Source organism: Pelmatolapia mariae, linkage group LG18 (genome assembly GCF_036321145.2).
Source record: "Pelmatolapia mariae isolate MD_Pm_ZW linkage group LG18, Pm_UMD_F_2, whole genome shotgun sequence".
NCBI classification, from domain to species: Eukaryota; Metazoa; Chordata; class Actinopteri; order Cichliformes; family Cichlidae; genus Pelmatolapia; species Pelmatolapia mariae.
The window spans coordinates 33728321-33865660 of record NC_086243.1 but is presented as its reverse complement, the minus strand read 5'-3'; the positions used below and the strand labels follow the sequence as shown (position 1 = coordinate 33865660).

Sequence of the window (137340 nt, the reverse complement as noted above, 5' to 3'; positions counted from 1 at the left end):
TTTTCTTGTGTATAAATAAAGACAAGTGCAAGAGCAGAGCGCGCATCACAGGGCCCCCACTCTGGTGTGAGCGTTCTGTGATCGCCCTTGTATACAAGTAAATGCTGCAGCGTCTGTGTGTGTTTCTCCTCTTAGACTCTTAGCTGAAGAAGTGTCATTTAGAATAAATCTCTTGACAATAGACTAAACCATTACACACAAAACTTCAAAAACCTAAAGAGTGTGTGAGACTGCTAGCTGTGTTGTCCAGCAATAAACTTATCTACAATGTGTTAGGAAAGAGTGACTTGTACTACTATAAAAGGAATCTGGGTTTAAATAGAACATAGTAGTGATGGATTAAGTGTAGGAAACACTAGTGTAAGGTGTCTATGAAACAAATCTCCTTCAACATTCACAATGACCAAAGTGAGGACTACAGGCATTTCTCTCAGCCAACTGATTGTGTTTAGGGAAAAAGCAGCTAAATACACTGAGATTGCTCCACATTGTTAGTGAGCTGTGGGTTTCGTCAAACTTGGAGTGAACAAAAGCAGAAAAACAGTAAAAGATTCGGACATTGAAATTCTGGTTTATTTCATGAATACAATGAAACATTTTAGTCCACAGAGCAAAGTAGCATACATGATAAATGGATACACATAACACAGACAGTGAGAAGTAAAACTCATTGTCATACCAGATGTTATATTCTGTAAACTTAAAATAAACCCCAGAAATTAGAGTTTAGTGTTTTAAGTCTTCTATTAAAAAACACGAGTCAACACTTCTTTCTCCTGGCAGCATTGCTGAAGTGACACTTTAACGACGCTTAAATTCGCAGTCGTTATGATGATAAAACATGTTCTCTCATTAGCAAATGTCTAGGCTGTCACTTGTCATGAAAATGTCCAGAGCCAGGGTTCAAGCTTCCTCTTCAATCACCACTGATCATTATTAGAGCCCGCAAAAGATTTTTCACATTATCCCCATAAACAACATGTTTTATAGAAATCATTGTGACAGAAAGATTTAGATTCTTGTTTCACAATGTGCATGAACTTAAAATCTTTAGAGTTTCATGGTTATAAAGTATAGAAAAGATTACATTTGTTCCAATGTATGAAATACACTTCTTGTAAAACAAAAAAAAAGTTGATTCGAAATGCATTAAAAAAAGCTCCTGCCATCACCTTTCTCCTGTACACACACATAGCATTACACTCACTCACTCACACACACATGCACACACACACACACACAGAGGGAGAGAGAGAGAGTGTTAAAGGTTCAGAAATTGAGGAGGTAGACCAAAATAATGACCACTGATCCGGCTGGGTGCAATTAGACGACATTTTAATGAATACACGCAGCGTGGAGCCAACACTGTACAGATTCAGTGTTGAACTCTCTTACAATAGTCAGAACCCAATATTTATAGGGGTGAAACAGTACAGCCCCCCTTCTGTTGCCAAGCAGATTCAGTAAAACATACGTCAGTCCAAAACCACAATGACTTTTAACATAGTTTAAAAAGAACATCGTCGCGTCTCCATCCAGGTGCCTTCCTGTTGTCCCCGGACGCTCGCCTTCGCTGTCGCTTGTCTCTGGAACATCCTGCACCTGCTTCTTCATCAAACAGTCACATATGCACGCACAATTTTGCAGTTGCAAGCAAAACATAATTAACTTTTACCTATATAACTGAGTCTATCTACGATGTGTGTGTATGTGGGTGTATGTGTGTGTCAGCTTCTGCTTGCACTTTGTTTCACCTCTCAGCTCCCCAGCTAGACCTTGTAACCTTTCCACTAGACAGAAGGCCAGCACAACTGAAACTATGTGTGTGCATGTGTGTATGTCTGTCTGTGCGTGCACAGAGTTTGCATATGCTCTCTGCACCTTAGTTGACCTCAGCTTAAGCAACCAGGCTAAGGCTATCCTGTGTGTGCCGATCTTGACTTATATGTAAAATGTATAAAACAAATGTTCCAATCTAATACAACTACTTAAATCTTAATCAAAGCTTAATCAAAGATAAATGCATAATAAAATAACCTGCTCTTAACTTGCACTCAGACTCTGCTTTCAGTTTCGCTTCTGCAGAAGCATCCTCTGCACAAGCCTGTGTCTCCTGTCAAGACCGTGTAGGCCTAAAGTTAGACCTTCTCTTCTATAAAATAATGTGGCCAGGAAGTACGTATTCAGATTATAAATTTAAATCTTAATAATTCCCCCTTTTTGTGTTTCCCTAGAAACACAACACAATTCCTAGTTTTCACCCTATCTGTCCCCTCAAAGGGTTGTATGTTTTCAATGTTCCCTTATTATTTTGTCATAATTACTTCTATCCACAACAAATAAATCAAACAAATAAGCTGTGACCGGTCCTAAATCTACTTCCTTCACCCCCTTTTCACCCAGTTTAGTTTTCTTTCAATCCTACTTTAAACTCTTCCTGACTTCTATTCATATATAGTCTCAAACATCACTTATTTTTAATCTACAACATTCTAACAGTCTTAAAGCACTGCTTTCACGCCCCCGCATCTATTTCCTGCTGCTCCCCTTATCTGATCATCAACATCCTGTACTGTCGCAGCGGCATGTAACTCTCATCTAAAATCACATTTCACAAGAAAAATCATCATAAACGCCTATTCTACTAAAGGATTTAAGAAAAAACAACCATTCTAATCAGCCAAGTGTAAGCATATACTTAATTACTCATCCTAGCTAAAAGCTCCCTAAAAACAAGTTCTATATGTTAACCCTAACTTCATTTTAAACTCACATTTCCTGTGTTATTCCGGTTCTTGGTATAACATTTTATTTCACTTTGCTGCTCTTAATGTAATGATACATTCTAATTTATACTTTATCAGACTTAACCAAAATATATAAGCTTTCCCCGTTTACTTCTGTTTTAAAGCAAAAAACTTGGTCACTTCAACAAGCATTTGTTATTCTGTAACTGCATTTTATATAATAAGACTCATGTGGGGCTGCATGTGTTATCTCAACATTTTTTATGTCACACAGTTTAGTTACAAGCAAACTCCTATTCAGTTCCTCCTTTCTGTCACTTGTTAGTGAGCCAACTCAAATTCAGATAAAAGCTAAAGGAATTCCAGGCGCTTGGCCTCACCTATGTTTAACTCATGTGTGTTTGTAAGCGTGAATGCTGTTTATCCTTCTGTTGCTCCAAGTCCCCCGCAATATATCGACTGAGACATCGCGCTCGTCGAAGCTTATGACCTTAACTGGACCGAACATCAACTCTGTTAATGAGCACGATCGCAATGTGTAAGAAAAAATCATTTCTACATGTATAATCTCCAATATTATTCATTTGAGTCAGCGACACTTTTAACACTCTCTTAATACGCTCTGTCCTCTACCCTAGCAATAAATCTATTTAATATCTGTTTCTAAAGCCTACATTATAACAGCTTATTCTACAAATCAAAAGAAATCACACATTTCTGCTCATCAAAATTTCACTAATCTTCCCCGTTATTATTATTATTCCCACAGTTTCCCTTTAAATTTGGTGTAGAACTTCTTATGGACACCCTTTATCTTCTGAACAGAATTCAGTTCATTTTACTCCTTTAACTTAGACATGAAAATAACAATTCCTGCCTCAGTTTTACCATATCTAAATTATCACAAAAAACCCCATAATTATAAACTCATCCTAAAACCCATTTCAAATTAAATCCCCCTTTTTATTTGGACTTCACATGTGTGTCCAAATAAAACTCAAAATGTGTCACCTGGGCTTAAGAAATTAAAAGGGAAAAAAGGTTAATCATATCATCTCTCCAAGCACCTCAGCAATGTGCAATCTTCCTCTCAAGTATTCGGCTCCGACCCTGAAAACCTGTGTTTAAGGAATAAAATCAATTTAATCATCATGTCAAATCTTCTCAAACTCCTTGCTCCATGCAAAGTCTGGATCCTTGGAAATTCCTGGAAACAAAAACCTGTACTTTACATTTCATAACCAACTCCCCCTTTATGATCCAAACAAATAGATTATAAAATATAGCAGCAGAAATAGCAGCAAAATATGAAACATGTGTTTCTTCTGTTAATGGTAACATGAGTTATAAAAAATAGCAGCAGAAATATCAGCAAAATACGAATCTAACCCCAGTCAGTAAAACAGAAATTCCCTCAAAGCAACTCAAAAGTCAGCATCCCCGAATTAAGTCTCCCCCTTGTCCTGCTTATGACAAAAGCAAAACAAAGCATCCCATTTCTCTTCCTGGCATGGTAAACTGTTTGTCCACATTCATTCATCCCCTCTTTGGTCCAGTCACTCACATTCACTCACACGCATTCACACATGATGTTTGCTGATATGGGGCCTTCCAATAATAATGAGATACTCCACATCAGCAAAATGAGCTCAATCATTTGTTTTATTTCGTTTTCCTGATTAGGAAAATAGTCCTTTAGGCTTTTGACTGGATTGAATCGCTACAATCCTTTTAAACAGAGACTCACAGCCAATCAGGTCCCCACGATGGACTCCTCTTCAGCCAATTACAATCTGAAAAGCCCACCTTACATTTTGTTCTCCCGAGAATTTTGTCAGCGCTGCTCACCCTCTTCCAGGCCTGCTTCAGAACAAAAATGAGAAAAAGAGAGCTGCTTATTAGCTCATTAAAACACAAAACAAAATCACCTGACAGGTTTTTCTCAGTGCACTGTTACCAAACTAATGGGCCCCCTTACACATCTCCATGTTTATTAAAACTCCTTCTATTAAAATAAAAAACAACAACCTCAAAAATCTTAACCTTAGATGTCCCCCGTTCAACACACCGAAAACCCCGTCAAAAGCTGCACCGTTTTCCACACAACAATGTCTCCCTAGACACTTCACCATACTTAGATTCAGCATAAGATATACACCCATTACAACAACGTATCATCACTAAATTATAAATTTCCTGTCCAAATCTGCATCTCTGAACAGACCTGACCACCGTAATCAATTATCCTGTTACTTTACCATTATATATATCGCCCAATAATCCTTCTCAGTCACTGCTCCGTTTGCTCACTGAAAGCCTGAGTCTCACACGCACACAGGAAGTGTCTTCTTCACCACTCACTCCAGCTAATTTGCATACTGAGTCATATCTCAAGAAGTTACTGTGACAAGAAAAATGCATGTTTAAACCTTATCACATCATTCAATTATTTTCATTTTCTTTCTATACTAATCACTTGCTTTGATCATTCAGTGCAAAAGCACTCCTAACTCACTCTTATAAAAACTACTTTAATCACTGTTCTGTTTTTTTTTCCATAACTCACTCCCTTGTCATCCAGCTTCTTTTGAGTCAACTTCAAGCTTTAATCTATCTTATTAAACATTCACACCATTCTATCACTCATACAATTAGCAAGCTGATTTAATTGCATGTGTTTGTGTCCTTTAGCCAAGTTTAATCACTATCTTTGCATTACTCTTCACAAGCTTGTCTCTATCTTCTTAAGGTTAGTGCATTTTCTGTTTGTGTGGGTCATTTTGTATGTGTTGCTTTGCAGTATTTCAGACTCCTTCACAATTCTCCAGTTAAACAGTCAGTTTTCTCCTTCCCCGAATTACTAGCCCAAACTTTTCGATTTCCCACCTTAAATAACAGCCCTCCTAGTCTTCAGCCAGGAGTTAGGGCTTGCTTTCAGGTTCCTGGACACATCATGCTGTGAACAATTCAACCAGAAACTTGCCTTAACATATCCATTGATGTTAACCTATAATTTCTTCTGACCGCTGCTGTGGAGAATTGGTCCAGGTCTGCTTTGCTCCTGAAAATAACAAAACTGAGACATGTTCATTATTATCACGGGTACCTAAACGACCCATTTCTCTTTCTCTGGTCAGAAATACCAACTTATGCCATGTATGTAAGCGTGTTCTTCCTTGCGTTATGGGGTCATGTAAATGCAGTGTAAGCTGTTTCTTCATTGCATCTTAAATTGTAATCAGCTTTACTTAATGCGTCTTTCCTCTGAGTTCTAGATTCAAACTATCTCACTTCTGCTTCTCTCCAAAAATAATTTCACATGTAACAATTTGTGCATGTGTGTTTTCTATTCATTAATGTAGTTGTCAGTTATTTACTTTCATTATTTTTACCTTTTCTATTATTTACCTGTTTGTTGTGACGTGGTGGACCTCCCTAAACCATCATAAGTCCAGCCTTCAATTTCAACCCAAACATATCCTGTATTCTCGCAGTCAAACTTGTCCTGCTTCACCTGACACCGGTCCCTCTCTTCACAGTGTCCTGTGCGGCCTTCAAAGCTCCAACAAACACAGTCTGTTTCTTCTCTGTTTTGATGTTTCAGTATTCTTCTTTTAAGTTGAGTTCCAGTCTGGCAAAATATCACGTTCAGTGCCTTCGACTCAGTGCCCCCCAGTCCAGTCACACTGCTCTTTACCAGCCTCCAGTTTCCCCCTGCATACTTTATCACGGGGTTTCCTCCATTCTGCTTCTGGAGTCGTCAGTCAATTTCATTTACTCTCTTGTTCTTCTCCAGTCATCTTTTCAGTCTTCTCTTCCAAAATTACTTCAAGCATTGCAAACATGACACTCAATGCCCAATGCTTTTCCACAGTTCTTTATCCCACTGTTCAACTGCCCAGCCTGTAATTCACAGTACATGTTGTCATCAGGTGAATTTCTTACATGCTGATGCTGGTGTCGTCAGTGTTAATGGTTCGGTTCCTTTTGTCTGCTGTTGATCCACGATGTTCTATCGGTCTTCATCAGGAGATTAACTGGCCTTTGAGCTTCAAAGGACAAAGTGACAGGTCAAGCTATAAATTTTAGCCAAAAAACTGGCCTGTTTTCCCAATTGTGTTAATCTACGCTTTTGCTGCTGTACTTAGGGTTCCAGGTTGAGAGAAGTCCACCTGTATTAACACACTAAAGCATACAATTAATATCCTTTTCATTTCTTTTCTTTTCTGTGCTTTCTCCACCCAGAGTTTAACTCGTCTCTCTCTCTGGGTTCTCTCTTCACACACTCCGTTCCTTTTATGGGCATGCAGCCCCGGTTACACACACACACAGGCACACAGAGCCATATTTCCTGTTTCTTCAGACTAATCTAACTCTTTTGTTTTTCATCGTATTTATAGTCTACAGACCCTCTTTAATTCTACTAAATCTTAATCTGAAATACACCTTTATTTCCTGCACACTTTTAAATATTCTAACCTCTTTCAGACATCATGAATCGTCTCACACACACTGCCTTTTCTCTCACACTTCCACTTTTTCACTCACTCTACTATCAACCTCCTGAGTGTTATTATTACCTATTTACTTAGTTTATACAAATCACGCACAGTCACTCAAATACTTACATCATTCACACAGTTAAAATCACTCCACATACACTCTCCTAGGAGTATTTTAGACATGCTTTTCATAATCATAAAAGCAAGTCAAAGAAAAACAATTTAAACCTCTAATCATTCTCACAGCACACACATAACTGAAAAAATAAAACACACCAGCATTTGTGGCTCAAGATAGGTTACTACTTTAAAATAATATATTGGTCTTAGGTACTGTACAATGCACTCAATCTATATATATATATCCATCAAAAGTCAGTCAACTCCTATACATCTACAGTAATCAATTCACACTCTATTTATACAATTCTAGTGAGCAACATCTCAGTCACAGGCTTTTGAAAACATCTACAAACAATAGTTATCAAGCTAGATAACACACGAAACCGAAAGCAACCATGTTCCTGCACGTCACGGCTCCTCATTTGCATTCTCACACACACACCATCAGTGCACATCCGGCAGTGCACTGCTGACACAGAAACTCCTCTCACCCAAAGATCTCTTATTTTATATTACACAGACGTCTCATAATTACAACTGCACAGATTTTAGGCCTGTTACCTCCTACAAATTTCGACAAATTTAAGTTAACGGTCCAACCGATAAAGTCCCAGACTTTTTTGCGACCACTTCACCAGAACAGACTCTAACTGTTCCGTCCAAATTTCTAACCCTAACTTTAATTTACAGGTAGCCAAACAAGCGCAGATAGGAGACTCTAACTCCTAGCAATTTTGAAGATTCCCCAGTCCTTCCCGGCTGTCGGCCGTACTAACCCTATTTGCCGATAGGTCAAGGATAAACGTCTTTATCCAGGAGGGAGCGTTGCCTCCGAGAAAATGCGCTTCTTAACAGACGCCGCTGTCGTTCTAGAAAAATTTAGAATAATTTGAGTCAACAATCTATGAATCCGAACCAGAATTAAGATTGAGGACAATCCCCAACAATTTCGGAGATTCCCCAGTACTCCTCGGATGTTGCCCGAAACTATCCCTTGTCGCCGCTAGGTGAAGGATAAATTTCTCTATCCAGCAGGGAGCGTCACCTCCGAGAAACTTCTTCAGGATTGTATGACCAATTGGGACTCTAACCCACACAATGACCAAATTCCCTACTTTCTACGTGAGACTCGAACTCACTTTAACTCTTTTCCTTTATTCTCTTTAACTCAGTACTGTCACTCTATCACTTTCATTTTTTTATCATTACTTCAACTTCAGTTTCCATGAGATTTTCACCAAAATCAAAACAGACATTCACCAGTAATTTCAGTGATTAGGCTTTAATTTGACATGCCCAATGTGACACCTTTTGGAAATATATTTCAACAGGCAGTGTCTTACCTTTAAATGCCCCGGGGAATGCCTCCTCACTTTCACCACTGATTAGCGTCTGCCCGTCTAATCACCACGGACCCCGGATCTCTCCGTCTACACCTCCAAAATTCCCCCTTTCACCGGACGATGCCCCCAAATGTTAAGGGTTCAGAAATTGAGGAGGTAGACCAAAATAATGACCACTGATCCGGCCGGGTGCAATTAGACGACATTTTAATGAATACACGCAGCGTGGAGCCAACACTGTACAGATTCAGTGTTGAACTCTCTTACAATAGTCAGAACCCAATATTTATAGGGGTGAAACAGTACAGCCCCCCTTCTGTTGCCAAGCTGATTCAGTAAAACATACGTCAGTCCAAAACCACAATGACTTTTAACATAGTTTAAAAAGAACATCGTCGCGTCTCCATCCAGGTGCCTTCCTGTTGTCCCCGGACGCTCGCCTTCGCTGTCGCTTGTCTCTGGAACATCCTGCACCTGCTTCTTCATCAAACAGTCACATATGCACGCACAATTTTGCAGTTGCAAGCAAAACATAATTAACTTTTACCTATATAACTGAGTCTATCTACGATGTGTGTGTATGTGGGTGTATGTGTGTGTCAGCTTCTGCTTGCACTTTGTTTCACCTCTCAGCTCCCCAGCTAGACCTTGTAACCTTTCCACCAGACAGAAGGCCAGCACAACTGAAACTATGTGTGTGCATGTGTGTATGTCTGTCTGTGCGTGCACAGAGTTTGCATATGCTCTCTGCACCTTAGTTGACCTCAGCTTAAGCAACCAGGCTAAGGCTATCCTGTGTGTGCCGATCTTGACTTATATGTAAAATGTATAAAACAAATGTTCCAATCTAATACAACTACTTAAATCTTAATCAAAGCTTAATCAAAGATAAATGCATAATAAAATAACCTGCTCTTAGCTTGCACTCAGACTCTGCTTTCAGTTTCACTTCTGCAAAGCATACTCTGCACAAGCCTGTGTCTCCTGTCAAGACCGTGTAGGCCTAAAGTTAGACCTTCTCTTCTATAAAATAATGTGGCCAGGAAGTACGTATTCAGATTATAAATTTAAATCTCAATAGAGAGATAGAGAGATAGATAGAGAGAGAGAGAGAGAGAGATCATTAATACAAAAGATTGCAGCAGCTTTTGGATTTTCTCTCTTTAATATGAACATAAAATTCAATGTTTTGCCTTTGCTTCAATGAAGATGTGTCTTTAAATCTACGATACCTTTCCTGTTCAGAAAGTTTGCTGACATAGTAAAGAAGTGGTTAGGGAACTCAGTAAGTATGAACAACAATAGCTTAGGGACACTTTCTCAAATAAAGAGGATTTCATCATCTGCAGTTCGTGAAAAAAAAAGTGCCACATTAAAAACAAATCAGCAGATCCACAAATTATGGATACAGACTTATCAGCATACAGTTTAAAGGCATGCATTAGAGTGCATTGGTGCACACTTGGGCATCTTTTATTTAACATGGTTATACCACTGTGAATTTTGCTATATAAATATGCTCAAGAGTCTAGAGTGTGACATCCAGCTAAAAATCGAAAATATATATTTTTAAATCAGTAACTTTGCAAATTTAGAGGAAATGTTTTTGGTCAACAAATGAGTCGCCTTTTAAACAGGGTTTGAATAATTAGCGCTGACAGAAAGACATACATACATACCGTGTGAAAGGATGTCTTGGAGCAACGCTGTATTGTTGCTTTTCTCTTATGCATAAGCAACGCCAGCATGTCAGAAACGCTCTGTGCGGGCAAAACGGGTTCCAACGCATGTCAAGGCATCAACTGGCCTTTCTGCCGGCTGGCTGGACCCTCAGCTTTAATGCTGGGATCTGCAGCACAACTTCGCACTGGCCACTGGGGCAAAACGGATTCAAAACTTTGAAGTACTAGTTTGGTTCTTCATTGCTCGCAGAGAATTAACAATTAAAGAAAGTGATCCAACACGAAACTCAAATCAAACAGCACAGTCGGAATTGTCCACAACCACACTCAGTTTCACGAATAAACAAAAAACTTGCACCAGCCATAGACACAGGAGGGAAAACTGAAAACTTCCCAGAAACTGACATTGTAATAAATTAATCACGCTAAAGTCGCCTCTACGCCTTTTTGGAAAGGTCCAGAGCCTTTATACATAGCATATGCCAAGCAGACTTAGTGCGAGATAAATAATATGTAGCCTTAAAATTTAACATCTAGAGTTTAAAGAGACACACAGGTCAGTACCTTCGCTATTGTCTCTAAACATTAAGATCCATTAAAAATCAGTTTTATCAACAGAGGACCCATGAAACGAGCAAAGCTGACAGTTCTGAAGAGCACGGTGCATGCTCTCATTTCACAAGTGGACCTACATTTTCCAGAAAGACAGAAAGACCACACAGTTAAAACCTGTAAAAATACTGAATTAAGAGTTTCGCACTATGTTTCACCAAGTTAAAAAACAAATCCAGCAAAGCTGCTTCTACCAAAAGCATTTATCTTTCAGATCAGTGTCTAAAAAGCACCATAAAAAAAAATGTGATCCTGCATTTACACAAGTAACTCATTCACAGTGAAAACCAAAACGCACACAGCGTTTGATAAACAACTTTAAAATAATGTATTGCACATCTATGTTTTAAAAATGGCATCAAAATTCAATGCGTATTTTCTCTAAAAATTTGAAATTTAAACGGTTGAATACACAAACTAACGTGCGGGTGTCAGGCTCAAGGAAAGAGTTCGCTGGCTTTTATCAACCTTTATGCCTCTTCCCCCACCCCAAAGCGCACTTGTTAAAAAAAACCCTACAATGCAACACAATCCTGGTGGCATTTGTTTATTTATTTGTTTGGGAAGACCTCAATTCGAATTAACTATCCCCCTCCCCAAAGTGCAGTTGTTAAAAACACACACAATTTGCCGTTTCGGTTAGAGTGTGTAAAAAACACTATTGCAAAAGTAACTCCTGTTTGTATATATTCACACTGAAAAAACTAAAACGCGCACATCGGCTGATAAACACTAATTAAATAATGCGTTGCACACCTGTGTTTTAAAGGTCTGGGAAAGCCCTGGCGTATTTTTGTTTTAATTATTTTAAATTTTAACTGAAAATTAATGTGAACTGACGGCGCTGTTGTTAGGTGAAAGGTTTTTGGGAAATTCTTGCTGAAAGTGATATCATAAAGTTTGGTCTCTCTCCTTCTCCTTATTCACCATTTCTTGAGATAAACGGCGTCTTAAAGTCTGAAACAGCCAACAATGCAACAAGGTTGGGGGAGTCGCTTAACTAACCGTAGAAAATCTGCTTATAAAACACACACACAGAATTTGACGTTTCAGCTCGATTGTCTGACAACAAAAGTCTTTCTATAGGATAAAAAGACAAAGTCATTCCTGTTTGTATAAATTTACCATGAAAAACCAGAATGCCTACACCGGCTGATGAACCTAATTAAAATGCACCCCGCTAGGAGAAGACAGAGCATGCGCAGAGGGACCGCATGGCCACAGGAAGTGCCCCTTTTCGGATGAGTGAAAGCGTGTGCATGAGAGTGCATGTGCGCGTGCTCGTACGTGCACAAGATGCCCTTTCAGAACAGAATCACCAATTACCAGAGTTTGACCCCCGGCGGGTGTGTCGCCGAGTGGGGAAAAATGGTTAGACACATGAACAGGTTGGTGGTGTACCTGGGGCTTCTGTTTAAGACTACGCTTCCTCCTGACCATCACCCAGCCACCCCAGAGGAGTCTGGACTCACCCAGGCCTTGTTTCCTCGCCTCCCCATCCTGTTAAACTCCACCTGCGAACAAGTAAGACTGCTTTATACTTCAACTGTGGATCTATCTCAGTCTTTTTCCCAAACCAACTCTGACAGCTCTCCCTCTGTTTCAGTGCCTCTCCACCAACGCCTATCACAGTTCATGTTTAAAGTTCACAGAAATCTCATAGCTCTAGCTCATTCTATTTACCCATTCACATTCATAGCATTGAATTCACTTTGTCTGAGACCTTATATTTCATGTTCATTTGCCCTAGCCTCATTCTTAGCCTTTTTCACCTGTAAATATTATCATCACTACTTCATTGTAAATAAAACTCATGTTCACTTCATCCTGAACCTCCGTTTGAGTCTGCTTTTGGGTCCACCTCACATTCTGGCTTCAGCTGTGACAGTTTCACTGCTATGTAGCGCTTTGAAACATGACTGAAATGTTTCTGAGATGTCATTAATTTCCAGACAAGCCTGGAGCTGAATGAAAACAATTTTTTCCAGGACTTTGGACAGGATGGGGAGTTTAGAGATTGGTCTAAAATTTGAGAGAACTGTTGCATCAAGATTTGTTTTTTTTGAGAAATGGGTGCACTATGGCATGCTTAAGATCAACTGGAACGGTTCCCATTAGAAGAGGTGTTTATAACAGCTAAAACTCTAGGTCCAATAGTGTCAAAAACTTCTTTGAAAAGGCGAGTTGGGATAATGTTGAGGTGACACATAGAGGGCTTAAGAAGGGAAACTACTTCAGCCAGAGTGCACAGAGAAACAAGCTCAAAGTGATCAAAAATAACTGAGGAATTTGGGGGAACTGAAGGATCATAAGCCGGAGGAGTGATATGAGACCTGATAGTAGCAACCTTATTGACAAAAAAACGTAAAACGTTTTCACAGGTGGCTGGAGACACTAGTAAGTGTGTGGTGGGTGGAGGGTTGATAACAGAATTAATAGTGTTTAATAAGACATGGGGCCTGTAACTGTTATTAGAGATGATGTCTGATTGAATACTTAGTTTTTCCTTTTCTAACAGCGTCCTGATAGAGAAAACAGGGATACAAGTACCTGGGAATCCAACGGGCAAATGGAAATCACAAAGATGTTGCTAGGAAAGGTAAGTCCTAAGGAGTAAGCTGAATGGGATGAATAAGAGACAGCACACGAACAAGCTCTAAGTACAAGATCCATAGAGGCTGGGGTCTGCCACACCAGGCAAGACCCCAGGTGCAGGCTGTACAAAGATATCCCTGAGATAATCCAGCACATAACAGCAGGGTGCAATATACTAGCAGCAGGGCTCATTCCCGCTGCTTCACGCTTGGCTGCAAACCGCTCCAAGTGCAAGCTGGAGGCTGTCACTTATGAAGCCAACAGAACCACATCATCTATGAAAAAAAGTTTCTGAGACTGCCCAAGTCGAAGCCTTCTGCCACTTGGCCACCAATGTTCCCTCTAATTTTTCATGTGTCTGAGCGAACACACAAACTCCCTGAGCGGTCCCTTGGACCACTGTGAGCGACATCAGACGTGTGCACTGTGGTCACGCCAGCATCGAATCCATCCAAGTTACATGGTTTATTAAAATAATCAAATTACAGCATTTACATTTATGTTAGACTACTTTTAATTAACTGCTTTAGCCCACTTATAAATGAAAATTTAAAAAATCTTCTTCATGACCTGTGCAGTATGTTAACACTATTGGAAGTAAAAATAACTTGAACTCCAATTTTGAAAACACACTTTTTTTCTTTTTTTCATAAAGCTCTGACTTGTATTATGAGTCTGTGGTCTGGGAGAGAGTCCTGTAACTCTGTCTGCCAAATACAGTATATAATGACCAATGTTGGGCAATTAATTATATAGTTACTTCTTCAAAAAAGTAACTCAGTTTGGCAAACAAAGTTTTTTGCAGCTATTTTTTTTAATGCAGCCAAGGTGTTTTTAAATAAACATTTCAAACTATTTACAGAACAATCAGCTGTTCTGCATCAAATCTGATGCCACACAAATTATTTGTGCCACTCCAAAAAATAATTTCTGTCCACTATGAGATAAAGGAGAACAACAGCCTGATATCTGCAGGCCTGACAACAGGAGATGTATCACTCCTGTAACACCTGTAACATTCAGCAGTCGCCTCATTGTTCTGACACACACAACAAAACTATTGACTACACTACACACTAACTACACAAGATTTGTGCTAAACGTCTCAAATCTCTCACATCTCAGAACACCGCCGTCACTCCTAAAACTTCCCCCCGTTTCTTAACAACTAGATGCCACATTGCCATATCATTTTTTGATTGGTCGACATGGTACTTTTTTCGACCAATAGGAAAGGGTGGGGGTTGGTTTTGTTTTTGCTCACAGGCGGAGAGTGCCTGTGAGCACTCTCTGCCTGTGTTGGTTTTCCTTATAAAACGCCGTTTTACCGTTTCTTCCCGCAGTAAATATAAACAACGACAGTATTCAGGAAGAAAACCAAACATTGTATATATTTTTATCATAACTCTGGTTTTACGTGGCCTATCAACACAATTTAAAACTGGTATAAAGTCCACACTTTTTCCATAATTGTTCCGTCTGTCCTGCTCACATCTCCAATGGTTGTACACGTTGTCATTAACGTGGCTTCACTCCACATCAGCCACGCCGCTTTGCTAACTAGAACACCAGTGTCAGCACATAAGGACGCTGTCATAGCCTGTCAACGACATTGATTGGCTGCGTATATACGAATGTGAATCGCATCATTGGCTGGACTATGGGATAAGGTGGCATCGTTCTAATCCCATACGGGAGCAGCCAGTCACTTACTGACTAGCACTGCAAAACAGGATTGTTAAAGTTTTAATTTTAATTTCAATTCAGGTTAGATTTTTTTTGTGCGCAACACAGATTTTCTTTTTTTTTTTTTTTTTTTTTTAAACCTGTCCCGTTTGGTTCTTTTGCCATCAGAATTATTGTCTAAAGGCGAAGAAAGATGCCCAACGGATTTACTTTACCAAATGGACCATCCCAGCCTTGCCGTAATGGTCCATTTGATTTACCTTTTATTGTTTATTTTATTTATTTATTTTTTTTTTATTTGCTAGATACGGGACAGGGGAAAAGAAAATGGAGAAAGAAAGAGGGGGGAAAAAAAAACAAACAAAAACAGCGGAGAAGAGGGACGGGGATAAAGGGCAAAAAACAAAAACCAACAAAATAAGCAGACAAAAAATACATATATCGATCACCTGGATCACCTGTTGAGAAAGAAAAAAGAAAACAAGCAGAAGAAAACGAGAGTAATAGAATAAACAACATCACAATGATATATGGGAATATAACACTAAATACTTAATATTAAACATTATTGTGCAGCACGTAAGATCGACAGCGCACAGTGTGCTTTGAGGTAGGAGCCAAAAAGGGTGTAGTTTGTGTGTGTGATCACCCGTGTGTACACCTGTGAGCATGAGCGCGCTTGTATTTAAAAGGTTCCTTAATGTAATGATCTGCTAGAGGGTGTGGGGGGCCACAGTCCCATCCTCCAGGGCATGAAGCAGGTATGGAGGAGATCAAAACTCCAGACATCCAGCGGCCCCCAGAACACAAGAGACCAAGGAAGACCAACAGAGGGGCAGCCGCGCCACTGTCCCAGAAAGAGCTGAGGAGAGTCCCAGATGAGGGATCACTCAGCAGCCGCGGAGCAGAAGCCAGGGGGGGTTGCAGTGACGTGCCCGTGAGCTCCGCCGGCAGCCAGCTGTGCCTGAGTGACCGAGCCCCAGGCCGAGAGGCCGAGGGCACCCCACCCCCGAAGTGGCCCGAGCGAGCCCCAGGTTCCAGGCCCCGATAAGCAGCCACCAAGGAGTGAGCCGGTGTGTACCCGGACGCCCATCCCCGGACACAAAGAACCACCAACGCATCGATGTCTGAGGGCGTCTGCCACCGGCAGGGGAAGTGGTGGGGGGAGATAGGCCTCCAAACCTTGGAGGGCCTGAGATGTCCCCAGAGAGGTGGCGTCTGATACCCAACCTGACATATAGACACAGACATACAGGCACACTCAAATACAAACATCCATTCCCACCCTCATGCTCTCATAGGCAATTACTCCACACTCAACCAACGTGGAGACAGACAACAAGAGACGCTGTACACACAATCACACTCCCCAAGCGTACTCTAAGAACCGGGTCTAGGTACCCTTGCCCCTGGAGGGGGAAACTGCACCCAGACCCAGGTGGTGTTACCCTTTTCCCTGCAGTGGAGAGAAGCAGACTGCCCCGACTCTGCAGCAGCAGGGAGGCCCCACACACCAGACCCCAGTCGGACGGCCAACTCCTCCTCCTAGCCCCCCTGCTCCAGCAGGCCGCAGAGACCGGGGGTGTAGGAAGACTCCAAACCTCCCTCTACCCGCTCATATGTAGTGTTGATGTATATGTGTTCTAAGGTGCAATTAAAACCCAGGAGGGCATGGAGCTACCTGCCAGAGAGCAGCAGGTAAGCGCATAGCTCCTCCTGATAGCCCTCAATGTCTACGTGTATTTAAAATTGAGAGGTGGGCAACGACGCCAGGGGTGAGGTGTACACCCTGATGGTAATTTGGAGTCCGTGTTGTGAGCCCACCCCCAAGATCCTATATGTATGTGTTATGAGAGTGTGAGTAATGTGAATGTCTAAGTTGTGAGATAAAATTGAGGCAGAGGCAGCCAGAAGGGGGGGGGGGTGCCTCCTCTGCACCCTGGTGACACACCCCTACCCCAAGGCCCTGCATGTGTGGGTGATTGTGGTGGAGCGGGAAGAGGGAGGCAGCTGGAGATGGGGAGGGAAGAAAGGGAGGGGCAAGTGACCCCTCCCTGGGGCCAGCTCCCCCGCTGACCCCAGTAGGCACCCCCATACTCTGCAACCCGCCAGGGAAAGGGGATTTTCTGTGCGCAGAGACCGTGCCAGCAGTGCGCAATTGCGCACGTGCGCAGCTTAGAGGGAACATTGTTGGCCACGCCTAGAAAATCTGTCCTTAAAAATTATGAACAGAATCGGCGACAAGTGGCCCTTGCAGAGTCCAACACCCACTAGTAACGAGTCCGACTTATTGCCCTCCACGCGGACCAAGCTCCTGCAACAGTTGTATAAGGATCAAATTGCTTGTGGCAATGCAGCAGACAACCAAGACAGCCCTACAACATCCAAAGCCTTCAGGAACTCAGGGCAAACCTCATCCACCCCAGGTGCTCTGCCACCAAGGAATTGTTTAACTGCCTCAGTGACCTCACCCCTGGGGATGGATGTCCCCCTCGTCCCCACACTCTCCTCCTCTATGGAAGATGTGTCAGTGGGATTAAGGAGGTCCTCCAAGTATTCCTTCCACCGCCCGTGTTATGGAAAATCTCAAATAAAACTGCAACCACCAGGTGAATGTGTCTTTTAAGTAAGGTTTATTATAATAAAAGAAATAAGGGGAAAAAAAAACACTGCAGTGGAGAAAACGTTCAGGTCAAACACCAAAAAGTTTTCTGAGGAAGGACACCGCCCTGAACAATTTTATACCTTCCCAAACACTCTCAAACAAAGAACATTCCACAGCATATCACATATCTCTATACCTTCAGTCCAACTCATCCTTGACCCCCCCACTCCAAGGAAAGTTATGACCACCCGTCACCTCCCTCAAAACAGGATGCCTGTAGACCTTCAACTTTAAGACAGGGCCCCTACCTAAACATTCACATCCCTCAATAAGCAGAAGGAGTCTTACTATCTATTTAATGTCTCACATACAATGGTCTCACTGTGTGTGTAGAGCATAAGGCCCCTCTGTAGTGAACATGCATACAACTACGTGAGAAAGTGAAATTACTATAACTAATGTGATATGATTAAATACGTGATTAATACATCATGAAAAAAAGAAATCTGCTAGTACAACCGACAATATCCTCAGTCGAAGTCAGCAGCACTCCACCTGCAATATACAGAGTGCAGGTAGAGCATCGCTTTTCCCTGCTGAGTCACCTGACAGTTAGCCAGAATGTCTTCGAGGTAGTCCGAAAGTATTTTTCGATGGAATCTCCGAACTCCTCCCACACCCAAGTTTTTGCTTCAGCCACAGTCTGAAGCAAAAACTATCAACTGCCTCCAAAGTCCCACAGGCGAACCAAGCCTGATAGGACTCCTTCTTAAGCCTCATGGTTCCCTTCAGTTCCGGTGCCAACCATCTGGTTTGGGGGTTTCCACCACAACAGGCACCAACTACGTTGGTGTGGAAGCTACAGCAATGGTGGTGTTGAGCATGGTCCATTTGGACTCAGTGTCCTGACTCTCCCTCGGAATTCTGTCTGCCGGAGATGGGAGTTTTTTCGGATCCATCTGGTGGGCAAAAACAGTACTTCAGTCCTTTGCCCTCCAGCAATCCTCTGAATGTTTTTGAGTTCAACTTTGCCAAAATGACAGATAGTTGCTGTGCTATCGGCTGCACTAATCAACATATATTTACAGTGGCCAGAACAGTGTAGAGTATGGGCTGTTGATTGTATTGGTGACTCCAAAGCATCTTATACATCTTATAAATCCAAAGTTCCCCTACCAACACACAGGAAATCTGTGAGAAAAGATGTGTACTATAAAAAGATGGCATAAACTACAATACCTAACTGAACAGTTCTGGGATAGGTGGAAAAGAGAACCCGGTAATCTGAAAGTGAATAAAGTGGCAACTTAGACATGTTGTTGAAACTACCGAAAGGGATAATTAGTCTGTCAGTTCAAGGTTCAAGTAGGGGACCGAAGTCCAACAAAGAAGCAGTACCATACAGTCCAACCCTCCATTATTGAACAGCTATTCAAAAATTGGTGGTTCTTGTTGAAAGTGAATAACAATGATAAACTTGATGAAAAACTGATATAAATGATGTAATATTTCATGTGAAATTTTAGCTCAGGCATGACATGTGTCACTCAAGCTAGCGTTTTTTTAATCGTATTTAATCAGTGACTCAACGTATACCTCAGGAGTACTTATTTTCAAAATTGTGCAGCTTTATTTAAACTCTTTTATTGTTATTGCTTTATTGCTACAACATAATTCAAAGGAATTGTGTGAGTAGCAGTTTTTTCCACATTTTGTAGTTTTCATGGTGCTCAAATGATGTCCAGAGAATGAGCCTATTTATCCTGATGAAGAAAATAAATGGCTACACCAGGAGATATTGAAATAATTACACTGTAAGTAACTTGTACTTTGTGGGGCACGTTTTGTATTATGGAATCACTTAGACTGTGCTAGGTATTGGACCAGAAACAATAAATATTTGCACATTAGGACCCACAACTAAGGAGTAAATACCCTGAAATTACATGTAATTTCGGATAAGAAATCAGGTTTTGTGACTAAGGTGTAAGTACCCTGTAATTTTGTTTAATTTTGGGTAACAAGTCAGGTTTTTAGAGGAAGTAATAAAACAATTACACTGCAAGTACCCTGTATTTTCCGGGGCGTGGGCCATGTTATAGAGTCACCTAATCTCACCTAACTTCCAGGTATTTTACAGCGAAGGAGATGCAAATTGTACTTTAAGCAATTTAAGTAATGAATAATGAATTTTAAGTAAGTAATTACTAAGGAAGTATTGTTTAAGTAATGTTGTGCATAATGGATGTTTCACTATTCAACTATCTTTATTATTTATATATATATATATTGAAATTTTACATTGATATGTACAATCTGTTACGGCCGGGCGGCCAGAACCAGAGGAATGGGCCCAAAAGCAGACACAGAACGGAGGCAACAGGTTCAAACGTGATAAAGCTTTTATTTACAAGTGACTTTGACAGTGAGATAATGGCTGTGAACTAGATCATTCTGAGCATAAGCAAAATATCTGAACATGACCTGTGAACTATGAAGCAGAAACATGAACTATGAAGTAGACACATCAGCTCTGAGCTGAGATAACCAACAGGTCTGCGAACTATGCAGGTAACCACTACAACAGGAGCTAGGGGAACAACTCGGGGAGAGGATCGTGGCTCAAGAGGGGAAGGTCAGTGGCACTGGAACACAGAGAGATAAATGTAAGTGATGGCAGCGATTGGTCGAGTAAGTAAACTGGAAGTATCTTACAGGTTTTGCAGGTGGAGGCTGGCGTGAGGGGAAGGCAGTCGGAGTGGTCCAGGTGAGTGTCCACAAGCCGACTGTTACGTTCCCCCCGAAGGGGTCTAGGCATGCGAGTGAGGGGACCAGTAACAAATGAGTCCGGAAACAGAATGAAAAGGAAAACAGACAGTTGTTCTGTATGTAGAACCTCAAATTCCCATCCTTTCGTGGTCCTCGTGGCAAAAAACGGCCACGCCCCAAAAAGTGCTCTAAAACTTTTATATATCAATATTTTTTTCTACTTTAAATTAGTCAGTCTTTTAAAACTACTTCTGCTTAAAATATCCATATCAAGTTTTAATTATATTTTCATTGTTTTAACCCTTTAAATCCCAGTTTAAGTACATGAGCGCCCTGTTTTTTAACAGAAAAAAAAATAAAAACTTAAATATTTTCCATAAAATACATTTGAAGTAATATTTGATTGTTATTATAATTAGGCCTTTAGATGATCTAAACATTGGCACCAACATTCATTTTGATCCATTATTATTTTTTCTGCAAGAGCACATTTTAAAAAATCCATCCTTTCGTTGTCCTCGTGGCAAAAAACGGCCACGCCCCAAAAAGTGCTCTAAAAATTTTATATATCAATATTTTTTTCTACTTTAAATTAGTCAGTCTTTTAAAACTACTTCTGCTTAAAATATCCATATCAAGTTTTAATTATATTTTCATTGTTTTAACACTTTAAATCCTAGTTTAAGGACATGAGCGCCCTGTTTTTTAACAGAAAAAAAAATAAAAACTTAAATATTTCCCACAAAATACATTTGAAGTAATATTTGATTGTTATTATAATTAGGCCTTTAGATGATCTAAACATTGGCACCAACATTCATTTTGATCCATTATTATTTTTTGTGCAGGAGCACACTAAATTTCATATAGTGCCATATCAGGATTAACATTTTTTTGCCTACACCAAGTGCTTTTTACTTTTTTGTTCTAAAATAAAATAAAAATTGTCTAAATAACAATACAAGATCACTTTGAACCAGAAAAACATTTATTTTAAAACGATGAACATGAACATTTAGGTTACTGGGAATCGGAGAAAGTTGTGTGTCCGGGGGCCGTTGCGAACACCTCCAGAGGCCGGCACTAGCAGCACGAGTCCCCCGCTTCAAGAACCACCATTCCCCGTTATCAATAGCTCCGACGGTGGGATGCCGTTTGTGTCCTGGTCTGTCTCCCCACCACCTCCGATACCATGTGAAAACAAACATATAATTTTTTTGTCGTAGCCAAAGGAGTTTGCAAAACAAATCTTGCAAAACAAAGATACTTTGCGCATACTCGCAAACCAGTGCAGTCTAATTTGGCACGACATAGCACATGAGAATAGTAAGATTCAAGATTCTTTTTTTGGCACATGCATAGTTACACAAGTAAAACACGCAGTGAAATGTATACGCTTTCCCCCGCGGCGCTTCTCTGTTATGACGCCGTGTCGAGTAGCGACCTGCCCCAGTCTGCGCGCTGCGCCGTGGGGACAACAATGGTCGGGCAGCCGATCAGGCTGGATCGGGTTTCAAAATGTCCGGGTTACATGCGCAAGTCTTATCACAAACATTTAGAACTGCTCTCCTGTCGTAGACAATAAAACTAGAGGATTTTGGCATGTAAAAAAAGAGCAAAACATAAGTAAACAAATACAAACGCGCATAGTAAACATAAAACAGGCGCATAGACCGGAAGGACGTCACGGCCATCGTAACATTTAAAATATAATTTTCTGTTGTAACCTTCAAACTAAAATGGTAATCTAACAATACTTACTTTGCATTTTTCACCAAAACATCAGTATTTTTCGTACATCCGACTGCGAGCGGGGTCTTTATCCGAGACTTCACCATTTGGCACGGCTAAGAATCCAACCAGTGCCTCTGAGTACGGTGCCCAGCCCCGGCAATTGTCCGTCAGTTTTTCGAAATTCTACTGTGACTGTTCCTTTGGATCTCCTCTTCGCTCACAATTTGCAGATAGTTGTGTCGCTACCCGGTTGGTGAGCGTTGGAGATAAAACAACCGCGTCCATTTTCCATGCGTCCTCCATGCGGCTTTGTTTACATAGCACCAAATGGCTCTCCGTCAGCGACTGCTTCCGGTTCATAGGTGATTTGACCGTAGCACTTTTTAAAAAATTGTATTTGAAAGGGAAAATAAACTAATTTGGTTTTGGTCCTTGCTTTTATTGAATTTGTTTATATTGCAGTGTGGCCGTCTGAGAGAGAAAATACTTTTGAAAGAAAAAGTGTGTTTTTGTGTCTTTTTTTTCTTTTTTAGACATAAAGGCCTTTATATTTTTTTTAAAAAAGCACAGTTACTGTTATCCAACATCATTATTCAACACTGATAGTGGCACACAACACCAATTTTTTCACTTTTTGTTGCAAAACAACACGCTCAAAATCTGTAATTGTGACTGAAGTTTGCTGGTTGCTTGAAATATGAATAAAATGCGCCACATGGTGGACAAATGAAAAAATTACAAGTTTAAGGTCCCGACTTCAAAATGTCCCCCTCGCTCAGAAAATCACATTAACCGTCGTAAAAATAATGGTGGTATGAAAAATAGCGTTTATAATGGGTTTCAATGGGGCAGAAATCGGCCACGAGGTTCTTTAGAGGATGTATGTCTGTAGCTCAGCCATTTAAGCTCATTTAAGAAACTTAGACTGAAATTTTAAAATAAAATGAAAAAAAAATACATTTTTAAAAATGTGGCTATATTCCATTAAACACAGTGAAAATGGCGTGGAATTAAAAAACGCAATGGCCGAAAAACGGCCAGAGGTTCTACTAACGGTTAATATAGTTTTATTACAAATGATATAGGTTTATTACAAATGACATTAACTTAAAGAGCCGGCAACGCCGTTTACCAATAACGCTTGGAAAAAGGAAAATAGGTTGCAACAACAAAGAACACAACAACCAAACAAAAACTCCACACCACAAGGAGGCACTTCCAGGGGCCCACAAGCTCACCCTGTCACTAGCAGCAGCTAGCTTTACTGCTGCTGAGGCCCACAAGCCCACACTACTCACGTAAAGCAGCTATACTGCTTCCACAACTCCACACTTCAGGCAGGATAACCACACACCAAGAACACAAAGCAGAGACACCAGAGAACACCACCCTGCTCACAGCTCATCCCCAGCTTAAATAGCCTCAGAGGTGATTGCTGACTGGATTCAGGTGGCAAACGAGGCTAACCAAGAGCAGCTGTGTCCTGGGGAGAGAGGAGAGTGAGAGAAACAGAGGGGGTAGGAGTGGCAAGTGAGGAGGAGGCGGAGAAAAACACCACGCCCACACAAGGGCAGTTTCAGGAGGCCCAGCTAGGGCCGTAACACCGACGTTCCAGAGGGAGTGTTTTCCGTGAATGCTTTGAGTAGCAGCAGTTAGGCAGGCAGGTGAATCGATATCCAACAGAGGTTGGGCTGCAACTGTGATTACCGAGTAGACCAGACTCAGGAAGTGGTGAGTATTGCCGGAAGTGAAATGATGAGCCGGAGGATCTCTAAAAACCACAGAGAGTAAAACACCAGGTAAGCATACGCCGAAAACTATGATGGACAGGAACGACTTGATGGCCTCACACTAACGCAGGTTAGCAGAAGATCTGGCAAAGACTCATTGAGAGCGCCGGTCTTACATGCAGGCAGCCCAAATTGCCAACAGGTGCAGATCGTGGTTGGAATAAGGTAGCTCCGCCCAGAGGTGGGAACTCCAGCTCTATAGAAAATCAAAGCCACTCACCTGGACAATGACACAACCAAACTTTGGAGAAGATAGGCTTATCCAGGCCTGTAATAATGGAGACAAGGTGTGTTGTTTTCATTAATTGGAGATTAAGTATCAGAATTTCAGGAGCAGGACCACACCTCCTAATACGCTCCTTCCGGTTCTCATCTATATAGGTTCCCCCAGTTCTACAAGCTGTTCATTCTTGTTTATGTGCCCCACCCTCCCTCCCGTTTTCAATTCTTTAACTTCTTTACTTCTATTTAGTACATGGGGATCTGCCAGGCCCGGGAGCCATCGCCAGTCCCCTTCGAGGTCTTCCCCAAACCGCAGCTCAATTCATTTCCAAGCCATTCACCTTTACCTACTAAAACGCTGTTACACATAAAATGAGGACGTGGGCCCAGCTAGTGAAACTTTAATGAAAAACAAGAACAATTTCTTAACCCTTAAAAATTAGCTTTAACAATAATTTTCCATGCAAAACAATACTTACACCCAGAAACATCATGTAATTTGCCAGTTGTTTTTTTTTTTTTTTCAATTTGGACAATTTCTTTTACTTTGTGAGCAAGTGTCCAAAAACTTATTCAGACTGTCAGCATACTTTTAAATATTCCTCCGAACTATGCACGATACATCTTTCAGTGTGCTGGGACTCCTCACTTCTAAAATACACCAGGTGTGGTTTGAAGGCCGGAACAAAACCACATCAGAAAGACATCAGAGACTCATCACATCACTCGCTGGATTCACTGGATTATTTTTATTTTCACCATTATTTGAAAAAAAAAAAACTTGACTGGTTTGTGTCATTGTGGTGCTGCATGGCCCACTTTCTCCTGAGATTCAGTTCACAGACAGATGTTCTTGATAGTTTTCTGTAGAATTTGCTGCTAGAATTCAAAATTGATTGTGTGATTAATGATGGTGAGCCAGATGGGCCAAACCATGATACTATCAGCAGCATGTTTCATTGTAGTGGTGGTATCATTGATGGGATAAATGGACTGGTGCTTATATAGTGATTTTCTATTTTCATGTGGACTAAAGTAGTGGACTGACCAACAGACTGACATTAACATCAGAGCCGTGCTGCTAGTGTGGCTAAAAGAAAAGAGAAGAAGAGACAGTCATGTTGATATGAACATTAGAGAAACACATCATGGAGCTGAAATATGATCCTGCTTCCTCATTTGGACTCATTCACCTCAGCTGACACATTCAACAGCAGACAGGTTTTTGTAGCAGTCTGTCTCACTGTGGGAGGAAACGTCTACCCCATCTTTGGCTCTGGAACTAAACTGTCTGTAACAGGTAAGAACAAACATTTATTTTCCTTCAGTTGTTTTATTGTAGAAGTTGAAAATGTGTTTAAAGTCAGTTTCTGCTGCTTCAGGCTTTACATGTTAGTTTTTCATCATTAGTAGAGAATTCATCTGCAGCCATTGTTACATAAGAAAAGCTCAATAATCTCTGAAAACATGTTTAAATCTCACTGAACAACTAAAGTTATTCTTTATTTCTGCAAATATTAGTGATGTTACAAATATTTAGGATTTGATCATCTCAGTAATTCTGCACCATCTCCTGGTTTTTCAACACAAGATCATATTTGATGTTAAAACTATAGTAATATTGATTTATAAATGTATTGTTCAGACATTCTTTGTTAATATTTGGGAAGAAAATGTAAACACATTTTTAAGGTAAAACTTTCAGGCTGCTTAGGATCAGAGGTGAAATGATTTAATACATATTTAAGATAAAATATGACATGACTGTTGTATTTATTGCATGTTTATATATGAGTCTAAATTTGCACATAACAATAACAACTTAAAATTACTTAAATGTTTGAAATACTTCTTGAAAAATAGTTTTGTCATGTACTATGGATTTTGTAAATCAAATTATGATGATTAACTGGCATATTAAAGAAAAAACTGGCCATTCACAAATTGTATTTTGATTATTTGAATTTAATAACAAATAAGTCTTGTAGGGTTAGGGTTAGTTTAAAAAAACTGTTTAAAAATGTACATTTCATTTGTTTAATTTTTTTTATTACTCAATAACAATCAGGAATAAACTAAGTTAAAATGTTTTTTTAAAAATATTACTCCAGTTTACAGTTAGGTCCAAATATATATATATATATATATATATATATATATATATATATATATATATATATATATATATATATATATTTGGACACTGACAGAAGTTTTGTTTTTTTACCTATTTACTGAAACATATTCCAATTATAGCTATATAATGGACATATACATAATGTGCAGACTCTCAACGTTCATTTGAGGGTATCCACATTCAAATTGGATGAAGATTCAGGAGTTTAAGTTTTAACACATGTCATCCTCTTTCAAAAGGGACCAAAAGTAACTGCACAATTGACTCAAAGGCTATTTCATGGGCAGGTGTGGGCAGTTCATTTGTTATATCATTATCAATTAATCGGATAAAGGGCCAGGAGTTGATTTGAGGTGTGATGGTTGCATTTGGAAGATTTTGATGTGAACAGACAATATATGGTAAACTGAATGAAAGTACATACAGACGGTTCACTGCAAGGTGCAAGCAACTTATAAGTCTCAAGAATAGAAAGGCTTGATTGGACTTTTCTAAAACACATCTAAAAAAGCTAGCACAGTTCTAGAAAAACATTCTTTGGATAGATGAAACCAAAATCAACTTCTACCAGAATGATGGCAAGAAAAAAGTATGGAGAAGACGTGGAACAGCTGATGATCCAAAGCATCATCTGTAAAACACGGTGGAGGCAGTGTGAATGGAATGAGCCTGGAATGAGCCATAAGTGGAAAATTCTTGAATGGCCAAGACAGTCACCTGATTTTAACCCAACTGAGCATTCATTTCACTTGAAGAGTAAACTTCGGACAGAAAGGCCCAGAAAAAACAGCAACTGAAAGTCACTGCAGTAAATGGCTGGCAGAGCATCAAAAAGGAGGAAACCCAGCATCTGGTGATGTTCATGAGTTCAACACTTCAGGCTGCCATTGTCAGCAAAGGGTTTTCAACCAATTATTAGAAATGACCATTTTGTCAGTTATTTAATTTGCCCCTGAAATGAAGGGATTGTATTGAAAAATGCTTTAGTTACTCACATTTTTATGTAGTTCTTACATTTTTTGTTCAACGCACTGAATTGAAGCTGAAAATCTGCACTTGAACTGTATCTGAGTTGTTTTATTAAAAATTCACTGTGAGAATGGTTCTCTGTACTGTGTGTAGAGAATCAAAATTAGAAAAAAAAGTTGTCTCTGTCCAAATATATATGGAACTAACTGTATAACTGTCTCATCCACATGTGAGCTGTGATGACATGAGGTGATGACTGTGTTTGATATGAAGCTGAATCCAGTGTATGTAGTGAACTTTGTATTGATGAGTAGTTTAGTGATCAGAGTCCATGTAGTTTCCAGGATCAGACTGAATGCAGTGCAGTGCTGGAAGCTGCTGCTGACTGTGTGAATGTGTGTCTGTGCTGCTTGTTGCTGCTGTCAAACTTCAGATGAGCAGGTAGTGAAGCCCGTGGTGAGCGTGTACCCAGCAGCATCCAGAGCCCACCTGGAGGGGAACAGCTCCCTGCTGTGTGTGGCCTCAGCCATGTTTCCTCCTCTGGTCCAGTTCTCCTGGAAAAGACAGAAGAAGAACGGCGGAGAACCGGAGGAGCTGCCCCCTGCTGAGGGAGAGCAGCTGGAGCTCAGAGAGTCGGGACGCAGCGCCTCCATCTTACTGATCAATCAGCAGGACACCAACACATATAAATACAGCTGCTCCGTGAAGCATGAGGGGGGCACAGTGGAGGCCCAAACACAACAAGGTAATGAAGGCTTGGTGACTGTGTTCAGCAGTGATTGAGCTTCATGTGGAGATGCTGTCAAAGAGAGCAGAGGAGCAGAGGACTGACATTTCTCACTGCAGCTCCAAACATTTGACTCCTTTTCTTTTTCCACCCACAGATGATGTTCTTTCTATGCACAAGGTAAGGCTGCTCTGCCTGCTGTACACAGTGCTGATAGTGAAGAGTCTGGTGTACTGCTGTGGACTCTCTCTGCTGATGATCCGCAGAAACAAGGGAGCGTCCACCAACTGCACACATGCTGACTGACTGTTTTCTGCTCGCCTTTTCTCACCATCAAATCTCATCAATTCATCTCATTCATCACTTTGATCAATATCACAAATGTTAGTTATGATGTGTTGTGCTTATTTTGGCTTTTTATTCAATAGTTAGAAGATCATCTGAAATAAATACATCTTTACATGTATTGTTACTCTGAGTTAGAATTCTTTTTGTACTTATTGTGACTTTTATTGTAGTAACAAAAATCATCAGGTATATTTTTATCACAAGTTTTCTGTTTTATTTCTTTTTGGTTGATTTTCAAATGTCAAACAGTGTAGTTGTGTTTGTAAGTGTGAATAATAAAGATTTAAAGATGAAGAATTTGATTCTACTTTCATTGTGTGATAAACAACAACCCGTGTGAGTGAAGCACAAACTGACTGTATCCAAACTTGCTCTCCTGCAGCAGACGGGCTGTGTGGGTTTCTGCTCTGCAGCCTCCACACCGTTAGCTGTGGCTTTTCACTTTAATAACACAATGACAGTTACAAGCATGAACTCTGCTTCAAGAATGATTCCAGGAAGGATCTGTGTTCTTCACCTGTGAGAGAAACAGCTCAAATCCTCAACTCAGAGCTGACAAATGAACTTTAATGGAATCAAAGGAGAGACCATGAAGCCCCTGCAGTCTGCTCAGCTCCCATTTTATTACCTGAGCTGAGTTTTTCATTCTGGATATCACACACGTAAGAACAGATCAAGTCTGAACAGCAAATGTTGGAGAATCATTTTGAAGTGTTGCTAAATGTCATTATTATTACAAAAACTACTGAATGATTCAGAAAATCGTTTCCAAAAAGCAGAAATATGCAAACAAAGTAGAAACAAGGCAACATGAGTCATTCAGATGCAGATAACATATTCTCCTTATTTTGAAGAACACAGTCATGAAATCTTTCTGTGTGTCATTCATTGAGTTGAAGTGCCTAATAGAAGAGGAAAAGCAGAAATAATCAATGATAGCTGAGACATTGAGAACATGGCTGTATGCCTGCTATCATAACAGGAAACAAAGCACACAAACAGCAAACACACAATAATGTGGCCGCAGCTTGTTGTGTGTTGTTAGGTGTCATTTTTGACTTTGACATTGAATGAAGTCACAAAAATGTGTGCGACTCATTAAAGGAGTCTGTACGTCTCAGTCAGTGCTCTGTATTCATGTGTTCACCTCATTAAACTCACTGAGACACTTTTCTCCTCCAAACTTCCAGCACAGCTTCATATTTCACTGACTGATTCTTTGATTACATCCATTAAGGCTCACACAGTGAAATTAGTGCAAACTTACAAATGTGTTGGAACAATTTTGGCCTCCAAACTGAACTTTGAGACAAACAGTGAAGCTGTGAGCAAAAAGAGGCTCCAGTGTGTGTCATGGTGGAGGAAACTGTTGTATTCCCACATTAAAAACATGCTGATCTTATTGGATTTTTCCCTCAAAGTCTTTTTCCTCCTTTTTCTCTTCATCCAAATGTTCTAGCAGGCTGACTGTGAGTCCCTGTTTAACCTGTACAGCAGAAAGTAACAGCAGTCAGCGGCCTCCACTTTACTTCATGACTTCAACCCCTCGCACAGTCAGTTTCACTTTCTTCCTTCTGTCTTTTAGTCCTAAAATGTAGAACAACAGCAGATCAAAATATTTGTGTCCTTCACTCACATCTTCAAATGATACCTTCTATATCAGAGATGATACAAAGGCAACATTTGTCTTATTTCTCTTTCATGAATCAAAAAGTACTTTTGTACTGTTGTGTAAATGTGTATGTAAAGGTGGATGACTGCCTACTGCAAATGAAATCTAACCATGGGTACAAATAAATGAAGCTGAAGCTGACGTAAAACACAGCCCTGTTTTTATTACTGTTTATAGATATTATAATTGATGATCATCATTTTGAATGATTCTTAAAAAGGGTTTAATGAATCCTTCAGTCTGAAACCAACTTGGAACAAAACACATTAGAAGATGTGGGAAAGAACCACAGTGTGCACATATTTTAAAAACACAACCGAACCACATGTGTTTGTTATAAAATAAGATTTTCACTCTAAATGCTGTTACATATTGTTACGTTCCCATATAAAAGGTCCAAAGGATGAGGGAAAGTAACAAAAGGTTTCCAGGTTGGAAAAAAGCAGACAGGCAGGCAGAATAGTTAAATTAACAGGTTTTATTAATATTTCTACTAATAACTACACTAAAAGAGACGGACACGTAGCTATCACCTTCTAAGGAAAGAAAATAACAAAACTCAGGTGTTGGTCAGTAAACTGAAAAGTAAGTAAAAAGGATTAGTCAACAAATACATACTCCTCTTGACAAAGCAGGAAGAATCAATCACCAAACACACAGCTCACTCACTGCAAACCAACAAAGCTCTTGGGCACTAGAGCTCAACTTTTCCTGGTCTTAAGTACTTCTAATTGCTGATGGGAAATAGGGCACCTATGCCAGGAGAGGTGTCAGGACACACCCACACAAGGGAAATTTAAGGAGGAGGCCCTGTTAGGGGTGTAACATGTATGATTTTATTTTTTCTAAACTACGTTGTTAACAAAGTATGAACTTTTGAGTTATTTTTAGAGCATATAAATTTCTTTATATTATTGATCGGTTACTTATATGTAGTTTGTATACTCAGTGTTTTCATCACAGCTGTTAAACAACAGATAACAGTGTGTGTTACTAAATTCACAGCAACCTGAATGTGTTTGTGGGAACATGAATGTTTTTGAGTGTTTCTGCATCATGTGACCCAGATTTTTGGATCTGCTGTCAGATTGAAATGAAGACGATGAAACCACACAGCAGCTTCAGCTGAGCTGTCAATCAGCAGCAGCAGTCTTATCTGTGGGCCGCAGGGGCTGATGGGAGCTTTGAGGACCTGTTAGAAACCACGTGGCCCTCGTCTGATCTCACAGCTCGTCCTTGTTTGGCCTCAGCTGCATCAGAGCGCCACTTCTCCCCAGGTTCACCAGAGGAAACACCACTGCACAAAATGCTTTTCCTCCCAGCTGCTGCTCTGTGCTGTTTGTGTTCAGGTGAGTGTTTCCAGCCAATCAGGAGCCAACAAACTCAACCTGTAACAAACAGTGTCACACTAACCTTCATCTATCTGTCTGTGTCTCTACAGCACTGGTTACCATGGCAGCAGAACAGCTGATTCAGGATGATTTTACATTGACCAGGAGAGTTGGAGAAAGTGTCTCCTTCAGCTGTGGAGGGACCGAACAGTGTTATAGCGGTTTTCCCTATGTAATCTGGTACCAGAAGGAAGAAAATGAAACATTCAAATTTATTTTTTCTTTTGATAAAGATAACGGTGAAGCTCCACCTGATTTGGAGAACAGTACTTTCACAGCTGTAAATAAAGGGAAAGGCTGGGAGTTAGAGATTAAGGAAATTAAATTAAATCATTCAGCCACCTACTATTGCTTCTGTGTTAAGCTTGATACCCACAGTGAGAAATGATCCCTGCAGCCTGAACAAAAACCAACAGATGAACACATGTCAAACAGTGTTTGTGACAGGAAGAGAGCAGTAAACCACAGCCCAGGTTCACAGATTTCACCTCCATCTCAGAGTCACAAACATACTGAGCTCAGAGAGATTTTTATTTACTGCTGTCAGAAATTCAATTCCATTTATTTCTGTTTTGAACAGATTTTTCATCATGTTTTAAGATAGAAACAAGAGGAACAGATGACATCAAACTTCCAAATGTAAACAAATGTATCCTCAGTCCCACAAAAACATTTATTCAAAGTGAAAGAAAAACAGATTGTGTCAAACTGAATCAAAGTCCATCCCTCATTCACAGTGTTAATGTTCTCTTCATGAAAACTCTTCCAGCAGCACTTGTTGTTTAACACCTTTCAGTACATTTAACCAGACACTTTCTGTCATGGTCCTGGGTCTTTTGACCCAGCTTTCTGAGTTTTCTGGGGTTTTTGTCCTTTTGTGTTTTGTATAAGTTCACTTTGTTAGTTTTAAGTTATTCTTTAGTGTCTAGTTATCCTGTTTTGAGTTTCTTATATTCCCTGTTTAGTTCCTTGATTATTTATTAGATTTCCCCTTTGTCTCCCTCTGTGTGTCTGTGTTTATATAGTTGTGTGAGTTCTTGTGCCTGGTTTCCCCTCCTTGTGTTTTATTCCATCATGTTTTCCCAGCCCGTCAGGTCTGCCTCTCCCCCTCGTGTTCCCTCGCTCCCTCTTGCCTGCCTCTCCTCCACTCCCGCATCATGTCTTGTGTTTCCATATTCGTTCTGTTCAGTTTTACTTCCCCTGTCTCGTTATCGTTATTTGTGTCAGCTGTGTTCCTCGTGTGTTCTCACTTCCTTGTTATCCCTCTGTATATTTAGGTCAGCATCTCCTCAGTTCCATGTCGTGTCCTCCCTTATGGCTGTGAGTCTCTCTCTGTGTTTCCCCAATTTACAGAATCCCAGTTTCGTTTATTTCTTTGTTTCACCTCTTCGCCAGCAATAAAGCTGTGTTCTTTTGAGTTTACTCTTCGTCTCTGTGACTTTGCATTTGGGTCTTCTCCTGCCTGCACACAGCATGACACTTTCACTTTATAACATTTTAAAGACAAATCTTGGACTGATGTCAGGTCAGGATTTTGTCCTTCTAGCAGCAGCTCATTAGGGCGCTGATTTTGTTGGACAGATTTCCATCAGTTTCCTGTGGATGTTTATAGAGGATGAATCAGTCATGGTGCCTCATCTTTCTGTCACCTTCTTTTTTCTCTGATCTACATAAAATGATCTCAATATTTCAAATTTGGAATCACAGGACAAGATTTCTGCTTTCTGTTTGTATTTTCTGACCAATCACATTCAAGCAGGTTTGGCTGCATGAAGATAAAAAGTCTGTGAGAAGAGCAAAACAGTCTATCTGCTGAAAATGCATCTCACCATAAGATATAATCCAGACATGACTTTTTATTGATTTTCTCAAAAATGTCTCTGCTTTCATAAACAATGAGCAATTACAGGAAATTGACTTCTTGGCCCAGATATCTTCTGGACAAACCAGAAACTTCGGAAAATTGGGCATTGTATCCAGAAACTAATTCAGTAGACTAATCGATGGGTTTCCACATTGTCCAAACCCACCAGGTCAATTCAGATCAATTAAAAAAATTTTGTGCAGGGCCAATTCACAGCAGCAGTCGCCTCAAGGTAGTTTATATTGTAATGTAGACCCTACAATAATACAAATACAGAAAAACCCAACAATCATATGACCCCCTCTGAGCAAGCACTTTGGCGACAGTGGGAAGGAAAAACTCCCTTTTCACAGGAAGAAACCTCCGCAGAACCAGGCTCGGGGAGAGGTGGCCATCTGCCATGACCAGTTGGGGTGAGCAGAGAACAAAAGACATGCTGTGGAAGAGAGCCAGAGATTAACAATAAGTCATGATTCAGTGCAGAGAGGTCTATTGACACATAATGAGTGAGAAAGGTGATTGAAGAAGAAATACCCAGTGCATCAATGGAATCACCCAACAGGCTAGACCTACTGCAGCATAACTAAGGGAGGATTCAGGGTCACCATTTTTCTTTCTTTGTCCCTAGCTGGCGGTTGGCAGGGGAGTTCGTCCACGAAGCCAATACGCCGCCATGGGTGCCATAGGGTTTTCATCTTGGTCAGCGATGGTCAGCGATTCAAGGCTTTGCGATATGTGGCTTTTTTTTTTTTTATTATAACCTTTATTTAACCAGGAAAAATAATCCCATTGAGATTAAGAACCTCTTTTTCAAGGGAGTCCTGGCCAAGAGGCGACAACACGTTAAAAATTACAAAGTTACATACATATTGTAAAATAACAATTACATTTTAAACAACAATTTTCTCTGGCTCTCTCAATCTAGACTTAAAGGCATTTAATGAAATAAGATCTGCTATCTTCCAATCTTTTTGCATCGTGTTCCATGTGGATGGGGCAGCATAAATAAAAGCCCTCTTTCCCAGTTCAGTTCTGGCAAATGGAACATTAAGCAACAAAAGATCGCTTGAACGCAAGCTATAGGAAACAGTGCTTTTCCGTGTGAGCAGATCACAAATGTAAATGGGCATTTGACCAAGCAGGGCCTTATAAATAAAGATGCACCAGTGAGCAAATCTCCTGGAGGACAACGAAGGCCACCCCACAAGAACATACAGATCACAACAATGGGTCAAAGCCCTACAGTTTGTAATAAACCGTAAAGAAGCATGATATACTGAATCGATCTTTTGAAGACACTGGGCAGAAGCATTCATATACAGCAGATCACCATAATCTAAAACAGATAAAAATGTAGCATTCACAAGACGCTTTTTTGTCTCAAAGGAAAAACAAAATTTGTTTCGAAAGAAAAATCCCAATTTTAATTTGAGTTTTTTCACAAGATTGTCTATGTGAGGTTTAAAGGTCAAAGAATCATCAATTAGAAAGCCAAGATATTTATACGTATGGACCACTTCTATTAGGACACCCTCAAGAGTGGACACCACAGGGACAGTTTGAGAAGAATTCTTCATGTTTGAAAACAACATTAGCTTGGTCTTATCAGCATTAAGAACCAATTTCAGCTCCAAAAGTGTGTGCTGAACCTGTCACGGCGAGTGAGATGAGCCGTGTGGAAAATAAGGGAGGATCCAAATGCAGGCACTTGTACAGGTGAGAGGGTGGTTTATTAAACACAAAAAGAAAAGGACAAAACAGCAAACGGGACCGACAACTATCTAAACTGAGAACAACTAAACTACTGACACAAACCAGGACCTGAACATGAAGGAGGATGAGAGCGGGCGGAAACAGAGGACGGTTGACAGCAGGGAAACACACAGAACGAAGCAGGGTAGATACACAGACGGACCAGCAACTACAATGACTGAAGACATGACTTAAATACACAGAGAAACACAGGGAGATTACACACAGGTGGTGGACACAGCTGGGAGTAATTAATGAGACGAGACAAGAGGTAAAACTGAACACACTCACATGACGCAGACCTTCACAATAAAACAGGAAACAAGAACACTACACCAAGACGCAGACCTGACACTGAGAACAGAAAATGACACATGGAACTAAACCCACACAAAACATGAGAACACAAATCCTAAATACCAATAAACAGAAACATGGAACTCAACAATAATCATCATCACCATCATCACAAAATGAGGAAACAATCCAACACCAAGATAACTGAAACACAAAGTGCCAGAGAAACATAAAGAACAATCCATAATGCAAAAGTAAACCAAAACATAATAAACTCAAAATACTGGGTCCGATAGACCCAGAACCGTGACAGAACCACGTCAAAAGCTTTCTGCAAGGATTGTATTGCTTTTTCGAGGTTTGAGCCAAAGGAATAAATAACTGTGTCATCAGCATAAAAATGCATACTGGCATTGGACACATTTTGTCCCAAGTCATTTATATACATGATGAACATCAGAGGTCCTAAAATTGAACCCTGTGGCACCCCAGTGTGAATATTCAGAAATTCTGAGCACAGATTTTCACATTTAGTGCATTGAGTCCTGTCACTCAAATAATTAGTAAACCAGGAAACAACATGTCTAGACAGCCCTAACGAGAGCAGCCTCTGCTTTAAAATGGCGTGATCCACAGTGTCAAAGGCTTTTGATAGATCAATAAAAAGAGAAGCACAGTGCTGCTTTTTATCAAGAGCAACAAGTATGTCATTTATCACTTTTGTGGCAGCCGTGACAGCACTATGCTGCTTTCTAAACCCAGATTGTAGTTTTGAAAGAATTTCATTAGAGTACAAGAACTCTTTTAATTGCTCACTAACAAGAGATTCAAGGACTTTTGCCAAAACACACAAGTTTGATATTGGCCTGTAGTTAGTCAAAATGGCCGGGTCGCCTCCTTTTAATATTGGCGTAACAAAAGCAGACTTCCAGACAAATGGGATTTCATTATTTTGAATTGAAAGATTAAAAAGGATCGGCTTTGACCTTTACTTGCTCGAGGGTTAGGTGTCTTTCTTTAAGATCATCTTCTATTTGCTCAATCCAAGTCTTCTTGGGCACGTCACACTTGATTGTCCAGTGGGAGGGGCGCTGCTGCAGCGTAAGTTGGTATGCTACACAAGGGTCGCTCATTCGGCAGACATGGCCAAACCACTGCAGTCGTCGCTTTGACTACTTTTGCGCTCTTGCTGAGATGGTCACGGAAGGACATTGGGCAAATCTGATGCAGACAGCACATTTGGAAGACCTCGAGCTTGTTGAGGTCATATTTGAGGATGACCCGGGTCTCGGATTCATAGAGAAGAATGGGTAATACCAGTGTGCGGTACAGGCAGATTTTGGTGATGAGGGTGACGTTGGTCTTCTTCCAGTTGTACCCTTCGGAGGGAGGCGAATGTCGCCACCGCTGGATTCTGGAGTGTATTTCCGCAGCGTCACCTGATCCAGCCCTAACTATATGCTTTATCAAAAAGGAATGTATTAAGTCTGATCTTAAAAGTTGAGATGTTGTCTGTCTCCCTATTTCAAGTTAGAAGACACAGAAGATTCGCCTGAAAGCTGAAGGCTCTGCCTCCCATTTTACTTTTAAATACTGTAGGAACAACAAGTAAGCCTGCAGTCTGAGAGCAAAGTGCTCTAATGGGGTGATATGGTAGTATAAGGTTATTAAGATAAGATGGGGCCTGATTATTCAAGCCTTTGTATGTGAGGAGGATGATTTTGAATTCAATTTTGGATTTAAAGGGATTGGTGTAATCCGTGCCAGGAAAGCTGACACAGAGTGACAGAAAGTGCATTTGTGTTGTCATGCTGAGAGTGAATTTTTAAAAAAAAAAAAAAAAGCATATCATGTGAGATTTTACAGAATTAGATTAGGTCATCCAGGGATGAAATGAAGACTGCTTTTCAATTGACTGCTTGGGCTATTATTCCCAGTTGCCAGAATCTGAATGGGTGTTAATGTGAAATGACTGGGACAAGCCAGCTAAATCCTTTGAACTTCATTCCTGACGCTGACACACAAAAGTTAGAGCTGCATTGGTGTCTTTGTGTTTCTGTTGAAATCGGGCAGAAATTAAGAAATTGAGCTGCTCATTACGAATCAGAGGTAATCAGATTGTATTGGCCGTTTATGGCTGATTGCTCATTGTTCATTCTCGATTACTGTGAAGAAAATCATCTTGCTGTTGAATTTAGCTGTCATGGGTTGGGTCGTGTGACCCAGTGTTTGAGTTTATGTATCTTTTTTATTCATTTGTGCCCTAGTTTAGCTCATCTAGTTTATTTTGAGATTGCTGTTTAGTCCTTTGTTCCTTAGTTGTTTATGTCATCTCCCCCTGTACTAAGTCTCCCTGGTTCATGCGTCATTATGTTTAGTTCATGTCATGTCTAATCTCCATGTTTCCTGTTTTACTTTGAAAGTCTGTATTCAATGTCAGTGTATTTAGTTTCACCTCTCCTGTCCTGTCGTTAGGTTCATGTGTGTCAGCTGTGCTCCCATGTGTGGCCACTTCCCCTAATCATCCCTCTTGTGTATTTAGTCTCTGGCTGTATCCCAATTCAGGGTCTGCAGCCTTAAAGGCTGCATTTTAAGGCCGATTACGTCACAGCGGCGCGCCGAAGGCTGTCCCAATTCAAAGGCTGCTCGAAATCCGGCCCTGAAATGCGGCCTTCATATTCCTGAATTTTAAGGCTGTGGCGATGTAGACTTCGTGGCCCAACATATCCCACAATTCATAGCGCGGCAGTCACTGTGGATAATTTTGCCGCAGACGGCAGAAGCGTAGCGGCCGAAGAGTAAACTGTTAAACGTAAGTACTGAATATTATGTCACTTATTTATGTGCAAATGTTTAATAATGAGGAACATTAAAACATTACTGTTGGCCACATGTCGGCAAAGTTATTTGCCATTAGCGATGTTTGTACTTTCAGCGTTTACTTGGTTTTAAAGCCTTTAAAATATAATAATACAATAGCTGACCTTAATCTTACAGAGAATGTGATGATTTTATGGATAATTAAAGTCAGTCATATATCCACAAACACAACAAGCTGAAAGTCAGTGATGCTGCTCGGTTTGCAGTCCTGAATATCACGGCACAAGCAGGATTCACTGCACTGTTAATGTTAGCTATGTTATATTGCTGCCTCTGTTCGGTGGTGTCGAGCCAAACGGACTTTAACGTGTGTTTGAACGAGCTGACGGTTCACTCGTTAAGCTGAAAGAAAGATGCTTTAATCACAGGAGTCACACATGTGTCCACTGTACCATCTGGGAACTCTTCTTGTTTAGCACTCGTAATAACACAAACACTAAATCCTCCTTCTCTTGTGCTGTGACAGAGGATTTCTTTAAATCACCCTGCCGTTCTTCAGCTGAGACGTCTGAGTCAGAAAACACACAAACACTGCAGAAGTTTTTCACTCGCGAGGGGCAGTCATGGAACGCACGAACTGCGCCCCACGACTGTCTGCGACCTTTATTTATACAAGATTGTGTGTGTGTGTGTGTGTGTGTGTGTGTGTGTGTGTGTGTGTGTGTGTGTGTGTGTGTGTGTGTGTGTGTGTGTGTGTTACATAGATAACATCATCACTCCGGTAGCGGGACTTTCCCTTTTCTACATCTGTATGTTCTCGTAAAAGAGCTGAGCTTTCTCCTTTCTACATCTAAATGTTCAAAACAACAGGAAGTGGTTACTCTTTGCATAAGTTCAGCACACAAATTACTAGGTGAAAAGTCATGTAGAAATATGCTAAATGGCAAATAATGAAAGGATACATTTCATGCAGCTGAACACATATATACAATATTCTCTTGACATGCTGTTTTGTAGCAGTGTATACACCTGAGACTGTCACCTGTCTGTCTGTCCTGCACTCTCTCTCTTTTTCTTTCTCTCTGTGTAATAAAAGTATGAACATGTGTTTATAAGTTACACTTGTGTTTAAATCCTGCAGTTTATCACACATTTGATTTCCATGTGTGACAACTGCAGGTGTCCAGAGTGAGGACAGACTGAGGGACCCACTGCTGCACATCATCTGTGAGGCTTTGCACCCCTGATGATCCACCAGGACAAACTCAGCAGTGTGTGAGGAAGAGGAGGAGGAAGAGCCAGCAGCAGCTGACAGATGGAGAGAATAGACAGACTGTTCCCTGTTTGTGAAGGACCGCTAGGAAAGTTTAAAAGAACTAATTGTCTGTCCTGAATCAGTCTTATTAGGTAATGTTCAAATAATTTGATCATTCCAGTGTTTTCAGTGTGGGAGAAAGTACTCAGGGCCTTCAGGTTACACACTATGAAAGGCAGCAACAAGTTTAATATTCAGAAACCTAAAGTATGTATCAGCAGCAGAATGGAGCTGAAAATAAATGTTTGTTTCAGTTCTATGAAGCTTTGAGTATTTTGGATTAGTAGCACTGCTGTGTTTGTTGCATCATATTGTTGTAATTGTTTATGCTTTATATATGCTGAGGTAAGTTGATCTATAGTGTTACATCATATTCTATAAGGATGTTATGTGTTTGTTTACTTTCTGCCCAGTTTGACCCATTTAGCAGAAGTCAGCCTGTTTACGGCTCTGATATCTATTCTGTATGACTTAAAGCAGTTATGACATGGTCTGATTTTCTCACCCAATAAAGGAATATTTCATATATCAGTCTACTCTTCATTCTATCAGAAACAGTTTTCACAGTTCGTACATTTTCCTTTTTACACATATATGTAAGCATTGAGCCAAATTTAGTAATGCCAACATATTAGACGAACAATATTCAAATCAAATCAAATCACTTTTATTGTCACATCACATGTGCAGGTACACTGGTACAGTACATGTGAGTGAAATTCTTGTGTGCGAGCTTCACAAGCAACAGAGTTGTGCAAAATACAATAATGTAAAACAAGCAAAATATAAAAATGGCTAATTTTTATATTTTGCCTCTTATATATAATACATCTACATATATAATACATCTACATATACACTGTCAAAGATACTTGTCTTTGAGTGAAGATTTAAGGTGATAGGACATATAAATAACTGCAACTTGAATCTTTACTGAAGCTCAGTATTAGACACAGAGTTCACTCACATGAATTTCACTCACATGTGCTGTACCAGTGTACCTGCACATGTGATGTGACAATAGAAGTGATTTGATTTGAGAGTTCAAACTCACTGCTGTAATAACTTATAATGATTAATATAATAACTATAATATTGGCCATATCTTTACACTGACTTTAGTCTCATGAACAACATTAGCTAATTGTTATTTACTAGCTAATCTTAAATGACTGTTCAGTACATAAATGAAGGCCAACAATCATGTTTTACAGTCCTGTGGTCTCAGCCTCAGATACTTATTAAATCACTCAAAGCTCGTGTAGAAACAAACACACGAACAAAATATGTTCTCCTTCATTTCTGTCAAACAAAGCTGTATGAAACGTTTCCAGCGGTTGGTGTTATGGTTGCTAGGCAACCTGGGCAGCGCGACGGAGGCTAGACCGTCCCATTTCACAAGCCTCGCACTTCCGGTCTTAGCGGTCTTTGAGTACGCGGCCCTTGAGGGTCGTTGAGGCTGCGTACTTTAAGGCTGCAGACCCTGAATTGGGATACAGCCTCTGTGTTTCATGCAGTCCGTGTCGCGTCGTCTGTGTTCCCACCTCCATGTTTTCACGGTCAGTCTTTGCAGTTATCATCATAGTCTCTGAGTCTTCTTAGTTTGTCACAGTACTAGTTTTCCCAGTTTAGTTATAGTCTAGTTTAGTCGCGCTGTCCCTGCTTTGTTTGTACACTTTGTCTTCAGCCATAATAAAGGCTCGCTTTCTGTTAAGTTCACTCCCGTCTACTCACTTGTGTACGCACCTGGGTCCATCACACACACCACCGCACGGCCTGTCTCCGCAGACTGTGACATTAGTGTCAGTTTAGCATATTGCCTGTAGCAATCTATTGCACTGTAACATGAAATTGCAGGTGTCCTTGTGGAAAATCTTTTGTGCTGAAGTGGTGCATTTTATACATGTATTATGAATGTTAATCAAGAATACAAGTTTTTACCTTTTACCTGAGTATGTCTGAAACCCTGTTAGACAGAAAGAGCTAGAGTGTTAACAGAAACCCAATGAAGAGAACCCAAAATAGGAGAAATATGCTTCCTCTTATAAGTCCTTGTCAGTACTCTTGCTGCAGCACTTTGGATCAACTGATGGCTTTTCAGGAATTTTTTAGGACATCCTAAAAAATGGCTGACTTCTCTTGGCTCTTGACGGAGGCGGTCGCACTTTCTCCTTCTCCCTCTCCCTTATCTTTCCTGCCTGGCTTCTCATGTCTTTGTATAGTCTCGCTTGTTCTCTAACCCTCAGAGAGTCTCCCAGAATTATTCTCTAAAAACCTAATAAGGAATTAAGGATTTGATCAACTGGTCCCTTAACGAAATTGACATCTCCTGGGCTTGGGAGAGCCCGATTGTCCTGCGGAGACGTTTGCTGCCGGATACTCGATGGTTACGTTGTGTTTCTGGTGACACTCTTGATGGAGGACATTGAACAACATCTACCAATTTGGAACCACGATAACAGAGTTCTGGCAGATTGGAGCTGGCTCGGACCTGGCTTATCGAAGAACAAGACGCGGCTACAGCTGTTCAAAATCCCACAAGGCTGGCCGACATGATAGACGATGGACAGGGCTGTGAGTACTCAGACTGTGTTTATTGAACGCAATATGGATAAGATCTTGGAGAAGCTCATGGCTCTGCAATATGGATAAGATCTTGGAGAAGCTCATGGCTCTGCAATATGGATAAGATCTTGGAGAAGCTCATGGCTCTGCAATATGGATAAGATCTTGGTGAAGAACAACAGGAATTGAGAGACCTGGTGACCAGTGACGGACATTAGACCAACTGTAAAATTGGACCAGTTTGTTCGCACTAACCAAAACAACTACAGTCGTGGTCAAAAGTTTTGAGAATCACATAAATATTGGAAATTGGAAAAGTTGCTGCGTAAGTTTTTATAATAGCAATTTGCATATACTCCAGAATGTTATGAAGAGTGATCAGATGAATTGCATAGTCCTTCTTTGCCATGAAAATTAACTTAATCCCAAAAAAACCTTTCCACTGCATTTCATTGCTGTCATTCAAGGACCTGCTGAGATCATTTCAGTAATCGTCTTGTTAACTCAGGTAAGAATGTTGACGAGCACAAGGCTGGAGATCATTATGTCAGGCTGATTGGGTTAGAATGGCAGACTTGACATGTTAAAAGGAGGGTGATGCTTGAAATCATTGTTCTTCCATTGTTAACCATGGTGACCTGCAAAGAAACGCGTGCAGCCATCATTGCATTGCATAAAAATGGCTTCACAGGCAAGGATTACTAAGATTGCACCTAAATCAACAATTTATAGGATCATCAGGAACTTCAAGGAAAGAGGTTCAATTATTGCTAAGAAGGCTTCAGGGTGTCCAAGAAAGTCCAGCAAGCGCCAGTCTCCTAAAGAGGATTCAGCTGCAGAATCAGAGTGCCACCAGTGCAGAGCTTCCTCAGGAATGGCAGCAAGCAGGTGTGAGCGCATCTGCACGCACAGTGAGGCGAAGACTTTTGGAAGATGGTCTGGTGTCAAGAAGGGCAGCAAAGAAGCCACTTCTCTCCAAAAAAAACCATCAGGGACAGATTGATCTTCTGCAGAAAGTATGGTGAATGGACTGCTGACGACTGGGGCAAAGTCATATTCTCCGATGAAGCCTCTTTCCGATTGTTTGGGGCATCTGGAAAAAGGCTTGTCCGGAGAAGAAAAGGTGAGTGCTACCATCAGTCCTGTGTCATGCCAACAGTAAAGCATCCTGAGACCATTCATGTGTGGGGTTGCTTCTCATCCAAGGGAGTGGGCTCACTCACAATTTTGCCAAAGAACACAGCCATGAATAAAGAATGGTACCAAAACATCCTCAGACAGAAACTTCTCCCAACCATCCAACAACAGTTTGGTGAAGAACAATGCATTTTCCAGCACGATGGCGCACCGTGCCATAAGGCAAAAGTGATAACTAAGTGGCTCAGGGACCAAAACATTGACATTTTGGGTCCATGGCCTGGAAACTCCCCAGATCTTAATCCCATTGAGAACTTGTGGTCAATCCTCAAGAGGCGGGTGGACAAACAAAAACCCACTAACTTCATCTCATGTGGCCCCCTGGCGCCAGCTGGAGGCTCAAGGCAAAAGCTGACGGGAATAACAAAATTCTCCCTTAGATAGCAAGACTGTGTTGTGACTCACCCCCCTTTTCAAGGCCACCCGCGTCGACCGAAGATTGTTGACTTTTAACCGGGTGAAGGGACACTTTCTCTCGGCTGAACACAGAACACACACACACACAAACTGACACAGACCTACACTCACCCCCTCCAAACGCCTTCAAAGCTTATGTCTTCTGTGTTGTGAGATGTGATAATTCATGTGCTATGTGCTGAGGTGTTTTCTTCTGTTCTCAAACTGATCTCCTTTTTGGAACTCAGTCTGGGGGGAGATCTTTTTTCTTCAAGTGTTTCCTCACGTTGTGCATTTTCCATTGTTATTGTTCTGTTCAGGGTTACTGCTCATGTGGCTGACCGGCCAGCTACCTAGCCTGACCTGTCTCCCCAATGTGATGTTTGTGGAACTCTATAATTGACCTTAGTGTGTGAAGAGGACTCTCCATTTACATGTACAAATTGGAGTCTATTAGATAGATATGATACAAACCACTGTAGCGCAGTACCTGTAATACCTACAGCGTGCTCTAATCGCTCTAATAGGATATTGTGATCAACAGTATCAAACACTGCACTCAGGTCTAGCAGGACAAGCACAGAGATGAGTCCACTGTCAGAGGCCATAAGAGGATCATTTGTAACCTTCACTAAAGCTGTTTCTGTGCTGTGATGAGCTCTGAAACCTGACTGAAACTCTTCAAGTAAACCCTTCCTCTGCAGATTATTAGTTAGCTGTTTTAGAACTACTCTTTAAAGAATTTTTGTTGGGTCAAGAGATGACTTTTTAAGCAATAGTTTAAATACTGCTAGCTTGAACGTCTGTGGTACATAGCCAATTATTAGAGATTGGCATAGGAGGAGGAGGATTGGACACAAGATGTAGGAGTCTCAGAGATAAATAGTAAATTCAAAACACAGCTATATTGCTGGAATTACAAAATACATGTCATGGTCCGGAGTCTGTGACTACATGTTTATGTTTTAGTTTATTATTATTCTGTGGTTTTGTTTATTCTGGGTTTCTTCTACTCTCCTTTTTCACGTTTCATGTTCCTATGTTCTGTGTCCCCCAGTCTGTGTTAAGTTTGTGTGGCGTGTCATTACGTGTATGTGTTTCCTGTTTTATTGTGAAGGTCAGCGTCTTATGTGAATGTTTTCAGGTTGCCTCCCTGGTCTCGTCACGTTAATCACTCCCAGCTGTGTCCCCCACCTGTGTGTAATCTCCCTGTGTTTCTCTGAGTGTATTTTAGTCGTGTCTTCTGTCGTAGTAGTCGCTGGTTCATCTGTGTTGTTCACCTCCATTTTCCTGTGCATTCTCCCGCGTTGTTCTCCCTGCATCTCTGTTTCACGTCTCAAGGTTTCAGGTTTGTTTTTGATTAGTTTTTCCCAGTTTAGGTTACTCTTAGGTTTCGTCCTCTTCACTCCTGTTGGTTTCACCTTTGGTTAATAAAGCTCGCTCACAACTACGCAGTCTGCATCTTGGGTCCGTTAATAATTCACACACGGCTTGCCCCGGCAACCCGTGACAATACATAACTAAACTAGAAAGCACTAGAAACTAAACTAAACAGACTGACAGAAAACACAGCCAGAGAACGAGGGAGATTACTGTTAGAATTGATGCTTTTGAGATTGTCATTTGTGCTAAGATATATACAACCATTGCTTTTGTGTCCTAATATGGTTGTCATTGTGCAGAAAGAGCTAGACGATTAGAAGCTTTAGTTTCAGCTTTAGAAAATTTCCATTGCTTGTATGTGTGGTGATTAAAATGTTTCTCCCTTTATTAGAATGCAGCTTTGTGCAGACAATAGAAGTAGCAAGCTGTCTAATCGCTATAATTTTCCATTGCACACAAGAAACCACAAGTTCCTGTTTTTATAAGTTTAGCAGGACTGCTTACTTCTGCTTTTACATTTCACGTACACATGTTGGTTTGTTAGAGGGTCATGCTCTAAACTAGACTAGAGATGTCATTGAGAGGTCACCGCCATGTATGGCGTGTCAGGAAGTGACACACACACACACACACACTTTGCTTACACATGCTTGCCTTAAAACTGTCACGTGGTTAACTGAATTGTGTGTAACCTCTGTTGTCAATAAAAGAGTGACGCAGAGGCGTTAGAGTGGCTTGGACAAGCGAGTGGCACAACTGCTCTCCTTGAGGCTCCCCTTGCAAGTAAAACCATTGTGGTGTCTGTGTGGTTGCTTCCAGTAACAGTTTCTGTTTACCAGCAGGGTTGACTTAAACCCAACATATTTTTATGTCCTTCGACCGGATTCAATATGCCGATGAGAAGGGGAAAGGTGCACTGAAGTCCGTGCACGGTCAGGACACCTATGAGTGCCTGTTGAAAGACCTGGGTCGTAAGATTCACTGCCAGGCTGCTGTTCCTGTGACCAACACACGCACCTTAAAGAGTAAGTTGAAAGAGGGCGACTCTATAACTGTGTGAGTGTTGTAAAAGCAGCTTTCACTGCGGCTACTCCGCCGCTAAAGAGGTTTTGGCAACCTAGGTTCGGCTACTCCACCATAAGGAGGTGTTCGGCTACTCCGCTGTAAGGAGGTTTGATGACTCCGCCTAAGGGAGGGGAGCTGCTTTTACAATACAGGAGTGAATGAGTGAATGTGCAAGTAAAACCATTGTGGTGTCTGTGTGGTTGCTTCCAGTAACAATTTCTATTTACCAGCAGGGTTGACTTAAACCCAACAATTACAACAAGAAACTAAGGGAAATTGAGGGCTTAAATACGCACAAGATAATCAGGGAATAGAGGGAGGAGAAAGACACAGAACGAGAGACAGAGAGAGAGTGACACCAAACTAACATTCATAATCAGACACGATAGACTACACAGAGAAATGACTGGAGAAACAGACAAATTAACAGGGAGATAAGACTGACTTCACAGAGAGAAACCAAATACTAGCACAGGAAACTAGACACACAAGGATGGGGAACACATAAGGAGGAATGATAACAAAAAACCTAAGAGTAGATAATAAACTAAGATCTGGGGATACAAGCAGAGAGATCACAACTATAATAACCAAAACCAGGAACAGAATCTCAACCTCAGAGTACTGAATAAACCAGAATCAGAAGTCAAAAACACATGAACACTGGGTCACAGATGCAGAACCATGACAGAGATAGGTTGATCATATTTAAGATTGAAACATTAATTAATGGTAGGACTTCTTTGAGCAATCTTGTAGGGATTTGGTCTAAAAGACACTTTGACAGTTTGGAGGCAGTAATTACTGAAGTTTAGTCAGAAAGACCAGTTGGATATAAAGACTAAATAAATATCAATGGTACTGAAGGTACTTGCACATAATGTTACGTCTGTGAGATTATCATGAGTATATTTTTTATGGATTATATGGTTAAAATTTTAGTTGTTAAGAAATTCATGAAGTCATTACTAGTTGGAATGAATGGCTCAACAACTTTTTGTCATCCTGGCTTCAGTGCTGAAGAGAAACCTAGGGTTGTTATTATTTCAGTCAGTGATGAATAGTAAGATAGTCGAGCTTCATGGATTTTTTTTATTTATTTATTCATTTTTCATAAAGCAGCAAGCTATTTCTCCAGGCTAAATTACAATCTTCTAAATTTGTGATACACCATTTACTCTCAAGCTTACAAGCTTTCTGCTATAAGGTCTGCGATTGAGAGTTATACCAGTGAGTCAAGTACTTCTGATTTGAGGCTCTCTTTTTCACAGGAGCCACAGTATCCAGTGTCATACATAGTGCAAGTAAAATTTTATTTATATAGCACATTTCTAGATAAAGGATCACAAAGTGCTTCACAAGGTATAAAACAAAAACAGTCCAAAGTTAACAAAATGCAATTCTAAAAAGATGTGTTTTTAGCTGTTTTTTAAAAGTAATCAATGAGTCTGCAGATCTTAAGTTCTGAGGAAGAGAGTTACACAGTCTGGCGGCCACAGTGGCAAAAGCTCTATCACCCTTGGTTTTCAGCCTAGTATGCTGATTAACAAGTAGGCCCTGATCACAAGACCTCAGGGACCTACTAGGGACATAGGGCTGTAAAAGTTCAATGATGTAGGCTGGTGCTTGTCCTTGAAGAGCTTTAAATGTCAGAACCAGTATCTTAAAATGGACTCTGAATTCAACAGGGAGCCAGTGCAGCTGTATAAGCAACGGTGTCACATGAGAGTACTTAGATGTTCTTGTCAGAAGCCTTGCTGCAGCATTTTGGACAATCTGCAGACGCTCCAGGGAGTTTTTGTTTAGACATGTAAACAGTGAATTACAGTAGTCCAATCGTGATGAAATGAATGCATGAATAACAATCTCCAGTTCAGTATGAGATACTATAGGGCTCAGTTTAGAAATGTTTCTTAAATGATAGAAGCAGGACCGAACCAGAGATTTGATGTGGACATCCAGGGTAAGAGCAGAATCAAAGGTTACCCCTAGGTTCCTGATAGACGATTTCACAAATGTTGAAAGAGGACCAAGAGCATTCATTATGTTAGGTACATGTCTGTCTGGAGCACATACAAGGACTTCAGTCTTTTCTTCATTAAGTTGGAGGAAGTTGTCAGCCATCCAACCTTTGATGGTTTCTAAGCACACATTTAGAATCTGCAGCTTAGAAACATCTTCAGGTTTAAAAGACATATATAGCTGGATGTCATCTGCATAGCAGTGGTAGCGAATGTCCTCAAAGGGGCTCAAAACATGCTGGAGAGGAAGTAGATACATTAAAAACAATAAGGGCCCCAACACAGAACCTTGTGGCACACCATAGGACAGGGACGTGGAAGATGACCTGTACTTAGAGACCGCCACAGAAAAGTATCGTTCATAGAGATACGAGGAGAACCACTCTAAGGCAGACCCAGATACACCAACCCAGTATTTCAGCCTTTCAAGCAACATGTAATGGTCAACGGTGTCAAAGGCTGATGTGAGGTCCAACATTAGGAGCACAGAACACTTTCCCGCATCATTTTGCATCAGAATGTCACTGGAAACTCTAAGAAGGGCTGTTTCAGTAGAATGAGCTCTACGAAAGCCAGACTGAAATTTGTCAAAGAGATTATGTTTGTCTAAAACTGCTGTAAGCTGCTTAGCCACAACCTTCTCTAATATCTTAGCAATTAACGGTATTTTTGAGATTGGTCTGTAATTGCTACTGAGAGATGGGTCCAGCATAGGCTTTTTTAACAGGGGGTGTATAACAGCAGTTTTAAAATAAGCAGGGACTTTACCAGATCCCAGTGAGGTGTTAACTATGGTGAGCACACAGGGACCAATAGAGTGAAAGACATTTTTGAATAACGATGCGGGTAAAATGTCGAGTGAACAGGAGGATGCTTTTGTTGCATTAACTATTTTTTCCAGCTCTGTTAGTGAGACGGGTAAAAAGCTTTCTAAAATGACAGGCTGAGCTGGCGTAGGAACTGACAATGCAGATGCTGATGGGGACAATTTTTTCCTTACATTACCAATTTTTTCTAGAAAGAAAGAAAGAAATGTTTCACAGTCTTCATTAGAAGAAATAATGGCAGCAGGTGGAGCAGGAGTAATAATATCAGTAATAGTGTCAAATAATACTTTAGGATTACCTTTGCTCTTTGCAACCAGATGAGAAAAATAAGCAGCCCTCGCATCTCTAATTGCATTGTTAAAAGAGGCTAAAAGATCCTTTAAGTAAAGGAGATGAACATTTAAATGAGTTTTCCTCCATGAGCGCTCACCTTTACGACAGTCACGTTTTATGGAGCGGATGTTGTCATTTAGCCAGGGTAAGGACTTGGAAACAGAAACTGGTCTCATTTTAACCGGACAGATTTCATCTAAAATCGAAAAACAATGGTTATTAAATAGATCTGTTAAGAAATCAACGCCGTTTTGCGGGGATAAAGTTAAATTAAAAGCATCCGAGAAATTCTCCGCTGTGGAGGAATTTATGATGCGCGAGATAATTGTGAATAGTGAAGAAGTAAAATTATTAACAAGATAATCAACCTCTGTTGGAGTAGCGTTCAGGTAGCTGCTCTGCTCTGTGCTGGTACAGGGCATTGAAGATGATAACAGTGGGTGGATTATATCCTTAAACTTAGATACAGCACTTTCAGAAAGACATCTACTGTGATGAAATCTGTTCCCCACTGCTCTGTAATAAATTATGGTAAATTCAATATTATCAGGAAATGATCAGACAGGAGAGGGTTTTCAGGAAACACTGTTAAATGTTCAGTTTCTATGCCATAATATAGAACAAGATTTAGGGGGTTCTTTTACATTTTAAGGTAAGCCAGTTGACTATGATAACAGATTAAATGCCATCTTGAGGCTACATAGATGTTAAAATCAACCACAGTTATTATTTTATCCAGGCTGAGCACAAAATCAGATAAAAAGTCTGAGAAATCAGACAGAAACTCTGTAAGGCCCAGGTGGACGATAGATGAGAACAAATAAGACTGATTTTGTGTTTTCCAGCGAGGGTGGACAAGGCTTTCCAACAAATTAAAACTGTGTCCGGATCTTTGGTTGATTAATAAGCTGGTGTGGAAGATTGCTGCCATGACCCCCCTTTGCCTGCTTCGAGGATTCTGATTGTATGACACAGGGGTGTTGATTTTTTTTTTAAATTAGAATAATCATCCTGCTGTAACCAGGCTTCTGTAAGGCAGAATAAATTGATTTGTTGATCAATTATTAATTCATGTACTAACAAAGAGTTAGAAGACTCTTTGGTGCAGATGCGGTTAGTGTATTGTTCTTTTTTTAGTGGTTTTTCATGTTTAAGTCCTTTTTTGCCAATTCTTTGTCTGTTTGGGAACTGACACAGTCTCTACGGAAATGGGTTTTTTTTGGGGGGGGGGCGGTAACAGGAGGAGAGAAGCTGCAGACAGGCGTGTAAGACTGCAGCTCTGCTTCCTGGTCCCAACTCTGGATAGTCACATTTTGGGGGGTTTAATAAACTTCTGTTTCTACTGTCATTTTTAGAAACATGTCCATCTTCTCGGGACAATCTGCCGGTGGAGAGCTAGCAGGGCCTACACTACCTTCGGCTGCACTGGGTACAGGGGCCAGGCTAGCTGTGGGATTGTTGAGGGTGCGAAGCTGAGTCTCCAATTCAGTGATCCTGGCTTCCAGAGCTACAAATAGGCTACATTTATTACAAGCATTATCATTGCTGATGGAGGCAGAGGAGTAAGGCAGAGGAGCAGAAAAGTGCAAGAGGGACAGGTGAAGAGAAGAAAGTCTGCTGCGAGCTAAGCTAAGCAAGCGGATTGCAAGTGAAGACACAGTGAGTGGATACTGTGACTATAATTAGCAAGTGAATCAACAGAGAGTGCACTTCGGATGAAGCACGTGAAGATTACAATGTGAAATAGGAAGTTATCGATAAGTTTTTAATTAAACTGGCTACACTGGTTGTGGCCAGAAGTTTGTTCCCTTAAAAAGATAGCTCCTCCTTCCCACTGTCTGCAAGTCCTGCTTGTAAGGAAATGTTCCCTCTTTCTTATAACCTCTCTTAGTCATGCTTTATCCTCACATAGAGAATTTAGGAAATATGTGATCCTGAACAAAAAGCTTATATTAAGATAGGTGGTCTGAGCCTCCTTCAGCTTTCAGAATAAACATGATTTTCACATGATTATTTCTCTGACTGACAGGAAGTAGATGAAAAGCCAACAGAAGTGTCCTGAAAGACAACCTGAGCAAACTGGTGTTGTTCCCGCTGAGAAGGAAAATCTTTGCTGCAGAGTCAGTCTGAGAAATAGAAGACAATAAATGTGATTCTAGTTCAGTCATCACAGTTTGCAGACTTTCACCATGACATCAGTATCAACAAGAAATGACTGTGCAGTGCTTAGTAACACTGTTGTCATGGAGACTTTTATTTCATTTCCAGCATCGCTGCTGAAGAAAAATCAGAGTCTGAATGGACTAAATTTTTCTGCTGTTAATAGATTTAACAGCAGCAAATGTGATTCTATGTAAAATACAGCACCAGGCCATGACATAATTCATGCCTACTGGCTGAAGAAGCCTACTGCACTCAGTGAGTGTCTGGCAGCACAAACGAACCAGCTGCTAGTAGACGAGACACACCTGGAATGGCGAACTGATGGCCAGACAATCATGATCCCCAAGGATCCCAAAAGAGGGCCAATCCCTTTCAGTGCCACAACAAAAACTGTCATATGCCGTGGGAGTGTCTGGTCAGGTGTGGTCCAGGCTCCTGTTGCCCGTTCCCTCGGGTGGAGTTTGTCAGCTCAACCCCTGCTTCCAATTCCCGGGCCTTCATCTGGAGGGTTTATAAGCCAGCGCTGCCGGCCACTCCCCACCAGTTCGTCCTGCTACCACTAGTGGTAAACTCGGCCTTCACTGTGTTTGGCATCGGTCTGCCTGGGTCTTGGATTAATGTGTTCTCTGTCTCCAGTGTTCTCCAGATACATCACCCGTCGTGCTTGTCAGCAGCACAGGTTCTGTTTCCCCTCCGTTCCCCAGTCTACCTGCAACCCTAGGACTACATACTCACCCCCTCCTAGGCCTGCCCTCCTGCCCGTGCGTCGACAGTGGACCCCCCTGATAGGTTTGTAGCATAAACCTATTCGCTGGAATGTTAAGGACAATTTGCTACACAGCAAAAACAAGACACAAGTAGGCAAAGTTCTTTGTGTTACTCATGCATGAGGAAGACCTGCCTGGAGCCAAGTGTCGTTCCAGCCACTTGACCTCCATCAGACTCTCAGCCAGGTTCCCCATAGCACTCCTTTTATTGTGGTTACATGAATATGCATAGGGTCATTAACATATAACATCTTACATAGGTATACATGTGAACAAAGAATACCTTGTCTGTGCGTGTGTGTGTGTGTGGGGTGTGGGGTGGGGGGGGGGGGTGTCAGAGCGTGACCCCATAAATTACTTCCCTAAACCTGCTGGTCTGAAAGTCCAGCAGTTCATCTAAACAAAAGGCACTTAGGATAAACGTGTCTATGTTAGTTTTAGTCTATCATAAAACAATAAGAGAAAGTACGACCTCTCCCATGCTCCCAGAATGTGGGTGTGAAAGCCAGAACACTCTGGAATGCACACAACGTGTCTCTGCAGACTACTAAAGATCACACATCCTATCACTACACAATCGATTATACACCTCTAATAATATATGGTTAAAGATTTCTTAATACAAATGACAATAATAAAATCTAAACCCATCACCCCCTCCCCTGGACACCCTGGAACCTGGATCAGCTTCCCTGCATCGCTCCCACGGCAACCCCTCCTCTGCCTAATAGCCGGTGTTTTCAAGTAAGCGCAAGACTCTCCATTAGTACCACTCACCTCAGCCCCTTTAATTATTTCCCTGATCAGTAATACCTCTCTCCTGTGTTTGAAGAAGTTCCCGCCCGTGTTCTCCTTGTGTTCCACATCCGTTTCTCCATCACCTGGTCTCCCTCAGTTCCTGCGTATAATTTCTGTTAGACTGAGCCTTGTTTAAGTGTTTTTTTTCCCCTCAATAAAATTGTACATAGTTCGAGCAATTGGGTCTGCTCCTGAGTCCATAGCGTTCTTGTTTGTGACAAAAAGTACCACATAAAAGGGATTCTTAGTGAGACATCATAGTGACTAAGATGGACAGGCACATGGCTCAATACATGAGCGGGGCACAGAAATGAATTGGCAAGAATACCAGAGGGGCAAAACACCAGCTGCTGGTAAACAGAGCAGTCTCCTGAGACTGCAAGACTCGACTGACCAACTTGTGCACCGCCTGGATTGAGTCATAGAAAGCCTATGACTCAATGCCTCACACATAGATCCTGGAATGCCTACAACTATACAAGATCAAGAGGACCCTAAGAGCCTTCATCAGGAACTCAGTGGAGATGTGGTGAACAACACAAGAGGTCAACTTCAAGCTTATAGCACAAGTCACCAAAAAGGGTGGGATTTACCAAGAAATGCCCTCTCCTCACTGGTTCTCTGCATAGGCCTGAACCCCCTCAGTGAGATAGATCATTGACAAGACTGGCTATGGATACCGACTATGGAATGGAGCAATCATCAGCCACCTCCTCTTCATGGATGATATCAAGCTGTATGCCAAAAGTTAACGAGACATCGATTCACTGATTTACACCATAAGGAATACAGCAATGGCACTGGAATGTCAATCGAACTGGAGAAGTGTAGTTGCAGGGTAACAAAGAGAGGGAAGGTAGTCAGAACTGAGGGGACTGCACTACCAGAAGGCCACATGGCAGACTTAGAGGACAGCTACAATCAATCAATCAATCAATCAATTTATTTATAAGCACAATTGACCAAAGTGCTGTACAACATAAAAAGTAAAGCAAACACACACAAAGACAACAAAACAAAAACTCAGTAACAGTTAAAAGCTCGGGATTAAATATGCGTTTTCAGATGGGACTTGTCAAGTGTTGGAGAGATCCTAATTTAAAGAGGCAGACTGTTCCAAAGTTCAGGCACAGCAATTGCAAAGGCCCGGTCTCCTCTGTGTTTCAGTCTGCTTCTAGGAACAATCAGAAGAAACTTATCAGCTGACCTAAGAGTTCTGCTTGGATTATTTCTTGTTAAAAGATCAGAGAGGTACGGGGGAGCTAATCCATTACGAGACTTAAAAACAAGCAATAAAATCTTAAAATGAATTCTATAACGTACTGGAAGCCAGTGTAAACGAGCCAAGACTGGGGAAATATGATTGCGTTTAAGTGCGCCTATCAAGAGTCAGGTTGCAGCATTCTGAACAAGCTGAAGACGAGAGAGCAGAGCCTGGCTGATACCAAAATATAGATTATTACAGTAGTCAAGCCTGGATGAAATAAATGCATGAATTACTTTCTCAAAGTCAGCAGATGACAAAATGTTCTTAACTTTTGCAAGGGCCCTGAGCTGGAAGATGCTGGCCTTTATAACAATTTATTTGTTTCTCAAATGAAAAACTGCCATCAAAGAACACTCCCAGATTTTTTGCAAAGGGAGTTTTGCACTTTTCACAGGGTCACAGGTTCCAAGGTCACCCCTAAGGGAAAAACAAGGGTCAAAAGGTCCTAATAATACAATCTCCATTTTTTGATCCTTTGGCATTAAATTTTTTGAATGTAACCATGATTTAATGTCATCGAGGCAGTCAAACAGAACTTTTAAAGAGTCAGTAGAATTCTTTTTAAGAGGAAAGTGGATTTGGGAATCATCGGCATAACAGTGAAATGAGATTCTATATTTTCTGAAAATAGAGCTTAATGGGAGCATGTAAAGGGAAAAAAGTACTGTGCCAAGGAAAGCTCTTTGATGGACTCCACATGTAAGGAGGGTGGATGTAGATGAAGAGCCACCGAACCTGACAGAAAAACTCCTATCAGTTAAATAAGATCTAAACCAGGGGTAGGCAACTCCAGGCCTCAAGTGCCAGTGTCCTGCAGGTTTTAGATCTCACCCTGGGTCAACACACCTGAATCAAATGATGAGTTCATTATCAGGCCTCTGGAGAACTTCAAGACATGTTAAGGTAATTTACTAATTTGAATCAGCCGTGTTGGATCAAGGACACATCTAAAACCTGCAGGACACCGGCACTTGAGGCCAGGAGTTGCCTACCCCTGATCTAAACCATTCATTGCAGTTCCTTTAATACCCACATAGCTCTCCAGTCTTGATAGTAGAATCCTATGATGCACTGTATCAAATGCCGCACTCTAAAAGCACTAAAATGGCAGGGTTGCCAGAGTCAGCAATTAATAAAAGATCATTAAAAACTTTTAAAAGCACAGTTTCTGTCGTGGTCTGGGTGAGTCACAGTAATTTTCCCCACCCCCTGCTCTCCTCCTCTGGGTTTAGTCTTCATCACTCCTTCCAGGATCACCACCTGAGACTAATCAAGCCGGCTGTATTTAAGACAAGTGTTCAGAACCAGCATTCGCCAGATTGTCTGCTAACCTACATTAGTGTACAGCTCCATGATTCTCATGTTTCTCATAGTTCATGTACTTACCTCTGCTCTCTTGTGTCTTCAGTGGTTCCTTGGAAAACTCCGTCATCCTCGCAATAACCTCACTCACCTGGACGCTGGTCTCTCTTCACATCTCTGCAGTCGGTAAAACTCTCAGTTGGCCTTCTGCAGTCTCACCAGCCTGTCCCCCCTGCTGTTTTTGTTTGGAATCTTGGATCATTACTCTTCTGGACTCACCCAGGCTTGTTTCCTCGCCTCCCCCTCCTGTTAAACTCTACCTGCGAACAAGTAAGACTGCCTCATACTTCAACTGTGGATCTAAGTCATTTTCCCAAACCAACTCTGACTCAGCTGTCCCTCTGTTTCAGTGCCTCTCCACCATCGACTCCCGTGCCACTGCTGAGATTCGCCTATCACAGTTCATGTTTAAGGTTCACGGTAATCTCATAGCTCTAGCTCATTCTATTTACCCATTTGCATTCATAGCAGTGAATTCACTTTGACTGAGACCTCATGGTTCATGTTCATTTGCCCTAGCCCCATTCTTAGCCTTTTTCACCTGTAAATATTATCATCACTACTTCATTGTAAATAAAACTCGTGTTCACTTCATTCTGAGCCACCGTTTGAGTCTGCTTTTGGGTCCACCTCACATTCTGGCTTCGGCTGTGACAGTTTCACTGCTATGTAGCGCTTTGAAATGAGACTGAAATGTTTCTGAGATGCCATTAATTTCCAGAAAAGCCTGGAGCCGAATGAAAACAATTTTTTCCAGGATTTTGGACAGGATGGGGAGTTTAGAGATTGGTCTAAAATTTGAGAGAACTGTTGCATCAAGATTTGGTTTTTTTTTTGAGAAATGGGTGCACTATGGCATGCTTAAGATCAGTTGGAACGGTTCCCATTAGAAGAGGTGTTTATAACAGCTAAAACTCTAGGTCCAATGGTGTCAAAAACTTCTTTGAAAAGGCGAGTTGGGATAATGTTGAGGTGACACATAGAGGGCTTAAGAAGGGAAACTACTTCAGCCAGAGTGCACAGAGAAACAATATGGGGGAACTGAAGGATCATAAGCCGGAGGCTGTGCAGAGTGCACAGAGAAACAAGCTCAAAGTGATCAAAAATAACTGAGGAATATGGGGGAGCTGGAGGAGTGATATGAGACCTGATAGTAGCAACCTTATCGACAAAAAAATGTAAAAAGTTTTCACAGGTGGCTGGAGACATTGGTAAGTTTGTGGTGGGTGGAGGGTTGATAACAGAATTTATGGTGTTGAATAAGACATGGGGCCTGTAACTGTTATTAGAGATGATATCTGATTGAATACTTAGTTTTTGATTTTCTAACAGTGTCCTGATAGAGAAAACAGAGCTACAAATACCTGGGAATCCCAGGGGCAAATGGAAATCACAAAGATGTTGCTAGGAAAGCTGAAACCACCTACAGAGGGTGAGGCAAGTCCTGAGCAGTCAGCTGAATGGGATGAACAAGAAACAGCACATGAACAAGCTTCAAGTACAAGATCCATAGAGGCTGGGGTCTAGGGCACGTTGGACTGAGGTCTGAGAGAAGCAAGATGGCGTCTGTGTTTGGCTGTGCCACTGCCTCTGTCCGTCTGTTTGTTTACTTTTCATGTTGTGCTAGTGTCTTTGCTACTTTTTTGTCCGGCGTCATCTCCCTTCGGATTTATGATCGTCATGCGTTATTGGCGATCAAATCTGCTATGGATAATTTTCAGAGTCAACAAAACAAGGTTGTTTTCCCACCGCCGCTTGAGCGTGGCGCAGCATCCAGTTTACCTCCATTCTTGCCGGTCAGCTCTTTTTTGCTTCCAAGGACTCATCAGAAGAAGCGGGGGAAGAGAGCAGGCTTTTTTGTGCTGCTTCATCGGCTTCGCAGAGAACTGGATCTTCAGGGGCCTTACTCTTGGGCTGCTGCCAGTAAGATACGCCTGAGACTTGTTGGAGCTGGATTAATCCCCACAACCCCCTGTGTTTACCATCTCGGCTGTCACCTGAAACCATGGAAAGCCATGGCTCATCGCGGTAGGAACCCTGATTTACTGTGTGGCTTACCGCACTGTGCGGACTCTGTTCCAGGCTACTCTACACCTGTCCCGGTGGGTCGCAAAATTAAAATGATGTTAATTAATGCCCGCTCAATTGCCAACAAGTCTTATATTTTAAATGACTTGTTCTGTGCAGAGACGCTTGATTTTATGTTTATCTCTGAGACATGGCAGCGTGAGAATGAAGTCTCACATCTTTTAGAGCTATGTCCCACTGTTCATTTCTCTGTGCGCCTCGGATATCTCGACGAGGAGGTGGAACAGCTGTAATTTTTAAAAAGACAGACATTTTTATGTCAGATGATCTCCTCAAGCTGTTACAACTCTTTTGAGATGATTATGATAAAAATTGGAAGAGATCAGCCCATGTACAGTATCTTAATTTATCGTCCACCTGGGTCTGCTGCATCTTTTCTGGCAGACTTGCAAGAACTTTTAACTTCCACTATTAAACTGGGCAAGGTCATCATTGTTGGAGACTTTAACATTCATGCAGAGGACTCATCAAATAGTACCACTAAGGAAGTCCTGAGCATCATGGACTCTTTTAATTTTGTTCAGCATGTATCAGGCCCTACTCACACTGCTGGGCACACTCTGGACTTGGTCTTCACTTATGGCATTTCCCTTGACCACTTGAATTTAAATGACGTTGTTTTTAGCGACCATAAGTCAGTCTCTTTTAATGTGTCTGTTAACTCAGTCTCTTCCGCAAGGTTTTATTAGGCGCAGGCGCTTTATTGATGACTCTGTTATTTCTAAATTTTCTTCCCTTTTTGATTTTAAAACTTCTTTTGATGATGTTGATCTCCTTATTAACTCTTTTAATGAACACTGTCTTGCCATTCTCAATCAGGTTGCTCCTTTCAAAACTAGGCATTGCTCTGTTAGTTCCCGCACACCCTGGTTAGATAATCAAACTCATGGTCTTCGACGCTCCTGTCGAAAAGCAGAGTGTCTCTGGAAGTCCACTGGTCTGGTTGTCCATCTTGAGCACTTCAAAGATCATCTTCACTTATATAATGAGTCCGTGAAAGAGGCTAGAGCCTCTTATTTCAATAATCTTATAAATCATCATAAGAATAACCCAAGAATTCTGTTTGATACCATCAACAGTTTTGTTTCTCCTCCAACCCAGCATGCTGTATTACTTTCTGATGAAGATTGTAATACTTTTCTCCATCACTTTGTAAATAAGGTGATCGACTTGAGATCCAAAATTTCCTCAAGTGCTACCCCCTATAAAGATACCCCTCGGTGTCCTGGGTCATTTATTTCCCTTTCTCCAATCAAACTTAATGATTTAATTACAGTGATAGGTAAAATGAAATCCTCATCATGCTCCTTAGATATATTACCTCCCTCTGTCCTGTCTGGGACTCTCACCAGCATTGGTCCCACACTACTATCCATCATCAACAATTCACTGAGGCAAGGCTGTGTTCCATTCTATTTTAAACAGTAATTAGATCAGGGGTAGGCAACTCCTGGCCTCAAACAAGTAATTCCTCTATTGAAAAAACAGAATCTAGACCCTAGCTTTACTAGTAATTACCGGCCTATTTCAAAATTGCCATTTTTAAGCAAATTACTGGAAAAAATTGTAGAAAATCAGTTCAGATCCTTACTATGCAGATTACAGATTGCTGACCCTTTTCAGTCTGGCTTTCAAAAGCATCACTCCACTGAGACTGCAATCTTGAGGGTCTGTAATGATTTATTAATGGCTTCTGATGCAGGGGATTGTTCTGTGATCATTTTGCTTGACCTCAGTGCAGCCTTTGATACTATCAACCACAAATCCTACTTAACAGGTTGAAGGTTTTGGCTGGCATATCTGGATCTGCCTTAGACTGGTTTTCTTCCTACTTATCAGATAGGACCTTTTCTGTTAGGACTGACAGTTTTACCTCTAACATTGCCCCCCAAACCTGTGGGGTTCCACAGAGCTCAGTTTTGGGTCCATTATTATTTTCTTTTTGTATTCTTCCTTTAGCTGGGATTATTCAATCTTTTAGTGATATTTCTATGCTGATGACATTCAGCTGCATATGTCCTTTAAGCCTCACCAGCTGGATAGGCTGTCCACCCTATTCCAGTGTTTAACTCAAATCTCTGATTGGCTTTCTAACAATTACCTTGTTTTAAACAAAAATAAAACAGAAACCATGATTGTAGCTCCTTCTGAACTACATTCTAAAATCAATCAGGTTCTTGCCTCTTTCTGTCCTTCTGCCAAGTCAAATATTCGAAATCTTGGCATAATATTTTATTCTTCTCTGGGCCTTGACTCACATGTAAAGTTTTTGTCTCCTTCCTGCTTCTTTCATTTAGGGAACATCTCTAAACTCTGACATATGGTTTCCTCAGCTGAATTAGAAAAAATTGTTCATGCATTTGTGTCATCGCGTTTAGATTATTGTAATGCCCTGTTTACCAGCTTGGACAAATCATCTCTTTCTCGCCTCCAAGCTATACAAAATGCAGCGGCCAGGCTATTAACACGTTCTAGCAAGCGTGCTCACATTACTCCCATTTTATATTCTTTACATTGGCTCTGTTAAGGTTCAGATATTGGAGATGGATACAAGAGGAAAACCAAAATAACAACACTGGTCCGGCCGGGTGAAGTCAAACGATGATTTTAATGAACACACGTGTGGGAGATGGATACTGTACGCAGACAGCATCGATCCCCCACCTAGTCATAAGAGCCTAAACATTCACATTCTTTCTCTCACACGGCGCCTAAGTTATGACCTCGGCTCCCTGTTTATCTGCTTCCAACAAGATGGTAGGGGTAAAACTCCTGTAGAATGTGGTCTGTCTCCTCTGCTATCAGAACAGAAAGGCCCTGACTCTCTGCACACAATATTCTCTTCATGATTCAGCAGTATGAAATGTCAAGAAACAGTGTAACACATTCACAGCAGATCAATGGTACAAGATAATACACACCTATCTAATAAATCTAATAATTGTCACCTCTTCAGGAGAATAAAGCAAACTAAAACTACATAATAATTTCACAATCATTAATCAGGGGTATAACATGGCACAAGGTAATATCACAATCCCACAGCTCCCAACAGATTTTAGAATTCGTTTTAAAATTCTTATTTTAACATATAGAGCACTAAATGGCCAGGCCCCAGATTATTTATCCAAACTTCTTTTTTTTTTTTTTTTTTTTAATTAATTTATTTTTTTTTTATTTTTTTTTTTGCCTGTCCCGTTTGGTTCTTTTGCCATCAGAATTATTGTCTAAAGGCGAAGAAAGATGCCCAACTGATTTACTTTACCAAATGGACCATCCCAGCCTTGCCGTAATGGTCTATTTGATTCACCTTTTATTGTTTATTTTATTTTCACTTGCTGAATACGGGACAGACTTGACTGGGGGAAAGAAAGAGGGAAAGAAAAACAGCTGAGAAGAGGGACGGAGGAAAAGGGCAAAAAACAAAAACCAACAGAATAAGTAGACAAAAAATACATATATCGATCACCTGGATCACCTGTTGAGAAAGAAAAAAGAAAACAAGCAGAAGAAAACGAGAGCTCTGGAGGCCAGGATTACTGAATTGGAGACTGGGCTTCACACCCTTCATTCACCCGTAGCTAGCCAGGCCCCTGTAGCTGGTGCAGCCATAGATAGAAAAAGAGAGCAATATAATAAACAACATCACAATGATCTATGGGAATATGACAGTAAATACTAAATATTAAACATTATTGTGCAGCACGTAAGATCGACAGCGCACAGTGTGCTTTGAGGTAGGAGCCAAAAAGGGTGTAGTTTGTGTGTGTGATCACCCATGTGTACACCTGTGAGCATGAACGCGCTTGTATTTAAAAGGTTCCTTCATGTAATGATCTGCTAGAGGGTGTGGGGGGCCACTGGCCCATCCTCCAGGGCATGAAGCAGGTATGGAGGAGATCAAAACTCCAGACATCCAGAGGCCCTCAGAACACAAGAGACCAAGGAAGACCAACAGAGGGGCAGCCGCGCCACTATCCCAGAAAGAGCTGAGGAGAGTCCCAGATGACGGGCCACTCAGCAGCCGCGGAGCAGAAGCCAGGGGGGGTTGCAGTGACGTGCCCATGAGCTCCGCCGGCAGCCAGCTGTGCCAGAGTGACCGAGCCCCAGGCCGAGAGGCCGAGGGCACCCCACCCCCGAAGTGGCCCGAGCGAGCCCCAGGTTCCAGGCCCCGATAAGCAGCCACCAAGGAGTGAGCCGGTGTGTACCTGGACGCCCACCCCCAGACACAAAGAACCACCAACGCACCGATGTCTGAGGGCGTCCGCCACCGGCAGGGGAAGTGGTGGGGGGAGATAGGCCTCCAAACCTTGAAGGGCCTGAGATGTCCCCAGAGAGGTGGCGTCTGATACCCAACCTGACATATAGACACAGACATACAGGCACACTCAAATACAAACATTCATTCCCACCCTCATGCTCTCATAAGCAATTACTCCACACTCAACCAACGTGAAGACAGACATAAAGAGACACTGTACACACAATCACACTCCCCAAGCGTACTCTAAGAACCGGGTCTAGGTACCCTTGCCCCTGGAGGGGGAAACTGCACCCAGACCCAGGTGGTGTTACCCTTTTCCCTGCGGTGGGGAGAAGCAGACCGCCCCGACTCCGCAGCAGCAGGGAGGCCCCACATTCCAGACCCCAGTTGGACGGCCAACTCCTCCTCCTAGCTCCACCGCTGACCCCAGTAGGCACCCCCATACTCTGCAACCCGCCAGGGAAAGGGGGCCCAGGCCCATCCGAACCGGGGCCCAGTGCAGCAGCGCCGCCCGGCCCTACAGAGCCTGGGACAGCCCACCCGACCCCACCACAGAGAAAACTGCACCCACCCCATCATCCACTCATCTTCCAGACTACACAAGACAATAGGCACCCAGGCTGAGTTCTTCCTCCACCTCTCCTGTATCTCCCCCTCCTGCAGAGAGAATTCCTGAAGAGAGGAAAGCTCCTGCAAGATGTGACAACCTCCCCCACCAGTTGAATAGCCCCCCAGGTGGCTCGATGCACTGGCGGCACCCTGCGCCAGGGCTGGGCCCCCATACACCCACCCGCCCACAACCCCGGCAACACACCAACCAGGACCCGAGCTCCCGAGGCCCGGCCAGGGCCCCAGCCCAGAGACGGAGCGCCCCCAGAACCTCACGCCCGTCCCGGACCCACCCAGGGGCAGCCAGGCTACCAGGTCAGTAACCCACGTCCGTCAGCACAGACCCTCCCCTAGCCCCGCTGCACGCAGCCACGAGGAAACCGTCTCCTAAGAGCCGACAGAGCCCCTAATTGGCCATGACCGCTACCCCGGGTTGAGCCCCCCAAGGAAGATGCTCCTGGGGAACCCCCCGACGCCCTAAGCCCGTCCCTACCCCCACACCAATCACAACAGTGAAGGTGGGACCAAACTATGACCCCCCACCCCCACTAGGTGATGGAGCTGATCAAAGGAGCCCAGAGCAATTGATCTGATGTGGTGGCAGAGGCTGTATCAAGACTAATGTAATCTAATAGATAATTTCTATATTGGTTAGAATTAAGATTATTTTTATTTTTCCAGTTCATGAGGACTGTTTTCTTGGCTATGCATAGGGCAGTGAAAACCATATGGGCTATATTCTTTTCTGTAGTGACATTATCTAAGCTGCCCAACAAACACACTAAAGGAGAAGTTGGAATGTTACATTTCAGACACTTTGATAAGTCTTCACATATCTCGCGCCAAAACTTCTGAACTGGTGGACAGAACCAAAGAGCGTGGATATAATTGTCCGGTGAATTGGTTTGGCAGTGTGAGCAGTTGTTGGTAGACGTAAAGCCCATCTTGAACATCCGATGACCTGTATAGTGCACTCTATGTAATATTTTGTATTGAATTAATTGAAGACTGGGATTTCTAATTAGATGAAAGGTTTTTAAGCAAATCTGAGACCAGAAGTTTTGGTCTAAGTTAACTGATAAATCCGCTTCCCATTTTGCAATAGGAAGTGATATTGATTCATCTGTTTTAGAAAGCATTCTGTATATTTTGGATAGTAATTTGGGGGTTTTAAGAGTAAGAAATTGAACCACACTTGGTGGTGTTTGTAGTTCAACTTGACCCGGTTTAAATTTCTTTTTTACTATGGATTTAATTTGTTGATATTCTAAAAATCTTTTCTTGTTGATCCCATATTGTGTAACTAGTCTTTCAAATGAAATAAATTCTGTTCCTTCTAGTATATGTTCTAAATATTTGATTCCTTTACCACTCCAATTTGAAAAGTTTATCATATTATTGTTTTGTAATATGTCAGGGTTGTTCCGGATAGGTGTACGTTTGCATGGGATTAATGAAGACTCTGTCAACTTCAGAAACTCCCACCATGCTGTCAGAGAAGAGCTGATGTTGACGCTTTTGAAGCATTCATGTCGTTGGATGTTTGAGCTGATAAATGGTAGATCTGAAATCTCTAGATTATTGCAAAGTGCTTGTTCTACATCTAGCCAAGGTTCATCTAAGAAGGTATGTTTTAGCCATCCTGAGATAAACTGAAGCCTGTTGGCTAAGAAGTAGTGCTGAAAGTTAGGTAGTTCTAATCCTCCTTTATCCTTGGTCTTTTGTAGTGTTTTTAAGCTCATACGTGGGGGCTTATTTTTCCAAAGGAATTTGGACATATATGAATCTAGAGATCTGAACCAATCTAGTGGCGGTTTAGTTGGGATCACTGAGAATAAATAATTTATTTTTGGTAAGACCATCATTTTTATAGCGGCAACCCTTCCCATGAGTGATATGGGTAGACATTTCCACCTAGCCAGATCACCTTCTACTTTCTTTAAAAGTGGGATATGGTTTAATTTAGTTAGATCTGCAAGCTTGGGAGAAACATTCTCATATGGAAAAGAAATAGTAAAAACTTACATGATTTACTCATGAAAGTGGCCACTTTCTCATTACTTTCATATATTGTTTTAGTAAGTATCCAAAACATACAAGTTTCATTATATAATTTTTCAAGGGATATTATATCTGTTTTCACTCTTGTATGCTTTTCATACAAGTTTCACACAAGACAGATACAAACTTTATAAGATTTATATATATCTTTTCCATATGGGTTAATACCTAAATATTTTATATTTCCCGAATGCAGTGGAGTAGAAGAGGAATTATGGAAGGAGCAATTAATCGGAAGGACTGTAGATTTTGACCAGTTAATTGAGTAATCTGATATTTTTGCAAAAGAGTTTATCAATTCAATCACCCCAGAGATATTGGTTTGTGAATTTTGGAGAAAGAGTAACACATCATCCGCATAAAGGCTGATTTTATGTTCCACGTTCTTGCATTTTATGCCCTTAATTACTGAATTCTGTCTAATTGCTGCTGCTAGTGGTTCAATAAAAATTGCAAACAGTGAAGGGGAGAGTGGGCATCCCTGCCTGGTGCCCCTCAGGAGACAGAAGCTGGAGGATATCTGGTCATTTGTTTTGACACAAGCTGTTGGGGAATTATATAATATTTTTAACCAGTTGATGAAAGAAGATCCAAAACCAAATTTGTGTAAAGTTGCAAATAGAAATTTCCAGTTAACTCTGTCAAACGCTTTTTCTGCATCTAAAGAAAATATTGTAGTTTCAAGGTTTTTACTGTATGAGTAGTCTATCAAATTAAGTAATCTACGTGTATTTGTTGATGAGTGCCTACCTTTTATGAAACCAGTTTGGTCAGGATGAATTAAGAGGGGGGTTATTTTCTCTAGTCTCTTCGAGAGAGCTTGCAGGGTCTTTGCCTGGTTTTAGCAGGAGATTAATGTTTGCAGAATTCATATTTGATGGAAGTCTGCCATTTTCTTTGATTTCCAACAATGTTCTGTAAAAAACTGGTGCTAGAATCGTCCAGAATTCTTTGTAGAATTCTGCAGGAAAGCCGTCTGGACCTGGAGCCTTATTATTGGGCATACTTATCAGGGCTTCCTGGAGTTCACCTGGTGTCAGTGGCGAATCCAGTGCCATTGCTTGAGAGTCTAATAATTTTGGGAGAGTTATGTTGTCTAAAAACTGATCAATTTCCTTTTCAGATGGGTTTATTTGTGGTGAATACAACGTTTTATAGAAATCCCTGAAAATGTTGTTTATTTGTTTCGGGTCATATACTGTGTTCCCAGATGAGTCTTGAACAGCACATAGAGTTGTTTTTTCTTTATTTATTGTTAGCTGGTTTGCTAGAAATTGACCGGATTTATTACTATGTTCATAATTTTGTAAGCGTAGTCTTTGTAATAAGAATTTTGTTTTTTTATCAATTATCTCATTTAATTCTAGTTTTGTTTTGCGTATTTTGTTCAATGTTTCCTGATCTTGGTGGGACACATAGGCTTCTTCTAGTGATTTGATGGTTTTTTCTAATTCCTGAATATTTTTGTTTTCTTTTTTCTTTTTATGTGATGAGAAAGAAATTATTTTACCTCTCATCACAGCTTTCCCTGCTTCCCATAGAACAGAAGCTGATGTTCCAGGAGTGTCATTAAAGTCTAAATATGAAGTCCACTCTTTTTTAAAATATTTAATAAAGTCTTCATCTTTAAGCAGTGATGTATTAAATCTCCAGTTTTTACTAGGCGTAGTATTATTCTTGTGCATTAGTGCTAAAGATACAGGAGCATGATCGCTGACAGCTATAGGGTGAATCTCAGTGTCTGAAATGTCCCTCAGCAGTGAGCTGCTGACCAAAAAATAATCCAGACGAGAGTAGGAGTGATGGACATGTGAGAAAAAAGTATATTCCTTACTGGTGGGGTGAAGGGAGCGCCATGCATCGCAAAGACCAAAGTCGCTCATATACTGTTTGATTATATTTATGGACTGCCAGTTACGCTGAGTTCCTGCTGTATTGAGCCTATCCATTTCTTCATTTAGTCCAAGGTTGAGGTCGCCTCCAAGAACAAGTGTGCCATCTAAGTGTTCAGAGAGTGCACTGAAAAAACTGTGAAAGAATGAGGGATCATCAACATTTGGACCATATACACTTACAATACATAGCTTTTTATCAAGTATAGATAGTTTAATGATTAAGAATCTACCCTCTGGATCTATAACTGTATCGAGTACTGTGAAATTAATTTTTTTATGGATTAAAATTGCTACTCCCCTTTGTCTAGAATTATAACAAGCTGAGAACACATTAGGAAACTCAGGTGTTTTAAGTTCATTCGAATCTCTAAGAGGTCTGTGGGTCTCTTGTAAAAGGACAACATCTGCCTGTAGTTTTTTGAGTTGGTTAAATATTTTTAACCTTTTTTCTCTGGAGCCAGCTCCATTTATATTCCATGTAACGAATCTTAGTGCGCCCATAGATGTCTGTGTATAACTAGGGGTGTATGCTGTGTGTGTTGCTTAGACAGGTGGAGAGAGTACATCACTTGTTCGTAAATAAAGAGAGGGAGAGAGAGAGAAAAAATGTGTGGCAAGATGCTCCCTGAGTCTGACTATGTGTGTGCATATTTACTAATATGAGTACGCTTGGTTTAAGTGTGTGTATCCTGTACGACTGTGTGCGCTGTCTGACTGATGTAAATGTGCTGCCGTTGAGCGCATGACTGTGCGTGATCGTGCTGTGCATATGTGTCGAAATAAAGGATGTTGTTTGTGGATGAGTCTGGAAGCAGGTGATCGAAGCAGTGAAAGAAATAAAAAAGAAAGAAAGAAACCAAAGACAAGGGTGAGCAGCATAAAAACAAGAGGGGGAAAAAGAGAGGAAAAAAAACGAGAAAAAAAACAAACAAAAAAAACCCGGAAACATTCCAATCAAACTATTCACGGAGAGTGATGGTGTTAATTCTGCTATGAAATCACACTTAAGATCTGATTTGATACTAGTAAGTTAAACAGATGTTAATGCAAGTTAGTGTGAGTGGGTGGGGAAAGGGTGTAGCGGATTCTTATCTGGTGTGAAGTTAATACAGCCACCGAGTGATGTCGGGGTCGCGACATCACTCCGTCCACGTACAGCCGGTCCACAGCGATGACAGCGCGGGAGCCCTTCTGGATGAAGCCGCGTCGGATTGGGAAGAGGACCCTGCGTCGTTCCAGGATCTCTTTGGGGAACTGGTCGTTCACGCTGAAGTCCGTTCCTTTTAATTCCCTGCCGCGGCTTTTCACCTGTTCCTTTTGTTTGAAGTGGCCGAATTTGGCCACGATAGGACGTGGTCTCCCGGCCGCAGCCCGAATGGGGCCGAGGCGATGCACCCTATCGAAGGTGATGTTCTTCACCGTGTCCTCCGGCAGCTTCAGGTGGGTTTTGATTAAGCTTTTTACCGTGGTCTCCGCGTCCTCTCCAGCGGCTTCTGGAATACCAGAAAATACCAGATTATCACGCATGCTACGGGCTTGTAGATCTATAACTGTTTCTTTTATTTTTTTATTTTCTCTATTTAGCTGAGTAACATTGTCTGTGAGACATTTCACCGACTCCCTTAGCGTGGCATTTTCAGCAGCAAGCGTTTCCACCTGCTGCTGGCTGAACTCCAGGGACTCTTGCAAGGATTTAAATTCCCGGTGAAGAATCTCCACCAAGGACAGCCTTGCATCGAAACTGGATAATCGTTGGTCGATTGACTCCAGTATGTCGACAATATCTTTGCTGGCTGGCGATGTTGTGCCGGGGGAATCTGCCGGGCGAAGTCTTTTAGACGACGGCGTCTCAGGTTTTGCTGGGGAAGCTGCACACTGAGCCTTCTTCATCACGAGATCCTGGAAGCACTGATCAATGTAATCTTGGAGAGCCTCTAAACTCTCCCCGTTGTTCTCCAGGGTGTTGGAGATGATTTAGACAAATGTTGTTAGTTATAAGACAATTGATAAGTGTATTTGGTAATACTGAAGCTTAAAGGAATTTGTTCAAATCTAAACCACCATTCGCTTTAATTTTCCGCCAAAATCTCCGGCGTCTGACGTCAGTTACAACATGAGTCGCTTACCTTGTCCGTCACTTCCGTCACTTACCTCTGTGTCCGTCATTTATCCAAGCTTCTTATAAAATACACTGCTGCTCGTTGTCTTCACTCACAGGCTCAGAGTTTGTTGGTTGTTCCCCGTACACGACTGAAGACGAAAGGGGACAGAGCCTTTCAGTCTGTGGCTCCAAGGCTGTGGAACAGTTTACCACCACAACTACGTTTGGTTGACTCTGTGGAATCCTTTAAAAAGCAGTTAAAAACTTTTTTGTTTAAACAGGCCTTCTGTTAATCAACACTTTTGAATTGTTTTGAATTTGCATTGTTTATATTGTCTATTCTATTACTTAATGTTTTCTTTATTTTAACCTTTGTGTACAGCGCTTTGTGACTGCCTGTCTACGAAAAGCGCTTAATAAATAAACCTTACTTACTTACTTACTTACCACACCAGGCAAGACCCCAGGTGCAGGCTGTGCAAAGATGTCCCTGAGATAATCCAGCACATAACAGCAGGGTGCAAAATACTAGCAGCAGGGCTCATTCCCGCCACTTCACACTTGGCTGCGAACCGCTCCAGTGCAAGCTGGAGACCGTCACTTATGAAGCCAACAGAACCACATCATCTATGAAAAACAGAGACGAGTTTCTGAGACCACCCAAGTGGAAGCCTTTTTCCACCTTGCTATGCCTAGTCTGACTTATTGCCCTCCATGTGGACCAAGCTCTTGCAATGGTTGTATAAGGATCAAATTGCTTGTGGCAATGCGGGAGACAACCAAGACAGCCCTACAACATCCAAAGCCTTCAGGAACTCAGGGTGAACCTCAGCCACCCTAGAGGCCTTGACACAAAGGAGTTGTTTAACTACCTCAGTGACCTCACCCCTGTCTTTGAGGCAGTCTGAAAGCATTTTTTGATGGAATCTCCAAACTCCTTTGTCAACCATCTGGTTTGGGGGTTTCCACCACAACAGGCACCAACCACGTTGGTGTGGTAGCTACAGCAATGGAGGTGTTGAACATGGTCCAATTGGACTCAATGTCCCGACTCTCCCTCGCAATTCTGTCGAAGCTCTGCTGGAGATGGGAGTTGAAGATTTCGCATCCATCTGGTGGGCAAAAACAGTACTTTGGTCCTTTGCCCTCCAGCAATTCTCTGTTTTTGAGTTCAACTTTGCTAAAATGACAGATAGTTGCTGTGCTATCGGATGCACTAATCAACATTTATTTACAGTGGCCAGAACAGTGTAGAGTATGGGCTATTGTTTGTATTGATGACCCAAAGGCACCTCAATCTCTTACTCCAAAGCATCTTATACTGATGAAATCCAAAGTTCCCCTACCAATACACAGGAAATCTGTGAGAAAAGACATGTGTACAGTAAAAAGATGGCATAGAGCAGGGGTGCCCGCCAGGGGGTTTAGTCTGGCCCGGGGATAAATTTGCATTATTAAAAAAAAAAAGAATAAACTTCATTTTCTTTAAAATCTGCAGTTCCTATGTTGTTCACTAGGGGCGCTGTGTTTTAGTCAGTTCAATCGCTTTACCCGCTTTTTCTCTTTGAATCGGCACCCTCATCAGCGAAATGTCTTTATCAAAAAAGAGAAAAGTGGACACAGAGTGTCGGATTTTTCAAGAAAAATGGACTTCTTCCTATATGTTCACGCAGGTGAATGGGAAACCCGTGTGCCTAGTGTGCATGCAGCAAGTTTCGGTGCTTAAGGAGTACAATATTCGGTGCCACTATGAAACTCAACATGGTGAAAAATACAACAGCTTGCACGGAGAACTGAGAAAACAGAAGGTAAATGAAATGTTGGTTGGTCTGAGGAAACAGCAATCTGTTTTCACCCGGAGCCGAGAGGTCAGTGATGCTGCGGTGAAAGCCAGCTACGTAATTGCTAGCCAAGTAGCATTAGCATCAAAGCCGTACTCTGAGGGGGAGTTCGTCAAAACCTGCATGCTGAAGGCTGCTGAAATTGTGTGTCCTGAGAAGCGACAAGCTTTTGCCAATATTAGCTTGATGAGAAATACCGTGGCAGACAGGATTTTGGAACTATCGGCAGATTTGGACAGCCAACTGAAACGCAAAGTGGAGTCATTTCTGGCATTTTCTGTTGCAGTTGATGAGAGTACTGATATTACAGACGTCGCTCAACTGGCCATATTTATTCGTGGAGTTGATGATACTTTGACTGTCACAGAGGAATTTCTCGAGTTGGTGCCTATGACCGACACCACAACAGCTGAGGACATTTTCCGCTCCGTAGTTGGAGCACTGGACAGGGTCGGGGCGGACTGGTCCTGCGCCGTAAGCGTGGCCACTGATGGTGCGCCGTCAATGATGGGGAAAAAAGCAGGTGTTGTGACCAAGTTCAGAGAGAAAGTACAAGCCGCAAATAGAGGGGGTGGTTTTTGGACATTTCATTGCATTTTGCATCAGGAGACATTATGCTGCAAGTCCTTAAAAATGGATCACGTCATGGAGGTGGTTGTCCGAACTGTTAATTTCATCCGAGCCAGAGGTCTCAATCATCGTCAGTTTGACAGCCTTCTCAGTGACTGTAACATTACCCATGGTCTGCCATACCACACTGAGGTAAGATGGTTAAGCAGAGGTGCTATGCTGAAGCGCTTCTTTGATCTACGTGGGGAAATCGGACAATTTATGGAGAAAAAAGGAAAACCTGTTAAGGAATTACAGTGCCCACTTTGGCTGCAGGACCTTGCATTTATGGTTGATATTACAGAGCACTTGAATAATCTGAACAGAATGTTGCAGGGACGCAAAAAAATTGTAACACAGTATTATGACAGCATAAATGCCTTCAAGTTAAAGCTCACGTTATGGGAGACGCAGATAGCAAGCGGAGACCCTGCTCATTTTCCCTGTCTCCGAGATGTGTGCGCAGCAAGTGTTAATCCTGATGTGAAACAGTACAAAGACAAGATTTCAGAGTTGCTGAGGGAATTTGAGAAACGATTTCAGGTCTTTAGCAAACTCGAGACAGAATTCGCAGTTTTTCGCTCACCATTCACAGTCAGAGCTTCTGATGTGCCTGTTGACATGCAACTTGAAATCATTGATTTGCAGTGTGATGTAGAATTGAAGGACAAATTTGCCTCTGTGGGCTTGGACACATTTTACAAGTATCTCCTACCACGCTATCCTAAATTGACAGCACTGGCTGCAAAAATGTTGTCCATGTTTGGGACTACCTACCTTTGTGAGCAAGTTTTCTCACTCATGACCATTAATAAAACTAAGCTACGCTCAAAGCTCACACATAAGCACTTAAATGAGATTCTGAAACTGGCTGCTACTCAGGATATGATGCCTGATATTGATGCACTTGTGCAGGCTAAAAGATGCCAAGTTTCAGGGGGAAATACTGAGCAAGACTAAATTCTATGGAATGCTGCTTTGAACGTTGCACTATAAAATAAACAAATGTGAATATATGCTCTAGTAATTGCTGTGAAAGTCAGTGGTAGTCAGAAACAGATTTACAAGAGAAGACTATTGTTAAGTAAATTATTATGTCTTATGCATGCCACATATGTTATCTATGTGAGTTTTTTTTGTTTACATTTTATGCATTAACAAGGAAGGGGCCAAATTTACTTCATCAAATGTCTGTTTAAAACAGCTACCACTTAAGATTTCAAGTGTGTGGCCTCAATTTATGTCTTCAGAATTGCTTCCTAGATGTGGAAAATGGATTTTAAATTCATTCATTTCTCAATTTAGATGTGTTTGATGTATTTTAACATGGAGGGCAGTGTTTTTAAGTTCCACAAAACTGTTTGTTGACTAAATGTTTTAAAACATTGTACAATCACTGTGATCAGATTTTTATGTATAATGCACTTAAATAAATGTTAAACTGAGTAAAAGTGTAAAAGGACAATTAATTTAATGTAAAGATTTTTATAATTTATTTCTTCTTTGCACTAATACAAAGAAAAAAAAGTGGACTTACTGTTAATTCTTTGTAATTTTGGAATGAGTTTACTGGTCTGGCCCCCTTGAGATCAGATTAAGCTGTATGCGGCCCCCAGACCAAAATGAGTTTGACACCCCTGGCATAGAGTATAATACCTAACTGAGCAGTTCTGGGATAGGTGGCAAAGAGAACCCCATAATCTGAAAGTGAATGACAGAGTTATCGTCAAGAAAGATACGTTATCAAAGTCTCAGTGGCAACTTAGACATGTTTTATGAAACTACCGAAGGGGATATTTAGTCTGTCAGGTCAAGGTTAAAGTAGGGGACCGAAGTCCGACAAAGAAACAGTACCGTACAGTCCAACCCTCCATTATTACACACTGCTCCCCGGGTGCCCAATGGCTACCCACTGCTTCACTGAGTGAATGGGTTAAATGCAGAGAGGAATTTCCCCACGGGGATCAATAAAGTATACAACAACAAAAAAATGTTTAAGTGTTCACAGAAGATTGCACCCTTGACAAATAGAGTGAGGTATATGATGTGATGTTATATTTTATTTAATTGATCTGTGAGGCACCTTGATGCATTTTTATAAAAAAAAAAGTTGTTTTTTTAATTGTATTTAATCAGTGACTCAACGCATACATCAGGAGTACTTATTTTCAAAATCATGCGGCTTTATTTAAACTCCTTTATTGTTATTGTTTTATTGCTGCAACATAATTCAAAGGGACTGTGTGCGTAGCAGTCTTTCCACATTTTGTAGTTTTCATGGTGCTCAAACGATGTCCAGAAAATGAGCCTATTTATCCTGGTGAAGAAAATAAATGGCTACACCTGTTAGAGACTCTTCTAACATTTTTGATGCCAGTGGCTGCTACACATTGGAGTCTTCTTTGAACAATCTTTGAAGAACATCTATTCTAATTACGTGTAATATCGAGTAACAAGTCAGGAAACATTGAAATAATTACACTGTAAGTACCCTGTACTTTGTGGGGGCACATTTTGTTTTATGGAATCACTTAGACTGTGCCAGGTATTGTACGAGAAACAATAAATATTTACACAGTAGAACCCACAACTGAGGAGTAAATACCCTGAAATTACATGTAATTTTGGATAAGAAATCAGGTTTTGTGACTAAGGTGTAAATACCCTGTAATTTTGTTTAATTTTGGGTAACAAAACAGGTTTTTAAAGAAAACAATAAAATAATTACACTGCAAGTGCCCTGTATTTTCCGGGGCGTGGGCCATGTTTTAGAGTCACGTAATCTCACCTAACTTCCAGGTATTTTACAGCGAAGGAGATGCAAATTGCAATGTAAGCAATTTAAGTACTGAATAATTAATTGTAGGTAATTACTAAGGGCGTACTGCTTAAGTAATGTTGTGCATAATGGATGTTTCACTATTTAACTGTCTTTATTGTATATATAAAAAATGATACAGTCATTATCACTTTTCTCTATTTCTAATTTGAAATTTTACATTGATATGTACAATCTGTTACGGCCGGGCGGCCAGAACCAGAGCAATGGGCCCAAAAGCAGACACAGAACGGAGGCAACAGGTTCAAACGTGATAAAGCTTTTATTTACAAGTGACTTTGACAGTGAGATAATGGCTGTGAACTATGCACTATGAAGCAGAAGCATGAACTATGAAGTAGACACATGAGCTCTGAGCTGTGATAACAACGGGGCTGTGAACTATGCAGGTAACCACCACAACAGGAGCCAGGGGAACAACTCAGGGAAAGGATCATGGCTCAAGAGGGGAAGGTCAGTGGCACTGGAACACAGAGAGATAAATGTAAGTGATGGCGGCGATTGGTCGAGTAAGTAAACTGGAAGTGTCTTACAGGTTTTGCAGGTGGAGGCTGGCGTGAGGGGAAGGCAGTCGAAGTGGTCCAGGTGAGTGTCCACAAGCCAAAGTTCTAGAGGGAGTGTTTTCCATGAATCCTTTGAGTAGCAGCGGTTAGGCAGGCAGGTGAATCGATATCCAACAGAGGTTGGGCTGCAACTGTGATTACCGAGTAGACCAGACTCAGGAAGTGGTGAGTATTGCCGGAAGTGAAATGATGAGCCGGAGGATCTCTAAAAACCACAGAGAGTAAAACACCAGGTAAGCATACACCGAAAACTATGATGGACAGGAACGACTTGATGGCCTCACACTAACGCAGGTTAGCAGAAGATCTGGCAAAGACTCATTGAGAGCGCCGGTCTTACATGCAGGCAGCCCAAATTGCCAACAGGTGCAGATCGTGGTTGGAATAAGGTAGCTCCACCCAGAGGTGGGAACTCCAGCTCTATGGAAAATCAAAGCCACTCACCTGGACAATGACACAACCAAATTTTGGAGAAGATAGGCTTATCCAGGCCTGTAATAATGGAGACAAGGTGTGTTGTTTTCATTAACTGGAGATTAAGTATCGGAATTTCAGGAGTGGGACCACGCCTCCTAACACGCTCCTTCCGGTTCTCATCTATATAGGTTCCCCCAGTTCTACAAGCTGTTCATTCTTGTTTATGTGCCCCACCCTCCCTCCCCTTTTCAATTCTTTAACTTCTTCACTTCTATTTAGTACATGGGGATCTGCCAGGCCCGGGAGCCATCGCCAGTCCCCTTCGAGGTCTTCCCCAAACCGCAGCTCAATTCATTTCCAAACCATTCACCTTTACCTACTAAAACGCTGTCACACATAAAATGAGGACGTGGGCCCAGCTAGTGAAACTTTAATGAAAAACAAGAACAATTTCTTAACCCTTAAAAATTACCTTTAACAATAATTTTCCATGCAAAACAATACTTACACCCAGAAACATCATGTAATTTGCCAGTTGGTTTTTTTTTTTCAATTTGGACAATTTCTTTTACTTTGTGAGCAAGTGTCCAAAAACTTATTCAGACTGTCAGCATACTTTTACATATTCCTCCGAACTATGCACGATACATCTTTCAGTGTGCTGGGACTCCTCACTTCTAAAATACAGCAGGTGTGGTTTGAAGGACGCAACAAAACCACATCAGAAAGACATCAGAGACTCATCACATCACTCGCTGGATTCACTGGATTATTTTTCTTTCAACATTATTTGGAACAAAGAAAACAAACTTGACTGGTTTGTGTCATTGTGGTGCTGCATGGCCCACTTTCTCCTGAGATTCAGTTCACAGACAGATGTTCTGATAGTTTTCTTTACAATTTGCTGCTATAATTAAAAACTCATTGTGTGATTAATGATGGTGAGCCAGATGGGCCAAACCATGATACTATCAGCAGCATGTTTCATTGTAGTGGTGGTATCATTGATGGGATAAATGGACTGGTGCTTATATAGTGATTTTCTATTTTCATGTGGACTAAAGTAGTGGACTGACCAACAGACTGACATTAACATCAGAGCCGTGCTGCTAGTGTGGCTAAAAGAAAAGAGAAGAAGAGACAGTCATGTTGATATGAACATTAGAGAAACACATCATGGAGCTGAAATATGATCCTGCTTCCTCATTTGGACTCATTCACCTCAGCTGACACATTCAACAGCAGACAGGTTTTTGTAGCAGTCTGTCTCACTGTGAGAGTGGCAAACAGATACTACCCCAACACTGGCTCTGGAACTAAACTGTATGTAACAGGTAAGAACAAACATTTATTTTCCTTCAGTTGTTTTATTGTAGAAGTTGAAAATGTGTTTAAAGTCAGTTTCTGCTGCTTCAGGCTTTACATGTTAGTTTTTTCATCATTAGTAGAGAATTCATCTGCAGCCATTGTTACATAAGAAAAGCTCAATAATCTCTGAAAACATGTTGAAATCTCACTGAACAACTAAAGTTTTTCTTTATTTCTACAAATATTAGTGATGTTACAAATATTTAGGATTTGATCATCTCAGTAATTCTGCACCATCTGCTGGTTTTTCAACACAAGATCATATTTGATGTTAAAACTATAGTAATATTGATTTATAAATGTATTGTTCAGACATTCTTTGTTAATATTTGGGAAGAAAATGTAAACACATTTTTAAGGTAAAACTTTTACGTTGTTTAGGATCAGAGGTGAAATGATTTAATACACATTTTGGGGAAAATATGACATTGACCATTGTATTTATTGCATGTTTATATATTATTCTAAATTTGCACATAACAATAACAACTTAAAATTACTTAAATGTTTGAAATACTTCTTGAAAAATAGTTTTGTCACGTACTGTGGATTTTGTAAATTAAATTATGATGATTAACTGGCATATTAAAGAAAAAACTGGCCATACTCATACAAATTGTATTTTGATTATTTGAATTTAATAACAAATGAGTCTTGTAGGGTTAGGGTTAGATTTTTAAAAACTGTTTAAAAGTGTACATTTCATTTGTTTCATTTTTTTTACTACTCAGTAACAATCAGGAATAAACTAAGTTAAAATGTTTTTTAAAAATATTACTCCAGTTTACAGTTAGGTCCATATATGTGTATATATATATATATATATATATATATATATACATATGTATATATATGGACACTGACACAAGTTTCATTTTTTTACCCGTTTACTGAAACATATTCCAATTATAGCTATATAGTGGACATATACATAATGTGCAGACTCTCAAAATTCATTTGAGGGTATCCACATTCAAATTGGATGAAGATTTAGGAGTTTCAGTTTTAACACATGTCATCCTCTTTCAAAAGGGACCAAAAGTAACTGCACAATTGACTCAAAGGCTATTTCACGGGCAGGTGTGGGCAGTTCATTTGTTATATCATTATCAATTAATCAGACAAAGTCTCAAGAACAGAAAGGCTTGATAGGACTTTTATAAAAAACATCTATAAAAGCTAGCACAGTTCTAGAAAAATATTCTTTGGACAGATGAAACCAAAATCAACTTCTACCAGAATGATGGCAAGAAAAAAGTATGGAGAAGACGTGGAACAGCAGACGATCCAAAGCATCATCTGTAAAACACGGTGGAGGCAGTGTGATGGCCTGGAATGAGCCATAAGTGGAAAATTCTTGAATGGCCAAGACAGTCACCTGATTTGAACCCAACTGAGCATTCATTTCACTTGAAGACTAAACTTCGGGCAGAAAGGCCCACAAAAAACAGCAACTGAAAGTCACTGCAGTAAATGGCTGGCAGAGCATCAAAAAGGAGGAAACCCAGCATCTGGTGATGTTCATGAGTTCAACACTTCAGGCTGCCATTGTCAGCAAAGGGTTTTCAACCAATTATTAGAAATGACCATTTTTTTCAGTTATTTAATTTTCCCCTGAAATGAAGGGATTGTATTGAAAAATGCTTTAGTTACTCACATTTTTATGTAGTTCTTACATTTTTTGTTCAACGCACTGAATTGAAGCTGAAAATCTGCACTTGAACTGCATCTGATTTGTTTTATTAAAAATTCACTGTGAGAATGGTTCTCTATACTGTGTGTAGAGAACCAAAACTAGAAAAAAAAGTTGTCTCTGTCCAAATATATATGGAACTAACTGTATAACTGTCTCGTCCACATGTGAGCCATGATGACATGAGGTGATGACTGTGTTTGATATGAAGCTGAATCCAGTGTATGTAGTGAACTTTGTATTGATGAGTAGTTTAGTGATCAGAGTCCATGTAGTTTCCAGGATCAGACTGAATGCAGTGCAGTGCTGGAAGCTGCTGCTGACTGTGTGAATGTGTGTCTGTGCTGCTTGTTGCTGCTGTCAAACTTCAGATGAGCAGGTAGTGAAGCCCGTGGTGAGCGTGTACCCAGCAGCATCCAGAGCCCACCTGGAGGGGAACAGCTCCCTGCTGTGTGTGGCCTCAGCCATGTTTCCTCCTCTGGTCCAGTTCTCCTGGAAAAGACAGAAGAAGAACGGCGGAGAAGCGGAGGAGCTGCCCCCTGCTGAGGGAGAGCAGCTGGAGCTCAGAGAGTCGGGACGCAGCGCCTCCATCTTACTGATCAATCAGCAGGAAACCAACACATATAAATACAGCTGCTGGGTGAAGCACGAGGGGGGCACAGTGGAGGCCCAAACACAACAAGGTAATGAAGGCTTGGTGACTGTGTTCAGCAGTGATTCAGCTTCATGTGGAGATGCTGTCAAAGAGAGCAGAGGAGCAGAGGACTGACATTTCTCACTGCAGCTCCAAACATTTGACTCCTTTTCTTTTTCCACCCACAGATTATGTTCTTTCTATGCACAAGGTAAGGCTGCTCTGCCTGCTGTACACAGTGCTGATAGTGAAGAGTCTGGTGTACTGCTGTGGACTCTCTCTGCTGATGATCCGCAGAAACAAGGGAGCGTCCACCAACTGCACACATGCTGACTGACTGTTTTCTGCTCGCCTTTTCTCACCATCAAATCTCATCAATTCATCTCATTCATCACTTTGATCAGTATCACAAATGTTAGTTATGATGTGTTGTGCTTATTTTGGCTTTTTATTCAATAGTTAGAAGATCATCTGAAATAAATACATCTTTACATGTATTGTTACTCTGAGTTAGAATTCTTTTTTTTCTTATTGTGACTTTTATTGTAGTAACAAAAATCATCAGGTATATTTTTATCACAAGTTTTCTGTTTTATTTGTTTTTATTTTGGTTGATTTTCAAATGTCAAACAGTGTAGTTGTGTTTGTAAGTGTGAATAATAAAGATTTAAAGATGAAGAATTTGATTCTACTTTCATTGTGTGATAAACAACAACCCGTGTGAGTGAAGCACAAACTGACTGTATCCAAACTTGCTCTCCTGCAGCAGACGGGCTGTGTGGGTTTCTGCTCTGCAGCCTCCACACCGTTAGCTGTGGCTTTTCACTTTAATAACACAATGACAGTTACAAGCATGAACTCTGCTTAAAGAATGATTCCAGGAAGGATCTGTGTTCTTCACCTGTGAGAGAAACAGCTCAAATCCTCAACTCAGAGCTGACAAATGAACTTTAATGGAATCAAAGGAGAGACCATGAAGCCCCTGCAGTCTGCTCAGCTCCCATTTTATTACCTGAGCTGAGTTTTTCATTCTGGATATCACACACGTAAGAACAGATCAAGTCTGAACAGCAAATGTTGGAGAATCATTTTGAAGTGTTGCTAAATGTCATTATTATTACAAAAACTACTGAATGATTCAGAAAATCGTTTCCAAAAAGCAGAAATATCCAAACAAAGTAGAAACAAGGCAACATGAGTCATTCAGATGCAGATAACATATTCTCCTTATTTTGAAGAACACAGTCATGAAATCTTTCTGTGTGTCATTCATTGAGTTGAAGTGCCTAATAGAAGAGGAAAAGCAGAAATAATCAATGATAGCTGAGACATTGAGAACATGGCTGTATGCCTGCTATCATAACAGGAAACAAAGCACACAAACAGCAAACACACAATAATGTGGTCGCAGCTTGTTGTGTGTTGTTAGGTGTCATTTTTGACTTTGACATTTCATGAAGTCACAAAAATGTGTCCGACTCATTAAAGGAGTCTGTACGTGTCAGTCAGTGCTCTGTATTCATGTGTTCACCTTATTAAACTCACTGAGACACTTTTCTCCTCCAAACTTACAGCACAGCTTCATATTTCACTGACTGATTCTTTGATTACATCCATTAAGGCTCACACAGTGAAATTAGTGCAAACTTACAAATGTGTTGGAACAATTTTGGCCTCCAAACTGAACTTTGAGACAAACAGTGAAGCTGTGAGCAAAAAGAGGCTCCAGTGTGTGTCATGGTGGAGGAAACTGTTGTATTCCCACATTAAAAACATGCTGATCTTATTGGATTTTTCCCTCAAAGTCTTTTTCCTCCTTTTTCTCTTCATCCAAATGTTCTAGCAGGCTGACTGTGAGTCCCTGTTTAACCTGTACAGCAGAAAGTAACAGCAGTCAGCGGCCTCCACTTGACTTCATGACTTCAACCCCTCGCACAGTCACTTTCACTTTCTTCCTTCTGTCTTTTAGTCCTAAAATGTAGAACAACACCAGATCAAAATATTTGTGTCCTTCACTCACATCTTCAAATGATACCTTCTATATCAGAGATGATACAAAGGCAACATTTGTCTTATTTCTCTTTCATGAATCAAAAAGTACTTTTGTACTGTTGTGTAAATGTGTATGTAAAGGTGGATGACTGCCTACTGCAAATGAAATCTAACCATGGCTACAAATAAATGAAGCTGAAGCTGACGTAAAACACAGCCCTGTTTTCTTAAACTTGTCACTAAGAGTTCAAATGTATTTGGGGGAAATAAAAACATTCATCATTATGAAAAATCAAAACTGTGTCTGATCATTTTTCTATCAGCTGTAGCTTCAAAGTAGCTTCCTCTGCTCTTTGTTTGTATAAAGATGATGAACACACAAATGAAATGATCAGAGGACACAGATGTGAACCTGCAGCAGACCTACACCTGCCTGTTTCTACATATTCATGTTTCCTTATGTTGCTTTCATTGTGTTCCCTTTTTATCTGTATGAAAATGTTTGAAGTATTTTATGATCTTACAACTAAATCAAATATTTGTAAGTGATTAACATCTGTGGCCGATATTGTGTTTGTGTATTTCCTGTGAATTCAAACTATCGTCAATAAAACAGAACAATTAAAAATTAGATGCTGTGAATATTATTTATTGATTTTCTTTCACAGAAACAATGAAAAGCTGAACAAATATATTTAACAAGTTATATAAAGAAGAAAAAGAAGGCCAGAAAAGTCCTATTAGCATTAAAATACAGTGTCCAGCAGACAAATGATCATTTATCATTTTCCTATTAAAATATGAACCAACACAGCCTGACATAATAACACTAAACTACAGAATTCACACTGACTGTTCAGCTGCAAATATACATTGTGTTTGTGTACATGTTATATAGTACACATATTATAAGGATTACTGTGTACATGTGAATAAAAAGATGGCGCTCTGATGCAGCTGAGGCCAAACAAGGACGAGCTGTGAGATCAGACGAGGGCCAAGTGGTTTCTAACAGGTCCTCAAAGCTCCCATCAGCCCCTGCGGCCCACAGATAAGACTGCTGTCTGACCAAAGGCCTTTTCTCCACAGCACAATGTTTGAAATGAAGAAGCAAAGAGAAAGAGTGCCATCCTGTGGTGAGTCACAGGAAGTCCAAAGAGATCCAGACAGCTGGTTGGAGATGAATTTGACTTCACCTGGAAAGTGGAGGAGAGCAGGAGGCTGCATGTGGAAGTGACACAAAGCTGCAGTCGACTGTGTTCCCAGCAGAATCTCTGCTGACTTGGTTTTTACAAAGTCATCATTCAAAGCAGAACTTTATATAAAATGTGAGAACAGATCCCAAAGTTTCAAAGATACAAACATGTCCGAGTGAATTTGGGCGAAATGTGTATAAACTGTCTGTGCTTTGAATAATTCACTCAGTGGAAACATGATGAAGAACAACATGAAACAAAATCCATGATGTTATAAGACAGAGTGAGAAAAGAATGAAAGTCAATAGAAATTCAGTTCCATTACTGAATGAAGTGAAACACATTAAAGAGTTGAATCAGAGCTGAGGAGCTGTGTGGATTTGTAGTGTAGTGTTTTCTTCACAGCTGTTAAACAACAGATAACAGTGTGTGTTACTAAATTCACAGCAACCTGAATGTGTTTGTGGGAACATGAAAGTTTTTGAGTGTTTCTGCATCATGTGACCCAGATTTTTGGATCTGCTGTCAGATTGAAATGAAGACGATGAAACCACACAGCAGCTTCAGCTGAGCTGTCAATCAGCAGCAGCAGTCTTATCTGTGGGCCGCAGGGGCTGATGGGAGCTTTGAGGACCTGTTAGAAACCACGTGGCCCTCGTCTGATCTCACAGCTCGTCCTTGTTTGGCCTCAGCTGCATCAGAGCGCCACTTCTCCCCAGGTTCACCAGAGGAAACACCACTGCACAAAATGCTTTTCCTCCCAGCTGCTGCTCTGTGCTGTCTGTGTTCAGGTGAGTGTTTCCAGCCAATCAGGAGCCAACAAACTCAACCTGTAACAAACACTGTCACACTAACCTTCATCTATCTGTCTGTGTCTCTACAGCACTGGTTACCATGGCAGCTGAACAGCTGATTCAAGATGGTTTAACATTGACCAGGAGAGTTGGAGAAAGTGTCTCCTTCAGCTGTGGAGGGACGGAACAGTGTTATAGCGGTGTGCCCTATGTACAGTGGTTCCAGAAGAAAGAAAATGAAACATTCAAATTTATTTTTGTTTTTCATAGAGATAGTGGTGAAGCTCCACCTGATTTCGAGAACAGTACTTTCACAGCTGTAAATAAAGGGAAAGGCTGGGAGTTAGAGATTAAGGAAATTAAATTAAATCATTCAGCCACCTACTATTGCTTCTGTCCTAAGCTTGATACCCACAGTGAGAAATGATCCCTGCAGCCTGAACAAAAACCAACAGATGAACAGATGTCAAACAGTGTTTGTGACAGGAAGAGAGCAGTAAACCACAGCCCAGGTTCACAGATTTCACCTCCATCTCAGAGTCACAAACATACTGAGCTCAGGGAGATTTTTATTTACTGCTGTCAGAAATTCAATTCTATTTATTTCTGTTTAAACAGATTTTTCATCATGTTTTAAGATAGAAACAAGAGGAACAGATGACATCAAACTTCCAAATGTAAACAAATGTATCCTCAGTCCCACAAAAACATTTATTTAAAGTGAAAAAAAAAAACAGATTGTGTCAAACTGAATCAAAGTCCATCCCTCATTCACAGTGTTAATGTTCTCTTCATGAAAACTCTTCCAGCAGCACTTGTTGTTTAACACCTTTCAGTACATTTAACCAGACACTTTCTGTCATGGTCCTGGGTCTTTTGACCCAGCATTCTGAGTTTTCTGGGGGTTTTGTCATTTTGTATTTTGTATAAGTTCATGTTGTTAGTCTTAAGTTATTCTTTAGTGTCTAGTTATCCTGTTTTGAGTTTCTTATATTCCCTGTTTAGTTCCTTGATTATTTATTAGATTTCCTCTTGTGTGTCTGTGTTTATATAGTTTTGTGAGTTCTTGTGCCTGGTTTCCCCTCCTTGTGTTTTATTCCATCATGTTTTCCAGCCCGTCAGGTCTGCCTCTCCCCCTCGTGTTCCCTCGCTCCCTCTTGCCTGCCTCTCCTCCACTCCCGCATCATGTCTTGTGTTTCCATATTCGTTCTGTTCAGTTTTACTTCCCCTGTCTCGTTATCGTTTTTCGTGTCAGCTGTGTTCCTCGTGTGCTCTCACTTCCTTGTTATCCCTCTGTGTATTTCGGTCAGCATCTCCTCAGTTCCATGTCATGTCCTCCCTTATGGCTGTGAGTCTCTCTCTGTGTTTCCCCAATTTACAGAATCCCAGTTTCGTTTAGTTCTTTGTTTCACCTCTTTGCCAGCAATAAAGCTGTGTTCTTTTGAGTTTACTCTTCGTCTCTGTGAGTTTGCATTTGTGTCTTCTCCTGCCTGCACACAGCCATTTCATGACACTTTCACTTTAGGACATTTTAAAGACAAATCTTGGACTGATGTCAGGTCAGGATTTTGTCCTTCTAGCAGCGGCTCATTAGGACGCTGATTTTGTTGGACAGACTTTCATCAGTTTCCTGTGGATGTTTATAGAGGATGAATCAGTCATGGTGCCTCATCTTTCTATCACCTTCTTTTTTCTCTGATCTACATAAAATGATCTCAATATTTCAAATCTGGAAACACAGGACAAGATTTTTGTTTTCTTTTTGTGTTGTCTGACCTTTCACATTTGAGCAGCTTTGGCATGATTCACGTTAACAGTCTGTGAGGAGAACAAAAGAGCCCATGTGGGCCTCATCTAAGTATGATGTAGGCCTAATTAAAGATTGTGAGCCAGTGGTAATCACTCCAAAGTCCTCTTTTAGACCATGCCAAAGACAATATCCTCTGAAACTGGAAGCCATAGAGGGGATTACTCCTGTGTTTGAATCCCTGTTAAAGGCCGGAGTAATTATCCCATGCCCCACCTCTCCGGTTCGCACTCCACTATTCCCTGTGAAGAAAATCAGAGGACCAAATGAACCTGTTGAGTGGCGGTTTGTGCAGGACTTACAAGCTGTGAACAAGGCTGTAATCCCCAGAGCCCCTGTGGTTCCGAACCCCCACACCATTTTGTCCCAAATACCATCTGATGCTATGTGGTTTACTGTTGCTGACCTGACTAATGCATTCTTCTCTGTTCCAGTTCACCCAGATAGCCAGTTCTGGTTTGTTTTTGAGTTCCAGGGAAAAGCTTACACATTCACTCGGTTGTGTCAAGGCTACTGTGAGTCCCCCACGATTTACAATGCCGCCTTAAGAGACTCCCTGTCAGACTTGATCCTCTCCCAAGGCACAGTGTTACTTCAATATGTCGATGATCTGCTACTGTGTGCACCCACACAAGAGCAGTGTCTGGCAGATTCTCTCACTTTACTGACACATTTGCATCACAATGGGCGATCGTGGCTCAAGAGTTGGGAGTTCGCCTTGTAATCGGAAGGTTGCCGGTTCGAGCCCCGGCTTGGACAGTCTCGGTCATTGTGTCCTTGGGTAAGACACTTCACCCGTTGCCTACTGGTGGTGGTCAGAGGGACCGGTGGCGCCAGTGTCCGGCAGCCTCGCCTCTGTCAGTGTGCCCCAGGGCGGCTGTGGCTACAACGTAGCTTGCCATCACCAGTGTGTGAATGTGTGCATGAATGGGTGGATGACTGGATATGTAAAGCGCTTTGGGGTCCTTAGGGACTAGTAAAGCGCTATATAAATACAGGCCATTTACCATTTATTTACCATTCACAAGGGCCACAAAGCTAGTAAGTCAAAACTGCAGTTTTGTAAAGAGCAAGTCACATTCTTAGGGCATGTGATTTCTTACAACTCTCACCAGATTTCCTCCAAGAGGGTGGAAGCTATGATGACGCTTCCAAAACCCCTCACCAAAACACAGATGATGTCATTCCTAGGAACCACATCATACTGCCGCAATTTCATTCCATACTACTCCTCTGTGGAGGCTCCACTTACTGTGCTCATTCATGGTGCAAGTCTGTCAGCCAATGCTCGCATTTCTTGGACACCAGAGGCTGAAGCTGCCTTCACTTCCTTGAAACAGCTGCTGCAAACAGCGCCCGTTTTAGCACTTCCAGACCCATCCAAACCATATACACAAATGGTGGATGAAAAGAATGGTTTCATGTCTTCTGTTCTTTTACAGCAGCATGGTGATTCACTTCGCCCGGTGGGTTATTACTCTTCCAAGCTTGACCCAGTAGCTGCAGGACTGCCTGGATGCCTAAGTAAGTAAGTAAGTAAAGTTTATTTATTAAGCGCTTTTCATAGACATGTAGTCACAAAGCGCTTCACACAGAGATTAAAATAAACAGAACAATAAATAGCAAAATGCACAATATACACAATATAGAATTTAAATGTAAATTAAAAAATATAAAAATATAAAAGGCATTGGTCAACAGAAAGCTTGTTTAAACAGTAAAGTTTTTAACTGTTTTTTAAAGGATTCCACAGAGTCAACCAAACGTAGTTGTAGAGGTAGACTGTTCCACAGCCTTGGTGCCACAGCCTGAAAGGCTCTGTCCCCTTTCGTCTTCAGACGTGTTCTGGGAGCAACCAACAAACTCTGAGTCTGTGAGCGGAGACGGCGAGCAGTAGCTGCGTGTGAGAAGGCCGTGCTCGCCTCACGTGACATTGTAGGGGCGACCGTGGCTCAGGGGGTTGGGAAGGGCACCTGTAACCGGAAGGTCGCCAGTTCGGTCCCCGGCCTCTTTGTCCTGGTCGTTGTGTCCTTGGGCAAGACACTTTACCCTACCGCCTACTGGTGTTGGCCAGAGGGGCCGATGGCGCGATATGGCAGCCTCGCCTCTGTCAGTCTGCCCCAGGGCAGCTGTGGCTACAACTGTAGCTTGCCTCCACCAGTGTGTGAATGAATAATGTCATTGAAAAGCGCTATATAAATCCAATGCATTATTATTATTATTATTATTATTATTATTACTCTCCTCTGACAGTGCAGGTACCCCATGCAGTTTCTCTCATTTTGCTGGAGCAGAAAACTTCACACCTTTCTGCAGCTCGCTGGCTCAGGTACTCTTCCATACTCCTTGACATGCCCAACATCACAGTGAAACGATGCACAACACTTAACCCAGCCACTCTTCTCCCCACGCGAGAGGATGGTGAACCACACAGCTGCACTGCTGTATTGGGTGAAACTTGTACACCTCGGATTGACTTGTTAGATGTTCCCATCGAGAACTCTGACATAGTGTTATATGTAGATGGCTCCTCCTCACGTGATTCACGTGGAACTAACCGGGTGGGTTTTGCTGTGTGTTCTGATCATGCCACTCTCGTTTCAGGCTCGTTGCCCAGACACTTCTCAGCACAGACTGCGGAACTTGTGGCGCTCACAGAAGCCTGTAAACTTGCGGAGAGTGAGTCAGCCACCATCTACACTGACTCTCGCTACGCGTTCGGTGTGGTGCATGATTTTGGCGCCTTGTGGAGGCACAGAAAGTTCCTGAAATCTGATGGGAAGCCCATCCTCAATGCTAACCAGGTAGCAGAGCTGCTGGATGCCATCCTCCTGCCTGCTCGCATTGCTGTAGTAAAGTGCGCAGCACACACAGGTAAAACTGATTCTGTCTCCCAAGGAAATGCAGCCGCCGATGCAGCAGCCAAAGCAGCAGCCGAAGGAGGCCTACCCTTCCAACTTGTCCTGTCCACACCTAACCTCGCTGATCTTCCTGCTGTACAGTCATTTGCCTCCCAGCCAGAGAAAACTCTCTGGCGCAAACATGGCTGCACACTGGTCGAATCTGTCTGGCGATCTCCTGACGGCCGCCCATGTCTACCTAAACACTCCTTCCCCTGGTTTCTTTTTTTTTTATTTTTTATTTATTTATTTTTTTATAATAAACCTGTCCCGTTTGGTTCTTTTGCCATCAGAATTATTGTCTAAAGGCGAAGAAAGATGCCCAACGGATTTACTTTACCAAATGGACCATCCCAGCCTTGCCGTAATGGTCCATTTGATTTACCTTTTATTGTTTATTTTATTTTATTTTATTTTTTTTTTTACTTGCTAGATACGGGACAGGGGAAAAGAAAAGGGAGAAAGAAAGAGGGGGGAAAAAACAAAACAAAACAAAAAAAAAACAGCGGAGAAGAGGGACGGGGATAAAGGGCAAAAAACAAAAACCAACAAAATAAGCAGACAAAAAATACATATATCGATCACCTGTTGAGAAAGAAAAAAGAAAACAAGCAGAAGAAAACGAGAGTAATAGAATAAACAACATCACAATGATATATGGGAATATAACACTAAATACTTAATATTAAACATTATTGTGCAGCACGTAAGATTGACAGCGCACAGTGTGCTTTGAGGTAGGAGCCAAAAAGGGTGTAGTTTGTGTGTGTGATCACCTGTGTGTACACCTGTGAGCATGAGCGCGCTTGTATTTAAAAGGTTCCTTAATGTAATGATCTGCTAGAGGGTGTGGGGGGCCATAGTCCCATACACCAGGGCATGAAGCAGGTATGGAGGAGATCAAAACTCCAGACATCCAGAGGCCCCCAGAACACAAGAGACCAAGGAAGACCAACAGAGGGGCAGCCGCGCCACTGTCCCAGAAAGAGCTGAGGAGAGTCCCAGATGAGGGATCACTCAGCAGCCGCGGAGCAGAAGCCAGGGGGGGTTGCAGTGACGTGCCCGTGAGCTCCGCCGGCAGCCAGCTGTGCCTGAGTGACCGAGCCCCAGGCCGAGAGGCCGAGGGCACCCCACCCCCGAAGTGGCCCGAGCGAGCCCCAGGTTCCAGGCCCCGATAAGCAGCCATCAAGGAGTGAGCCGGTGTGTACCCGGACGCCCACCCCCGGACACAAAGACCCACCAACGCATCGATGTCTGAGGGCGTCTGCCACCGGCAGGGGAAGTGGTGGGGGGAGATAGGCCTCCAAACCTTGGAGGGCCTGAGATGTCCCCAGAGAGGTGGCGTCTGATACCCAACCTGACATATAGACACAGACATACAGGCACACTCAAATACAAACATCCATTCCCACCCTCATGCTCTCATAGGCAATTACTCCACACTCAACCAACGTGAAGACAGACATAAAGAGACGCTGTACACACAATCACACTCCCCAAGCGTACTCTAAGAACCGGGTCTAGGTACCCTTGCCCCTGGAGGGGGAAACTGCACCCAGACCCAGGTGGTGTTACCCTTTTCCCTGCAGTGGGGAGAAGCAGACTGCCCCGACTCCGCAGCAGCAGGGAGGCCCCACACACCAGACCCCAGTCGGACGGCCAACTCCTCCTCCTAGCCCCCCCGCTCCAGCAGGCCGCAGAGACCGGGGGTGTGAGAAGACTCCAAACCTCCCTCTACCCGCTCATATGTAGTGTTGATGTATATGTGTTCTAAGGTGCAATTAAAACCCAGGAGGGCATGGAGCTACCTGCCAGAGAGCAGCAGGTAAGCGCATAGCCCCTCCTGATAGCCCTCAATGTCTACGTGTATTTAAAATTGAGAGGTGGGCAACGATGTCAGGGGTGAGGTGTACACCCTGATGGTAATTTGGAGTCTGTGTTGTGAGCCCACCCCCAAGATCCTATATGTATGTGTTATGAGAGTGTGAGTAATGTGAATGTCTAAGTTGTGAGATAAAATTGAGGCAGAGGCAGCCAGAAGGGGACAGAGGGGGGGGATGCCTCCTCTGCACCCTGGTGACACACCCCTACCCCAAGGCCCTGCATGTGTGGGTGATTGTGGTGGAGCGGGAAGAGGGAGGCAGCTGGAGATGGAGAGGGAAGAAAGGGAGGGGCAAGTGACCCCTCCCTGGGGCCAGCTCCCCCGCTGACCCCAGTAGGCACCCCCATGCTCTGCAACCCGCAAGGGAAAGGGGGCCCAGGCCCATCCGGACCAGGGCCAGTGCAGCAGTGCCGCCCGGCCCCACAGAGCCCGGGACAGCCCACCCGACCCCACTACAGAGAAAACTGCACCCACCCCATCATCCACTCATCTTCCAGACTACACAAGACAATAGACGCCCAGGCTGAGATCTTCCTCCACCTCTCCTATATCTCCCCCTCCTGCAGAGAGAACTCCTGAGGAGAGGAAAGCTCCTGCAAGATGTGACAACCTCCCCCACCAGTTGAAGAGTCCCCCAGGTGGCTCGATGCACTGGCGGCGCCCTGCGCCAGGACTGGGCCCCCATATACCCACCCGCCCACAACCCCAGCAACACACCAACCAGGACCCGAGCCCCCGAGGCCCGGCCAGGGCCCCAGCCCAGAGATGGAGCGCCCCCAGAACCTCACGCCTGTCCCGGACCCACCCAGGGGCAGCCAGGCTACCAGGTCAGTAACCCACGTCCGTCAGCACAGACCCTCCCCTAGCCCCGCTGCACGCAGCCACGAGGAAACCGTCACCTAAGAGCCAACAGAGCCCTTAATTGGCCATGACCGCTACCCCGGGTTGAGCCCCCCAAGGAAGATGCTCCTAGGGAACCCCCCGACGCCCTAAGCCTGTCCCTACCCCCACACCAATCACAACAGTGAAGGTCAGACCAAACTATGACCCCCCACCCCCACTAGGTGATGGAGCTGATCAAAGGAGCCCAGAGCAATTGATCTGATGTGGTGGCAGAGGCTGTATCAAGACTAATGTAATCTACTAGATAATTTCTATACTGGTTAGAATTAAGATTATTTTTATTTTTCCAGTTCATGAGGACTGTTTTCTTGGCTATGCATAGGGCAGTGAAAACCATGTGGGCTATATTCTTTTCTGAAGTGACATTATCTAAGCTGCCCAACAAACACACTAAAGGAGAAGTTGGAATGTTACATTTCAGACACTTCGATAAGTCTTCACATATCTCACGCCAAAACTTCTGAACTGGTGGACAGAACCAAAGAGCATGGATATAATTGTCCGGTGAATTGGTTTGGCAGTGTGAGCAGTTGTTGGTAGATGTAAAGCCCATCTTGAACATCCGATGACCTGTATAGTGCACTCTATGTAGTATTTTGTATTGAATTAATTGAAGACTGGGATTTCTAATTAGATGAAAGGTTTTTAAGCAAATCTGAGACCAGAAGTTTTGGTCTAAGTTAACTGATAAATCCGCTTCCCATTTTGCAATAGGAAGTGATATTGATTCATCTATTTTAGAAAGCATTCTGTATATTTTGGATAGTAATTTGGGGGTTTTAAGAGTAAGAAATTGAACCACACTTGGTGGTGTTTGTAGTTCAACTTGACCCGGTTTAAATTTCTTTTTTACTATGGATTTAATTTGTTGATATTCTAAAAATCTTTTCTTGTTGATCCCATATTGTGTAACTAGTCTGTCAAATGAAATAAATTCTGTTCCTTCTAGTATATGTTCTAAATATTTGATTCCTTTACCACTCCAATCTGAAAAGTTTATCATATTATTGTTTTGTAATATGTCAGGGTTATTCCAGATAGGTGTACGTTTGCATGGGATTAATGAAGACTCTGTCAACTTCAGAAACTCCCACCATGCTGTCAGAGAGGAGCTAATGTTGACGCTTTTGAAGCATTCATGTCGTTGAATGTTTGAGCTGATAAATGGTAGATCTGAAATCTCTAGATTATTGCAAAGTGCTTGTTCTACATCTAGCCAAGGTTCATCTAAGAGGGTATGTTTTAGCCATCCTGAGATAAATTGGAGCCTGTTGGCTAAGAAGTAGTGCTGAAAGTTAGGTAGTTCTAATCCTCCTTTATCCTTGGTCTTTTGTAGTGTTTTTAAGCTTATACGTGGGGGCTTATTTTTCCAAAGGAATTTGGACATATATGAATCTAGAGATCTGAACCAATCTTGTGGCGGTTTAGTTGGGATCATTGAGAATAAATAATTTATTTTTGGTAAGACCATCATTTTTATAGCGGCAACCCTTCCCATGAGTGATATGGGTAGACATTTCCACCTAGCCAGATCGCCTTCTACTTTCTTTAAAAGTGGGATATAGTTTAATTTAGTTAGATCTGCAAGCTTGGGAGAAACATTAATACCTAAATATTTTATATTTCCCGATTGCAGTGGAGTAGAAGAGGAATTATGGAAGGAGCAATTAATCGGAAGGACTGTAGATTTTGACCAGTTAATTGAGCAATCTGATATTCTTGCAAAAGAGTTTATCAATTCAATCACCCCAGAGATATTGGTTTGTGAATTTTGGAGAAAGAGTAGCACATCATCCGCATAAAGGCTGATTTTATGTTCCACGTTCTTGCATTTTATGCCCTTAATTACTGAATTCTGTCTAATTGCTGCTGCTAGTGGTTCAATAAAAATTGCAAACAGTGAAGGGGAGAGTGGGCATCCCTGCCTGGTGCCCCTCACGAGACAGAAGCTGGAGGATGTCTGGTCATTTGTTTTGACACAAGCTGTTGGGGAATTATATAGTATTTTTAACCAGTTGATGAAAGAAGATCCAAAACCAAATTTGTGTAAAGTTGCAAATAGAAATTTCCAGTTAACTCTGTCAAACGCTTTTTCTGCATCTAAAGAAAATATTGTAGTTTCAAGGTTTTTACTGTATGAGTAGTCTATCAAATTAAGTAATCTACGTGTATTTGTTGATGAGTGCCTACCTTTTATGAAACCAGTTTGGTCAGGATGAATTAAGAGGGGGGTTATTTTCTCTAGTCTCTTCGAGAGAGCTTTGCAGATTATTTTAAGGTCTACATTTATAAGAGATATTGGACGATAGCTTGAGGGATATACAGGGTCTTTCCCTGGTTTTAGCAGGAGATTAATGTTTGCAGAATTCATATTTCATGGGAGTCTGCCATTTTCTTTGATTTCCAACAGCGTTCTGTAAAAAATTGGGGCTAAAATCGTCCAGAATTCTTTGTAGAATTCTGCAGGAAAGCCGTCTGGACCTGGAGCCTTATTATTGGGCATACTTATCAGGGCTTCCTGGAGTTCACCTGGTGTCAGTGGCGAATCCAATGCCATTGCTTGAGAGTCTAATAATTTTGGGAGAGTTATGTTGTTTAAAAACTGATCAATTTCCTTTTTAGATGGGTTTATTTGTGGTGAATACAACGTTTTATAGAAATCCCTGAAGATGTTGTTTATTTGTTTCGGGTCATATACTGTGTTCCCAGATGAGTCTTGAACAGCACATAGAGTTGTTTTTTCTTTCTTTATTTTTAGCTGGTTTGCTAGAAATTGACCGGATTTATTACCATGTTCATAATTTTGTAAGCGTAGTCTTTGTACTAAGAATTTTGTTTTTTTATCAATTATCTCATTTAATTCTAGTTTTGTTTTGCGTATTTTGTTCAATGTTTCCTGATCTTGGTGGGACGCATAGGCTTCTTCTAGTGATTTGATGGTTTTTTCTAATTCCTGAATATTTTTGTTTTCTTTTTTCTTTTTATGTGATGAGAAAGAAATTATTTTACCTCTCATCACAGCTTTCCCTGCTTCCCATAGAACAGAAGCTGATGTTCCGGGAGTGTCATTAAAGTCTAAATATGAAGTCCACTCTTTTTTAAAATATTTAATAAAGTCTTCATCTTTAAGCAGTGATGTATTAAATCTCCAGTTTTTACTAGGCGTAGTATTATTCTTGTGCATTAGTGTTAAAGATACAGGAGCATGATCGCTGACAGCTATAGGGTGAATCTCAGTGTCTGAAATGTCCCTCAGCAGTGAGCTGCTGACCAAAAAATAATCCAGACGAGAGTAGGAGTGATGAACATGTGAGAAAAAAGTATATTCCTTACTGGTGGGGTGAAGGGAGCGCCATACATCGCAAAGACCAAAGTCGCTCATATACTGTTTGATTATATTTATGGACTGCCAATTACGCTGAGTTCCTGCTGTATTGAGCCTATCCATTTCTTCATTTAGTCCAAGGTTGAGGTCGCCTCCAAGAACAAGTGTGCCATCTAAGTGTTCAGAGAGTGCACTGAAAAAACTGTGAAAGAATGAGGGATCATCAACATTTGGACCATATACACTTACAATACATAGCTTTTTATCAAGTATAGATAGTTTAATGATTAAGAATCTGCCCTCTGGATCTATAACTGTATCGAGTACTGTGAAATTAATTTTTTTATGGATTAAAATTGCTACTCCCCTTTGTCTAGAATTATAACAAGCTGAGAACACATTAGGAAACTCAGGTGTTTTAAGTTCATTCGAACCTCTAAGAGGTCTGTGGGTCTCTTGTAAAAGGACAACATCTGCCTGTAGTTTTTTGAGTTGGTTAAATATGTTTAACCTCTTTTCTCTGGAGCCAGCTCCATTTACATTCCATGTAACGAATCTTAGTGCACCCATAGATGTCTGTGTATAACTAGGGGTGTGCGCTGTGTGTGTCGCTTAGACAGGTGGAGAGAATACATCACTTGTTCGTAAATAAAAAGAGGGGGAGAGAGAAAAAATGTGTGGTGAGATGCTCCCTGAGTCTGACTATGTGTGTGCATATTTACTAATATGAGTAGCTTGGTTTAAGTGTGTGTATCCTATACGACTGTGTGCGCTGTCTGATGTAAATGTGCTGCCGTTGAGCGCATGGCTGTGCGTGATCGTGCTGTGCGTATGTGTCCAAATAAAGGATGTTGTTTGTGGATGAGTGTGGAAGCAGGTGATCGAAGCAGTGAAAGAAAGAAAAAAGAAAGAAAGAAACCAAGGACAAGGGTGAGCAGCATAAAAACAAGAGGGGGAAAAAAGAGAACAAAAAACGAGAAGAAAAAAAAAAAAATCCGGAAACATTCCGATCAAACCATTGACGGAGAGTGACGGTGTTAATTCTGCTATGATATCACACCTAAGATGTGATTTGATACTAGTAAGTTAAACAGATGTTAATGCAAGTTAGTGTGAGTGGGTGGGGAAAGGGTGTAGCGGATTCTTATCTGGTGTGAAGTTAATACAGCTACGGAGTGATGTCGGGGTTGCGGTGGAGCTGTCCGTCCACGTACAGCCGGTCCACAGCGATGACAGCGCGGGAGCCCTTCTGGATAAAGCTGCGTCGGATTGGGAAGAGGACCCTGCATCGTTCCAGGATCTCTTTGGGGAACTGGTCGTTCACGCTGAAGTCCGTTCCTTTTAATTCCCTGCCGCGGCTTTTCACCTGTTCCTTTTGTTTGAAGTGGCCGAATTTGGCCACGATAGGACGTGGTCTCCCGGCCGCAGCCCGAATGGGGCCGAGGCGATGCACCCTATCAAAGACGATGTTCTTCACCGTGTCCTCAGGTGGTTTCTAAAATGGACACATGGGTTAGACCATGCCTCCAAAGGGGGGATGCTACAAGCAGTAACATCGCTATGGTTCACCAAAGGGTTTTCCACAGCAGCTGAGAGGTATTGTAAAAGGTGTCTCATTTGTGCAACCAACAATGTGGGACGCCCAGTACAGGTGAACACTGCAGCACGCCCCCCACCAGACATGCCTTTTGACCATCTAATGATGGATTTCATTGAATTGACACCAGCCGAGGGGAAGAAGTATTGTCTAGTAGTAGTGGACATGTTCTCTAAGTGGGTAGAAGCATTCCCCACTAAAAGTGCAGACAGCAGTGCAGTGGCAAAAGCCCTCCTGTCAGAAATCATTCCCAGGAAATCCATCCTGGGAAAATCACAAGTGATAATGGTACTCACTTTGTGAACCAGGCATTGAAGGAGATCAGCAAGCAACTAGGTTTCAAATTGCAAACACACTGTCCATATCACCCACAATCTGGAGGTGCTGTGGAGAGAATGAACGGCTCCTTAAAATCCAAGCTGGTAAAGTGCTGTGAAGAAACTGGCCTCACATGGCCAAAAGCACTTCCCCTCGTGCTGATGTATGTGCGCACACGAACCAGACCTCCAGTACACCTCAGCCCTTATGAGGTGTTGTATGGAGGTGCTGTACCAACACAGAGCAGAGCAGCTATCTGAACGCTACTCCAACAGAGGTCGATTATCTTGTTAATAATTTTACCTCCTCACTACGTACGACTCTGGATACTGTAGCTCCAGTGAAAACTAAGGCCTCAAATCCGAAGTCCCTGACTCCGTGGTATAATTCTCAAACACGTAGCCTAAAGCAGATAACTCGTAAGCTGGAGAGGAAATGGCGTGTCACAAATTTAGAGGATCATCATTTAGCCTGGAGAAATAGTTTGCTGCTTTATAAGAAAGCCCTCCGCAAAGCCAGAACATCTTACTATTCATCACTGATTGAAGAAAATAAGAACAACCCCAGGTTTCTCTTCAGCACTGTAGCCAGGCTGACAAAAAGTCAGAGCTCTACTGAGCCAACCATCCCTTTAACGTTAACTAGTAATGACTTCATGAACGGGGCCATCTGCTGCGACCGGTTGGGGTGAGAGAAGGAAAACAGGATAAAGACAAGCTGTGGAAGAGAGACAGAGATTAATAACAGATATGATTCGATGCAGAGAGGTCTATTAACACATAGTGAGTGAGAAAGGTGACTGGAAAGGAAAAACTCGGTGCATCATGGGAATCCCCCGGCAGCCTACGTCTATTGCAGCATAACTAAGGGAGGATTCAGGGTCACCTGGTCCAGCCCTAACTATATGCTTTAGCAAAAAGGAAAGTTTTAAGCCTAATCTTGAAAGTAGAGATAGTGCCTGTCTCCTGAATCCAAACTGGAAGCTGGTTCCACAGAAGAGGGGCCTGAAAACTGAAGGCTCTCCCTCCCATTCTACTTTTAAATACTCTAGGAACAACAAGTAGGCCTGCAGTGTGAGAGCGAAGTGCTCTAATAGGGTGATATGGCACTACAAGGTCATTAAGATAAGATGGGGCCTGATTATTTAAGACCTTGTATGTGAGGAGCAGGATTTTGAATTCAATTCTGGATTTAACAGGAAGCCAAAGAAGGGAAGCCAAAATAGGAGGAATCTGCTCTCTCTTTCTAGTCCCTGTCGGTACTGTTGCTGCAGCATTTTGGATTAACTGAAGACTTTTCAGCGAGTTTTTAGGACATCCTGATAATAATGAATTACAGTAGTCCAGTCTGGAAGTAATAAATGCATGAACTAGTTTTTCAGCGTCACTCTGAGACAGGATATTTCTAACTTTAGAGATGTTGCGCAAATGGAAGAAAGCAGTCTTACATATCTGTATAATATGTGCATTGAAGGACATGTCTTGGTCAAAAATGACTCCAAGGTTCCTCACAGTGTTACTGGAGGCCAAGGTAATGCCATCCAGAGTAAGAATCTGGTTAGATACCATATTTCTAAGATTTTCAGGGCCAAGTACAATAACCTCAGTTTTATCTGAATTAAGAAGCAGAAAGTTAGCCGCCATCCAGGTCTTTATGTCTTTAAGACATTCCTGCAGTTTAACTCATTGGTGTGTGTTACCTGGCTTCATGGACAGATAGAGCTGGGTGTCATCTGCATAGCCGTGAAAATGTATGCTAGGTTTTCTAATGATGCTGCCTAGGGGAAGCATGTATAATGTAAATAGAATTGGTCCTAACACCGAACCCTGTGGAACACCATAATTGACCTTAGTATGTGAAGAGGACTCTCCATTTACATGTACAAATTGGAATCTATTAGATAGATATGATACAAACCACTGCAGCGGGGTACCTGTAATACCTACAGCATGTTCTAATCGCTCTAATAGGATAGTATGGTCAACGGTATCGAACGCTGCACTAAGGTCTAGCAGGACAAGCACAGAGATGAGTCCACTGTCAGAGGCCATAAGAAGATCATTTGTAACCTTCACTAAAGCTGTTTCTGTGCTGTGATGAGCTCTGAAACCTGACTGAAACTCTTCAAATAAGCCATTCCTCTGCAGATGATCTGTTAGCTGCTTGACAACTACTCTTTCAAGGATTTTTGATATGAAAGGAAGGTTGGAGATTGGCCTATGATTAGCTAAGACAGCTGGGTCTAGAGATGGCTTTTTAAGTAAAGGTTTAACTACAGTCAGCTTGAAGGCCTGTGGTACATAGCCGATTATTAGAGATAGGTTGAGTGTGATTGTGTGTACAGTGTCTCTTCATGTCTGTCTCCATGTTGGGTGAGTGTTGAGTAATTGCATATGAGAGCATGAGGGTGGGAATGGATGTTTGTATCTGTGTGTGCCTGTTTGTCTGTGTCTATATGTCAGGTTGGGTATCAGAGGCCTATCTCCCCCCACCACTTCCCCTGCCAGCGGCAGACGCCCCCAGACTTCGGTGCATTGGTGGTTCTTTGTGTCCGGGGATGGGCGTCCAGGTACACACCGGCTCACTCCTTGGTGGCTGCTTATCGGGGCCTGGAGCCTGGGGCTCGATCGGGCCACTTCGGGGGTGGGGTGCCCTCGGCCTCTCGGCCTGGGGCTCGGTCACTCTGCCACAGCTGGCTGCCGGCGGAGCTCACGGACACGTCACTGCAACCCCCCCTGGCTTCTGCTCCGCGGCTGCTGAGTGACCCCTCATCTGGGGCTCTCCTCAGCTCTTTCTGGGATAGTGGCACAGTTGCCCCTCTGTTGGTCTTCCTTGGTCTCTTGTGTTCTGGGGGCCTCTGGATGTCTGGAGTTTGATCTCCTCCATACCTGCTTCATACCCTGGTGGAAGGGCCTGTGGCTCCCCACACCCTCTAGCAGATCATTGCATAAAGGAACCTTTTAAATACAAGCGCGCTCATGCTCACAGGTGTACACACGGGTGCTCACACACACAAACTACACCCTTTTTGGCTCCTACCTCAAAGCACACTGTGCGCTGTCGATCTTACGTGCTGCACAATAATGTTTAATATTTAGTATTTACTGTTATATTCCCATAGATCATTGTGATGTTGTTTATTATATTGCTCTCTTTTTCTATCTATGGCTGCACCAGCTACAGGGGCCTGGCTAGCTACGGGTGAAGCCCAGTCTCCAATTCAGTAATCCTGGCCTCCAGAGCTGCAAATATGCTACATTTGTTACAGGTATCATTACTGCTAAAGGAGGCCGAGGAGTAACTAAACATCTGACACAATGAGCAGGAAAGTGCAGGAGGGTGAAGTAGCCATGCTGCTAGCAAACTGGCTATGAGCTAAGCTAGCGAAACAGTAAAGACACAGTGAGTGAATACTTTGGCTATAATTAGGTAGTGAGTACACAGAGAGTGTGTTTCGGATGAAGCACGTGAAGATTATACTATGAAAAAAGAATGTATCTAAAAGTTTTTAATTAAATTGCAAAGCAGATAAGCTACTCAAAAACACCACTGTGTTTGAGCAGGAACAGGAAGTGATACTCTACCGCAGAGAGAGCAAACACCAAGTGACAGCGCCACCAAGAGTCAGATTGGAGGGCCTTGTTTCCTCGCTTCCCCCTCCTGTTAAACTCCACCTGCGAACAAGTAAGACTGCTTTATACTTCAACTGTGGATCTATCTAAGTCATTTTCCCAAACCAACTCTGACTCAGCTCTCCCTCTGTTTCAGTGCCTCTCCAACAACGCCTATCACAGTTCATGTTTAAATTTCACAGTAATTTCATAGCTGTAGCTCATAGTATTTACCCATTCACATTCATAGCATTGAATTCACTTTGTCTGAGACCTCATATTTCATGCTCATTTGCCCTAGCCTCATTCTTAGCCTTTTTCAACTGTAAATATTATCATCACTACTTCATTGTAAATAAAACTCGTGTTCACTTCATTCTGAACCTCCGTTTGAGTATGCTTTTGGGTCCACCTCAGATTCTGGCTTCAGCTGTGACAGTTTCACTGCTATGTAGCGCTTTGAAACAAGACTGAAATGTTTCTAAAATGCCATTAATTTCCAGACAAGCCTGGAGCTGAATGAAAACAATTTTTTCCAGGACTTTGGACAGAAAGGGGAGTTTAGAGCTTGGTCTAAAATTTGAGAGAACTGTTGCATCAAGATTTGGTTTTTTTTGAGAAATGGGTGCACTATGGCATGCTTAAGATCAGTTGGAACGGTTCCCATTAGAAGAGGTGTTTATAACAGCTAAAACTCTAGGTCCAATAGTGTCAAAAACTTCTTTGAAAAGGCGAGTTGGGATAATGTTGAGGTGACACATAGAGGGCTTAAGAAGGGAAACTACTTCAGCCAGAGTGCACAGAGAAACAATATGGGGGAACTGAAGGATCATAAGCCGGAGGAGTGATATGAGACCTGATAGTAGCAACCTTATTGACAAAAAAAAACGTAAAAAGTTTTCACAGGTGGCTGGAGACATTGGCAAGTTTGTGGTGGGTGGAGGGTTGATAACAGAATTAATGGTGTTGAATAAGACATGGGGCCTGTAACTGTTATTAGAGATGATGTCTGATTGAATACTTAGTTTTTGATTTTCTAACAGTGTCCTGATAGAGAAAACAGGGATACAAGTACCTGGGAATCCCAGGGGCAAATGGAAATCACAAAGCTGTTGCTAGGAAAGGTAAGTCCTAAGGAGTCAGCTTAATGGGATGAATAAGAGACAGCACACGAACAAGCTCTAAGTACAAGATCCATAGAGGCTGGGGTCTGCCACACCAGGCAAGACCCCAGGTGCAGGCTGTACAAAGATATCCCTGAGATAATCCTGCACATAACAGCAGGGTGCAATATACTAGCAGCAGGGCTCATTCCCGCTGCTTCACACTTGGCTGCAAACCGCTCCAAGTGCAAGCTGGAGGCTGTCACTTATGAAGCCAACAGAACCACATCATCTATGAGAAAGAGTTTCTGAGACTGCCCAAGTAGAAGCCTTCCACCACATGGCCACGCCTAGAAAATCTGTCCTTAAAAATTATGAACAGAATCAGCGACAAGTGGCCCTTGCAGAGTCCAACACCCACTAGTAACGAGTCCGACTTATTGCCCTCCACGCGGACCAAGCTCCTGCAACAGTTGTATAAGGATCAAATTGCTTGTGGCAATGCAGCAGACAACCAAGACAGCCCTACAACATCCAAAGCCTTCAGGAACTCAGGGCAAACCTCATCCACCCCAGGGGCTCTGCCACCAAGGAATTGTTTAACTGCCTCAGTGACCTCACCCCTGGCAATGGATGGGAGTTTTTTCGGATCCATCTGGTGGGCAAAAACAGTACTTCAGTCCTTTGCCCTCCAGCAATCCTCTGAATGTTTTTGAGTTCAACTTTGCCAAAATGACAGATAGTTGCTGTGCTATCAGATGCACTAATCAACATATATTTACAGTGGCCAGAACAGTGTAGCGTATGGGCTGTTGATTGTATTGGTGACCCAAAGGCACCACAATCTCTTACTCCAAAGCATCTTATACTGATTAAATCCAAAGTTCCCCTACCAACACACAGGAAATCTGTGAGAAAAGGTGTGTACAGTAAAAAGATGGCATACACTGTAAAAAAAATATTGTAGAATTTACGGTGAATTACTGGCAGCTGTGGTTGCCAGAATTTCACCGTGAAAAATAAATTGTAAATGTAGAACACAAAACGGTATCCTATTTTGGTAACCTTAAATTTCACAGTAAATAATAATTATTTCTTTTACAGTAAATGACTGAATTTAAACATAAATTCATGTGAAAACAACAGACATTCCGTTAACCTGATTACAGTCTTACTTTGTAAAATATAGTGAAACTGTATAAAATAATACGGTATCATACCTAAAAAGTTGAATATTACGGTAAATTACTGGCAGCTGTGGTTGCCAGAATTTCACCGTGGAAAATATAGTAATAATGTAGAATATATAACGGTATACTTTGTTGATAAATGTAAAATTCACAATAAAGAATCATAAACCTGTTCATGGTAACTCATGTAAAAGCAACAAACATTCCATTAACCTGACTACAGTTTTGCATTGTAAAATACAGTGAAACTGTATAAAATAAATATTAAAAAGTTGAATATTACGGAAAAATACTGGCAGCTGTGGTTGCCAGAATTTCACTGTGGAAAATATAGTGATAATGCAGAATACATAACGGTATACTTGTTGATAAATGTAAAATTCACAGTGAACTTTGGTTTTTGTGCAATTATTACATTGAAATAAAGAACTAATATAAAGTAAACCAGTTGACAAAGCACAGAAGAGCTGTATAATACAAAACATGCCTTTTTATTTAAAAGTTCATATTTACACAAAATTATTGGCAGCTGTTGCAGACAGAATGTCGTCTAAAAAAATTAAGGTCCAACAAATGAGGTAATAAACATAATAGGGCTAACTGGCATAAAACTTACATTCTTTGACTTTTTGTCATAATTTGCTAGAAACATTAATAAAAACCAGCAGAGACAATGATTAAATTAAACAGTTAACATCCATCCATCCATTCGCTTCCACTTATCCTTTTTCAGGGTCGCGGCGCTGGAGCCTATCCCAGCTGTCATAGGGCGAGAGGCGGGGTACACCCTGGACAAGTCGCCAGTCTGTCACAGGGCTAACACACAGGGACAGACAACCATTTGCACTCACATTTACACCTATGGGCAATTTGGATTAATCAATTAACCTATCCCCACAAACTCCATGTCTTTGGACAGTGGGAGGAAGCCAGAGTACTCGGAGGGAACCCACGCAAACATGGGGAGAACATGCAAACTCCACACAGAAAGACCCCGGCCTGATGGTGGAATTGAACTCAGAACCTTCTTGCTGTGCAGCAACAGTACTAACCACCGTGCTGCCCTAAACAATTAATACTTAATAATCAAATTAATGACTAAAAAGGCACTGATCTAATTAATATCAAACTTAATACAACCAAAAACAAATAAGTACATAATAAACAGTCAAACAAAATTTAAAACACTTGATACTTGCAGTGGTTGCCAAAGTTTCTTTTTATCCAGATTGATAGTAGAGGGCTTTCAAAACAGTCTCTGATGGTGTCTGAGGAACTGGAACAGGTTTTGGATTCAATGTGCTGGAGGACTTGCATGTTGTTCTTCAGATGCTCGGTGTAGATTAGCGATCTTTCCTTGCAGTCTGAAAGCAAATACAAAACACAATAAAGCAAACTGCCCATTTCAAAAGCAAATATACAATCTTACATCTAATAGAGCTGACACAATTAATCGTATAATGATTTACAATTGTGATGCATTGTGGGGAAAAAAGCATTCTTAATCCATTCAGAAGAAACTAATCGATTATTAAGACCACTAGAAAAATGCCAAAAAAAAAAATCATCTTTTGCATGGTTGGATCTTAACAAGGTTCCAACAACATGCAACAAGCAGAAATGGGAGTGAGACAAAACATTTAACTTACATTTCACAAACTTAAACTGGGACAGGCTGTTTTACAGCTGATCAAATGTTTAGGACCACTTGTCTTTAAAAGGCAAAATTTGTGCAAAACTGTGGGTTCATTGTCATCTTCTGTCAGGTAGTCAGACTGTCAGGATATTCTGATGGCAAAAGCAAAAAAACTTTCCTTGTTGAACATGGTCGGCTTGTTGAACTGCATAAGTAGGGTCTCTCACAGCGTGCCATCGCTGCTGAGATGGGATGCAGTTAAGACGGTCATTTCTTAAATAATCCTGGGTGTTATGGAACAAAAACGTGAAGTGGAAGACCTAAAAAATCCTCAACCTCAGTTAAGGCCATTAGTGGTGCCGATTGCACCATAATAATCATCAAATGGCATCTGAGACTGAAGGGCTTCAAAAACTAGTTCTCTGATGAGAAAAAAATATAACCTTTATTTATCCTGTAAAAAAAATGCAACCTTGATGGTCCTGATGGTTTCCAACCTTACTGGCATGACAAGCAGATCCCACCTGAGATGTTTTCTTCGCCCTACAGACGAGTGGGTGCCACAATGACTGGGAAGATGCTTTTTCCTTCAGTGGAACAATGAAGCTTCAGAAGGTGCAGGGGTGTCAAAAGGCTGCTGGCTATGTCCAGATGTTGCAGAGAGCATCCGTGATGGCTTAGGGCCCTCATCTGTGTGGTAACGACTGGGTTTTTCAACAGGACAACGCTACAGTACACAATGCCCACAGGACAAAGGACTTCTTCCAGGAGAATAACAACACTCTTTTGGACCATCCTGCGTCTTTCCCTGATCTAAATCCAACTATGAATGGACAACAGTTCCAGACAGTAGACACCCTTCATGTGGCCCTCTTCACCACTTGGAGAAATGTTCCCACTCACCTCATGGAAACGCTTGCATGAAGTGATCAACAAGAACAGCGGACCAATTAATTACTGAGTTCAAGTCTGGAACTTTCTGTTTTGAGGGTTTACCCATGTTTTCTGGAGGTGTGGTCCTAAACTTTTGATCAGCTGTAAAACAGCCTGTTTCAGTTTAAGCGTTGTTTTTAACAAATTGCATGCTCAAAAAATGTTTTGCCTCACTCCTATTTCTTCTTGTTGCATGTTGAAGCTGTACTTGGAACCTTCTTAAGATCCAACCATGCAAAATATGATTTTTTGCCATTTTTCAAATGGTCTAAAACTTTTGATCAGGACTGTACAACCTAAAAATAACAGCAATTTGTTTTCTTCAGCCACATACATCACAGTGGACCAAAAAGTGCAGTTTGTGTTCAGACAAGTTTTGAGCTATAAAAAAGTAGCTTATTTGTTGATGAAAAGAAACAAACTGAAATGAAGTTATCATGATGCACTGGGAAAAAATTATATTTTTCAGCGCAAAACGTCTGTAGTTTTCTAATAAAATCTCTGTTACTGAGCCTCACAGGTCCTTTTCTTCTGCTGCTGCGCATCACATGCCAGCAGTGGCTTCGCACATGCGCGATTGGATGCAGTGGGGTAAAAATCATCTGCTCCATCTTCCATTCCACCACGTCATCAATTATGAGAGGCAACAGCCTTAAAAAGTTCCAGTTTTATATTAACTGTGCTGAGAGTTTGTTTGAGGACTGATCTCACACGGCTTTGAAGAGGTATCAGAGTCAGAGTATTTAAACTGTTTGATGCTCCGATTCAGAATGGAGTAGGTGAACCATTCTTTTTTTATTCACAAAAAAATTTAAGAAACAGCGCAACATCATATGACAAAATGCCATAAAATCTTGTGTCCTAATCAAAATGGCAAACCTGGCTGACAGATGTGAAAATATTTTAAACAGTTGAAAACTGACTCAAACATATATATGTATATATATATATACACACACATATGTATATATATATATATATATATATATATATATATATATATATATATATATATACAGTGGCTTGCAGAAGTATTCGGCCCCCTTGAACTTTCCCACATTTTGTCACATTACAGCCACAAACATGAATCAATTTTATTGGAATTCCACGTGAAAGACCAATACAAAGTGGTGTACATGTGAGAAGTGGAACGAAAATCATACATGATTCCAAACATTTTTTACAAATAAATAACTGAAAAGTGGGGTGTGCGTAATTATCCAGCCCCCTGAGTCAATACTTTGTAGAACCACCTTTTGCTGCAATTACAGCTGCCAGTCTTTTAGGGTATGTCTCTACCAGCTTTGCACATCTAGAGACTGAAATCCTTGCCTATTCTTCTTTGCAAAACAGCTCCAGCTCAGTCAGATTAGATGGACAGCGTTTGTGAACAGCAGTTTTCAGATCTTGTCACAGATTCTCGATTGGAATTAGATCTGGACTTTGACTGGGCCATTCTAACACATGGATATGCTTAGGCTACAAAAAATTTCCCAAGCCTTGAACATTCCACGGAGCACTGTTCAAGCGATCATTCAGAAATGGAAGGAGTATGGCACAACTGTAAACCTACCAAGACAAGGCCGTCCACCTAAACTCACAGGCCGAACAAGGAGAGCGCTGATCAGAAATGCAGCCAAGAGGCCCATGGTGACTCTGGACGAGCTGCAGAGATCTACAGCTCAGGTGGGGGAATCTGTCCATAGGACAACTATTAGTCGTGCACTGCACAAAGTTGGCCTTTATGGAAGAGTGGCAAGAAGAAAGCCATTGTTAACAGAAAACCATAAGAAGTCCCGTTTGCAGTTTGCCACAAGCCATGTGGGGGACACAGCAAACATGTGGAAGAAGGTGCTCTGGTCAGATGAGACTAAAATGGAACTTTTTGGCCAAAATGCAAAACACTATGTGTGGCGGAAAACTAACACTGCACATCACTCTGAACACATCATCCCCACTGTCAAATATGGTGGTGGCAGCATCATGCTCTGCGGGTGCTTCTCTTCAGCAGGGACAGGGAAACTGGTCAGAGTTGATGGGAAGATGAATGGAGCTAAATACAGGGCAATCTTGGAAGAAAACCTCTTGGAGTCTGCAAAAGACTTGAGACTGGGGCGGAGGTTCACCTTCCAGCAGGACAACGACTCTAAACATAAAGCCAGGGCAACAATGGAATGGTTTAAAACAAAACATATCCATGTGTTAGAATGGCCCAGTCAAAGTCCAGATCTAAATCCTATCGAGAATCTGTGGCAAGATCTGAAAACTGCTGTTCACAAACGCTGTCCATCTAATCTGACTGAGCTGGAGCTGTTTTGCAAAGAAGAATGAGCAAGAATTTCAGTCTCTAGATGTGCAAAGCTGGTAGAGACATACCCTAAAAGACTGGCAGCTGGAATTGCAGCAAAAGGTGGTTCTACAAAGTATTGACTCAGGGGGCTGGATAATTATGCACACCCCACTTTTCAGTTATTTATTTGTAAAAAATGTTTGGAATCATGTATGATTTTCGTTCCACTTCTCACGTGTACACCACTTTGTATTGGTCTTTCACGTGGAATTCCAATAAAATTGATTCATGTTTGTGGCTGTAATGTGACAAAATGTGGAAAAGCTCAAGGGGGCCGAATACTTCTGCAAGCCACTGTAGGTGACGGTTTAGACACGTGATGCATTTTCTCCCAAACGTGCATGGACTTTTAAAGAAACTGATTGTTACAGCTTTTATAATACATTCTTTGACTGCTCTTGACCTTGCAAACTACACCAATTTATTAACATTATTTCATTATTTTTTTGTATTTCATTTTGATCAATTAATTTTAATTTCAGAAGGTGGTATCACACTCAAACAGATTGAACACGGACTGAACAGTGGCAAATCCATGATTTAAACCTCCCTATAACACAAAATATTTTTTTTTATTGTAACTGTGTTTTACTTGGTCAGACTCTAGAACTTAAAGAAATATACTTTCTTTTATTAGTAGTAATTGTTTGTATGTACTGTTAACATATACTGTTTTATCAAACAGCCTGAGGTTGTTGATATTAAAAACATTTCACCGTAACTTTCACATTAATTCTAACAATGTTTTCACATTTTGTTAAAATTAAAAATACGGTATGTTTTAGGTAATTAATATACAGTTGTAAATTGTAAATTAAAATGAAAAAAGCAGGAAAGATTGTCATTCATACAGAGTTATTATGTAAATTGTAGGGTGATTAATTGTAAATAATGTTACAGATTTTCCTGTTGTTTTCAAATACAATGGGCCATATTACAGTACATTAATATATTTTCAACATATTAGGAGTGTAAAAATAAAGGCAAATCACCGTTTTTCAATTTACAGGAATGTAATGTCCATATTACAATTAATTACTCTTTTTGATTTAATGGTAATTTACCGTTGCCATTTTACAGTTATTAACTGTAATTTTTATGTACATTTCTTACAGTGCATAAAGTACAATACGTAACTGAACAGTTCTGGGATAGGTGGAAAAAAGAACCTGGTAATCTGAAAGTGAATGAAGTGGCAACTTGGACGTGTTGTTGAAACTACTGAAGGGGATAATTAGTCTGTCAGGTCAAGGTTAAAGTAGGGGACCGAAGTCCAACAAAGAAGCAGTACCATACAGTCCAACCCTCTGTTCCAGCTCTGTTCTAGGATGCCCTCTGGACCCAGTGGAGGTGGTGAGTGACAGGAGAATGGTGGCTAAGCTGTCATCCCTGTTGGACAACATCTCCCACCCCATGCAGGAGACTGTGACAGCACTGAGCAGCTCCTTCAGTGGGAGACTGCGGCACCCACGGTGTGGGACGGAGAGATTTCGCAGGTCTTTCCTCCCCACTGCTGTCAGACTCCACAACAAAGACTTTAACTGATCAAACACACACATCCATACATGTGCAATAACACTAATGTGCAATAATCTTTTCTGGCATCATTGTATTTTTACTCAGTTGTATATAGCATTTGTATTCTATTTTTATCTTATTGTATATTTTATTCTATTTTATTCTACTGTATATAGTATTTTATTTTATTCTATTCTGTACAGTTGTGTACTGTATTTATTCTTATTGTATTCTAATTTTTGCTTCATAACTTTTGCACTGTCCACTTTCTGCTGTGACAAAACAAATTTCCCACGTGTGGGACTAATAAAGGTTATCTTATCTTATCTTATTACTGAACAGCTATTCAAAAATAGGTGGTTCTTGTTGAAAGTGAATAACAATAAAGTTTTTTTTTTTTTTTTAATTGTATTTAATCAGTGACTCAACGTATACCTCAGGAGTGGGTTTTTTTTTTTCAAAATTGTGCAGCTTTATTTAAACTCTTTTATTGTTATTGCTTTATTGCTACAACATAATTCAAAGGAACTGTGTGAGTAGCAGTTTTTTCCACATTTTGTAGTTTTCATGATCCTTAAACGATGTCCAGAGAATGAGCCTGTTTATCCTGATGAAGAAAATAAATGGCTACACCAGGACATATTGAAATAATTACACTGTAAGTACGCTGTACTTTGTGGGGCGTGGGCCATGTTATAGAGTCACGTAATCTCACCTAACTTCCAGGTATTTTACAGGGAAGGAGATGCAAATTGCAATGTAAGCAATTTAAGTACTGAATAATGAATTTTAAGTAAGTAATTACTAAGGAAGTACTGCTTAAGTAATGTTGTGCATAATGGATGTTTCACTATTTAACTGTCTTTATTATTTATATATATAAATAAAAATGATACAGTCATTATCACTTTTCTCTATTTCTAATTTGAAATTTTAAATTGATATGTACAATCTGTTACGGCCAGGCGGCCAGAACCAGAGCAATGGGCCCAAAAGCAGACAGAACGGAGGCAACAGGTTCAAACGTGATAAAGCTTTTATTTACAAGTGACTTTGACAGTGAGATAATGGCTGTGAACTATGCACTATGAAGCAGAAGCATGAACTATGAAGTAGACACATGAGCTCTGAGCTGTGATAACAACGGGGCTGTGAATGCAGGTAACCACCACAACAGGAGCCAGGGGAACAACTCGGGGAGAGGATCGTGGCTCAAGAGGGGAAGGTCAGTGGCACTGGAACACAGAGAGATAAATGTAAGTGATGGCGGCGATTGGTCGAGTAAGTAAACTGGAAGTGTCTTACAGGTTTTGCAGGTGGAGGCTGGCGTGAGGGGAAGGCAGTCGGAGTGGTCCAGGTGAGTGTCCACAAGCCGAAGTTCCAGAGGGAGTGTTTTCCGTGAATGCTTTGAGTAGCAGCAGTTAGGCAGGCAGGTGAATCGATATCCAACAGAGGTTGGGCTGCAACTGTGATTACCGAGTAGACCAGACTCAGGAAGTGGTGAGTATTGCCGGAAGTGAAATGATGAGCCGGAGGATCTCTAAAAACCACAGAGAGTAAAACACCAGGTAAGCATACACCGAAAACTATGATGGACAGGAACGACTTGATGGCCTCACACTAACGCAGGTTAGCAGAAGATCTGGCAAAGACTCATTGAGAGCGCCGGTCTTACATGCAGGCAGCCCAAATTGCCAACAGGTGCAGATCGTGGTTGGAATAAGGTAGCTCCACCCAGAGGTGGGAACTCCAGCTCTATAGAAAATCAAAGCCACTCACCTGGACAATGACACAACCAAACTTTGGAAAAGATAGGCTTATCCAGGCCTGTAATAATGGAGACAAGGTGTGTTGTTTTCATTAATTGGATATTAAGTATCAGAATTTCAGGAGCAGGACCACGCAACACGCTCCTTGCGGTTCTCATCTATATAGGTTCCCCCAGTTCTACAAGCTGTTCATTCTTGTTTATGTGCCCCACCCTCCCTCCCCTTTTCAATTCTTTAACTTCTTTACTTCTATTTAGTACATGGGGATCTGCCAGGCCCGGGAGCCATTGCCAGTCCCCTTCGAGGCCTTCCCCAAACCGCAGCTCAATTCATTTCCAAGCCATTCACCTTTACCTACTAAAACGCTGTCACACATAAAATGAGGACGTGGGCCCAGCTAGTGAAACTTTAATGAAAAACAAGAACAATTTCTTAACCCTTAAAAATTAGCTTTAACAATAATTTTCCATGCAAAACAATACTTACACCCAGAAACATCATGTAATTTGCCAGTTGGTTTTTTTTTTTCAATTTGGACAATTTCTTTTACTTTGTGAGCAAGTGTCCAAAAACTTATTCAGACTGTCAGCATACTTTTACATATTCCTCCGAACTATGCACGATACATCTTTCAGTGTGCTGGGACTCCTCACTTCTAAAATACAGCAGGTGTGGTTTGAAGGACGCAACAAAACCACATCAGAAAGACATCAGAGACTCATCACATCACTCGCTGGATTCACTGGATTATTTTTCTTTCACCATTATTTGGAACAAAGAAAACAAACTTGACTGGTTTGTGTCATTGTGGTGCTGCATGGCCCACTTTCTCCTGAGATTCAGTTCACAGACAGATGTTCTTGATAGTTTTCTTTACAATTTGCTGCTATAATTAAAAACTCATTGTGTGATTAATGATGGTGAGCCAGATGGGCCAAACCATGATACTATCAGCAGCATGTTTCATTGTAGTGGTGGTATCATTGATGGGATAAATGGACTGGTGCTTATATAGTGATTTTCTATTTTCATGTGGACTAAAGTCGTGGACTGACCAACAGACTGACATTAACATCAGAGCCGTGCTGCTAGTGTGGCTAAAAGAAAAGAGAAGAAGAGACAGTCATGTTGATATGAACATTAGAGAAACACATCATGGAGCTGAAATATGATCCTGCTTCCTCATTTGGACTCATTCACCTCAGCTGACACATTCAACAGCAGACAGGTTTTTGTAGCAGTCTGTCTCACTGTGAGAGGAACAGGATGGAACTACCTCATCTTTGGCTCTGGAACTAAACATTTATTTTCCTTCAGTTGTTTTATTGTAGAAGCTGAAAATGTGTTTAAAGTCAGTTTCTGCTGCTTCAGGCTTTACATGTTAGTTTTTTCATCATTAGTAGAGAATTCATCTGCAGCCATTGTTACATAAGAAAAGCTCAATAATCTCTGAAAACATGTTGAAATCTCACTGAACAACTAAAGTTTTTCTTTATTTCTGCAAATATTAGTGATGTTACAAATATTTAGGATTTGATCATCTCAGTAATTCTGCACCATCTGCTGGTTTTTCAACACAAGATCATATTTGATGTTAAAACTATAGTAATATTGATTTATAAATGTATTGTTCAGACATTCTTTGTTAATATTTAGGAAGAAAATGTAAACACATTTTTAAGGTAAAACTTTTACGTTGTTTAGGATCAGAGGTGAAATGATTTAATACGCATTTTGGAGAAAATATGACATGACTGTTGTATTTATTGCATGTTTATATATTATTCTAAATTTGCACATAACAATAACAACTTAAAATTACTTAAATGTTTGAAATACTTCTTGAAAAATAGTTTTGTCACGTACTGTGGATTTTGTAAATTAAATTATGATGATTAACTGGCATATTAAAGAAAAAACTGGCCATTCACAAATTGTATTTTGATTATTTGAATTTAATAACAAATGAGTCTTGTAGGGTTAGGGTTAGATTTTTAAAAACTGTTTAAAAATGTACATTTCATTTGTTTCATTTTTTTTACTACTCAGTAACAATCAGGAATAAACTAAGTTAAAATGTTTTATATATATATACATACATATATATATATATATATATATATATATATATATATATACATATATATAGCTGAGCATTCATTTCACTTGAAGAGTAAACTATATATATATGTATGTATATATATATATATATATATGTATGTGTATATATATATATATATATATATATATATATATATATATATATATATATATATATATATGGACACTGACACAAGTTTCATTTTTTTACCCGTTTACTGAAACATATTCCAATTATAGCTATATAGTGGACATGTACATAATGTGCAGACTCTCAAAATTCATTTGAGGGTATCCACATTCAAATTGGATGAAGATTTAGGAGTTTCAGTTTTAACACATGTCATCCTCTTTCAAAAGGGACCAAAAGTAACTGCACAATTGACTCAAAGGCTATTTCATGGGCAGGTGTGGGCAGTTCATTTGTTATATCATTATCAATTAATCGGACAAACCAAAATCAACTTCTACCAGAATGATGGCAGGAAAAAAATATGGAGAAGACGTGGAACAGCAGACGATCCAAAGCATCATCTGTAAAACACGGTGGAGGCAGTGTGATGGCCTGGAATGAGCCATAAGTGGAAAATTCTTGAATGGCCAAGACAGTCACCTGATTTTAACCCAACTGAGCATTCATTTCACTTGAAAACTAAACTTCGGACAGAAAGGCCCACAAAAAACAGCAACTGAAAGTCACTGCAGTAAATGACTGACAGAGCATTAAAAAGGAGGAAACCCAGCATCTGATGATGTTCATGAGTTCAACACTTCAGGCTGCCATTGTCAGCAAAGGGTTTTCAACCAATTATTAGAAATGACCATTTTTTTCAGTTATTTAATTTGCCCCTGAAATGAAGGGATTGTATTGAAAAATGCTTTAGTTACTCACATTTTTATGTAGTTCTTACATTTTTTGTTCAACGCACTGAATTGAAGCTGAAAATCTGTACTTGAACTGCATCTGAGTTGTTTAATTAAAAATTCACTGTGAGAATGGTTCTCTATACTGTGTGTAGAAAACCAAAATTAGAAAAAAAAAGTTGTCTCTGTCCAAATATATATGGAACTAACTGTATAACTGTCTCGTCCACATGTGAGCCATGATGACATGAGGTGATGACTGTGTTTGATATGAAGCTGAATCCAGTGTATGTAGTGAACTTTGTATTGATGAGTAGTTTAGTGATCAGAGTCCATGTAGTTTCCAGGATCAGACTGAATGCAGTGCAGTGCTGGAAGCTGCTGCTGACTGTGTGAATGTGTGTCTGTGCTGCTTGTTGCTGCTGTCAAACTTCAGATGAGCAGGTAGTGAAGCCCGTGGTGAGCGTGTACCCAGCAGCATCCAGAGCCCACCTGGAGGGGAACAGCTCCCTGCTGTGTGTGGCCTCAGCCATGTTTCCTCCTCTGGTCCAGTTCTCCTGGAAAAGACAGAAGAAGAACGGCGGAGAAGCGGAGGAGCTGCCCCCTGCTGAGGGAGAGCAGCTGGAGCTCAGAGAGTCGGGACGCAGCGCCTCCATCTTACTGATCAATCAGCAGGACACCAACACATATAAATACAGCTGCTCCGTGAAGCACGAGGGGGGCACAGTGGAGGCCCAAACACAACAAGGTAATGAAGGCTTGGTGACTGTGTTCAGCAGTGATTCAGCTTCATGTGGAGATGCTGTCAAAGAGAGCAGAGGAGCAGAGGACTGACATTTCTCACTGCAGCTCCAAACATTTGACTCCTTTTCTTTTTCCACCCACAGATTATGTTCTTTCTATGCACAAGGTAAGGCTGCTCTGCCTGCTGTACACAGTGCTGATAGTGAAGAGTCTGGTGTACTGCTGTGGACTCTCTCTGCTGATGATCCGCAGAAACAAGGGAGCGTCCACCAACTGCACACATGCTGACTGACTGTTTTCTGCTCGCCTTTTCTCACCATCAAATCTCATCAATTCATCTCATTCATCACTTTGATCAGTATCACAAATGTTAGTTATGATGTGTTGTGCTTATTTTGGCTTTTTATTCAATAGTTAGAAGATCATCTGAAATAAATACATCTTTACATGTATTGTTACTCTGAGTTAGAATTCTTTTTTTACTTATTGTGACTTTTATTGTAGTAACAAAAATCATCAGGTATATTTTAATCACAAGTTTTTTTTATTTTATTTCTTTTTATTTTGGTTGATTTTCAAATGTCAAACAGTGTAGTTGTGTTTGTAAGTGTGAATAATAAAGATTTAAAGATGAAGAATTTGATTCTACTTTCATTGTGTGATAAACAACAACCCGTGTGAGTGAAGCACAAACTGACTGTATCCAAACTTGCTCTCCTGCAGCAGACGGGCTGTGTGGGTTTCTGCTCTGCAGCCTCCACACCGTTAGCTGTGGCTTTTCACTTTAATAACACAATGACAGTTACAAGCATGAACTCTGCTTAAAGAATGATTCCAGGAAGGATCTGTGTTCTTCACCTGTGAGAGAAACAGCTCAAATCCTCAACTCAGAGCTGACAAATGAACTTTAATGGAATCAAAGGAGAGACCATGAAGCCCCTGCAGTCTGCTCAGCTCCCATTTTATTACCTGAGCTGAGTTTTTCATTCTGGATATCACACACGTAAGAACAGATCAAGTCTGAACAGCAAATGTTGGAGAATCATTTTGAAGTGTTGCTAAATGTCATTATTATTACAAAAACTACTGAATGATTCAGAAAATCGTTTCCAAAAAGCAGAAATATCCAAACAAAGTAGAAACAAGGCAACATGAGTCATTCAGATGCAGATAACATATTCTCCTTATTTTGAAGAACACAGTCATGAAATCTTTCTGTGTGTCATTCATTGAGTTGAAGTGTCTAATAGAAGAGGAAAAGCAGAAATAATCAATGATAGCTGAGACATTGAGAACATGGCTGTATGCCTGCTATCATAACAGGAAACAAAGCACACAAACAGCAAACAGACAATAATGTGGTCGCAGCTTGTTGTGTGTTGTTAGGTGTCATTTTTGACTTTGACATTTAATGAAGTCACAAAAATGTGTCCGACTCATTAAAGGAGTCTGTACGTCTCAGTCAGTGCTCTGTATTCATGTGTTCACCTTATTAAACTCACTGAGACACTTTTCTCCTCCAAACTTACAGCACAGCTTCATATTTCACTGACTGATTCTTTGATTACATCCATTAAGGCTCACACAGTGAAATTAGTGCAAACTTACAAATGTGTTGGAACAATTTTGGCCTCCAAACTGAACTTTGAGACAAACAGTGAAGCTGTGAGCAAAAAGAGGCTCCAGTGTGTGTCATGGTGGAGGAAACTGTTGTATTCCCACATTAAAAACATGCTGATCTTATTGGATTTTTCCCTCAAAGTCTTTTTCCTCCTTTTTCTCTTCATCCAAATGTTCTAGCAGGCTGACTGTGAGTCCCTGTTTAACCTGTACAGCAGAAAGTAACAGCAGTCAGCGGCCTCCACTTTACTTCATGACTTCAACCCCTCGCACAGTCAGTTTCACTTTCTTCCTTCTGTCTTTTAGTCCTAAAATGTAGAACAACAGCAGATCAAAATATTTGTGTCCTTCACTCACATCTTCAAATGATACCTTCTATATCAGAGATGATACAAAGGCAACATTTGTCTTATTTCTCTTTCATGAATCAAAAAGTACTTTTGTACTGTTGTGTAAATGTGTATGTAAAGGTGGATGACTGCCTACTGCAAATGAAATCTAACCATGGCTACAAATAAATGAAGCTGAAGCTGACGTAAAACACAGCCCTGTTTTTATTACTGTTTATAGATATTATAATTGATGATCATCATTTTGAATGATTCTTAAAAAGGGTTTAATGAATCCTTCAGTCTGAAACCAACTTGGAACAAAACACATTAGAAGATGTGGGAAAGAACCACAGTGTGCACATATTTTAAACACACAACCAAACCATATGTGTTTGTTTTAAAATACATTTATATGTAAATGTTGTTACATGTGATTTCATTTACAATATATATAAACTGTTGAATTTCATTTTTACAGCATTATTTTCATTTCTGTCACATAAATATGAATAAATATCAGTTTTCTTAAACTTGTCAATAAGAGTTCAAATGTATTTGGGGGAAATAAAAACATTCATCATTATGAAAAATCAAATCTGTGTCTGATCATTTTTCTATCAGCTGTAGCTTCAAAGTAGCTTCCTCTGCTCTTTGTTTGTACACTGTTAGAAAAAGCGTCTTGAAAAAATGGTGATATTCCGGCAGCTGGGGCGCCAAAATACGACCGTATAATTACAGAAAATAACTCCCGCATAAAAATACGGTTATTTCCAGTAATGAAAATACAATTAGTTGCGCTAATTTGACATGGGATCTCGCCTTTTTCAAGTGCCGCTAAACATTAAATTAGGAACATGTTAATGTCATTAAACAGTGAAATCATCTATAAATAGGAAAAGAAAACATCTCAAAAAAACAGTAATATTCCGGCAGCTGGGGCGCCAAAATACGACCGTAAAATAACAGAAAATAACTGTCCCATAAAAATACGGTCATTTTCAGTAGTGAAAATAGAGTTTGTTGCGCTAATGTTACATGGGATTCTGCCTTTTCCAAGTGCTTTTAGACATTAAATTAGGAACATTGTAACGTGATCAAACAATGAAATTACCTATAAACAAGGTCACTGAATGTGGCAATATGAATCATAATACGTAAATATCCAGAAATATACAGTTAACAGTTGGTTTAACTAATAATGGATTGCATGCTTTGGGACAGACTGACAGAGGTGAGGCTGCCGTATCGCACCATCTGCCCCTCGCCAGCAGGTGAAGTGTCTTGACCACGGACACAACGACGGAGAGTGTCCGAGCCGGGGCTCGAACCGGCAACCTTCTGATCACATGGCAAACTGCTAACTCTTGAGCCACGATCGCTCGAACTAGCAATGATAATAATACTTATGTGATGTAACACAAGCTTATAGGGATCATGTTATATACTTTTCCATAGCATTACATTTGAATTCAACAGTTCAATCTTTCAAATAACGGACAGATATTTGTGGAATCATAATACATTTGTGAATGTATTTTAACAATCTAAATATGCATATGTACAGACAGATACATTTAATAATCATGAAAATTATGTTTCATTACATTACAGTGATTTGACGTTAATTTACATTTGAAATGTGAAGTCAAAGTCTATTTACGTAACTTTATTGATATTCTAGAAGAACAGAACAAAACTGTAAAATGCACGATTCTTTCCTACGGTCGCAGCCATACCCGCGACCTTGTTGTTGTTAGTTCACATTCATTGGCCGATGCTTAGCGTCACGTTATTATGTGTCCCAACATCCAATGGCATATCACATTGTTTTCATGGCCACACCCTCACCCCAGGAGCAGAGGCCTATTTCTGTTCAGGAATGTTGTGAATACTTTCAGAGTTATATTAATTGCAATTAACACCTCTACACTTATTTTTTTTAAAAAATATAATTAGCACAGCGTGGCCGTGAACTGATTTACATTGTGGCAAAGGAATCTTGACTAAGCAGCTCAAAGAGAGAAATTGAGCTTGTTATTCAACCCCAAGCTGGTAGGGGGAGCTCTTTATTTAAACACTTTACGGTGCTTCCATGTGCCTCAAGGTTCAACAACAGCAGAATAGAAGTCACTCATGGTACATGAGTGACATCCCGCAACAAAACAACAACTGTCAGTGACTCTGCACCACGGCGTAAACACAACATTCAAGATAACAGTTAAAAGTAACTAACCATAAACAATAAAACAAGAACATCTAAACAGCAGCACATGTCCCAAGGCATGATGGGAGAGAACTAGCTGTTTCTGGATGTATTTTTACGATCTAAATATGCATATGTACAAACAAATATATTTAAAAAACAAGTAAATTGTGTTTTACTATATTTACAGTGATGTTATGTTATTTTACCTTTGACATGTAAGATCACAGTCTACTTATGTAAATTGAATGATATCCTAGAAAGACAGTACAAAACTGTAAAAAATTACAGTAAGATACTTTGACATTACTATTTTTTGGAACAGTGTATAAAGATGATGAACACACAAATGAAATGATCAGAGGACACAAATGTGAACCTGCAGAAGACCTACACCTGCCTGTTTCTACATATTCATCTTTCCTTATGTTGCTTTCATCGTGTTTCCTTTTTACCTGTATGAAAATGTTTGAAGTATTTTATGATCTTACAACTAAATCAAATATTTGTAAGTGATGAACATCTGTGGCCGATATTGTGTTTGTGTATTTCCAACTATCGTCAATAAAACAGAACAATTAAAAATGAGATGCTGTGAATATTTTTTATGGATTTTCTTTCACAAAAACAATGAAAAGCTGAACATATTCAACAGTTTATATAAGGAAGAAGAAGAAGAAGGCCAGAAAAGTCCTATTAGCATTAAAATACTGTGTACAGCAGACAAATGATTAGTTATCATTTTCCTATTAAAATATGAACCAACACAGCCTGACATAATCACACTACAGAATTCACACTGACTGTTCAGCTGCAAATATACATTGTGTTTGTGTAGATGTTATATAGTCCATATATTATAAGGATTACTGTGTACATGTGAATAAAAAGATGGCGCTCTGATGCAGCTGAGGCCAAACAAGGACGAGCTGTGAGATCAGATGTTGTTTATTTAGTGTTTCTGCATCATGTGACCCAGATTTTTGGATCTGCTGTCAGATTGAAATGAAGACGATGAAACCACACAGCAGCTTCAGCTGAGCTGTCAATCAGCAGCAGCAGTCTTATCTGTGGGCCGCAGGGGCTGATGGGAGCTTTGAGGACCTGTTAGAAACCACGTGGCCCTCGTCTGATCTCACAGCTCGTCCTTGTTTGGCCTCAGCTGCATCAGAGCGCCACTTCTCCCCAGGTTCACCAGAGGAAACACCACTGCACAAAATGCTTTTCCTCCCAGCTGCTGCTCTGTGCTGTCTGTGTTCAGGTGAGTGTTTCCAGCCAATCAGGAGCCAACAAAGTCAACCTGTAACAAACACTGTCACACTAACCTTCATCTATCTGTCTGTGTCTCTACAGCACTGGTTACCATGGCAGCACAACAGCTGATTCAAGATGGTTTAACATTGACCAGGAGAGTTGGAGAAAGTGTCTCCTTCAGCTGTGGAGGGACTGAACAGTGTGATAGCAGTGTGCCCTATGTCTGGTGGTACCAGAAGAAAGAAAATGAAACATTCAAATTAATTTTTGCTTTTCATAAAGATATCGGTGAAGCTCCACCTGTTTTTGAGAACAGTACTTTCACAGCTGTAAATAAAGGGAAAGCCTGGGAGTTAGAGATTAAGGAAATGAAATTAAATCATTCAGCCACCTACTACTGTGCCTGTGTTAGGTATGATATCCACAGTGAGAAATGATCCCTGCAGTCTGAACAAAAACCAACAGATGAACAGATGTCAAACAGTGTTTGTGACAGGAAGAGAGCAGTAAACCACAGCCCAGGTTCACAGATTTCACCTCCATCTCAGAGTCACAAACATACTGAGCTCAGGGAGATTTTTATTTACTGCTGTCAGAAATTCAATTCTATTTATTTCTGTTTTGAACAGATTTTTCATCATGTTTTAAGATAGAAACAAGAGGAACAGATGACATCAAACTTCCAAATGTAAACAAATGTATCCTCAGTGCCACAAAAACATTTATTTAAAGTGAAAGAAAAACAGATTGTGTCAAACTGAATCAAAGTCCATCCCTCATTCACAGTGTTAATGTTCTCTTCATGAAAACTCTTCCAGCAGCACTTGTTGTTTAACACCTTTCAGTACATTTAACCAGACACTTTCTGTCATGGTCCTGGGTCTTTTGACCCAGCTTTCTGAGTTTTCTGGGGGTTTTGTCATTTTGTATTTTGTATAAGTTCATGTTGTTAGTCTTAAGTTATTCTTTAGTGTCTAGTTATCCTGTTTTGAGTTTCTTATATTCCCCGTTTAGTTCCTTGATTATTTATTAGATTTCCCCTTGTGTGTCTGTGTTTATATAGTTGTGTGAGTTCTTGTGCCTGGTTTCCCCTCCTTGTGTTTTATTCCATCATGTTTTCCCAGCCCGTCAGGTCTGCCTCTCCCCCTCGTGTTCCCTCGCTCCCTCTTGCCTGCCTCTCCTCCACTCCCACATCATGTCTTGTGTTTCCATGTTCGTTCTGTTCAGTTTTACTTCCCCTGTCTCGTTATTGTTTTTCGTGTCAGCTGTGTTCCTCGTGTGTTCTCACTTCCTTGTTATCCCTCTGTGTATTTCGGTCAGCATCTCCTCAGTTCCATGTCGTGTCCTCCCTTACGGCTGTGAGTCTCTCTCTGTGTTTCCCCAATTTATAGAATCCCAGTTTCGTTTATTTCTTTGTTTCACCTCTTTGCCAGCAATAAAGCTGTGTTCTTTTGAGTTTACTCTTCGTCTCTGTGAGTTTGCATTTGGGTCTTCTCCTGCCTGCACACAGCCATTTCATGACACTTTCACTTTAGGACATTTTAAAGACAAATCTTGGACTGATGTCAGGTCAGGATTTTGTCCTTCTAGCAGCGGCTCATTAGGACGCTGATTTTGTTGGACAGATTTTCATCAGTTTCCTGTGGATGTTTATAGAGGATGAATCAGTCATGGTGCCTCATCTTTCTATCACCTTCTTTTTTCTCTGATCTACATAAAATGATCTCAATATTTCAAATCTGGAAACACAGGACAAGATTTTTGTTTTCTGTTTGTGTTGTCTGACCTTTCACATTTGAGCAGCTTTGGCTTGATTCAGGTTAACAGTCTGTGAGCAGAACAAAAGAGCCCATCTGCTGAAAATGCATCAGACCATCAGATATAATCAAGACATGACTTTTTATTCACTTTCTTAAAAATGTCTCTGCTTTCATAAACAATGAGCAATTACAGGAAATTGACTTCTTGGCCCAGATATCTGCTGGACAAACCAGAAACCTCGAAAAATTGGGCATTGTATCCAGAAGCTAATTCAGCAGACTAATCGATGGGTTTCCACATTGTCCAAACCCAGCAGGTCAGTTCAATTAAATTTTTTTTATTCAGAGCCAAATCACAACAACAGTCACCTCAAGGTGCTTTATATTGTAAGGAAGACCCTACAATAAAACCCAACAATCATATGACCCCCTATGAGCAAGCACTTTGACGACAGTGGGAAGGAAAAACTCCCTTTTAACAGGAAGAAACCTCCGGCAGAACCAGGCTCAGGGAGGGGCGGGGCCATCTGCTGTGACCGGTTGGGGTGAGAGAAGAAAAACAGGATAAAGACATGCTGTGGAAGAGAGAGATTAATAACAGATATGATTCAATGCAGAGAGGTCTATTAACGTATAGTGAGTGAGAAAGGTGACTGGAAAGGAAAAACTCAATGCATCATGGGAATCCCCCAGCAGACTACCTCTATTGCAGCATAACTAAGGGAGGATTCAGGGTCACCTGGTCCAGTCCTAACTATATGCTTTAGCAAAAAGGAAAGTTTTAAGCCTAATCTTGAAAGTAGAGATAGTGTCTGTCTCCTAAATCCAAATTGGAAGCTGGTTCCACAGAAGAGGGGCCTGAAAACTGAAGGCTCTGCCTCCCATTGTACTTTTAAATACTCTAGGAACAACAAGTAGGCCTGCAGTGTGAGAGCGAAGTGCTCTAATAGGGTGATATGGTACTACAAGGTCATTGAGATAAGATGGGGCCTGATTATTTAAGACCTTGTATGTGAGGAGCAGGATTTTGAATTCAATTCTGGATTTAATAGGAAGCCAATGAAGGGAAGCCAAAACAGGAGAAATCTGCTCTCTCTTTCTAGTCCCTGTCGGTACTGTTGCTGCAGCATTTTGGATTAACTGAACGCTTTTCAGCTAGTTTTTAGGACATCCTGATAATAATGAATAACAGTAGTCCAGCCTGGAAGTAATGAATGCATGAACTAGTTTTTCAGCATCACTCTGAGACAGGATATTTCTAATTTTAGAGATGCTGCACAAATGGAAGAAACCAGTCTTACATATTTGTTTAATATGTGCGTTGAAGGACATGTCTTGGTCAAAAATGACTCCAAGTTTCCTCACAGTGTTACTGGAGGCCAAGGTAATGCCATCCAGAGTAAGAATCTGGTTAGATACCATATTTCTAAGATTTTCAGGGCCGAGTACAATAACCTCAGTTTTATATGAATTAAGAAGCAGAAAGTTAGCCGCCATCCAGGTCTTTATGTCTTTCATTCCTGCAGACATTCCTGCAGTTTAACTAATTGGTGTGTGTTACCTGGCTTCATGGACAGATAGAGCTGGGTGTCATCTGCATAGCCGTGAAAATGTATGCTATGTTTTCTAATGATGCTGCCTAGGGGAAGCATGTATAATGTAAACAGAATTGGTCCTAGCACCAAACCCTGTGGAACACCATAATTGACCTTAGTGTGTTCCATTTATATGTACAAATTGGAATCTATTAGATAGATATGATACAAACCACTGCAGTGTAGTACCTGTAATACCTACAGCATGTTCTAATCGCTCTAATAGGATATTATGGTCGACAGTATCGAACGCTGCACTGAGGTCTAGCAGGACAAGCACAGAGATGAGTCCACTGTCAGAGGCCATAAAAAGATCATTTGTAACCTTCACTAAAGCTGTTTCTGTGCTGTGATGAGCTCTGAAACCTGACTGAAACTCTTCAAATAAGCCATTCCTCTGCAGATGATCTGTTAGCTGCTTGACAACTACTCTTTCAAGGATTTTTGATATGAAAGGAAGGTTGGAGATTGGCCTATGATTAGCTAAGACAGCTGGGTCTAGAGATGCTTTTTAAGTAAAGGTTTAACTACAGTCAGCTTGAAGGCCTGTGGTACATAGCCGATTATTAGAGATAGGTTGCGTGTGATTGTGTGTACAGTGTCTCTTTATGTCTGTCTCCACGTTGGGTGAGTGTTGAGTAATTGCATATGAGAGCATGAGGGTGGGAATGGATGTTTGTATCTGTGTGTGCCTGTTTGTCTGTGTCTATATGTCAGGTTGGGTATCAGAGGCCTATCTCCCCCCACCACTTCCCCTGCCAGTGGCAGACGCCCTCAGACTTCGGTGCATTGGTGGTTCTTTGTGTCCGGGGATGGGCGTCCAGGTACACACTGGCTCACTCCTTGGTGGCTGCTTGTCGGGGCCTGGAGCCTGGGGCTCGCTCGGGCCACTTCGGGGGTGGGGTGCCCTCGGCCTCTCGGCCTGGGGCTCGGTCACTCTGCCACAGCTGGCTGCCGGCGGAGCTCATGGGCACGTCACTGCAACCCCCCCTGGCTTCTGCTCAGCAGCTGCTGAGTGGCCCCTCATCTGGGGCTCTCCTCAGCTCTTTCTGGGATAGTGGCACAGTTGCCCCTCTGTTGGTCTTCCTTGGTCTCTTGTGTTCTGGGGGCCTCTGGATGTCTGGAGTTTGATCTCCTCCATACCTGCTTCATGCCCTGGTGGAAGGGACTGTGGCCCCCCACACCCTCTAGCAGATCATTGCATAAAGGAACCTTTTAAATACAAGCGCGCTCATGCTCACAGGTGTACACACGGGTGCTCACACACACAAACTACACCCTTTTTGCTCCTACCTCAAAGCACACTGTGCGCTGTCGATCTTACGTGCTGCACAATAATGTTTAATATTTAGTATTTACTGTTATATTCACATAGATCATTGTGATGTTGTTTATTATATTGCTCTCTTTTTCTTCTGCTTGTTTTCTCTTTTTTCTTTCTCAACAGGTGATCCAGATGATTGATATATGGCTGCACCAGCTACAGGGGCCTGGCTAGCTACGGGTGAATGATGGGTGTGAACCCGAGTCTCCAATTCAGTAATCCTGGCCTCCAGAGCTACAAATATGCTACATTTGATACAAGTATCATTACTGCTAAAGGAGGCCGTGGAGTAACTAAACATCTGACACAATGAGCAGGAAAGTGCAGGAGGGTGAAGTAGCCATGCTGCTAGCAAACTGGCTACGAGCTAAGCTAGCGAAACAGTAAAGACAGTGAGTGAATACTTTGGCTATGATTAGGTAGTGAGTACACAGAGAGTGTGTTTCGGATGAAGCACGTGAAGATTATACTATGAAAAAAGAATGTATCTAAAAGTTTTTAATTAAATTGCAAAGCAGATAAGCTACTCAAAAACACCACTGTGTTTGAGCAGGAACAGGAAGTGATACTCTACCGCAGAGAGAGCAAACACCAAGTGACAGCGCCACCAAGAGTCAGATTGGAGGGCCTTGTTTCCTCGCCTCCCCCTCCTGTTAAACTCCACCTGCGAACAAGTAAGACTGCTTTATACTTCAACTGTGGATCTATCTAAGTCATTTTCCCAAACCAACTCTGACTCAGCTCTCCCTCTGTTTCAGTGCCTCTCCAACAACGCCTATCACAGTTCATGTTTAAATTTCACAGTAATTTCATAGCTGTAGCTCATAGTATTTACCCATTCACATTCATAGCATTGAATTCACTTTGTCTGAGACCTCATATTTCATGCTCATTTGCCCTAGCCTCATTCTTAGCCTTTTTCAACTGTAAATATTATCATCACTACTTCATTGTAAATAAAACTCATGTTCACTTCATCCTGAACCTCCGTTTGAGTCTGCTTTTGGGTCCACCTCACATTCTGGCTTCAGCTGTGACAGTTTCACTGCTATGTAGCGCTTTGAAACAAGACTGAAATGTTTCTAAGATGTCATTAATTTCCAGAAAAGCCTGGAGCTGAATGAAAACAATTTTTTCCAGGACTTTGGACAGAAAGGGGAGTTTAGAGCTTGGTCTAAAATTTGAGAGAACTGTTGCATCAAGATTTGGGTTTTTTTTGAGAAATGGGTGCACTATGGCATGCTTAAGATCAGTTGGAACGGTTCCCATTAGAAGAGGTGTTTATAACAGCTAAAACTCTAGGTCCAATAGTGTCAAAAACTTCTTTGAAAAGGCGAGTTGGGATAATGTTGAGGTGACACATAGAGGGCTTAAGAAGGGAAACTACTTCAGCCAGAGTGCACAGAGAAACAATATGGGGGAACTGAAGGATCATAAGCCGGAGGAGTGATATGAGACCTGATAGTAGCAACCTTATTGACAAAAAAAAACGTAAAAAGTTTTCACAGGTGGCTGGAGACATTGGCAAGTTTGTGGTGGGTGGAGGGTTGATAACAGAATTAATGGTGTTGAATAAGACATGGGGCCTGTAACTGTTATTAGAGATGATGTCTGATTGAATACTTAGTTTTTGATTTTCTAACAGTGTCCTGATAGAGAAAACAGGGATACAAGTACCTGGGAATCCCAGGGGCAAATGGAAATCACAAAGCTGTTGCTAGGAAAGGTAAGTCCTAAGGAGTAAGCTTAATGGGATGAATAAGAGACAGCACACGAACAAGCTCTAAGTACAAGATCCATAGAGGCTGGGGTCTGCCACACCAGGCAAGACCCCAGGTGCAGGCTGTACAAAGATATCCCTGAGATAATCCTGCACATAACAGCAGGGTGCAATATACTAGCAGCAGGGCTCATTCCCGCTGCTTCACACTTGGCTGCAAACCGCTCCAAGTGCAAGCTGGAGGCTGTCACTTATGAAGCCAACAGAACCACATCATCTATGAGAAAGAGTTTCTGAGACTGCCCAAGTAGAAGCCTTCCACCACATGGCCACGCCTAGAAAATCTGTCCTTAAAAAATATGAACAGAATCAGCGACAAGTGGCCCTTGCAGAGTCCAACACCCACTAGTAACGAGTCCGACTTATTGCCCTCCACGCGGACCAAGCTCCTGCAACAGTTGTATAAGGATCAAATTGCTTGTGGCAATGCAGCAGACAACCAAGACAGCCCTACAACATCCAAAGCCTTCAGGAACTCAGGGCAAACCTCATCCACCCCAGGGGCTCTGCCACCAAGGAATTGTTTAACTGCCTCAGTGACCTCACCCCTGGCAATGGATGGGAGTTTTTTCGGATCCATCTGGTGGGCAAAAACAGTACTTCAGTCCTTTGCCCTCCAGCAATCCTCTGAATGTTTTTGAGTTCAACTTTGCCAAAATGACAGATAGTTGCTGTGCTATCGGATGCGCTAATCAACATATATTTACAGTGGCCAGAACAGTGTAGAGTATGGGCTGTTGATTGTATTGGTGACCCAAAGGCACCACAATCTCTTACTCCAAAGCATCTTATACTGATGAAATCCAAAGTTCCCCTACCAACACACAGGAAATCTGTGAGAAAAGGTGTGTACAGTAAAAAGATGGCATAAAGTACAATACCTAACTGAACAGTTCTGGGATAGGTGGAAAAAAGAACCTGGTAATCTGAAAGTGGATGAAGTGGCAACTTGGACGTGTTGTTGAAACTACTGAAGGGGATAATTAGTCTGTCAGGTCAAGGTTAAAGTAGGGGACCGAAGTCCAACAAAGAAGCAGTACCATACAGTCCAACCCTCTGTTCCAGCTCTGTTCTAGGATGCCCTCTGGACCCAGTGGAGGTGGTGAGTGACAGGAGAATGGTGGCTAAGCTGTCATCCCTGTTGGACAACATCTCCCACCCCATGCAGGAGACTGTGACAGCACTGAGCAGCTCCTTCAGTGGGAGACTGCGGCACCCACGGTGTGGGACGGAGAGATTTCGCAGGTCTTTCCTCCCCACTGCTGTCAGACTCCACAACAAAGACTTTAACTGATCAAACACACACATCCATACATGTGCAATAACACTAATGTGCAATAATCTTTTCTGGCATCGCTGTATTTTTACTCAGTTGTATATAGCATTTGTATTTTATTTTTATCTTATTGTATATTTTATTCTATTTTATTCTACTGTATATAGTATTTTATTTTATTCTATTCTGTACAGTTGTGTACTGTATTTATTCTTATTGTATTCTAATTTTTGCTTCATAACTTTTGCACTGTCCACTTCCTGCTGTGACAAAACAAATTTCCCACGTGTGGGACTAATAAAGGTTATCTTATCTTATCTTATTACTGAACAGCTATTCAAAAATTGGTGGTTCTTGTTGAAAGTGAATAACAATAAAGTTGTTTTTTTTTTAATTGTATTTAATCAGTGACTCAACGTATACCTCAGGAGTTTTTTTCAAAATTGTGCAGCTTTATTTAAACTCTTTTATTGTTATTGCTTTATTGCTACAACATAATTCAAAGGAACTGTGTGAGTAGCAGTTTTTTCCACATTTTGTAGTTTTCATGATCCTTAAACGATGTCCAGAGAATGAGCCTGTTTATCCTGATGAAGAAAATAAATGGCTACACCAGGACATATTGAAATAATTACACTGTAAGTACGCTGTACTTTGTGGGGCGTGGGCCATGTTATAGAGTCACGTAATCTCACCTAACTTCCAGGTATTTTACAGGGAAGGAGATGCAAATTGCAATGTAAGCAATTTAAGTACTGAATAATGAATTTTAAGTAAGTAATTACTAAGGAAGTACTGCTTAAGTAATGTTGTGCATAATGGATGTTTCACTATTCAACTGTCTTTATTATTTATATATATAAATAAAAATGATACAGTCATTATCACTTTTCTCTATTTCTAATTTGAAATTTTAAATTGATATGTACAATCTGTTACGGCCAGGCGGCCAGAACCAGAGCAATGGGCCCAAAAGCAGACACAGAACGGAGGCAACAGGTTCAAACGTGATAAAGCTTTTATTTACAAGTGACTTTGACAGTGAGATAATGGCTGTGAACTATGCACTATGAAGCAGAAGCATGAACTATGAAGTAGACACATGAGCTCTGAGCTGTGATAACAACGGGGCTGTGAATGCAGGTAACCACCACAACAGGAGCCAGGGGAACAACTCGGGGAGAGGATCGTGGCTCAAGAGGGGAAGGTCAGTGGCACTGGAACACAGAGAGATAAATGTAAGTGATGGCGGCGATTGGTCGAGTAAGTAAACTGGAAGTGTCTTACAGGTTTTGCAGGTGGAGGCTGGCGTGAGGGGAAGGCAGTCGGAGTGGTCCAGGTGAGTGTCCACAAGCCGAAGTTCCAGAGGGAGTGTTTTCCGTGAATGCTTTGAGTAGCAGCAGTTAGGCAGGCAGGTGAATCGATATCCAACAGAGGTTGGGCTGCAACTGTGATTACCGAGTAGACCAGACTCAGGAAGTGGTGAGTATTGCCGGAAGTGAAATGATGAGCCGGAGGATTTCTAAAAACCACAGAGAGTAAAACACCAGGTAAGCATACACCGAAAACTATGATGGACAGGAACGACTTGATGGCCTCACACTAACGCAGGTTAGCAGAAGATCTGGCAAAGACTCATTGAGAGCGCCGGTCTTACATGCAGGCAGCCCAAATTGCCAACAGGTGCAGATCGTGGTTGGAATAAGGTAGCTCCACCCAGAGGTGGGAACTCCAGCTCTATGGAAAATCAAAGCCACTCACCTGGACAATGACACAACCAAACTTTGGAAAAGATAGGCTTATCCAGGCCTGTAATAATGGAGACAAGGTGTGTTGTTTTCATTAATTGGAGATTAAGTATCAGAATTTCAGGAGCAGGACCACGCCTCCTAACACGCTCTTTGCGGTTCTCATCTATATAGGTTCCCCCAGTTCTACAAGCTGTTCATTCTTGTTTATGTGCCCCACCCTCCCTCCCCTTTTCAATTCTTTAACTTCTTTACTTCTATTTAGTACATGGGGATCTGCCAGGCCCGGGAGCCATCGCCAGTCCCCTTCGAGGCCTTCCCCAAACCGCAGCTCAATTCATTTCCAAGCCATTCACCTTTACCTACTAAAACGCTGTTACACATAAAATGAGGACGTGGGCCCAGCTAGTGAAACTTTAATGAAAAACAAGAACAATTTCTTAACCCTTAAAAATTACCTTTAACAATAATTTTCCATGCAAAACAATACTTACACCCAGAAACATCATGTAATTTGCCAGTTGTTTTTTTTTTTTCAATTTGGACTATTTCTTTTACTTTGTGAGCAAGTGTCCAAAAACTTATTCAGACTGTCAGCATACTTTTACATATTCCTCCGAACTATGCACGATACATCTTTAAGTGTGCTGGGACTCCTCACTTCTAAAATACACCAGGTGTGGTTTGAAGGCCGGAACAAAACCACATCAGAAAGACATCAGAGACTCATCACATCACTCGCTGGATTCACTGGATTATTTTTCTTTCACCATTTTTTGGAACAAAGAAAACAAACTTGACTGGTTTGTGTCATTGTCGTGCTGCATGGCCCACTTTCTCCTGAGATTCAGTTCACAGACAGATGTTCTGATAGTTTTCTGTAGAATTTGCTGCTATATTTCAAAATTGATTGTGTGATTAATGATGGTGAGCCAGATGGGCCAAACCATGATACTATCAGCAGCATGTTTCATTGTAGTGGTGGTATCATTGATGGGATAAATGGACTGGTGCTTATATAGTGATTTTCTATTTTCATGTGGACTAAAGTCGTGGACTGACCAACAGACTGACATTAACATCAGAACCGTGCTGCTAGTGTGGCTAAAAGAAAAGAGAAGAAGAGACAGTCATGTTGATATGAACATTAGAGAAACACATCATGGAGCTGAAATATGATCCTGCTTCCTCATTTGGACTCATTCACCTCAGCTGACACATTCAACAGCAGACAGGTTTTTGTAGCAGTCTGTCTCACTGTGAGAGTGGCAAACAGATACTACCCCATCACTGGCTCTGGAACTAAACTGTTTGTAACAGGTAAGAACAAACATTTATTTTCCTTCAGTTGTTTTATTGTAGAAGTTGAAAATGTGTTTAAAGTCAGTTTCTGCTGCTTCAGGCTTTACATGTTAGTTTTTTCATCATTAGTAGAGAATTCATCTGCAGCCATTGTTACATAAGAAAAGCTCAATAATCTCTGAAAACATGTTGAAATCTCACTGAACAACTAAAGTTTTTCTTTATTTCTGCAAATATTAGTGATGTTACAAATATTTAGGATTTGATCATCTCAGTAATTCTGCACCTGCTGGTTTTTCAACACAAGATCATATTTGATGTTAAAACTATAGTAATATTGATTTATAAATGTATTGTTCAGACATTCTTTGTTAATATTTAGGAAGAAAATGTAAACACATTTTTAAGTTAAAACTTTTACGTTGTTTAGGATCAGAGGTGAAATGATTTAATACATATTTAAGATAAAATATGACATTGACCATTGTATTTATTGCATGTTCATATATGAGTCTAAATTTGCACATAACAATAACAACTTAAAATTACTTAAATGTTTGAAATACTTCTTGAAAAATAGTTTTGTCACGTACTGTGGATTTTGTAAATTAAATTATGATGATTAATTGGCATAATAAAGAAAAAAACTGGCCGTTCACATACAAATTGTATTTTGATTATTTGAATTTAATAACAAATGAGTCTTGTAGGGTTAGGGTTAGATTTTTAAAAACTGTTTAAAAATGTACATTTCATTTGTTTCATTTTTTTTACTACTCAGTAACAATCAGGAATAAACTAAGTTAAAATGTTTTTTAAAAATATTACTCCAGTTTACAGTTAGGTCCATATATGTGTATATATATATATATATATATATATATATATACATATGTATATATATGGACACTGACACAAGTTTTGTTTTTTTACCCGTTTACTGAAACATATTCCAATTATAGTTCTATAATGGACATATACATAATGTGCAGACTCTCAAAATTCATTTGAGGGTATCCACATTCAAATTGGATGAAGATTTAGGAGTTTCAGTTTTAACACATGTCATCCTCTTTCAAAAGGGACCAAAAGTAACTGCACAATTGACTCAAAGGCTATTTCACGGGCAGGTGTGGGCAGTTCATTTGTTATATCATTATCAATTAATCGGACAAAGTCTCAAGAACAGAAAGGCTTGATTGGACTTTTCTAAAAAACATCTAAAAAAGCTAGCACAGTTCTAGAAAAACATTCTTTGGACAGATGAAACCAAAATCAACTTCTACCAGAATGATGGCAAGAAAAAAGTATGGAGAAGACGTGGAACAGCAGACGATCCAAAGCATCATCTGTAAAACACGGTGGAGGCAGTGTGATGGCCTGGAATGAGCCATAAGTGGAAAATTCTTGAATGGCCAAGACAGTCACCTGATTTTAACCCAACTGAGCATTCATTTCACTTGAAGACTAAACTTCGGACAGAAAGGCCCACAAAAAACAGCAACTGAAAGTCACTGCAGTAAATGACTGACAGAGCATTAAAAAGGAGGAAACCCAGCATCTGGTGATGTTCATGAGTTCAACACTTCAGGCTGCCATTGTCAGCAAAAGGTTTTCAACCAAGTATTAGAAATGACCATTTTTTTCAGTTATTTAATTTGCCCCTGAAATGAAGGGATTGTATTGAAAAATGCTTTAGTTACTCACATTTTTATGTAGTTCTTACATTTTTTGTTCAACGCACTGAATTGAAGCTGAAAATCTGCACTTGAACTGCATCTGAGTTGTTTTATTAAAAATTCACTGTGAGAATGGTTCTCTATACTGTGTGTAGAAAACCAAAATTAGAAGAAAAAAAAAGTTGTCTCTGTCCAAATATATATGGAACTAACTGTATAACTGTCTCATCCACATGTGAGCCATGATGACATGAGGTGATGACTGTGTTTGATATGAAGCTGAATCCAGTGTATGTAGTGAACTTTGTATTGATGAGTAGTTTAGTGATCAGAGTCCATGTAGTTTCCAGGATCAGACTGAATGCAGTGCAGTGCTGGAAGCTGCTGCTGACTGTGTGAATGTGTGTCTGTGCTGCTTGTTGCTGCTGTCAAACTTCAGATGAGCAGGTAGTGAAGCCCGTGGTGAGCGTGTACCCAGCAGCATCCAGAGCCCACCTGGAGGGGAACAGCTCCCTGCTGTGTGTGGCCTCAGCCATGTTTCCTCCTCTGGTCCAGTTCTCCTGGAAAAGACAGAAGAAGAACGGCGGAGAAGCGGAGGAGCTGACCCCTGCTGAGGGAGAGCAGCTGGAGCTCAGAGAGTCGGGACGCAGCGCCTCCATCTTACTGATCAATCAGCAGGACACCAACACATATAAATACAGCTGCTGGGTGAAGCACGAGGGGGGCACAGTGGAGGCCCAAACACAACAAGGTAATGAAGGCTTGGTGACTGTGTTCAGCAGTGATTCAGCTTCATGTGGAGATGCTGTCAAAGAGAGCAGAGGAGCAGAGGACTGACATTTCTCACTGCAGCTCCAAACATTTGACTCCTTTTCTTTTTCCACCCACAGATTATGTTCTTTCTATGCACAAGGTAAGGCTGCTCTGCCTGCTGTACACAGTGCTGATAGTGAAGAGTCTGGTGTACTGCTGTGGACTCTCTCTGCTGATGATCCGCAGAAACAAGGGAGCGTCCACCAACTGCACACATGCTGACTGACTGTTTTCTGCTCGCCTTTTCTCACCATCAAATCTCATCAATTCATCTCATTCATCACTTTGATCAGTATCACAAATGTTAGTTATGATGTGTTGTGCTTATTTTGGCTTTTTATTCAATAGTTAGAAGATCATCTGAAATAAATACATCTTTACATGTATTGTTACTCTGAGTTAGAATTCTTTTTTACTTATTGTGACTTTTATTGTAGTAACAAAAATCATCAGGTATATTTTAATCACAAGTTTTCTGTTTTATTTTTATTTTGGTTGATTTTCAAATGTCAAACAGTGTAGTTGTGTTTGTAAGTGTGAATAATAAAGATTTAAAGATGAAGAATTTGATTCTAGTTTCATTGTGTGATAAACAACAACCCGTGTGAGTGAAGCACAAACTGACTGTATCCAAACTTGCTCTCCTGCAGCAGACGGGCTGTGTGGGTTTCTGCTCTGCAGCCTCCACACCGTTAGCTGTGGCTTTTCACTTTAATAACACAATGACAGTTACAAGCATGAACTCTGCTTAAAGAATGATTCCAGGAAGGATCTGTGTTCTTCACCTGTGAGAGAAACAGCTCAAATCCTCAACTCAGAGCTGACAAATGAACTTTAATGGAATCAAAGGGGAGACCATGAAGCCCCTGCAGTCTGCTCAGCTCCCATTTTATTACCTGAGCTGAGTTTTTCATTCTGGATATCACACACGTAAGAACAGATCAAGTCTGAACAGCAAATGTTGGAGAATCATTTTGAAGTGTTGCTAAATGTCATTATTATTCCAAAAACTACTGAATGATTCAGAAAATCGTTTCCAAAAAGCAGAAATATGCAAACAAAGTAGAAACAAGGCAACATGAGTCATTCAGATGCAGATAACATATTCTCCTTATTTTGAAGAACACAGTCATGAAATCTTTCTGTGTGTCATTCATTGAGTTGAAGTGCCTAATAGAAGAGGAAAAGCAGAAATAATCAATGATAGCTGAGACATTGAGAACATGGCTGTATGCCTGCTATCATAACAGGAAACAAAGCACACAAACAGCAAACACACAATAATGTGGTCGCAGCTTGTTGTGTGTTGTTAGGTGTCATTTTTGACTTTGACATTTAATGAAGTCACAAAAATGTGTGCGACTCATTAAAGGAGTCTGTACGTCTCAGTCAGTGCTCTGTATTCATGTGTTCACCTCATTAAACTCACTGAGACACTTTTCTCCTCCAAACTTCCAGCACAGCTTCATATTTCACTGACTGATTCTTTGATTACATCCATTAAGGCTCACACAGTGAAATTAGTGCAAACTTACAAATGTGTTGGAACAATTTTGGCCTCCAAACTGAACTTTGAGACAAACAGTGAAGCTGTGAGCAAAAAGAGGCTCCAGTGTGTGTCATGGTGGAGGAAACTGTTGTATTCCCACATTAAAAACATGCTGATCTTATTGGATTTTTCCCTCAAAGTCTTTTTCCTCCTTTTTCTCTTCATCCAAATGTTCGAGCAGGCTGACTGTGAGTCCCTGTTTAACCTGTACAGCAGAAAGTAACAGCAGTCAGCGGCCTCCACTTGACTTCATGACTTCAACCCCTCGCACAGTCACTTTCACTTTCTTCCTTCTGTCTTTTAGTCCGAAAATGTAGAACAACACCAGATCCAAATATTTGTGTCCTTCACTCACATCTTCAAATGATACCTTCTATATCAGAGATGATACAAAGGCAACATTTTTCTTATTTCTCTTTCACGAATCAAAAAGTACTTTTGTACTGTTGTGTAAATGTGTATGTAAAGGTGGATGACTGCCTACTGCAAATGAAATCTAACCATGGGTACAAATAAATGAAGCTGAAGCTGACGTAAAACACAGCCCTGTTTTTATTACTGTTTATAGATATTATCATTGATGATCATTTTGAATGATTCTTAAAAAGGGTTTAATGAATCCTTCAGTCTGAAACCAACTTGGAACAAAACACATTAGAAGATGTGGGAAAGAACCACAGTGTGCACATATTTTAAACACACAACCGAACCACATGTGTTTGTTTTAGAATAAGATTTCACTGTAAATATTGTTAAATCTATTGTATTTACAATGTTTTCTTTAATTTTAAATGATTATTACAGCATAATAATGTTTTATATTTGTATTTTTATTAATAGTTTTGTTATATTTAGTTTGTATATTTAGTGTTTTCATCACAGCTGTTAAACAACAGATAACAGTGTGTGTTACTAAATTCACAGCAACCTGAATGTGTTTGTGGGAACATGAATGTGTTTGAGTGTTTCTGCATCATGTGACCCAGATTTTTGGATCTGCTGTCAGATTGAAATGAAGACGATGAAACCACACAGCAGCTTCAGCTGAGCTGTCAATCAGCAGCAGCAGTCTTATCTGTGGGCCGCAGGGGCTGATGGGAGCTTTGAGGACCTGTTAGAAACCACGTGGCCCTCGTCTGATCTCACAGCTCGTCCTTGTTTGGCCTCAGCTGCATCAGAGCGCCACTTCTCCCCAGGTTCACCAGAGGAAACACCACTGCACAAAATGCTTTTCCTCCCAGCTGCTGCTCTGTGCTGTCTGTGTTCAGGTGAGTGTTTCCAGCCAATCAGGAGCCAACAAACTCAACCTGTAACAAACACTGTCACACTAACCTTCATCTATCTGTCTGTGTCTCTACAGCACTGGTTACCATGGCAGCAGAACAGCTGATTCAGGATGGTTTAACATTGACCAGGAGAGTTGGAGAAAGTGTCTCCTTCAGCTGTGGAGGGACTGAACAGTGTTGCACTAGCTATGTATTTTGGTACCATAAAAAAGAAACAGAAACATTCAGAGTGATTCTGCAAATTTATAAACATAGTTGTGCAGTCTCTACCCATTACGATCATCCTCAGCGAAATGATTTCTCAGCTGCAATAAAAAGAAGACTGGCTGTGAGCTGAACATCAGGAAAATTACATTTGATCATTCAGCCACCTACTACTGCTCCTGTTCTCAGTCTGCCCCACCACAGTGAGAAATGATCCTTGCAGACTGAACAAAAACCAACAGATGAACAGATGTCAAACAGTGTTTGTGACGGTTTTTACGTTTACTGCTGTTAGAAATTGTATTGGATTCATTTTTATTAGATTATCATGTACATATCTAAGTGGAAAAAGTCACATTAAATATTGTGATTTCCTCCTTTTATCCCTCAGAAATATTAAGAAAACATTTAATTTATTGTTCGAGTCAGAACTCTTCATTTCAGTCTTTTGTTTGGAAGTATGTTCGGGTGACCATATTTTGATTTCCAAAAAAGAGGACACTTGATGCAGTCATGAAAAACTTTAATAATACTGTTTGTTTAAAGAAAATTTTAACATATTTAAACGATCCCTGTGCAGTTAATGAATGTTGAAATAAAAAATGTCATATATGCTTTTACAAGTCAACAAGTGCAAAAAAGAGAACAGAACAGCCTCTCTGCATGGACAGCTCCAATGTCCAATGAGGGAGCTGGAACAAGTTTAGGGACTCAATCTTAAAGTTGCACTAATTGATCAAATCTTCATCCAACAAGCTCTGATAAAGCCACTGTACACTAGCTGCTCAGCACCAAACAGCAGACAGACCATAATATGTCAGAGATCAGTTTGTTAGCTGCTTGTGGAGTTCTTCTGCCCCCAAGTGGACACAAACACTACATCAATTCATCCACTTGAAGAAGAAGCTGTGACTGTTTCTATTTGGACTTTTTCTCCTTGATCTGAGAGGAATAACCCGACTGTCTGTCTGTCTCTTTGTGTCTGTCTGTCCTTCAGTGTCCTTCCAGTCTCAGTGCAGGGTGAAGCTGCTCTGCCTGCTGTACACAGTGCTGATAGTGAAGAGTCTGGTGTACTGCTGTGGACTCTCTCTGCTGATGATCCTCACAAACAAGGGAGCGTCCACCAACTGCACACATGCTGACTGACTGTTTTCTGCTCGCCTTTTCTCACCATCAAATCTCATCAATTCATCTCATTCATCACTTTGATCAGTATCACAAATGTTAGTTATGATGTGTTGTGCTTATTTTGGCTTTTTATTCAATAGTTAGAACAGTGGTTCCCAAACTTTTTTTGCTGGGCCCCCCTTTGTTTTACAAGAAAAATATTCGCCCCCCCCCCCTCCCGCACGCGCGCACGCGCGCACGGACACATCCTCCAACCACACACACCCATATTTTGCTCCATTGCGGTTTCTTTCACACCAAACATTTAGTAAACAATTAAGCAAATACGAGTAATCTGCAATAATTTACAGGTAGTAATAAAATAAACTACTAACTCTTTTACGCTACGTCCGCACCTACACGGGTATTTTTGAAAACGCAGCTGTTTCGTCCACATGTAAACGGCGTTTCAAATCACTGAAAACGGAGATTTTTTTAAAACTCAGTTTTTGTGTTTATGTGTGGACGAGGAATACAGAGTTCGTCACGCAACGTCAAAGGTCTGCGCCTTTATTCACGTCATGCTGTGTGCCACGTTATTGTTTACATGAGATGAATTGCAAAATGGGAGATAGAGACACAATACTGTTATTGTTAATCTGACACGCAGTTACTGTCCCTCTATTTACAAAGGCAGAGGCGTCATGGTGTAATTATTTTACGTGTAGTTGTTTTTTTCCTGTGTAATAATATTCAACATTGCTATCAATACATTTTTCAAAAATGCCTCTCTGTGCAAAATGGGTTTAAAAACATAAACAACTGTAGGATACTATTTCTCCGTGATTGAGACAGGGGGAACAAATCGTGGCAGGATCAGCCTGATATTATTTGTTTTCCACTGTAACTTTACTGTATACAGAGCTAACATCCCAAAAATGCCAGGAGTAGTTAGTCATTATGAGAAGTGTTTGTGAACTAAAGATCAAGAATGTGGGATACTGTTTGTCCGTAATTTGAAGAACCCAGCGCGTGCTCACGACATGCAGGGGAGACCTACCTCAGCACTTGTGCAGGTGAAACCAAAGGGAAGATTTGCTTCACCATATTTTCTAGTCTTTGGCTTAGAATGAAATTGGTTTGGAAAC

The 137340-nt window shown here is 41.1% G+C and overlaps 4 protein-coding genes across 4 annotated transcripts; all 4 read left to right on the top strand.

Moving 5' to 3' along the window:
* The first annotated feature begins 25196 nt into the window (after positions 1-25196).
* LOC134616907 (uncharacterized) lies at positions 25197-28568 on the top strand. The gene is made up of 3 exons (XM_063461976.1): positions 25197-25710; positions 27950-28261; positions 28293-28568. The coding sequence occupies exons 1-3, from the start codon at positions 25572-25574 to the stop codon at positions 28547-28549; spliced, it is 708 nt and encodes a 235-aa protein (XP_063318046.1). The 5' UTR covers positions 25197-25571; the 3' UTR covers positions 28550-28568.
* A 2831-nt stretch (positions 28569-31399) lies between these two features.
* Positions 31400-79314, top strand: LOC134616906 (immunoglobulin lambda-1 light chain-like). Its single transcript, XM_063461975.1, has 6 exons — positions 31400-31612; positions 31705-32012; positions 60792-60799; positions 76424-76467; positions 78566-78897; positions 78953-79314. Exons 1-6 carry the CDS (start codon positions 31570-31572, stop codon positions 79163-79165), a joined length of 948 nt encoding a protein of 315 aa, XP_063318045.1. The 5' UTR covers positions 31400-31569; the 3' UTR covers positions 79166-79314.
* Positions 79315-82594: 3280 nt separating this feature from the next.
* LOC134617067 (immunoglobulin lambda-1 light chain-like) lies at positions 82595-113807 on the top strand. The gene is made up of 5 exons (XM_063462233.1): positions 82595-82807; positions 82900-83226; positions 110918-110968; positions 113053-113384; positions 113440-113807. The coding sequence occupies exons 1-5, from the start codon at positions 82765-82767 to the stop codon at positions 113650-113652; spliced, it is 966 nt and encodes a 321-aa protein (XP_063318303.1). The 5' UTR covers positions 82595-82764; the 3' UTR covers positions 113653-113807.
* Positions 113808-129349: 15542 nt separating this feature from the next.
* LOC134617096 (immunoglobulin lambda-1 light chain-like) lies at positions 129350-132113 on the top strand. Its single transcript, XM_063462274.1, has 2 exons — positions 129350-129572; positions 131673-132113. Exons 1-2 carry the CDS (start codon positions 129428-129430, stop codon positions 132068-132070), a joined length of 543 nt encoding a protein of 180 aa, XP_063318344.1. The 5' UTR covers positions 129350-129427; the 3' UTR covers positions 132071-132113.
* The last annotated feature ends 5227 nt before the right edge of the window (positions 132114-137340 follow it).

Bases quoted from the DNA above. Each gene is read 5' to 3' on its own strand.
- LOC134616907 (XM_063461976.1), top strand. From the start codon at position 25,572: ATGATCCTGCTTCCTCATTTGGACTCATTCACCTCAGCTGACACATTC. The intron at 25,711-27,949 runs GTAAGAACAAAC...GTCAAACTTCAG, and splicing joins AACTAAACTGTCTGTAACAG to ATGAGCAGGTAGTGAAGCCC. The intron at 28,262-28,292 runs GTAATGAAGGCT...TGTGTTCAGCAG, and splicing joins GGAGGCCCAAACACAACAAG to TGATTGAGCTTCATGTGGAG.
- LOC134617067 (XM_063462233.1), top strand. From the start codon at position 82,765: ATGCTTTTCCTCCCAGCTGCTGCTCTGTGCTGTCTGTGTTCAG. The intron at 83,227-110,917 runs GTGAGAAATGAT...TGAGAGGAACAG, and splicing joins TCCTAAGCTTGATACCCACA to GATGGAACTACCTCATCTTT. The intron at 110,969-113,052 runs GTTGTTTTATTG...GTCAAACTTCAG, and splicing joins TAAACATTTATTTTCCTTCA to ATGAGCAGGTAGTGAAGCCC.
- LOC134617096 (XM_063462274.1), top strand. From the start codon at position 129,428: ATGATCCTGCTTCCTCATTTGGACTCATTCACCTCAGCTGACACATTC. The intron at 129,573-131,672 runs GTAAGAACAAAC...GTCAAACTTCAG, and splicing joins AACTAAACTGTTTGTAACAG to ATGAGCAGGTAGTGAAGCCC.
- LOC134616906 (XM_063461975.1), top strand. From the start codon at position 31,570: ATGCTTTTCCTCCCAGCTGCTGCTCTGTGCTGTTTGTGTTCAG. The intron at 31,613-31,704 runs GTGAGTGTTTCC...GTGTCTCTACAG, and splicing joins TCTGTGCTGTTTGTGTTCAG to CACTGGTTACCATGGCAGCA. The intron at 78,898-78,952 runs GTGTTCAGCAGT...AGAGCAGAGGAG, and splicing joins GTAATGAAGGCTTGGTGACT to CAGAGGACTGACATTTCTCA.